This window comes from Salvelinus namaycush, chromosome 12 (assembly GCF_016432855.1).
Source record: "Salvelinus namaycush isolate Seneca chromosome 12, SaNama_1.0, whole genome shotgun sequence".
Taxonomy (NCBI): domain Eukaryota; kingdom Metazoa; phylum Chordata; class Actinopteri; order Salmoniformes; family Salmonidae; genus Salvelinus; species Salvelinus namaycush.
In genome coordinates this window covers 32,028,862-32,150,725 of record NC_052318.1, presented here as the reverse complement: position 1 = coordinate 32,150,725, position 121,864 = coordinate 32,028,862, and the positions used below count along the sequence as shown (strand labels likewise).

General features: G+C 42.7%; 6 protein-coding genes and 1 long non-coding RNA gene across 7 annotated transcripts; 3 read left to right on the top strand and 4 right to left on the bottom strand.

The window, feature by feature from the left end:
* Positions 1-11,091: 11,091 nt before the first annotated feature.
* Positions 11,092-19,166, bottom strand: taf9 (TAF9 RNA polymerase II, TATA box binding protein (TBP)-associated factor). Its single transcript, XM_039004711.1, has 7 exons — positions 19,097-19,166; positions 18,467-18,548; positions 18,203-18,339; positions 17,972-18,106; positions 17,776-17,857; positions 17,461-17,571; positions 11,092-11,430 (listed from the first exon to the last, which is right to left on the bottom strand). The coding sequence occupies exons 1-7, from the start codon at positions 19,130-19,132 to the stop codon at positions 11,273-11,275; spliced, it is 741 nt and encodes a 246-aa protein (XP_038860639.1). The 5' UTR covers positions 19,133-19,166; the 3' UTR covers positions 11,092-11,272.
* A 261-nt stretch (positions 19,167-19,427) lies between these two features.
* Positions 19,428-27,370, top strand: ap4m1 (adaptor related protein complex 4 subunit mu 1). Its single transcript, XM_039004710.1, has 16 exons — positions 19,428-19,668; positions 19,831-19,892; positions 20,018-20,103; positions 20,216-20,322; positions 20,561-20,657; positions 20,821-20,931; positions 21,102-21,182; positions 21,323-21,385; positions 23,371-23,437; positions 23,594-23,647; positions 24,064-24,170; positions 24,290-24,381; positions 24,564-24,608; positions 24,852-24,902; positions 25,036-25,153; positions 26,708-27,370. The coding sequence occupies exons 1-16, from the start codon at positions 19,592-19,594 to the stop codon at positions 26,897-26,899; spliced, it is 1,410 nt and encodes a 469-aa protein (XP_038860638.1). The 5' UTR covers positions 19,428-19,591; the 3' UTR covers positions 26,900-27,370.
* A 15,003-nt stretch (positions 27,371-42,373) lies between these two features.
* On the top strand, positions 42,374-56,779 carry LOC120057103 (arrestin red cell). Its single transcript, XM_039005519.1, has 14 exons — positions 42,374-42,583; positions 45,011-45,041; positions 45,155-45,215; positions 45,374-45,418; positions 45,518-45,714; positions 45,805-45,864; positions 46,029-46,096; positions 46,248-46,468; positions 46,590-46,662; positions 50,007-50,144; positions 50,424-50,507; positions 54,602-54,678; positions 55,148-55,202; positions 55,418-56,779. The coding sequence occupies exons 1-14, from the start codon at positions 42,561-42,563 to the stop codon at positions 55,500-55,502; spliced, it is 1,218 nt and encodes a 405-aa protein (XP_038861447.1). The 5' UTR covers positions 42,374-42,560; the 3' UTR covers positions 55,503-56,779.
* Positions 56,780-71,955: 15,176 nt separating this feature from the next.
* LOC120057102 (ribonuclease kappa-B) lies at positions 71,956-79,768 on the bottom strand. Its single transcript, XM_039005518.1, has 3 exons — positions 79,568-79,768; positions 72,991-73,073; positions 71,956-72,824 (listed from the first exon to the last, which is right to left on the bottom strand). Exons 1-3 carry the CDS (start codon positions 79,643-79,645, stop codon positions 72,680-72,682), a joined length of 306 nt encoding a protein of 101 aa, XP_038861446.1. The 5' UTR covers positions 79,646-79,768; the 3' UTR covers positions 71,956-72,679.
* Positions 79,769-79,860: 92 nt separating this feature from the next.
* c12h17orf49 (chromosome 12 C17orf49 homolog) lies at positions 79,861-90,749 on the top strand. Its single transcript, XM_039005517.1, has 6 exons — positions 79,861-80,149; positions 80,280-80,374; positions 89,074-89,175; positions 89,463-89,689; positions 89,922-90,026; positions 90,170-90,749. The coding sequence occupies exons 1-6, from the start codon at positions 80,129-80,131 to the stop codon at positions 90,232-90,234; spliced, it is 615 nt and encodes a 204-aa protein (XP_038861445.1). The 5' UTR covers positions 79,861-80,128; the 3' UTR covers positions 90,235-90,749.
* Positions 90,750-93,583: 2,834 nt separating this feature from the next.
* Positions 93,584-97,276, bottom strand: LOC120057100 (protein FAM122A-like). Its single transcript, XM_039005516.1, has 9 exons — positions 96,511-97,276; positions 96,310-96,394; positions 95,952-96,008; positions 95,672-95,718; positions 95,546-95,600; positions 95,336-95,403; positions 95,162-95,217; positions 94,916-95,000; positions 93,584-94,811 (listed from the first exon to the last, which is right to left on the bottom strand). The coding sequence occupies exons 1-9, from the start codon at positions 96,609-96,611 to the stop codon at positions 94,697-94,699; spliced, it is 669 nt and encodes a 222-aa protein (XP_038861444.1). The 5' UTR covers positions 96,612-97,276; the 3' UTR covers positions 93,584-94,696.
* Positions 97,277-100,418: 3,142 nt separating this feature from the next.
* LOC120056530 lies at positions 100,419-107,945 on the bottom strand. The gene is made up of 4 exons (XR_005477809.1): positions 107,747-107,945; positions 101,391-101,456; positions 101,131-101,280; positions 100,419-100,981 (listed from the first exon to the last, which is right to left on the bottom strand). It is a non-coding gene; the product is annotated as an uncharacterized LOC120056530 (long non-coding RNA).
* Positions 107,946-121,864: the final 13,919 nt, after the last annotated feature.

Here is a 121,864-nt window from a genome sequence, read left to right as displayed (position 1 = left end):
TTCAAGCAAGACTTTAACCTTTTCGCAAAGATTGAGGCTATAATTTCGTAGTCGTTATTTATGAGTGTGATTGGACGCCAATTATCAATATTTAAGAGATCCTTGTGTGGTTTAGGTATAAGAGTAATAACCCCTTACTTCAGAGAGGCAGGTAGTTCTCCCTTCTTTATAGCCTACTTAAAGGTTTCAAGTAAAAATGTTGCTATTTCTTCAGAGAAGGTTTTGTAAAATTCAGAGGTTGATCCATCACAACCTGGAGATTGACAACAAGACCAAATGAATTCTTCACTAACCGAGTTAACATTTTCTATAGAATCAAGGAGATCCTTAGAGTCACTCAAATTGTTATCTTAGGAGTAAAGATTCTCATAAAACTTAGTGGTAAAGTCTGATAACAACTCTCTATCCTCAGTGGTAACCCCATTAATCTTACATTTCCGAAGTGTGTTGAGTTCCCCTCTAGTCTTTTCCAAATGAAAAAAAGTATCTACTGTTCTTTTCGTCTTTTTCAAGCCATTGTTTTCTGGATCTTATGAAGGCTCCTCTAGCCTTTTCCTCATACAATGTATCTAGTTGATTCTGTAAATCATTCAATTTAGATTTCTCATTAAGATCAAGATGCTCAATCTCTGTGATATCCGCAATTGTCTTAGAGAGTTCAGCTACCTCACATCTCCTTCTTAAAGCAAGCCGTTTTCCATAAGTAATACAGGCTGAGCGGATACAAAATTTCAGCAGTTCCCAATATTTCCCATATTCTGCATTAGATGTAGCTAAATTTCAGTGAACAGAAATTAGATTCTTAATCACATTTCTTAAATCATCATTCAATAATAATGAGTTATTTAATTTCCAATAACCACCAGAGTATTTCTTATCATCATAAATGCACATTCTTACAGTCAGCCATATGACTATGATCCGTCAGGACTGCAGGCAGTATTTTTACCTCTAGAGTGTTGGGCTCGAGACTAGAGGTTATCACCCACAAGTCAATTCTTGATTGTAGTGAACGATCTCTATTACTCCATGTGTATTGTTTCTCTACAGGGTTTTTAACTCTCCATATGTCAATTAAGTACACACAGATAGAACCTACCTCAGTGTAAAATCTTTGATGTAGTCATCTTCTTTGAATATTTATTTGCCGATCCCAACCAACGTTTCAGATGCATATACCGCCACCTACTGCCCTGGAGAGTGAGGCCGGCCCTTTACTGATAAAATAGCATAAATCCCTACAAACCGCCCTCATCCCATCTACCGACCCAAAATACCACCTAAACCCCATCCCTGTCCAAAGTCATACAATTCACAATATGGGAGGGTGGGGTAAGTTGAACCAAAGGGTTAGTTAACCAAAGGGTTAGTTGAGCCACCCCTTGTTTCTAGGAAACCATACACAAAATGAATCATACAACCAAATATTTAAGAAGAGGTCTTCATTTCATTGCGTCTGTGATGGAAAAAGTGGTAAGCAAGTTTGACTTTATGAAAGAAAACAGATTTTCACAAAGTCAAATTAATGTATTGTGTCATGATGGTTGTATCTAAACCAAAGTAGATTGTTTTAAGATAGTATTCCTAATCAGTTGGGGTCTCTATAAGCTACAATATGAGATCCTAAACCGAGCATGAAAGTACATCATTGTAGCTGTGTGGGCTAATATAGTCAAAATGTTGGCCTTGGGGTAAATTGAGCCAATGGCCACCATATACCATACAAATGATGATTACATTTTGATTACCTATGCATAGTATGTTTGCAATGTGTGATTCATACGAACTCAAGATTCAACTCAAGTGCATTTTTATGGTTACAGAGCAGACATCATCATGCCCTGTGTATGAAAATGTAAAACATGCAAGCGTTTAGTCCCCCTTGAGGTTCCTGAGAGAGGAGCCAAGAAAGTGATAGAAGAGAAGAAGTCCATTTGAGCAGCAGCACAGTAGCGGTGTGTGGGTAAAATCACTGACTAAGGCAGCTCCAAAATACAGGTGTTTTAGCCTAGCTCAGTGCTTTCTGCGGTGGTGGGGCAGCTAGCGGAAAATACGGAGTGTAGGGGTTGGTAATGTTCTCTAGTTGCGCCGTGATTGGCTCAGTGTTCTGTCACTCATGGGGGCATTACGTCAACACAAAATCTACAGGGAGAGCGCAACAATTCAAACCCCTTGGATGCTGCCATAGAGTTACATTAGAAGTGCCCATCCAAGAAGACTCAAGGTCATTGACCACAGATAAAATGATGTCATATCATGTTATATCTACAGTAGCTTTGATTGGACTTATCATGTCAACATCATACTTTCAAAATCTTAGCAAGCTAGCAGTCATCATGAATCAAGTCGACAATCTACTGGCAAATCCTTTTCAAGCCTTGTCATATGAAGAGAAATGATGATGAGAAATTATAGATAAAATGTATCGGTGCTCATCGGCCATTGGACATAAACATTACACAACAAGTTGGAAAATGCAAATTCAACAATGAGTGGTTTGGAAGGAATCAGTGGCTAACTGCAAGCGTTGCAAAGCAATCACTAGCCTGCTATTCAGTGGAGTGGGTGGGTGGTCCAAGTCTGGGTTTAAGGGTCTCTTTTCCAAGCTTAAAACGATAAACATTCAACATTGGCCATGCTGTCAATCCAGCATGACTTCTGCCGCATTCAAAACAACTGGAAACTCGGGACTGGGAAATCTCAGACTTCAGTGAATTCAAAACAACTGGGAACTCAGCTCCGACTTGGAAAATATGTTTTGAACGGTCATCCAACTCGGAATTCCAACTCGAGAACTCGGGCCTCTTTCTAGAGCTCCGACCTGAAGATCACTGATGGCATGATTTGACCTTGTTTTTTTCAGAGTTCCCAGTTGTCTTGACAGCACCATAAATCCAGAGAATGCCAGACTTTGATCACAAAGTTTGATGACAAAATTTGCCGCACCACCTTACCGTTCAAGTGAGCACAGCATAACACCGGTGAGTCCAAAAATGTCTTGTATGCTGCTGCATTAATGATGTAATATGCCAGGGAGATATGTATACTGTAGCTAAGAAAGTAATACTAAGTGTATGTTGTGTAGTAAGCTGTTAGTAGCCCGTGTGCCTCATCCTAATCATTTCTCTAAATAGCCTGTTTTAGAGAAATGTCCTCATCGAATATTGTAAGAGCTTTCATCTGCTTACATGCCCCCTTTATTTATCCTACGGTTCTGACTTGGTGTACATGGAGAATACTGTAAGAACGGCCCATGTTCTGAATTCTGTCGCTGTACATTTCAAAAGTGCTGAACAAATAGTTATAGTAACTTCCTAGCTCGCTCATTAATGTCTTAATTGAAATTACGGTTCGCCTCTTATCCGCTCGTCGTCCCCTTATGCCATAGTTTGTACATCTCAATTGTCAGTAGAAACCACATTTGTTTATGCAAGTCAGCCATATCAGCTATGTTTTTTTTTAAAGGCAGTAAATGAGGCTGAATGAACTGTTTCGCTGCCAGACAAGGCTCCGCTGATAGCCAGGTGTAGCATTGGTAATGATTCACTCCATGGTGCTGAAAATAAAGCTCTGCTGTTGGAACAGCTTTATGTAGGCCCTAACAGTTTGTGGGCGCCCTTTGTCACCGTTATAGAGCAATTCATGTATTGTTTAGTGTTGTGTAGTGGCTTTGCTGGCAAGCACCAAACATTTTTTTGTTTGTTTGCCCCACCAAGATTGACATGCTAAAATTGCCACTGTAATCAACATAAGCTAAATATGATGTGACTGTCCACGGTTCTGATTTCTGTATGCGTTCGTACAAGTAGAAAAACCTGTTGACTCACGCTACTTGTAGAGAAATGCCAATGCCATCCTCCTCTTTTATGTTGATGAAACGGTCTATCACTCTGACATACAGTATACACTTAAATGTTTTGCTGTCCTAGGCTACCTGGCTAAAATGGTTTCTCTCTAGCCTATCTTCCATTCATAGGCAACGTTAGCTAGTTAACATTAGGCTTATTTTTAAATGTTTTAACTTTTATTTAACTATACATCTAGTTATGTATTGAACTTCCATCCTCTCAGGCCTGGGGCACAACAATGTATGAATTAATGGTTAGATCAGAATCGGTGTTATAATCATTGACCAGTACAGAGAATTAAGTAAAACCACAAGTCCAAATCCCTATCTCCATCCATGGCTAATTTAGGAAACGGACAATTTTAGCTAGCTAGCTAGCTAGCCACCGGAGGACAACAACACAACCAGATGCAACAATTCAAATTTCTAACTTATGCTCTCAATGGGATTTGATAGGAGTAATGCCAAATCCAAGCTGGCTTGCCTTGACACTTTTTTTGGTGCGCCAGGACCATTCACAGTTGAGCTTGCTCAGTTTAGCTCAACGTTGATTGGCACATTTTTTATACATTTTTTGTCGAGGGTGGCCAGATGCTCGCTGGCTTCCCTTGCCTTCAATGCTACGGGTGGCAACAATGTCATACTCGTTTGGACCAGACAGCATCAGATAGATGGCCTACACGTAGAGAGACAGAGGGAAGCTGTTTCAATCACTCGGATGCTTTCTCCTGTGAGATACATTTAGCCTCTTGCGAATTGAAGGAAAATTATGAAACACAGAGAGACGCAAGATACATTATATTATAATTTTAAATTTTAAATTGAATTTAAAACATTTTGTTGTTGGAAGCCTGGCTTCCCTTGGCAGCCATGAATATACACCACTGCAGAAGCAAGGGATGAAAAATAGACTGAATGACACTGTATGGCTCAGTTGGTAAAACATGGCACTTGCACCGCCAAGGTTGTGGGTTCGATTCCTGGGGCCACCCATACGTAAACTGTATGCAAGCATGACTGTACGTGGCTTTGGATAAAAGAGTCTGATAAATGGCAAATATATAGTGACGTACATTGACAAAAAAGATAACAAACACATACCTGCGCAAAGGACAGGCTATGATAGAGTATCAGAAGCAGACAAGGTCTTATCTGATGACATGGAGTCGGAGCTTGCTAAGAATCTTGAGGACCGGTTTCATGGGCTTAGTAGCCTCAAATGCAGAGAACTTGCTTACGCATTGGTACATCGAAACAGCATTCCTCTCTCAGACAACTGGTCAAGAAATTGAAGGGTAAGTGCTATTGAAAAGAGATAGTTATATCTGAATGTAGGCATACATTTGAATGTAGGCAGGAAATAGTGTTTAACATGATTTTTTAATGACTACCTCATCTCTGTACCCCACACATACAATTATCAGTAAGGTCCCTCAGTCGAGCAGTGAATTTCAAACACAGATTCAACCACAAAGACCAGGGATGTTTTCCAATGCTTTGCAAAGAAGGGAACCTATTGGTAAATGAGTAAAAATAAGAAAAGCAGACACGGAATATCCCTTTGAGCATGGGGAAGTTATTAATACACTTTCAATGGTGAATCAATACACCCAGTCACTACAAAGATACAGGCCTCCTTCCTAACTCAGTTGCCGGAGAGAAAGGAAACCGCTCAGGGATTTCACCATGAGGTCAATGGTGACTTTAAAACAGTTACAGAGTTTAATGCCTGTGATAGGAGAAAACTGAGGATGGATCCACAACATTGTAGTTACTCCACAATACTAACCTAAATGACAACGTGAAAAGAAGGAAGCCTGTACAGAATAAAAATATTCCAAAACATGCATCCTGTTTGCAATAAAGTAAAACTGCAAAAAATGGGGCAAAGAAATTAACTTTATGTCCTGAATACAAAGCGCTATGTTTGCTGCAAATCCAACACAACACATCGCTAAGTACCTCTCTTCATACTTTCAAGCATAGTGGTGGCTGCATCATGTTATAGGAATGCTTGTCATCAGCAAGGACGGGAGTTTTTTTTAGGATAAAAAGAAATGGAATAGAGCTAAGCACAGGCAAAATCCTAGAGGAAAACCTGGTTCAGTCTGCTTTCAACACACACTGGGAGACAAATTCACCTTTCAGCAAGGCAATAACCTAAAACACAAGTCCAAATCTACACTTGAGTTGCTTACCAAGAGGACATTAAATGTTCCTGAGTGGCCTAGTTACAGTTTTGACTTAAATCAGCATGAAAATCTATGACAAGACTTGAAAATGGCTCTCTAGCAATGATCAACAACAAACTTGTTGAGCTTGAAGAATTAAAAAAATATTTATGTGCACATATTGTACAATCAAGGTGTGTAAAGCTCTTAGAGACTTACCCACGAAGACACACAGCTGCAATTGCTGCCAATGGTGATTCTAACCGGTATTCACTCAGGGGATTGAATACTTATGTAATTAAGATATATTAGGGTTTTATTTTTCATCGTTTCTTTTAGTAAATGTTACACATTTTCGGCCACGTTGACGTTACAGAGTATTTTGTGTAGATCGTTGACAATTTGAATCCGTGGAAAAATGTGGAAAAATTCAAGGGGTGTTAATACTTTCTGAAGGCACTGTATACAACATACCAAACCCCCATTCCATGAATTAAACTTTGACCTACAAGCACCATCACCCACTGTCACAGAACACAATCAACCACTTACTCCAAGGCGGCTCAACTTACCCTGTCCCTATGTTCAACTTACCAAGAGATCACTTTTTTTGGTGAAGATATGTTTTCAAAACTTTGGTTTTCATGAATTCTGATTATTTCCAGATACACAACATCCTGAAATATATGCAGATATCTTTGTTATAAATAATACTATATTTCCCTTGATATAGTGATGCTGAATGTAAAAAATGGCTCAACATATCTCACTCTCCCCTATAATAATACATGTTCTATAAATACTGTATCCCCGACATAGCTCATCATACTATTTATACTACTGTACATTGTATTTTAGTTACACTTTTTATACAAACTGCATATGTGTTTATACACTGGATTCTTGACATACAGTGCCAGTCAAAGTTTGGACACACCTACTCATTCAACAGTTTTTCTTTATTTGTACTATTTTCTACATTGTAGAATAATAATGAAGACATCAAAACTATGAAGTAACACATATGGAATCATGTAGTAACCAAAAAAGTGTAAACAAATCAAATTGTTTTTTTGTTTTTAGATTCTTCAAAGTAGCCACCCTTTGCCTTGATGACAGCTTTGCACACTCATGAAGATTAGTCTATTTTGATTTTGGAATGAGATGTTCAACGAGCAGGTGTCCACATACTTTTGGTCATGTAGCGTATCATTCTTAGCTAATCTGTAAATTCTCCCAGTGTACATAAGCATAGATTGCATTTGATTACTGCTACAGTGCTATTTGTGTTGTTAATCAGATTTGTCCCGCCGTTCTTGATTTATTGTCTTTTTGTCTTTTTTTCACTTACATTTTAATTGTTTGACATTTTACTGCATTGCTAGTGTAACCGATGTGAAATGGCTATCTAGTTAGCGGTGGTGCGAGCTAATAGCCTTTCAATCGGTGACGTCACTTGGTCTGAGACCTTGAAGTAGTGGTTCCCCTTGCTCTGCAAGGGCCGTGGCTTTTGTGGAGCGATGGATAACGATACTTCGTGGGTGACTGTTGTTGATGTGTGCAGAGGGTCCCTGGTTTGCGCCCGGTCCGGGGCGAGGGGACGGACTAAAGTTAAACTGTTACATTGGTGCCGTGACCCGGATCACTGGTTGCTGCGGAAAAGGAGGAGGTCGAAAGGCGGGTGAGTGTAACCGATGTGAAATGACTATCTAGTTAGCGGTGGTGCGCGCTAATAGCCTTTCAATCGGTGACGTCACTTGGTCTGAGACCTTGAAGTAGTGGTTCCCCTTGCTCTGCAAAGGCCGCGGCTTTTGTGGAGCGATGGGTAACGATGCTTCAGGGGTGACTGTTGTTGATGTGTGCAGAGGGCGCCCGGTTCGGGGCGAGGGGACGGACTAAAGTTAAACTGTTACACTAGTAACATAAGTATTTCACTTCACGCGCTAGAACAAAAACACACGAGAAATAGAAATAAGAAGAACACTAGAAAGTAAGTAAGCTATACACAGGGGCAGGATCAGTGCCAAAACCATATTTATGATGTGCATGGTTACTGGAGTGGTAGTTTTAGATATGTATAGGGGCAAGTTGACTAGGCATCAGGATATATGATAAACAGAGTAGCTGCAGCGTATATGATGATTGTATGTGAGTGTCTGTGCGAGTCAGTATAAATGTGTGTGCGTGTTATGTGTTTATGAGCAAATTAAGTATGTGTGTGTTTGTGTGTGTGTGTTGACGTGTCAGTGTGAGTGTGTGTGTGTGAGTGTGTAGAATATTCATAGAGTGTGTGTTAATGTGCATAGAGAGTGCAAAAATAAAATAGAAGGGTCAATGCAGATAGTCCGTGTAGCCATTTTGTTAGCTATTTAGCAGTCTTATGGCTTGGGGATAGAAGCTGTTCGGGAGCCTGTTAGTGTCAGACTTGATGCTCCGGTACCACTTGCCATGCGGAAGCAGGTAGAACACGCTATGGCTTGGCTGGCTAGAGTCTTTAACAATTTGAACAATCTTCCTTTCACACCGCCTGATGGCAGGGAGCTTGGCTTCAGTGATGTACTGGGCTGTCGGCACCACCCTCTGTAGTGCCATGCGATCGAGAGTGGTACATTTGCCATACCAAGCAGTGATGCAGCCAGTCAAGATGCTCTCTAAAGTGCAGCTGTAGAAGTTTTTGAGGATTTGAGGGCCCATGCCAAATCTTTTCTACCTCCTGAGGGGAAGAGGCGGTGTCGTGCATTCTTCACGACTGTTTGCGTATATGTGGACCATTTTAAGTCCTTAGTGATTTGGACACCGAGGAACTTGTAGCTCTCAACCAGCTCCACTGCAGCCCTGTCAATGTGGATGGGGGGTGTGCTCGCTCCCCCGTTTCCTGTAGTCCACGATCAGCTCCTTGGTCTTACTGACGTTGCAGGAGAAGTTGTTGTCCCGGCACCATACTGCCAGGTCACTGACCTCCTCCCTGTAGGCTGTCTCATCTTTGCCGGTGATCAAGCCTACCACCATTGTGTCGTCAGCAAACTTGATGATGGTGTTGGAGTCGGGCGTGGCTACGCAGTCATGTGTGAACAGGGAGTACAGGTGGGAACTAAGCACACAACCCTGTGGGGCCCCCATGTTGAGGGTCAGCATGGCGGTGGTAATGTTGCCTACCATCACCACCTGGGCGCGGCCCGTCAGAAAGTCCAGGATCCAGTTGCAGAGGGAGGTTCAGTCCCAGGATCCCAAGCTTGGATGACAAGCTTGGAGGGGTGTGTAGCGCTGAGCTGTAGGTAATGAACAGCATTCTCACATACAGTGCATTCGGAAAGTATTCAGACCCATTGACTTTTTCCACATTTTGTTACATTACAGCCTTATTCTAAAATGGATTAAATGAAATAAATTCCTAAACAATCAACACACAATACCCCATAATGACAAAGCGAAAACAGGTTTTTAGAAATGTTTGCAAATGTATTAAAAATACAAAACAGACCCTTTGCTATGAGACTCGAAATTGAGCTCAGGTGCATCCTGGCACACACCTGTCTATATAAGGTCCCACAGTTGACAGTGAATGTCAGAGCAAAAACCAAGCCATGAGGTTGAAGGAATTGTCTGTATAAATCCGAGACAGGATTGTGTCAAGGCACAGATCTGGGGAAGGGTACCAAAAACAATTCTGCAGCATTGAAGATCCTGTAGAATACAACCGCCATCATTCTTACATGGAAGAAGTTTGGAACCACCAAGACTCTTTTTAGAGCTGGCCGCCCAGCCAACTGAGCAATAGGGGCAGAAGGGCCTTCTGACAGAGCTCCAGAGTTCTGATGTGGAGATGGGAGAACTTTCCAGAAGGACAACCATCTCTGCAGCACTCCACCAATCAGACTTTTATGGTAGAGTGGCCAGACGGAAGCCACTCCTCATTAAAAGGCACATGACAGCCCGCTTAGAGTTAAAAGGCACTTTGAAGGCGCACCAGTTTGAGTGTAACAAGAACTGCAGCGCTGCTGGGTTTTTCAAGCTCAACAGTTTCCCGTGTGTATCAAGAATGGTCCACCACCCAAAGGACATCCAGCCAACTTGACACAACTGTGAGAGGCATTGGAGTCAACATGGATCAACATCCCTGTTGGACGCTTTCGACACCCTTGTAGAGTCCATGCCTTGATGAATTCTGGCTGTTCTGAGGGCAGAAGGGGGTGCAACTCAACATTAGGAAGGTGTTACTAATGTTTTGTACACTCAGTGTATGTGATCCTATACAGTAAGCAAGAAATTGTTTTAGTCAAATAGACCTGTTTGGGCTTCCTGCGGTTAATTTGCAGTACATATTATTTGCAATTATGTTCCAGTCCCCTGAACATCCACTCAATAAAAAAATTGACCCATGACTGAATCTAGTTGATGATCCCTGGTCTAGGGTGTCTGGGATGTTGGGAGTTTATGTGTGCCATAACCAGCCTTTCAAAGGGTGGTAATCATTGTGGCAGGTAGTCTTAGATTTCTTGGGAACAGGAATGATGGTGGTCAGCTTGAGACGTGGGGATTAGAGACTGGGAAAAGGAGAACTGTGTGCGCGACCAATACACTTTGATTTGGTCCGTTTCTTGGACCATACATCCAGTTAAGAAGAATTTAAACCATATGTCCTAATGTCCATCTATACTTATGTTACTCCAAGTTATTACTGTGCAATATCTGATTGTTGTAGTAGCTGGGGAAGTTGACAGGACAATCAGTTTCTTACTGTTCATCTCAAGACAATGACAAATAGTGCACAAGTCTACTGCTTTGATATTCAAGTGTATATTCCCAATAAAAATAATCAGAACATGGATTCATCAGATTGACGTCCCCCTCTATTAGCAACTGAGTGGAACAAGTCCTCTAAACTATTCCCAGACTGAAGTGTAAAAATCCTATTGTATTCACTCATATCTTGCTTTCTGCATTAAGTCCCATTAGAAGTTTCAAGCTTTATAAATATAAAAAAAACTTTGTTTCTAGCTAAATCCTGCACTGTGGTAATGTGTCCAACTAGTGTTCCATAAAATATATTTCATAGACTACATTTATTCACACTTTTTTATTTTTATATACAAAAATTAGTGGCAAACAGGCATGACACTACACTTACTAAATGTCCACAACAATGATGGGGGAATTGTAGGCTGGCTGGCTAACCTCAAAACTACCTTCTAATATATTTACAGCACACTCTTGATTTCATCTAGCTGACTCCTTTATCAGATTATCCATGAGGTCATAATGCATCATAGTCATCGTCGTCTTCATGCTTCCTCTTCAGCGATTCGCTGGCCGAGTTCTGTGACACCATGTTGGTGGTGATGAGGATCTTTTTGGATCCGATCAGGGAGGGGTTGATGAGGACATTTTGAACCATTGGGGTGGATGGTGTGGCTGTCGGAAAACAAGACAAAAATATCAGGATTTATTATGAAAATTTAAAATGCACATTTTATTCAGTGAATAAACTTCTGAATTGAAGCGTCTGAGAGACTTGAATTCAATTAAATCGTATTGGTCACATGCGCCAAATACAACAGGTGTAGACTTTTGCAGTTGAAAAAAATACAAATATTTGCCAAATAAAAATGAAATATTAACAATAAAATGGGTATATACAAGGAGTACCAGTACAGAGTCAATGTGCAGGGGTACGAGGTAGTTGAGGTAATACAGTATCATGGGGGTAGGGGTAAAAGTGACTAGGTAAATCAGAATATAGAATAAACAGAGTAGCAGCAGCATATGTGAAAGTGTGTCTGTGTGTGGTGTCAATAAGCATGTGTGTCTGTGTGTTGTATGTACTGTGTGTGTTGGAGTGTCAGTGTATTGTGTGTGGATAGAGTCTAGTGAGTGTGCCAGTCAAGGGAGTCAGTGCAAAACAATTAAGATAAATAAATGGGAGGTCAATGTAAATCATTTTTAGTGCCTTCTGACACCGCCTGGTATAGAGGTCCTGAATGGTAGGGAGTTCGGCCCCAGTGATGTTCTGGGCCGTATGCACTACCCTCTGTAGTGCCTTGTGGTCGGATGCTGAACAGTTGCCATACCAAGTGGTGATGCAGCAAGTGAAGATACTCTCAATGGTGCAGCTGTAGAACTTTGAGGATCCGAGGGCCCATGCAAAATCTTTTCAGCCTCCTAAGGGTGAAAGAGGCATTGTCGTGCCCTCTTCATGACTGTGTTGGTGTGCTTGGACTATGATAGGTCCTTAGTGATGTAAACACAGGAACTTTAAGCCCTTGACCTTCTCCACTACAGCCCCGACGTAAATGCAGGTGTGTTCGGCCCTCCGTTTCCTGTAGTCCACAATAAGCTCCTTTGTCTTGCCCACGATGAGGGAGAGGTTGGTGTCCTGGCACCACACTGCCAGGTCTCTGACCTTCTTGGGCACAGTCACTATGGTGGTCTGCTTAAAACATATAGGTATTGCAGACTCAGACAGGGAAAGTTTGAAAATGTCAGTGAAACTTGCAAGTTGGTCAGTGCATGCTCGCAGTACACGCCCTGGTAATCCATCTGGCCCTGTGGCCTTGTGAATGTTGACCTGTGTTACTCACATCGGCAGCGGAGAGCGTGATCACACAGTCTTCCGGTACAGCTGCTGCTCTCATGCAAGTTTAAGTGTTATTTGCCTCGAAGCGAGCATAGAAGTAGTTTAGCTCGTCTGGTAGGCTTGTGTCGCTGGGCAGCTCTCGGCTGTGCTTCCCTTTGTAGTCTGTAATGGTTTGCAAGCCCCGTCACATCCAACGAGCGTCAGAGCCGGTGCAGTACGACTCGATCTTAGTCCTGTATTGACGCTTTGCCTGTTTGATGGTTCGTCGGAAGGCATAGCGGGATTTCTTATAAGCTTCCGGGTTAGAGTCCCGCTCCTTGAAAGTGGCAGCTCTAGCCTTTAGCTCACTGCGGATGCTGCCTGTAATCCATGGCTTCTAGTTGGGGTATGTACGTACAGTCACTGTGGGGGTGAAGTCATCAATGCACTTATTGATGAAGCCAATGACAGATGCGGTGTACTCCTCAATGCCATTGGAAGAATCCCAGAACATATTACAGTCTGTGCTAGCAAAACAGTCCTGTAGCTTAGCATCTGCTTCATCTGACCACTTTTATTGATCTGGTGGTTCCTGCTTTAATATTTGCTTGTAAGCAGGAATCAGGAGGATGGAATTATGGTCAGATTTGCCAAATGGAGGGCGAGGGAGAGCTTTGTATGCATCTCTGTGTGTGGAGTACAGTGTTGAAGTCGGAAGTTTACATACACCTTAGCCAAATACATTTAAACTCAGTTTCAGAATTCCTGACATTTAATCCTAGTAAAAATTCCCTGTCTTAGGTCAGTTAGGATCACAACTTTATTTTAAGAATGTGAAATGTCAGAATAATAGTTGAGAGTGATTTATTTCAGCTTTTATTTCTTTCATCACATTCCCAGTGGGTCAGAAGTTTACATACACTCAATTAGTATTTGGTAGCATTGCCTTCAAATTGTTTAACTTGGGTCAAACGTTTCAGATAGCCTTCCACAAGCTCCCCACAATAAGTTGGGTGAATTTTGGCCTATTCCTCCTGACAGAGCTGGTGTAACCGAGTCAGGTTTTTCAGTTCTGCCCACACATTTTCTATACGATTGAGGTCAGGGCTTTGTGATGGCTACTCCAATACCCTGACTTTGTTGTCCTTAAGCCATTTTGCCACAACTTTGGAAGTATGCTTGTGGTCATTGTCCATTTGGAAGACCCATTTGCAACCAAGCTTTAACTTCCTGAATGATGTCTTGAGATGTTGCTTCAATACATCCACATAATTTCCCCACCTCATGATGCCATCTATTTTGTCAAGTGCACCAGTCTCTCCTGCAGCAAAGCACCCCCACAACATGATGCTGCCACCCCCGTGCTTCACGGTTGGGATGGTGTTCTTCGGCTTGCAAGCCTCCCCCTTTTTCCTCCAAACATAATGATGGTCATTATGGCCAAACAGCTCTATTTTTGTTTCATCAGACCAGAGGACATTTCTCAAAAAAGTACAATCTTTGTCCCCATGTGCAGTTGCAAACCGTAGTCTGGCTTTTTTATGGCGGTTTTGGAGCAGTGGCTTTTTCCTTGCTGAGCGGCCTTTCAGGTTATGTCGATATAGGACTCGTTTTACAGATATAGATACTTTGTACCGGTTTCCTCCAGCATCTTCACAAGGTCCTTTGCTGTTGCTCTGGGATTGATTTGTACTTTTCGCACTGAAGTACGTTCATCTCTAGGAGACAGAACGCGTCTCCTTCTTGAGCGGTATGACAGCTGCATGGTCCCATGGTGTTTATACTTGCATACTATTGTTTTTACAGATGAACGTGGTACGTTCAGGCATTTGGAAATTGCTCCCAAGGATGAACCAGACTTGTGGAAACTAACCGACTTGCCAAAACTATAGTTTGTTTTAACAAGAAATTTGTGGAGTGGTTGAAAAACGAGTTTTAATGACTCCAACCTAAGTGTATGTAAACTTCCAACTTCAACTGTAGGTGGTCCAGAGTTCTTTTCCCTCTGGTTGCACATTTATCATGCTGATAGAAATCTGGTAAAACTTATTTAAGTTTCCCTGCATTAAAGTCCCCGGCTACTAGGAGCGCCGCCTCTGGGTGAGCGTTTTCTTGTTTGATTATGGCGGAATAAAGCTCATTCAATGCTATCTTAGTGCCAACCTCTGACTGAAGTGGTATGTAAAGAGCTACGAAGAATACAGATGAGAACTCTCTTGGTAGGTAGTGTGGTCTACAGCTGATCATGATATACTCAACCTCAGGCAAGCAATAGCTCGAGACTTCCTTAGATATAGTGCACCAGCTGTTATTTACAAAAATACAAAGTCCGTCGTTGTTTTACCAGACGCCGCTGTTCTATCCTGCCGGTACATTATATAACCAGCCAGCTGTATGTTGATATTGACGTCATTCAGCCACGACTCCGTGAAGCATAAGATGTTACACTTTTTAATGTCCCGTTGGTAGTTTAATCTTCCCCGTAACTTGTCGATTTTATTGTCCAAATATTGCACGTTTGCTAGCAGAATTGAGGGAAGTGGGGGTTTATTCGATCGCCTTCTCGGAAGGCAGCCCGCTCTCCGGCCTCTCTTTCTCCGCCACCTCTTCACGCAGATCACGGGGGTCTGGGCCTGCTCCCGAGGGAGCTGTATATCCTCCGCCTCGGGCTCGTCAGAGTTATGAAAAAAGAAAAAGGATTCTGCTAGTTCGTGGTGAGTAATCGCAGTCCTGATGTCTAGAAGTTATTTTCGGTCATAAGAGACGGTAGCAGCAACATTATGTACAAAAAGAGTAAAAAAATACGTTACAAATGCAGATAAACAAACAAAAAAACAATCAGTTGTGAGCACGTCTACCTTCTGTTCCGGCGCCATCTTACCCTGCACCGGTAGAAATTAGGTCAAACGGATTTCAGTTTTTTTTAATGGCCCTATACAGCTTGCTGATTAAGGTCTTAGTGCCAGCACCAGTTTGTGACAGTAAATAAACAGCTACAAAAAATTCAGATAGAATACCTCATAATAATCTGTAGTCCATAATAATCTGTAGTCCATACTAACTCAGGTGAGCAGAACCTTGAAACTTCTTTAATATTAAGAGATTGCATAAAAATAGCACAATTGGTCAGGATCCCGTAAACCGGCCACCATTTCCTCCGGCGACATTCTCTAATGATGTAAATACATAGTAGAGGTCGACCGATTAATCGGGGCCGATTTCAAGTTTTCATAACAATCGGAAACCGGTATTTTTGGGCGCCGATTTTTTTTTTTTTTTTACACCTTTATTTAATCTTTATTTAACTAGGCGAGTCAGTTAAGAACACATTCTTATTTTCAATGACGGCCTAGGAATGTTCTGCCTCGTTCAGGGGCAGAAGAGATTTTTAACCTTGTCAGTTCGGGGGATCCAATCTTGCAACCTTACAGTTAACTAGTCCAATGCTCTAACACCTGATTACATTGCACTCCACGAAGAGCCTGCCTGTTTGCGAATGCAGTAAGCTAAGGTAAGTTGCTAGCTAGCATTAAACTTATCTTATAAAAAACAATCAATCAATGACTGTCATTGCTCCAATGTGTACTTAACCATAAACATCAATGCCTTTCTTAAAATCAATACACAAGTATATATTTTTAAACCTGCATATTTAGCTAAAAGAAATCCAGGTTAGCAGGCAATATTAACCAGGTGAAATTGTGTCATTTCTCTTGCATTCATTGCACGCAGAGTCAGGGTATATGCAACAGTTTGGGCCGCCTGGCTCTTTGCGAACTAATTTGCCAGAATTTTACGTAATTATGACAACATTGAAGGTTGTGAAATGTAGCAGGTATATTTAGACTCATGGATGCCACCCGTTAGATAAAATACGGAACGGAATAAACGTTTTGTTTTCGAGGTGATAGTTTCCGGATTAGTCAAAGGTATATGGTTTAGAGAGAAATAGTCAACGCGTTATAATTCCTGTAATAACTTGCGGCTGAACTTGAAAGGGGTTCCTTCGTTATTTTACCGTTCATGTCTTCCATAGAGAATGTCTTAGTCTACTTCAAATAAGGTCTGTGTTTCATGCAGGCTTAAACCGCCTCAACGTTTTGATACCCGTGTAAATCTCACTAGGATAAGGTAACGTTTGTCTACATATTTTCATAAATCCACTCTACAATTTTTTTTATCTTGGCTTATATTTAGCCAATATTGATCAGAGTTACCTTGTCCTATGGATATCTACACAGTTATAAAATTGTCAAGGTGGTGTAAGCCTACACGAAACACAGACCTTATTTTAAGTGAATCTAAAAATATCCTATGGAATAAGTGAAGGAACCGCTTTTCAGATTTTGCTAGAAGGTGTCATGGGAATTATGACTCGCACTTTGGTCGGCAATTCTTACCATGCCCATTATTAAAATAGGATTTCCTGCATATAGAAATTACAGTTTTTGTTTTCAACATTCATCACAGGTAACTTAAACTCTATTTTTATTCAAACAGTTGAGAGTATTTGTCTCCTAAGCAGACTCTTCAGTATCATTGTCACTTCAGAGCTGTGTGTGTGTGTGTGTGTGTGTGTGTGTGTGTGTATTTATGTATTATATTAAGTTAAAATAAAAGTGTTCATTGTTCATTCAGTATTGTTGCAATTGTCATTATTACAAAAATATGTGTGTGTGTGTATGATATATATAGATTTTTTTTAATTTTTAAATAAATCGGCCGATTAATCGGTATCGGCTTTTTTGTCCTCCAATAATCGGTATCGGCGTTGAAAAATCATAATCGGTCGACCTCTAATACATAGTATAAAATTCATAAGATTACAGTAGACTCCTTCACCAGCAATCTGAAGCAAGTTAGCATTGTGAAATGAAGGTTAGTCTTACAGGACTTGGAGGCTGTAGTCTGTGAGGATGGGATCTGAACGCTGAAGCGCTGCCCCGACAGTGACACTGGCGTCCCCACTTTGGTTGTGACTGACTGCACTGAGGGAGTGCCTGGAATCATGCAGGAAGGAAGGAGTAAATGTTTTTGTAATGAAACAGAAAATACAACAGATATGGTAGCAACAGGGCTGCACACCAGGAAGCAAACCCACATCCCACTGTCAAATAAGGACTTGGAGCAGTGTGTTAAAAAAAACATGTAATAAAATGACAAGGTATGAGTGAAAACATAGATTGCACAAAAGGGTCCCTCACCAAGGGTAGGCGTGCTGGGCCTGCTGGACACAGCTCCTATACTGAGGCGAGGCACTGTTATTCTCCCCGCAGATGAGGACACCTGCACAGAAGAGGAACAGTCAGAAGGATTCACAAAAGAGAACATACTGGAATAGAATACAATAAACATTGATTGCAAGTGCAGTAAAATCTTCAAAGCAGAACATGAGGCTACCTTTTTCTGTATGGACTTAAGCCTGTAGTTAGGAGCAGTAAGACAGTAACGGTCAGGGGGCAGGCGTGGCCCAGTGTATGGCTTAATCAAGGGCAGAGGGGTCTGGTTCTTCTGCCTAGCTACTTCCAGCAGGAACTACACAAAGACAACATTGTCAGGAGTTAGTCTAGATAATTTATGAACATCTGAAAAAAATGTCATGTCTGTCTTAGCACTGCTATTAAATCTTACATCTCGTGGTGGTGGGGAGGTGAAGGACTGGTCCATTCGACACTGGATCGCCAGTCTTATGTCGTCAGCATCCACAATGTTCTTCTTGGCATGTGTTGCATAGATTTTGGCATCCTCGATAATAGTTGTCACATATCCTGTAAAATCAAATGATATTTAATGACAGCTGTTCATTGTCTTGATACATTGGTGTCTTGTAACTACTAAACATGCAATATTGCACACTGAGCATAACTAACCTGAGAGAGTTGAATGTATACTTACTGTAGGTAAATTCCAGCATTTGATTAATAACTCTGGGCTCATACTCTGTTATCCCCATGTCTTTGAGGATTTGGATCATAACCTTTGCAATGGAAAAATATGAGCACATAATAAGCAAGAAATGCAGTATGCTGTGTGGCTGCATGGACAAACATGAAATAGAGTAACATGTCCATGTGTTGTCATCAACTGCACTAGCTAGTTACAACAATAACAGTCAGCAGCTGACGTTAGCTTGCCCTGCTAACTAACAAGCTAACTATTAGTTACCATTCCCAATAGGCAAGTAGATGCCATTACACAAAAACAACGTTAGAATGATATGGAGTTATATTACTGGACAGCTACTCTACAAATGCACATTTAAAATGAAGAGCGTCTGTTCTTCTAGTTCTAACGTCAGCTAGCTGACAAATAAATAACAAGCTAGCTAAAGTACCTGGCTAGTTACCGTAGTTAGCTAACGTTAGCGAGCTCACTGGCTAGCGAACTTTGACACAATCCTGCAAAAACTAGAACCTTTAATTCAGCTGTCATAATAGATATCTAACTAAACACTCATCACCACTGTAGCTACACTAATGGAACTATGACATTTCAGAAATTGTACCTTAAACGGTTATATCCTACCTGTGCATCTTTAGGAACAGTTTTCGGAGAAGCCATTTTCACGTTTGACCCTTGCCCCGCGCATTCACTTCCGCACAGCCGTACTAAAATAAAATCAATATGCATAGTACCGCCACCCTCTGGTTCACCGCGTTCATGACACTTAGCTTTATTGTATATTATTTGGGGGCTTTAAAAAAAAACACATTTACTGTAAATGCATTGATCCAATAAAATACATAGCTAGCTATTCTATAATGCAAAAATACAACTCTAGCTGTTGTGAAATTGAAAGTGCAGTAACTGAAATAATCTCCCTAGGTGGCGCTGTGAAACTCGAGGTTGATTTAGCTGCCAGTCAACAAACACCAAATAAGAATTGACGCGTAAATAAACGATGGCTAGCTAGCCAGCTAGTTACAAATAATGTGATACCTATCTTCTTAGAGTTTACATTTCGGTCAACGTAGGGATTTTGGTATTTTGCATTATCAAGTAGCTAAGCAACCATCCTGTATGAAAGCAGTCACGATTGGAGTCACAATTCCTGGACAAGTAACGTTAACGTTAAGTAGATTGCTATTTGGCTGCTGGTACGTAAATCTCATAAACACTGAATAACATTTGAAATGCTGATGTTTGATAGTCAGAGCCCACAGTAGGTTTGTCGATGTCATGGTCGTTATAATGTTAGTTGGAGCTAACTTAGGTTGATGTTACCGACTAACATGCATTGGTTTTTTATTTCCCTCTAGGAAGATGATATCCCAGGTGTTCATATTGTCCTCCAAAGGAGATCACCTCATCTACAAAGACTGTATCCTACATCATAATAGCTTACCTTTCCCTTTTACACATATCCTTAAACTTCAGGCATTTCTCCCAGTGAGTTGTCAGTGGAAATGCTGTGAATAATGAATGGCCTTAACCCTGAGTTGTCAGTCCGTGGTGAAGCTGGAAAAGATGCTGTCAACAAATTCTATGAGATGGTCACTGCATTGACTGGTGACCAGCCTCCAGTTGTAATGGTAAGTTGAAGGGTTTGGCAAATAGGCATGGTGTGGGTTTTGATCAGCCGTCTATTACGGTATAATCATAGTTTCAAACAGTAATGTGATTTCCCTCCATGGTTGCCCACAGAAACACAAGGAGCTGCATTTTGTTCACATCAGACAGGGAGGGCTCTATTGGGTTGCCACGACGAAAGCTGATGCCTCTCCCTTCACCATCATCGAGTTCCTAAATAGGTAATTGTGTCTGTAAGGAATGTATTCTACAAGTAGCTTTCTGTGTGTATTTAATATCTCATTTGGTGTGCATCAGTCTCTCCACAACAACCTGATTTACAGGTTGGCCTCTACTTTGTGTGTGTGTGTGTGTGTGTGTGTGTGTGTGTGTGTGTGTGTGTGTGTGTGTGTGTGTGTGTGTGTGTGTGTGTGTGTGTGTGTGTGCATGCGTTAATGTTTTGCTTACTGTCTGTCACAGATTAACAGCCTTGGTTAAGGACTACTGTGGTTGTCTGTCAGAGAAGTCTGTCCAGATGAACTTTGCTCTCATTTATGAGCTGTTGGATGAGGTAGTGGTGAGTATTCTCTCTCTCCTCTGGCATCCATCTTTAGGCCATTTTGAAGGCCCTATCTTTGGTCCTGGTTATCCGTGCCTATCTCCGTTCCTCCTTATTCCCACTGTCATCTATTTTCCTCCCTCTCTCTCGTCCCACCTTTCTCTCACTTTATCCCCATCAGGACTTTGGTTACATCCAGACGACCTCTACTGATATCTTGAAGAACTTCATCCAGACTGAGGCGGTCAGCTCCAAACCCTTCAGCTTGTTTGACCTCAGTAACGTGGGGCTGGTAAGACACCAATGCATGGTCACAATCACACTGACTCTTGGGGCTGCCCTGAAAATAAGTGCACTGGGTCCCATTTGTTAACATTTCCTGGTTATCTGCTTTTTAACATTAACATGTTGAGTCCTACTTACTCAGCTCTTTTATTCCACTTTCTTTTCCCTCCTGGTCAGTTTGGAGCAGACACCCAGCAGAATAAAGTGGCCCCCAGTGCAGCTGCCACACGGCCCATCGTGTCAAGTCAAGGAGAACAGGTAAAGAATGCGTCTACTGCTGGATGTTATGGGCTATTCCTAGGTGCTAGTGTGTTGATTGATGAAGATGTACAGATATGTATGAATTCTTTGTATATATATATGTATTCAACACTTAGTTTTTTCCCTTCTGTCTTCAGGGAGGCAAAAACGAGATATTTGTGGATGTGATTGAAAGGATGTCTGTAGTCATTGGTGCCAATGTAAGTATCACTGATTACATGGTGGAGCCATGCATATGATCAGTATCTCTTCCTTAAAGGGCAACTCTCTACATATGTGAAAATGGCGCATTTCTGTGATCTGTAGTTAAGAGGATAAGAAGAATGGTCCTAAAAAAACGCTGCTCTGTAGCTAGGTGTCCATCCAATTGGCGACAGATTTTCATGTGAATATTCTAAAATATGCATAAAGAAAATATGTGCATTTTCCCACCAGTGGTGTGTTTCTACCAAATGTTTGTATTTCTTTTTTTTACCCCTTTTTCTTCCCAATTTCGTGGTATCCAATTGGTAGTTACAGTCTTGTCTCATCGCTGCAACACCTGTACAGACTCGGGAGAGGTGAAGGTCGAGAGCCGTCCGTCCCCTGAAACACAACCCAACCAAGCAGCACTGCTTCTTGACACAATGCCCACTTAACCCGTAAGCCAGCCGCACCAATGTGTCGGAGGAAACACTGTACACCTGGTGACAGTGTCAGCGTGCACTATGCCTGGCCCGCCACGCGATGGGACAAGGACATCCCTGCCAGCCAAACCCTCCCCTATTGTGTGCCGCCCCATGGGTCTCCCGGTCGCGGCCGGCTGCGACAGAGCCTGAACTCGAACCCAGAATCTCTAGTGGCACAGCTTTGCCTTAGACCACTGGGCCACTCGGGAGGCCGTGTTTCTACCAAACTGACATGTTGCGGATAAAAGTCAGTGCGTGATGACGTAGTGCACACAAAATTTACTTTTTCGCTTAAGTTTTCAATAGCAAATGTGCCTACTACTCTGGTCTTGGCACGTGGGCTCTAGCCAACAGCTTGCAGATACAGTGCGGGTAGGCTAGTCTACATGGTGAGATTATTATGGATAAGTGTGAGAATATTTTTATTTGTCAAGCATTGATCATCATGTCACCAGAATAAGACCCTCGATATTTATTGGAAAGGAGCATCAAGATCACCGTGCACTTTCACCACCCTGTGAAGCTCATCATAAATTAGTTAATCTGTAAGGACAGACGCTGGAGACGAGTAGCAGGTACAGGGAGTGAACATTTAATTAACAACGGACATGAAACAGGACAGGACAGCGTCTGGACATGAAAACATAATGACATTAATGCTGACACGGGGAACCAACGGAGGAACAGACAGATATAGATGGGGCGGCGATTAACAAAGTGAAGGAGTCCAGGTGAGGCCAGTAAGCGCTGATGCGCGTAATGATGGTGACAGGTGTACGTAATGAAGAGCAGCCTGGCACCCTCGAGCGCCAGAGAGGGAGAGCGGGAGCAGGCATGAAGTAATCGCTAGCCTACTAAACTGCATGGTTTCCCGAGTCGTAGTAGGACCACACACACCACATATCATCACGTGACTAAATTTACTTCGATATGATGGTTATTATATCAATATTTGCATTTAAATGTGTTTCAACCTCCATTTCTCACACAAAAAACAGAAAAATAACAAACAAATTTTCTGTCTGCATTTTTTTACGCAATATGACTTTACTCACATAAACTGTGGAGGGAAACGTAGTTAGTGATATCACAGGGTAGGATTAAACGTTTTAAAATATTGTGATTTTCAAAACCTGTAACGAGTTTCTTGCTCCCCAAGTCAGCGCACATCTCATAGTGTTTGAAAATCACTGTTGTAACTTCTGATGAGGTCATTGGGTAGAACCTTAAAGTTATATATTTTTTCTACAAGGTGTAGAAATGCGCCGTTTTCACATCTCTGGCTTGGTGCTGGAGATCATGAATATGAGCTTGAAAAGTGGCAGAGTTGCACTTTAACCTATACTTACTGTCTGTCCTTTCCATTTCTCTCTCTAAAAGCAATTACATTTGATACTTATGTTTAAAACTGTACCAGACCAGAAATATAATTTTGCGTTTTATATTTCTGTAAGTGTATATAAGGATGTTATTGCTGAATGATCATGAACGGAATAAATTCCCTCACTGTTCCCCAGGGAGTTCTGATGAAGGCAGACATTGAGGGAGAGATCAGAGTGAAGTGTTACATGCCAAGTTGCTCAGGTGAGCTTTTGTGTTTCAAGTCTTCATTTTGAATGATAAGCTGCCAGAGGAGGCACGGTAAATAGAGGGCAAGTACAAATCCAAATTCCTCCATGCCAAATTCTCATCACTTTCTCTCCCTTTCCCCCTCTTCTCTGTTCCTCACCCTGTCGATAGAGATGCGGATTGGACTGAATGAAGAGTTCAGCATAGGAAAGTCCCAGCTGAGCGGTTGGTACCATCCCTTTGCAAATACTACATCCTTCACTGGCTAGATTAGTCAATTTTATAAGATTGGCAGTCACTGTGCTGACTGTATGGGTGACCTGAATGATTACTACACTTCCTGTAAAATCCTGCATTAGATGAATATGAGGCCATTGTATTAAAACGTATGATTCCCTGCCACAGCATTGATTGTCATAATGGATGTTATTGACCTTTAGTTGTACTCGTATCCTTGTTGTGGAAGAGCACAGTCACTATGGGCTGAATTCCCATAGATTCAGATTTGCACACATTCTCGTTCAGCTCTCTCATTGACATCAAGGCACTACACAAATGTCTGCTATCTGCTTTTATTCAAATTAGGATTCTGCCCTATATTCCAAATGTAATTTCCCTTCCCCCACCCTCTCTCCTCTCAGGTTATGGGGCAGCTGTTCGTGTGGATGAGTGCAGCTTCCACCAGGCTGTCAGGCTGGATGAGTTTGACACCTACAGAATCCTGAAAGTGTGTCCCAGCCAAGGAGAGGTGCTCATGGAATTTACTAAATCACATGCACACACACAAACAACAATACTTGTATCTCACTGTTACATAAACAAATGTATTCTCTCTCACAGTTTCTCACAAACCTTTTCGTTCTCTAGCAAACAGTGATGCAATACCAGTTGTGTGATGACCTGCCCACAGCCCCTCCATTCCGTCTATTCCCTTCTATAGAGAGGGACAGTGGTGGCAGGTACAGAACACTGTTCATTCATTTTGGGTAGAGAACCCTTTACCAGAACCATCTCAAAATATGTAGAACACACAGATTTCCCTTACTCTTGATGACAGTCATTTTAACTTCCCCATTTTACTAACTTGAGTGTTGGGAAATGAAGTGTTTAAACAAGCCAACCACTTGTTCTTTCCCTGTAGGTTGTTGATGTACCTGAAGCTGCGGTGCGACCTGCCCCCAAAGAGGTCAGTTCTCCATTAACAGGAAATGCTTATTTGCTGATATGCATTTTCTGTATGTTAAGAATGTAGAGTTTGCATGGAGCATATGTGGTAGTCATTGAACACTTTATCATGTTTTATGATGCACATTATAATAGTTTAATAACATATGATCATGTAGTCTGTCAGTGTGATTGTCCTTGCCTTATCTGACTGGGCTGCAACTTAGGTCCCTCTGTCACTGAGGCAATCTCTTTTCTCTTACAGCGCTGCTATTAATGTTTCTATTACAATACCGGTACCCAAGGGCTCGCTTCGGTGAGAAGAAACTCCTTTTTCTATCTCATGTTCCCTCCATCTTTTGCTTTGTCTCTCACTATGTGTAACCCCCCCCCCCACTACATAACAAGCTCCCCCTCCTCTCTCTTTTCTCACCCTCTTTGTTCTCCAGTCTCTCTCAGGAGTTGAGCAGCCCGGACCAGAGTGCTGAGCTGCAGCCAAAAAACAAGGCTGTCCATTGGGAGATCCCTCGCTTCCCTGGGGGAGCCCAGCTCTCCGCCCTGTTCAAGGTGACTAAACATAATCAGAACAACAATGGGAAACATGGAAATAGTAGATACTGGTAGTGAGAGGGTATAATAGGTCAGTTTCAATGATTATGATATCAGGAACTTCTTATCAATCAGGAAGAATCACCTCTTTGCACACGTGTTTGCTGTAGATCAGATTGTTAGGTGCAGATCAGGTTCTCAAAATCCATGAGCCATTTCGCATAGAGCAAGGATGCATATGCAGACAGCTTCGAATGGTTAACATGCAGAACCATTCAAAAGTTTGGACAAAACTATTCATTCAACGGTTTTTCTTTATTTGTACTATTTTCTACATTGTATAATAATAGTGAAGAGATCAAAGGTATGAAATAACACATATGGAATCATGTAGTAACCAAAAAAGTGTGAAACAAATCTAAATATATTTTATTTTACATTTGAGATTCTTCAAAGTAGCCACCCTTTGCTTTATTGACAGCTTTGCACACTCTCGGCATTCTCTCAACCTGCTTCATGAGGAATGTTTTTCCAACTGTCTTGAAAGAGTTTTCACATCCTGAGCACTTGTTGGCTGCTTTTCCTTCACTCTGCGGTCAACTCATCCCAAACCATCTCAATTGGGTTGAGGTCGGGTGATTGTGGAGGCCAGGTCATCTGATGCAGCACTCCATCGCTCTTCTTCTTGGTCAAATAGCCCTTACACAGCCTGGAGATGTGTTTTGGGTCATTGTCCTGTTGAAAAACCATGAAGGCCTGATTCACGCAGTCTCCTCTGAACAGTTGATGTTGAGATGTCTGTTACTTGAACTCTGTTATTTGGGCTGCAATCTGAGGTGCAGTTAATTGGCAATTTCTGAGGCTGGTAACTAATTAACTAATCTTCCTTTCCTGTGGCGGTCCTCATGAGAGCCAGTTTTATCATAGCGCTTGATGGTTTTTGCGACTGTACTTGAAGAAAGTTCTTGAAATTTTCCGGATTGACTGACATTCATGTCTTAAAGTAATGATGGACTGTTGGTTCACTTTGCTTATTTGAGCTGTTCTTGCCATAATATGGACTTGGTCTTTTACTAAATAGAGCTATCTTCTGTATACCAACCCTACCTTGTCACAACACAACTGATTGGCTCAAATGCATTAAGAAGGAAAGAAATTCCACAAATTAACTTTTAACAAGGCATACCTGTTAATTGAAATGCATGCGCTGGTTGAGAGAATACCATGTGAGAGAATACCATGTGTGTGCAAAGCTGTCATTAAGGCAAAGGGTGGCTACTTTGAAGAATCTCAAATATAAAATAGATTTTGATTTGTTTTACACTTTTTTGGTTTCTACATGATTCCATATGTGTTATTTCATAGTTTTAATGTCTTCACATTTATTCTACAATGTAGAAAATAGTCAAATAAAGAAAAACCCTTGAATGAGTAGGTGTGTCCAAACTTTTGACTGGTCTTGTACGTTAGTGGTAACTTTGCAAGTGCATTATATGCCCCTAATAGTAGATGGTCAATCATATACAAAGTTGTCTAACATGCTGACCACTTCCTCTCTCTCTGTACATTCAGCTGGAGGTCTCTGGCCTTAGCTCTGCCTCGTTACAGGAAGTGGGACCGGTCAGTCTGAGCTTTGAGCTGCCGAAGTACACCTGCACAGGACTGCAAATTAGATTCCTCCGCCTGTCCCCGATACAGCCTGGACCGTCGCAACGCTGGGTCCGCTATGTAACCCATTCAGACTCGTATACCATCCGTATCTGATACGGACATACAGTACACACACACACCATTGATCAGTCAGACTCTGGCTTACTCTCAATGCAGATGTGAACCCTGATCTTGACTGCCTGAAAACGTCAAGGGACTTTTGTATCAAATGTTTATTCTGTATATGGTGGAGTGACCCAATACAAATCTACTACATCAAAAAGTTACCCATACATTTCACTATTGTCATTATATTATGTCATATGGGAAATCATTCAGGAAAGTCTATGAATGTGCATAAAAACATATTCAGCACTTTTGAGTTTCTGTAATGCAGGGATAATCCGGATCAATATACAAATAACCAGGACCAGCCCCTGGAGGTCTGCAGAGGTACTGCAGGGGATCCACAGCTAGATAAAAAGTATGTGTATATATACAGTACCAGTCAAAACACCTACTCATTCAAGGGTTTTTCTTTATTTTAACTATTTTCTACATTGTAGAATAATAGTGATGACCTCAAACTATGAAATAACACATATGTAACCAAAAAAGTGTTAAATTAAAATATATTTGAGATTCTTCAAAGTAGCCACCCTTTGCCTTGAGTCCATCTGTGGTAAATTCAATTGATTGGACATGATTTGAAGGCACACACCTGTCTATATAAGATCCCATAGTTGACAGTGCATGCCGGAGCAAAAACTAAGCCATGAGGTCGAAGGAATTCTGTCTGTAGAGCTCCGAAACAGGATTGTGTTGAGAGACAGATTTGGGGAAGGGTGCCAAAAAACATCTGCTGCATTGAAAGTCCCCAAGAACACAGTGGCCTCCATCATTCTTAAATGGAAGAAGTTTGGAACCACCAAGACTCTTCCTAGAGCTGGCCGCCCGGCCAAACTGAGCAATCGGGGGAGAAGGGCCTTGGTTAGGGAGGTGACCAAGAACCCGATGGTCACTCTGACAGAGCTCCAGAGTTCCTCTGTGGAGATGGGAGAACCTTCCAGAAGGTCAACCATCTTTGCAGCACTCCACCAATCGGGTCTTTATGGTAGAGTGGCCAGACGGAAGCAACACCTCAGTAAAAGGCACATCACAGCCCGCTTGGAGTTTGCCAAAAGGAACCTAAAGGACTCTCAGACCATGACAAACAAGATTCTCTGGTCTGATGAAACCAAGATTGAACTCTTTGGCCTGAATGCCAAGCATCACGTCTGGAGGAAAACTGGCACCATCCCTACGGTGAAGTATGGTGGTGGCAGCATCATGCTGTGGGGATGTTTTTCAGCGGCAGGGACTGGGAGACTAGTCCGGACCGAGAGAAAGATGAACAGAGCAAAGTACAGAGAGATCCCCAGACTTGAACCCGGTCGAACATCTCCGGAGAGACCTGAAAATAGCTGTGCAGCGACATTCCCCATCCAACCTGACAAAGCTTACAGAAAATAATGGGAGAAACCCAAATACAGGTGTAGCGTCATACCTAATTTGCAAAAATTTCGAAAAAACTTTTCGCTTTGTCATTGTGGGGTATTGTGTTTAGATTGATGGGGGGAAATGTTATCAATTTTAGAATAAGGCTGTAACGTAACTGTCATGTTTTGTCTTTTGATTATCATGTCTTGTCCCTGTGCTTCCCTTCCATTTGTCTCCCTCTGCTGGTCTTAGTAGGTTCTTTCCCTCTCTCTTCCCCTCCCTCTCTTCCTCTCTTGCTCTCTCTCTATCGTTCCGTTCCTGCTCCCAGCTGTTCCTCATTCTCCTAACTACCTCATTTAATCTTTCACACCTGTCCCCTATTTTGCCCTCTGATTAGAGTTCCTATTTCTCCCTCTGTTTTCCGCTTCTGTCCTTGTCGGATCTTTGTTTGATGTTTGCTGTTTCGTGTCCTGGTTCCGCCCTGTCGTGTTTTTGCCTTCATCAGATGCTGCGTGTGAGCAGGCGTCCTGGTTCCGCCCTGTCGTGTTTTTGCCTTCATCAGATGCTGCGTGTGAGCAGGTGTCATCTAAGATATATCCAGGAGTACCGTTTTGTTTTAGTTTGGAATAAAGACTCTGTTTTTGTTAAGTCGCTTTTGGGTCCTCATTCATCTGCATAACAGAAAGATCCGACCAGTATGGACCCAGCGACTACGGATTCTCGCAACACTGCCATCGAGATCCAGGGAGCTATGCTCGGCAGACACGAGCAGGAATTGTCTGCTGCTCGTCATGCCGTTGAGACCCTGGCCGCTCAGGTTTCCAACCTCTCAGGACAGTTTCAGAGTCTTCGTCTCGTGCCACCTGTTACTTCCTGGTCTTCCGAGTCTTCGGAACCTAGGGTTAATAACCCACCATGTTACTCTGGGCAACCCACTGAGTGCCGCTCCTTTCTGACCCAGTGTGATATTGTGTTTTCTCTCCAGCCCAACACATACTCACGAGAGAGAGCTCGGATCGCCTACGTCATATCACTCCTTACTGGTCGGGCTCGGGAGTGGGGCACAGCTATCTGGGAGGCAAGGGCTGAGTGTACTAACGATTATCAGAGCTTTAAAGAGGAGATGATACGGGTTTTTGATCGTTCAGTTTTTGGGAAGGAGGCTTCCAGGGTCCTGGCTTCCCTATGTCAAGGTGATCGATCCATAACGGATTACTCTATAGAGTTTCGCACTCTTGCTGCATCCAGTGACTGGAACGAGCCGGCGTTGCTCGCTCGTTTTCTGGAGGGACTTCACGCTGAGGTTAAGGATGAGATTCTCTCCCGGGAGGTTCCTTCCAGCGTGGACTCTTTGATTGCACTCGCCATCCGCATAGAACGACGGGTAGATCTTCGTCACCGAGCTCGTGGAAGAGAGCTCGCGTTAACGGTGTTTCCCCTCTCCGCATCTCAACCATCTTCTCCCATCAGCTCAGAGACTGAGCCCATGCAGCTGGGAGGTATTCGCATCTCGACTAAGGAGAGGGAACGGAGAATCACCAACCGCCTTTGTCTCTATTGCGGTTCTGCTGGACATTTTGTCATGTCATGTCCAGTAAAAGGCCAGAGCTCATCAGTAAGCGGAGGGCTACTGGTGAGCGCTACTACTCAGGTCTCTCCATCAAGATCCTGTACTACCTTGTCGGTCCATCTACGCTGGACCGGTTCGGCTGCTTCCTGCAGTGCCTTGATAGACTCTGGGGCTGAGGGTTGTTTTATGGACGAAGCATGGGCTCGGAAACATGACATTCCTCTCAGACAGTTAGGGAAGCCCACGCCCATGTTCGCCTTAGATGGTAGTCTTCTCCCCAGTATCAGATGTGAGACACTACCTTTAACCCTCACAGTATCTGGTAACCACAGTGAGACCATTTCCTTTTTGATTTTTCGTTCACCTTTTACACCTGTTGTTTTGGGTCATCCCTGGCTAGTATGTCATAATCCTTCTATTAATTGGTCTAGTAATTCTATCCTATCCTGGAACGTTTCTTGTCATGTGAAGTGTTTAATGTCTGCTATCCCTCCTGTGTCTTCTGTCCCCTCTACTCAGGAGGAACCTGGTGACTTGACAGGAGTGCCGGAGGAATATCATGATCTGCGCACGGTCTTCAGTCGGTCCAGAGCCAGCTCCCTTCCTCCTCACCGGTCGTATGATTGTTGTATTGATCTCCTTCCGGGGACCACTCCCCCTCGGGGTAGACTTTACTCTCTGTCGGCTCCCGAACGTAAGGCTCTCGAGGATTATCTGTCTGTTTCTCTCAACGCCGGTACCGTGGTGCCTTCTTCCTCTCCCGCCGGAGCGGGGTTTTTCTTTGTTAAGAAGAAGGACGGTACTCTGCGCCCCTGTGTGGATTATCGAGGGCTGAATGACATAACGGTTAAGAATCGTTATCCGCTTCCCCTTATGTCGTCAGCCTTCGAGATGCTGCAGGGAGCCAGGTTCTTTACTAAGTTGGACCTTCGTAACGCTTACCATCTCGTACGCATCAGAGAGGGGGACGAGTGGAAAACGGCGTTTAACACTCCGTTAGGGCATTTTGAATACCGGGTTCTGCCGTTCGGTCTCTCTAATGCTCCAGCGGTCTTTCAGGTATTAGTCAATGATGTACTGAGAGACATGCTGAACATCTTTGTTTTCGTTTACCTTGACGATATCCTGATTTTTTCACCGTCACTCGAGATTCATGTTCAGCACGTTCGACGTGTACTCCAGCGCCTTTTAGAGAATTGTCTCTACGTGAAGGCTGAGAAGTGCGCCTTTCATGTCTCCTCTGTCACTTTTCTTGGTTCTGTTATTTCCGCTGAAGGCATTCAGATGGATCCCGCTAAGGTCCAGGCTGTCAGCGATTGGCCCGTCCCTAAGTCACGTGTCGAGTTGCAGCGCTTTCTCGGTTTCGCTAATTTCTATCGGCGTTTCATTCGTAATTTCGGTCAAGTGGCTGCCCCTCTCACAGCTCTGACTTCTGTCAAGACTTGCTTTAAGTGGTCCGGTTCCGCCCAGGGAGCTTTTGATCTCCTCAAGAAGCGTTTTACATCCGCTCCTATCCTTGTTACTCCTGACGTCACTAAACAATTTATTGTCGAGGTTGACGCTTCAGAGGTGGGCGTGGGAGCCATTCTGTCCCAGCGCTTCCAGTCTGACGATAAGGTTCATCCTTGCGCTTACTTTTCTCATCGCCTGTCGCCATCGGAACGCAACTATGATGTGGGTAACCGCGAACTGCTCGCTATCCGCTTAGCCATAGGCGAATGGCGACAGTGGTTGGAGGGGGCGACCGTTCCTTTTGTCGTTTGGACTGACCATAAGAACCTTGAGTACATCCGTTCTGCCAAACGACTTAATGCACGTCAAGCTCGTTGGGCGTTGTTTTTCGCTCGTTTCGAGTTCGTGATTTCCTATCGCCCGGGGAATAAGAACACCAAGCCTGATGCCTTATCCCGTCTCTTTAGTTCTTCTGTGGTTTCTACCGACCCCGAGGGGATTCTCCCTGAAGGGCGTGTTGTCGGGTTGACTGTCTGGGGAATTGAGAGACAGGTAAAGCAAGCGCTCACTCACACTGCGTCGCCGCGCGCTTGTCCTAGTAACCTTCTGTTTGTTCCTGTCCCTACTCGTCTGGCTGTTCTTCAGTGGGCTCATTCTGCCAAGTTAGCTGGCCACCCCGGTGTTCGGGGTACGCTTGCTTCTATTCGCCAGCGGTTTTGGTGGCCTACTCAGGAGCGGGACACGCGCCGTTTCGTGGCTGCTTGTTCGGACTGCGCGCAGACTAAGTCAGGTAACTCTCCTCCTGCCGGTCGTCTCAGACCGCTTCCCATTCCTTCTCGACCATGGTCACACATCGCCTTAGACTTTATTACCGGTCTGCCTTCGTCTGCGGGGAAGACTGTGATTCTTACGGTTATCGATAGGTTCTCTAAGGCGGCACATTTCATTCCCCTCGCTAAGCTTCCTTCCGCTAAGGAGACGGCACAAATCATCATTGAGAATGTGTTCAGAATTCATGGCCTCCCGTTAGACGCCGTTTCAGACAGAGGTCCGCAATTCACGTCACAGTTTTGGAGGGAGTTCTGTCGTTTGATCGGTGCTTCCGTCAGTCTCTCTTCCGGGTTTCATCCCCAGTCTAACGGTCAAGCAGAAAGGGCCAATCAGTCGATTGGTCGCTTTTTACGCAGCCTTTCGTTTCGAAACCCTGCGTCTTGGGCAGAACAGCTCCCCTGGGCTGAGTACGCTCACAACTCGCTTCCTTCGTCTGCTACAGGGCTATCTCCGTTTCAGAGTAGTCTTGGTTACCAGCCTCCTCTGTTCTCGTCCCAGCTCGCCGAGTCCAGCGTTCCCTCCGCTCAGGCTTTTGTCCAACGTTGTGAGCGCACTTGGAGGAGGGTCAGGTCTGCACTTTGCCGTTACAGGGCGCAGACTGTGAGAGCCGCCAATAAACGTAGGATTAAGAGTCCTAGGTATTGTCGCGGTCAGAGAGTGTGGCTTTCCACTCGTAACCTTCCCCTTACGACAGCTTCTCGCAAGTTGACTCCGCGGTTCATTGGTCCGTTCCGTGTCTCTCAGGTCGTCAATCCTGTCGCTGTGCGACTGCTTCTTCCGCGACATCTTCGTCGCGTCCACCCTGTCTTCCATGTCTCTTGTGTCAAGCCTTTTCTTCGCGCTCCCGTTCGTCTTCCCTCCCCCCCTCCCGTCCTTGTCGAGGGCGCACCTATTTACAAGGTACGGAAGATCATGGACATGCGTTCTCGGGGACGTGGTCACCAGTACTTAGTGGATTGGGAGGGTTACGGTCCTGAGGAGAGGAGTTGGGTTCCATCTCGGGACGTGCTGGACCGTTCGTTGATTAATGATTTCCTCCGTTGCCGCCAGGGTTCCTCCTCGAGTGCGCCAGGAGGCGCTCGGTGAGTGGGGGGGTACTGTCATGTTTTGTCTTTTGATTATCATGTCTTGTCCCTGTGCTTCCCTTCCATTTGTCTCCCTCTGCTGGTCTTAGTAGGTTCTTTCCCTCTCTCTTCCCCTCCCTCTCTTCCTCTCTTGCTCTCTCTCTATCGTTCCGTTCCTGCTCCCAGCTGTTCCTCATTCTCCTAACTACCTCATTTAATCTTTCACACCTGTCCCCTATTTTGCCCTCTGATTAGAGTTCCTATTTCTCCCTCTGTTTTCCGCTTCTGTCCTTGTCGGATCTTTGTTTGATGTTTGCTGTTTCGTGTCCTGGTTCCGCCCTGTCGTGTTTTTGCCTTCATCAGATGCTGCGTGTGAGCAGGCGTCCTGGTTCCGCCCTGTCGTGTTTTTGCCTTCATCAGATGCTGCGTGTGAGCAGGTGTCATCTAAGATATATCCAGGAGTACCGTTTTGTTTTAGTTTGGAATAAAGACTCTGTTTTTGTTAAGTCGCTTTTGGGTCCTCATTCATCTGCATAACAGTAACAAAGTGGAAAAAGGAAAGGGGTCTGAATACTTCCCGAATGCACTGTATAGTGGTGTATGACTCCAGGATTTTTGGAGTCGACTCAGACTCCTGTGGTTGGAGTCGACTCTTGCTCAACTCCCAAAACACGCTGAAACGGATGTGCACACAGCACCTCATTGCAGAGTTCTACTTGGGAGTAGCCGTGCATGGGTAAAATCACTAGAGAAGCGCTGTTTGCTCTACAACCTGTTAATTCATATGCCTTGCGACTGATATGTAAGCCAAAAGGCAGAGACCATAAGAAGACACAATGGCAGAATAAATTCAACCACACCTTTTGTTTTATCACAAAACTGGATAGCAACCTCTGTCCATTTGAAGTCCACAAACCATATTGCATGTACAGTATCCAACAGTTACATGACCTACAGCATGGTTAAGGTAGTTTAATGTTTACGACTTTTTGGACCACTAAACAACTATTGATTTAGAACCACAGAGATACCGCAAGTCGCAAAGAAAACAGGAGCTGCCGCCACTATTCCAGCACCATTTCAACTTCAACATTTCAACATCATCAAATCACCTCTGCTTAGTCTAATACAATGACAACTAAATGATACCAAAAACGATTTAGTCCAATCAACGTAAGCTAAATATGATGTGGCTGTCCATGGTTCTAATTTCTGTGTGTGTGTGTGTGTGTGCGCGTTCATGCAAGTAGGAAAAACCTGTTGACTCACCCTACTTGTAGAGAAATGACAATGCCATCCTCCTCTCTTTCAATTTGATGAAACGGTCTATCACTCTGTCATACAGCATACACTTGTATTTTTTCTTGTCCCAGGATACCTGGCTAAAATGCTTGCTAGCCTAACTTCCATTCATGGGCAACATTAGCCTTCTACATATTGGACTTCCATCCTCTCAGGCCTGGGGCACAACAATGTATGAATTAATGGTTGGATCAGAATCGCTGTTATAATCATTGGCTAGTACGGAGAATTAAGTAAAACCACAAATCCAAATCTCTATTTCCATCCATGGCTAATTTAGACAACAACACAACGAGATGCAACAATTCAAGTTTTTCTGTCAATGATGTGTGAAGCCAAATCCAAGCTGGCTTCCCTTGACACTTTTTTTGTGAAGCACCAGGACCATTCAGTTAAACTCGCTCAGTTTAGCTCGATGCTGATTGGCTAATTTTTAATACTTTTTTTTGTCAAGAGAAGTAAGATGCTCGCTGGCTTCCCTTGCCTTCAATGCTACGGGCGGCAACAATGTCATACTCGTTTGGACCAGACAGCATCAGATAGATGGCCTACATCTAGAGAGACAGAAGGGCGCTGTTTCAATCACTCGGATGCTTTCTCCAGTGAGAACGCACATTCAGCCTCTTGTGAATTGAAGGGAAATTATGAAACAGAGAGATGAAAGAGATTATTTTATGTTTTTATATATATTTTTTGTCTTTTTTTGGGAAGCCTGGCTTCCCTTGACATCCATGAATACACACCACTGCTACTAGGAAGACTACATTTGCGTTCTAAAGGACTGACATGAGCATGATGCTGCCCATTTTATCATACATTTTGCCTATAAAAGGCCTATATCAAAGTGTATTTGTCACGTGCGCCGAATACAACAGGTGTACACCTTACAGTGAAATGCTTACTTACAAGCCCTAACCAGCAGTGCAATTTTTAAGTAAAAAATAGGTATTAGGTAAAGAAAAAAAAAAGTTGAATGACAGTGAAAATAACAGTAGCGGGGGGGACGACGACAGTGCAAATAGTCCGGGTAGCCATTTGATTACCTGTTCAGGAGTCTTATGGCTTGGGGGTAAAAGCTGTTGAGAAGCTTTTTGGTCCTAGACTTGGAGCTCCGGTACCGCTTGCCATGCGGTAGCAGAGAGAACAGTCTATGACTGGGGTGGCTGTGGTTGTTGACTATTTTTAGGGCTTCCTCTGACACCGCCTGGTGTAGAGGTCCTGGATGGCATCTTGTTTGAATATAGAAGGTAACGTGTAGGAACTCAAATATTTCAGTGATATTTCTGCAGTGTGTCGACTTGACAGATCCCATGGGATGATGCGGCACACTATGCTGATAAACCTATTATTTGCCCTGGTATAGCCCTATTCGGACTGGTTTTACTAGAGACGTTGGTTTTGTAATTGTTATACAAGCATGTGCGCTATTTCTCTGCACGATTCACACAGGATTCGTTTTTCGAAACTCCCCTGTAATTCCAAATTTTTTCAAATTGAATTGACTCTTATGACGGAAGCATGGAGGGTTTTTGTTGTGGCGTAAAGCCTAGACTATAAAATGTCTAGACTATAATAGGCAACACTGATAACTCTTGCTTGGCTGCCAAATGTATAGGTCTCCCCATAATATTTAAATTTATGAAGTGCGATCATAGGCTAATCATTATTTTAACGATCCATGATAGACGTCCTTCCTAATAACGATCCCCCCCATCCTGCTGATTTGAGCTTCTGAACCATATTTGCACATGATTGTGTTTGTGGAGGAGAAAGTGAACATGCCTTTTCCAAAAAGTTTTGCGGAAATAGTATAGTGCTTTGCGATGTAGCTACCATCCTCTAGGTTTTCACGCCAACCCTAATCTAGCGCGTCTGATTCAATAATTAGCTGGTTGATAAACTGATCAGGTTAGTTACAACTGTGGTTGGAGCGAAGACCTAAAGGAATTTAGCTCTCAGAGAACAAGGTTGGAGAGCCCTGACCTAGGACATCAACAGCCAACCAGTGTTTCATTAAATAACCTATAGGCACAAAAGTTTTTATTGCACATTTAGGCCTAATTAACTGATGCTGTTGGCGATTTTCAACTTCAATTCACTGGCACTATGAAGAATAGCTTAACCATACTCATTGATAGCCTAATATGTACTTTAATATACTTTTGGTGAATTTGAGGCATTGCTAGACATGCCATTGCTACACTGAACAAAAATATAAACGCAGCATACAACAACTTCAAAGATTTGACAGAGTTACAGTTAATATAAGGAAATCAGTCAATCAAAAATAAATGAATTAGGCCCTAATCTATGGATTTTACATGACTGGGAATTCAGATATGCATCTGTTGGTTCTCACAGAATGTATGGGAGTGGATCGGTTAAATGAAAAAATCTGAAAACCAGTCAGTATCTGACCACCATTTGCCTCATGCAACGTGACACATCTCCTTCGCATAGATTTGATCAGGCTGTTGATTGTGGGCTGTGGAATTGTGTCCCACCCCTCTTCAATGGCTTTGCGAAGTTGCTAGATATCGGTGGGAACTGGAACATTCTGTTGTACACATCGATCCAGAGCATCCCAAACATGCTCAATGGGTGAAATGTTCAGTGAGTATGCAGGCCATGGAAGAACTGGGACATTTTCAGCTGCCAGGAATTGTGTACAAATCCTTGCAACATGAGGCCATGCATTACCATGCTGAAACATTTTTATTTTTATTTAACCTTTATTTAACTAGGCAAGTCAGTTAAAAACGAATTCTTATTTACAATGACGGGGATGGCGGCGGATTAATGACATGAAAATGGGCCTCAGGATCTCGTCATGGTATCTCTGTGCATTCAAATTGCCATTGATAAAATGCAATTGTGTTTGTTGTCCGTAGCTTATGCCTGCCCATACCATAATCCCACATCCACCATGGGGACCTCTGTCCACAATGTTGACATCAGCAAATCGCTTGCCCACACGACGCCATACACGCTGTCTGCCATCTGCCCGGTACAGTTGAAACCAGGATTCATCCGTGAAGACCACACTTCTCCAGTGTGCCAGTAGCCATCGAATGTGAGCATTTGTCCACTGATGTCGGTTACTACGCCGAACTGCAGTCAGGTCAAGACCCTGGTGAGGACGACGAGCACGCAGATGAGCTGCCCTGAGACGGTTTCTGACAGATTGTGCAGACATTTTTTGATTGTGCAAATCCACAGTTTAATCAGCTGTCCAGGTGGCTGGTCTCCAACGATCCCGCAGGTGAAGAAGCCGGATGTGGAGGTCTTGGGCTGGCGTGGTTACACGTGGTCTACAGTTGTGAGGCCTGTTGGACGTACTGCCAAATTCTCTAAAATGACGTTGGAGGCGACTTAATGTAGAGAAATGAACATTAAATTCTCTGGCAACAGCTCTGGTGGACATTCCTGCATTCAGCATGCCAACTACACGCTCCCTCAACTTGAGACATCTGTGGCATTGTGTTGTGACAAAACTGCACATTTTAGAGTGGTATTTTATTGTCCCCGGCACAAGGAGCATCTGTGTAATGATTGTGCTGTTTTATCAGCTTCATGATGTGCTACACCGGTCAAGTGGATGGATTATCTTGGCAACGGTGAAGTGCTCACTAACAGGGATGTAAACAAATTTGTGCTCAAAATTTGAGAGAAATAAGCTGTTTGTGTGTACGGAACATTTCTGGGATCTTTTATTTCAACTCATGAAACGTGACCAACACTTTGCAGGTTGCGTTTTATATTTTTGTTCAGTGTGTATATAATGTGTCACCCTCACTTTCTTCCTGTATTTTCGCTCTCTCTCTTTATGTCTTCTCTCTCACGCGCTTCTAGGTGTGGTATCCCAGCTGAGTGTCTGTTTACAGGTTACTGTGCATATGAGTACAAAGGGGTATGAAAGGTGAAGACCACTGTGTGTGGGACTACAACTTGAGAAACAGCAGCACCAGCAACAGCTTTGGGATAAGGGAAAACTCACAGTAAAATCCCTGCCTTACGTTTTTGTAACACAGAGAAATAAAACTTGATTGTGTTCATTACTTCATTGATGCACTGATACAGTATGAGCCAAAATGTGTATTTTTAATAAGGTTTTCCAGAACAATCCTCATTCCATGCAATCTCACACAATGATCTTGTGTTTATATCAGATCCTCAAAAGGTTCTACAGCTGCACCATCGAGAGCATCCTGACTGGTTGCATCACTGCCTGGTATGGCAACTGCTCGGCCTCTGACCGCAAGGCACTACAGAGGGTAGTGTGTACGGCCCAGTACATCACTAGGGCCAAGCTTCCTGCCATCCAGGACCTCTATATCAGGCGGTGTCAGAGGAAGCCCTAAAAATTGTCAAAGACTCCAGCCACCCTAGTCATAGACTGTTATCTCTGCTACCGCACGGCAAGCGATACCGCAGAGCCAAGTCAAGGTCCAAAAGGCTTCTTAACAGCTTCTACCCCCAAGCCACAAGACTCCTGAAGAGCTACCCAGACCCCTCTTTTATGCTGCTGTTACTCTGTTTATTATCTATGCATAGTCACTTTAACTCTACCTACATGTACATATTACCTTGACTAACCAGTACCCCCTGTGTATAGCCTTGCTTGTTATTTTACTGCTGCTGTTTAATTATTTGTTACTTTTATTTTCTATTTTTTACTTAACACATTTTTTTTTTTAAATCTTAACTTCTTAAAGCATTGTTGGTTAATGGCTTGTAAGTAAGCATTTCACTGTAAGGTTGTAATCGGTGCATGTGACAAATAACATTTTATTAAAATGAATAATAATAATAAACCTTTGCAAAGTGAATTGTCTGTGTGTACAATGCAACTGACACTCGAAGTGAAATACAGTTTACATAGAAATGACACATTGGGACACATTTCATTGTAAAATGATCTTTCATATAATTTATATTTTAATTGCTGATACCTCCACTTGTACAATATTATATGTCCAACTGCTCACATGTTCTTGACCTGATTTTTTAAAAATGTTGTTTGCACAGCAAATGCTCTCACAGGAGTATTTACATGAACATTCCTGCTGGCCTACTTTTCCAAAAATCCATTCATACCACAGAAACATAACCACTGAAGGTTGGCCTTTCTCAGTTAGGTACGGAAATCCATTAATCCAATCCTAGTCTCTTGTGACAAAAAAACATGGCCATCCCACACTTGAACTGGATGCAGAGATTTGTCAAACCCTGTACAACAATCGCAGGTCCTGCAGCCAGGCAGCCACTTCCTGTAGTTCAGGAACAGGATGTGATGCCATCAGGCGAGGCCAGCCATCTTGTTGAGCAGGGCCTTCTGGTGCTGGAGGTCAGAGTTCTCAGTGGGTTGGAGTAGCCCTGAAACCAAGGAGGAGGAAAGAAATTAGGATAACAGAAACAGTCAATTTTACATTTGTAAACAACCCTGACGGTGTCTCCAGTAATGACATTTCTGCAATATATATATTTACTTTCATTGTACTGGTGTGAGTATATAGTCTGTCACTACTACATGTTTCCACGACGATATTGAATTACCTACCATCATCTCGGCCAGGGGCATGGTGGCCAACAGCAACTTTATGGCGACTCTGGATGTCCCGGATGGCCCCTCGCCTCTGAGCCAGGTCACCCAACACGGGGCTCAGGTGCCCCTCCCCCACCGTCACCTCCAGTGTCATCACAGGCTCCAACACCTGCCCCCCCACCTGCCTCAGAGCCTACAGGAATGGACAAACACAACACTGTTACTACTGTAGTATTACTATCACCAACAAACACGCTACTCTATTGCTAATGCCTTTTTTTCTTCTATGGGCACTCACAAACCACTGAGGAGACTACAGTACATAGGCAGAGAGCATCTCACATTGTGTACACAACTCTATCAAGGGTGTTCCTGTGCAGGTGTTAATGTACAGTACTAGTCAAAAGCTTGGACACACCTACTCATTCAAGGGTTTATCTTCATTTTACTATTTTCTACATTGTAGAATAATAGTGAAGAAATCAAAACAATGAAATTACACAGATGGAATCATGTAGTAACCAAAAAAAGTGTCTCTTTCTTTAAAGTTGCCACTCTTTGCCTTGATGACAGCTTTGCACACGCTTGGCATTCTCTCATATAGAAAAGTAGTGTAGGGAGTTGTGTCTGTTCTATAACTTCCAGTGCATTCGGAAAGTATTCAGACCCTTTGACATTTTCCAAATTATTGTTACATTACACCCTTATTCTAAAATGTATTAAATTGTTTTTTCCCCTCATCAATCTACACACAATACCCCATAACGACAAAGCAAAAACTGTTTAGATATTTTCGCAAATGTATTACAAGTAAAAAAACGAAATACTATATTTACATAAGTATTCAGACCCTTTATTCAGTACTTTGTTGAAGCAGCTTTGGCAGCGATTTCAGCCTTAAGTCTTCTTGGGTATGACGCTACAAGCTTGGCACACCTGTATTTGGGGAGTTTCTCCCATTCTTCTCTGCAGATCCTCTTAAGCTCTGTCAGGTTAAATGAGGAGTGTCACTGCACAGCTATTTTCAGGTCTCTCAAGAGATGTTCGATCGGGTTTAAGTCCGGGCTCTGACTGGGCCACTCAAGGACATTCAGAGGCTTGTCCCGAAGCCACTCCTGCGTTGTCTTAGGATCGTTGTCCTGCTGGAAGGTGAACCGTCGACCCAGTCTGAGGCCCTGAGCACTCTGGAGAAGGTTTTCATCAAGGATCTCTCTGTACTTTGCTCTGTTCATCTTTCCCTTGATCCTGACTAGTCTCCCAGTCCCTGCCGCTGAAAAACATCCCCACAGCATGATGCTGTCATCACCATGCTTCACCGTATTGATGGTGCCAGGTTTCCTCCAGAGATGACGCTTGGCATTCAGGCCAAAGAGTTCAATCTTGGTTTCATCAGACCAGAGAATCTTGTTTCTCATGGTCTGAGAGTCTTTAGGTGCCTTTTAGCAAACTCCAAGTGGGCTGTCATGTGCCTTTTACTGAGAAGTGTCTTCCGTCTGGCCACTCTACCATAAAGGCCTGATTGGTAGAGTGCTGCAGAGATGGTTGTCCTTCTGGAAAGTTCTCCCATCTCCACAGATAAACTCTGGAGCTCTGTCAGAGTGACCATCATGTTCTTGGTCACCTCCCTGACCAAGGCCTTTCTCCCCTGATTGCTCAGTTTGGCCGGGCGGCCAGCTCTAGGAACTTCTTCCATTTAAAATCCAGGCTGTATCACATCCAGCCATGATTGGGAGTCCCATAGGGCGGCGCACAATTGGCACAGCGTCATCCGGGTTTGGCTGGGGTAGGACGTCATTGTTAACTTGCCTAGTTAAATAAAGGTTAAATAAAAATAAAAAATAAGAATGATGGAGGCCACTGTGTTCTTGGGGACCTTCAATGCTGCAGAATTTTTTTCGTAGCCCTACCCAGATCTGTGCCTCAACACAATCCTGTCTCGGAGCTCTACTGACAATTCGTTCGACCTCATGGCTTGGTTTTTGTTTTTTGACATGCACGGTCAACTGTGGGACCTTATAAAGACAGGTGTGTACCTTTCCAAATCATGTTACTTATGCAAAATGTAGTTAAAAAAAATAAGAATAAGAAATAAAAGTAACAAATATAATTAAAGAGCAGCAGTAAAATAACAATAATGTAATCAATTTTAGAATAAGGCTGTAACATAACAAAATGTAAAAAGTCAAAGGGTCTGAATACTTTCCAAATGCATTGTATACACATTGCAATTCAATCTGCAACGCTCTAACGTTGCGTGCCAAAAAGCACTACCTTCCTACCATTTGGGCGTAGGGCATTCTGATAGTGCGTAGCTATTGCGCAATGCTACACTGTTCCCAAAAGCGCGAATTTATCAGCGCTGCACGGATCGGATGAGTTCCTGCTTTTGCGGAAGCGAAAAGGAACGGAAGCCAGCGCCAGAGAGCTTGCAAGGGTGGAGTAAAATACACCATAAAATATACAGATAACAATTCACAGAAATACACACAGCTTGTTCTTTTGCCACCAATATACCGAAAGCCTGTCGAGGAGATGGGGGACAAGGCGGGCACCAGGTAAGGATTCATTCCCCCGCAATCTCGTATTTTCTACTGCCTTGTCAGTGTGTGTGTGTTGTTGTGTGTGAAGGCAAGAGCACGGGTAGCTAGCTACGCTAGCATCTTAGCATCACTTGAGACCAGCCTGTTCCCCTTGCATCAACATCAGATTGGTCCATACTTACCAAGGCAAGAATAGCAACTAGCTATCTAATTAAACGTTAGAGACTATTTAGCCAAAACGACCATAGTCGTAGGATTTCGATAGCAGTGTTTGTGTTGTTGTTAGCCAGACCCATATGTTTCCTAGCTAGCTAACGTTAGCAGAGGTAGTTAGGTAGCTAGAACTGTTCGGGTGGAAGAGTCTTCGCAATCCACCTGTATATCCCTGTTTTACCTACACCTTGATGACGATAACATAATTTCTAGTTTAACTAGATAACTAACTAGTTTCACTTCACTTGCAACAGTTTTAGTAAGCATGTTCTAGCTAGCTGCAGGGTGGGGTAAACGGTCTTATGATGGCCACCGTGGTGTGTGTGGGTTTAGGTACAACTCGCATCCAACAACTAACGTTACTGTAGCTAGCTCAAAATTAACGAATGAGCTGATATGCATGATTGATGTACTGTTTTGATTCCTGGCTAATTAGCGGTCTGTTTATTTGGCCCTCAGTGACATGTATTTGATGTACATTTGACGCTTAATCGCCCAGTGTTATTTCATGTATAGATAAATATCCTGCATGTAAACAAACAAACACAGTCTATCCAGCTATTGATATCATGTGCCATATACACGTGATTACTGTATAGGGGCATGTTGTATAGCCACTGTTGTGTGCTGTCCATATCAGGCCAGGACAATTTAAGATGCAGCTATTCATACACTTGCCGGCCTGACACCGTTGATAACTTCAAAGTATTTTGCTCTTGGTAATCAGCTGCTTGTATCTGCATCAGTATGTACAGTCTGACTCTGAGCAGCTGTACTTCTCCACTAAGTTATTCTGGATCGATGTCCTCTGCAAGTGACTATAAATAATGTGGAATATATTTGAAAAGAATGTGCAGTTTGGTTCTCTACTGACATTTTTCATAGATTTGATTTATTGGTTATTGTGCAGTGGACAGGGTCACGTTCATGTAGAAGGTTTGAAGTAAACGGTCAGATTGGTGTTTAGGTTCAGTGTTTTGGGATTTAGGGTCAAGGTCAGGTTAATAGGTGTTTCTCTTGTGGTCTCTGAAGCGTCAGCAGCAGTGATGACAACCCCCTGATGGATGCTAGTGAGCAAGTGGCGTGGCGTTTTTGAGGGGTCAAGGGTTTGGATGGTAACTGGTGAGGAAGTATAAAATGTAGCACTGGCTCGTAAATGAAGAGTCAGCAGAGCTCTAGGCCAATGAGATTCAAACTGAGCATGTGCGAGAAGACATGACTCACTATAGTTAAATTATATCCCAAGTCAAACTAAAACCATATCATGACTTAGACTTGGCATCTATAAGGTCTTATTTATGCATACATATGCTGTTAGTGTGCTTATGTTCTCCACCACTGGTGGGAAAAGGTAAAGTGTTCACCTTCCTCCACTAGTCCTGGTCAGAAATGGACTAGTAGTCAGTGGTCCCTCTTCATTCTCCTAATGTTAAGGAGTTGTTGACTTGTCCTTATCAGTTAGTTATCAGCAGTCACTGGGATGAGTTTCTATGCAAATTTAGCCTAGATATCCCATTTATGACAGGACTATAGTCGTTCAATGCTTGCCTGTTAATATCCTCTTTCCTCCTATATGCACGCACACACTGTGTTACACCTTGCCACAGTCCATGAACCTCTCACACGTATGTGTGTTTGGGTACCTAGGTTAGGTATGCATAGGGTGTGTGTAGGCCTAGTCTGTGATAATGGAAGTGCTCTCTGAGAATTTAGTTTGCAAACTATTGTTGAACGGAATTTTTTTTCTGCATGCTGCAATAGGCGTAAAGAGTACACACAGTATGTATCAATGCTCCTTTGTTGATATTCCTCGTGAAATGAGGAAGGAGGGTTTTTTCCTGTTGTGTTTGTGGCAGTCAGCAGCAGGAAATGGCCTCTATTTGCTGGGAGAGAGTTTCCTGTCCAGATGCAGGATATTGGGTCTAACCCTACACCTCTGGGACATGATAGAGGACAAACTGGACGAACACCAGGGGCGTATTCATTACGCAGATTCTGTTGCAAAATGTTTCTTAAACGGAAGCAAACGAAACGAGGAGTGACCTACCTTAATTTGTCCAATTAAAACTCTAATTCTAGTAGCAAAACGTTACATTTTGCAACTGTTTGGACTAATGATTACACCCCAGAGGTGTGAAAGTTACACCCCATACTTTATAGGCTATAGCTTCCTACTTGATCAAATCTCTCTTTCTTTCTTGCTTTCTATCTCCCTTGTCCTTTTGTCAGAGTCTTCAAGAAATCAAGCCCCAACTGCAAGGTAAAGGACATGAGTATTGCATTACTAGTTGTATCCTTTGATGGTTTATGTTATTAATTGTGACACTTTCACATTTGTCTAAGTTCCTCTACTTCCCTCCCTCCTTTCTGCAGGTCACAGTATACCTGGGAAAGAGAGACTTTGTGGATCACCTTGACCAGGTGGACCCAGTCGGTAAGTGCTGGACGATCAATGAGTGTACTGGTGAGAGCATCATGGGACTCAGAATCTCTCATAAAACTGACTCGTTTTATTGTTCGTAAACACTGTGTTTCAAACAATTAACATTGTCTAATCAAAACCTTACCTCTTTACATTTTCCTTTCTCACAGATGGTGTGATTCTAGTGGACCCCGAGTATCTGAAAGAAAGGAAAGGTATGAGTTGGCATCTTCCTCATTCTCTCCACTGTTTTGTCTCCTCTATTTTTTGCCATTTTAACCTCTTCTGATGTTCAAACCCCTCCTTCTCCCCAGTGTTTGTGACTCTGACGTGTGCATTCCGCTATGGCCGTGAGGACCTGGACGTGCTGGGCCTGTCTTTCCGGAAGGATCTGTACATCTCCACCTTCCAGGCCTTCCCTCCAATCGCAGAGGAACGCAAAGCCAACAGTCGCTTGCAGGAAAGACTACTGAAGAAACTGGGCCAGCAGGCACACCCCTTCTACTTCACAGTGAGTCAAGTAGACACACACAACCACACACACACACATGAACATACATACCCTTGAGACTGTAAAATATGGCAAATGTGTGTCTCTCAGATTCCCCAGAACCTGCCGTGCTCAGTCACCTTACAGCCAGGACCAGAAGACACGGGGAAGGTAAAGACACTTCAGCATCACTTCATGCAAACTTACACATTATATGACGGATATCTAAACTCAGCAATTTCCATACCTGTAGAGTCAACAATACACACCCACATGACACTAATAATGCCGATTTGATAATTTATGTCCATGTCTCTTCTCCTTTCCCTCTTTAGGCATGTGGGGTAGACTTTGAGATCCGAGCGTTCTGTGCCAAATCGATAGAGGAGAAGATTCACAAACGGTACGAAAACCATTTTACTCTGTGTGTCTTCTGCAGGAGCTTTTTAGGGTCTGTAATCCTTGAAAACATGTGATAACCATGTCTGTGCATTTCTCTGTATGTTTTTAGTTAGTCAGCAAAGTTGGTGATCTGTAACGTGTGTGTTGTGTAGGAACTCTGTGCGGCTAGTGATCCGTAAGGTGCAGTATGCCCCAGAGAAGCCTGGGCCTCAGCCCATGGTGGAGACCACTCGGAGCTTCCTCATGTCGGACCGCTCACTACACCTGGAGGCTTCTCTGGATAAAGAGCTCTACTACCATGGAGAACCCATCAGCGTGAATGTTCACGTCACCAACAACTCCACCAAGACTGTCAAAAGAGTCAAAATCTCAGGTACCTGTCTTTCATCAAAGTTGTATCAATTGTTATTTTATGACTCTAGGCTCTATTCGCTCTTCTCTCCTCTGTTTTCTTTTGTATGTGTGTGGTTAACTCTTTCTTTCCCTCTCTCCAGTGCGACAGTATGCTGATATCTGTCTGTTCAGTACGGCTCAGTACAAGTGTCCAGTGGCTCAGGTGGAGGCAGAGTGAGTATTTTACATGACTATTATACCTATCACTCCTCAGTTCCTTTATTTCCACTTTGCCTGTTTCCTTTTATACATCACGCCTAGGGCTGTTGCGGTGACGTATCACTGCCACACTGGCAGTCATGAGTCATGACCACAGTAAAATTCTACATGAACGTCGAGTCAAGGTAATCTCTTTTTATGCACTCTGGACATGCATTAGTAGTAGCTTGCCCAACTCCCTAACGATCATCAGGTGGCTAATGGCCTGGTACTCAGGGCTCTATTGTTCCTCTAACCCAGTGGTTCCCAACCAGGGGTACTAGGACCCCTGGGGGTACTTGGCCTATCCACAGGGGGTACTGGAAGACTGGTTGGTCAAATCTACATGAGGGGGTACTCCGGGCAGAGCAAAATTAAATTGGTGGTACAGTAACCAAAAAAGGTTGGGAACCACTGCTCCAACCACTCTGACATCTATGCAAATGTACATCAAACACTTATCAAGACAGTAGGTGCTTTTACAACTTACCTCACTGTGCTTGATCAATTTGAAGAAAGAAGTTCAACAACAGGTTCAAACTGAGTGGAAAACATGGCTTCTGTGGCTGTTGTTTCAAAGCCTAACACAACAAAATGGACAGCGCTTTCTAAGGTGATGATTAATTCAAAGCATACATATGCATATTAGAGCTTATGCATAAGCATAGGCCTATATATGAGCCCAAGCCCCCAAATCCCCCTGAATTAAAATAAAGATTGTGCCATTAAATAGCCAACTACATATTATGCATGGCAGAAAAACATAAATACTGATTTATGATATCTGTGGTACATAATCGGTCTAGCTTAAATGAAACAAATTCAGATTTAGACTATAATTATAGTGAATTTGTTTTAGATTTTGAATAGCCAAGTAATAGGGCATTTAAACAAATTATAATAATGGACTGACACATTACCTTTTAGCTACAAAATATCTCACCACCGTGAGTTTCAATCTCCTCCTCTCCTTTATTCCTTTCTCCAGCGCGCAGAGAGAGAGGGGCTGTTAACAGTTTAATGAAATATGTTTAGTTGTGAAAACATGTTACTGTCGATGTTCCTAAACAGATTTCACTTGGTTTCACAAATTAAACACTGGGTAGCTGCAGGAACAGGGTTGGAGAGCACAGAGTTTGGGCTGAATATCACCTGTCGCAGAGAAATTACCAGAATAGTCTACCCAACATGAGTGAAAACCGTACCGGCAGGAAAGTGGCCTCCATTTGCTATTCCAGTGCATATGGATGACATGTATTTTTTTTATTGCTTGTTTGATAATGGGCCATTATAAATCACAACTAATTTTACATATTAGTAAAGACAAGTTCAAATTCAGAATAGTCTGATTGGTGGAAATATGATCACTTGAGAGAACAGCGTGTGCAGCCTGAGGCAAGGAGCAGAGCTCAAGCTTTTTTGTTGCGACTTTCTCAAATCATCAATAGCCTATAGTCGGATCATACAGCCCATATATCTTTGATTTCTAAATAATTTTAAGGTTTGTATCATTCACAACTAAAGTTGCCAAATAACTCTAAACCTAGCGCATAGGACCTGTTTCAAATTATCACTTTTACGCCTAACATAGCCACTTCCTATGCACGCTCTCTCGCTCCGGAATGGGAATAATATCCAGTCTATTTTATTCAGCTAAGTTCAATTATATTCTTCTTACTATAAAATCATATCATGTTCTCGGGACTTATACGCATATATTGTCTGCTAAATGAACAAGACTACAGCTTATGGCATATTTTTTTATTTAAAAATAATTTTATAGCCAGATAACACACAGCAACAACTCATATTCTGTTCTTCTGAAATACATTTTTTCCATATCATAATGTTTTTTTATTTTTTAGACCTGCCTAAAATAAATGAATTTATTGTGATGGTGTATATTCAATTAGTTTTATTAAACTTTTTTAAATGTCGATGTTCCAAAGGCGTCAGAGGCTTGTATGCTACTTGTCTGAGTGGAGCCTGGAGATGTTAATTTAACATGTTTGTTAATTAACAGTCAATAACTGTGAGACTGCCAGCCTTTTGCATGACAATAACCTGCTGACAAATGTTATGACCGCTGCAGCACCTGACTTCATGGTATATAGACTATGTTGGTGAGCATTAAAGGTTTAGTTATACCATGTTTGATTTCTGGCGCCATTCTGCCATTGTATATCAGTATTTTAGGATGAACAAATGTTGAAACAACATTTACCCTGGTCTGGCAAGAAACAACAAAATGTTGAGTTTGTAATTCTAAACACAGTTCCTTCTATGCTACAGGTAGAGGACAAAACATGGAAACTCTGTGGGAATGAGAAACAACAAGTACCCAAAGCAGAGGCTACATTGGGAACCTGTTCATAAAAATTTGAGGCTACTTTAGATACACAAAATTACAGGGTGTTTCTCTGCTATGTCAAAAAGAGTGGTGAAGCGCTGTCTCGGTTACCCTGAGAACATCCCCCATCCCCTGGCAGTTCTGAACTACTGCAGTATAGCCAGTCATGCATTGTGGCTGGTAGCAACTGGGACACACACAAGCTGTGTAAAGCTTGTGTGTGTGTTTCTTTGGGTCGGAGCTTTCTCAGGGGCTACGTAGCAGATCTTAAATTGTTCTCGGATCTAGTTTGACTGTGTCTGCCTTGCTCGGTGGCGTTGGTGGCATCCATCCGCAAAGCCCAACTGGAGTGTAGCAACAGGAGGGAAGAGAGTGGATTTGAACCGCCATTCCTGAAGCCAGAACAACAACCCACTTGTCAAATATTGTTCACTTCTTCTTTTGGTTTCATCAATTCCTTTTTTGCTTTCTGTTAACCTTTAGTATTTTACACATGCAAGAAAGAAAAATAGTATCATGTTTGTAGCTAAGTTAGCTGAAAAGTCCTCTTCCAGGCCCACAGCCTCATCCAGTAAGTATGGCTGCTGTTCAAACAAATTCACTGTAGACTTGATATTTATCTAAGAAGTGTAAGGCAATATGAATAAATCATACATATTTCTCTTTTCAATACTGTATGAATACTTTCCAGGAGTAGCTCTGTTATTTTATATTAGTGCTGAAGTTTGATTTGGTACAACGGACCCTTGTTTCTAATAATATCCTGTACAGTTCTGGCTCAGGCTTGCTCTCCCTCCCCCATCCTTTCCTTTCCTGTTCATGCCATTATCATTTTTCAGACTTCCAAGACATTTCTCTTAATAACTTCTAGCTTGTGATCAGCTGTTTTTCCATACCTTCTTGTCCAGATCTATTGATATTTCAGTTATGTCCCAGGTGTGCTGATAGGTGTGTGTGTTCCTCTCCTCAGTGACCAGGTGTCGTCTAGCTCTACGTTCTGTAAGGTGTACACCCTCACACCCACGCTAGACAAGAACCGCGAGAAGAGGGGCCTGGCCCTGGATGGAAAGCTCAAACATGAGGACACCAACCTGGCCTCCAGCACCATGTACGATGACTCACACACTCAAACACTGTAGTCTGGCATCCAGAACCATGTTAGATAATAATGACACTCTCTCTAGCTTGGCCTTAGCACTATTTCACACACCACACATACTGTAACTTGGCCATCATGTGAGTTTACACATACATGCTGAGGGAGTGGTTGAGCTCATAAATGCATTCTGATTTATTTTCGAACGCAGCACCCTAGAAGATGCAAGAACTCATCCCTTACTGAGAACCTTTTTCACCACCCTCTCTTTCTCTCATGTTTGTGTTTCAGTGTTAAGGATGTAACTAACAAGGAGGTCCTTGGAATCCTGGTCTCCTACAGGGTCAAAGTAAAACTGGTCATCTCTCGTGGAGGGTGAGTTCCACATGAGTCTGGTCAATATCAATATGTTGCTGTGGGTGGTTCTGTGCAGGTACACACTGCAGTGTTTTCCTTACGCGCTACTTTTTATACTTCATATATTAACTAGGCTTCTTTTAATTTAAAAACCTCAAAGTCTAAGGGTGTTTCTCAAAATACATACTGCCGTGCTCCAAGAACGCAAATTGGAGCACGGGAGGGTCGGAGTATGAGTTCAAATTAAAGTATGTGAAACAGAGCACACAGGGCACTTCTTGAATGCGTACTCCATTTGTACATATTTTGAAGCATGCATCGACACAAGCTTCAACGGAAAGTATGCAAAGAATTATGACGCAACCACGTAAAAAATGCTGCAACATTTCTTGAAATCAATGGCAGGCATTATTTGAGCTGAAGCGAGAGAATGAAATGTTGGCTGTTCACATGTCATATATTTCCTGACTACAATATTTTATCTTGATATGTTAATAAATACATGCTGTGTTAATTTTGGCATGTTTTCCTGCCTATGTACCGTATATTGGCTAGCTACTGGTACTGTTAGATGGCCACAAAGAATTGTTAGCTAGAATTTACATCTATCTTGTATAATATTAGTTTTAAGTAATTTTTGCTTGATTTTATTTTATTTAACCTTTTATTTAACTGGGCAAGTCAGTTAAGAACAAATTCTTATTTACAATGGAGGCCTACCCTGGCCAAACCCGGATGGCGCTGGGCCAATTTGGACTCCCAATCACGTGCGTCACCTCTTGCGTCACTACAGTGCCTTTGACCGCTGCGCCACTCGGGAGCCCAACTGTTAAACTATCTGGTTAGCTACATCATTATGATTCACATATAGCTAGCTGATAGTTATGAAGTAAAACGGTTGCTTTGTGTTTATCTTGTTTCGTCTCTATTGCCATTGTTGTCATGGTTGGAAAACAGTTCAGTGAATGGGGCTAGCTAGCCACGAAGAATTGGTAGCTACCCATGAAAAATGTACATCTACCTTGCATAACATTAGTTTTAGGTCATTTTTGCCTGTTTAACTACATTATTACGATTCACATATCTAGTTGATTATTATGAAGTGAAATGTTTGCTTTGTGTGTATCTTGTTTCATCTATTGTTGCCATTGTCCTGGCTGGAAGAAGGTAAAGTGTGAGGTAATACAGTAGGGGGAGTGTGAGTGCTTCTCAAATGTATTGTTTTATGCTTTCTTCACACTTTCGTCCTCACAAGAACATGATCTGAGAATGCACTCTTGAGCATGAGAGTGTGGAGCACGGTAGTATGAAAAATTGAGAAACACCCTAAGCCTCTCGGGTTCTAAGCTGACATGTGGAATTGTTTTAAGGTGGTCATAACATGGATCATTTAGCTATTTGTTTTGGAATTGTAGGACCCCTTTAGGTATAAAAAATAACTATGCATATAAATATAAAACAAGTATTGAATTTGGCCTTTACTACTATAGCCCATAGAAATGCATTGAATAACATATTCCTAAATGGCAAAAGACAGTTAAAAAAAAATGAATTATAAGGTTTAATAAGAAAGCTCAGGAAATATACACACTACCGGTCAAAAGTTTTAGAACACATACTCATTCAAGTGTTTTTCTTTATTTTTACTATTTTCTACATTGTAGAATAATAGTGAAGACATCAAAACAATGAAATAACACAGATGGAATCATGTAGTAACCAAAAAAGTGTTATAAAATATATTTGGATTTGTTTATTTGAGATTCTTCAAAGTAGCCACCCTTTCCCTTGATGACATCTTTGCTCACACTTGGCATTTTCTCAACCAGCTTCATGAGGTAGTCACCTGGAATGCATTTCAATTAACAGGTGTGCCTTAAGTTAATTTGTGGAATTTCTTTCCTTAATGCGTTTGAACCAATCAGTTGTGTTGTGACAAGGTAGGGGGCTATACAGAAAATTTGGTGAAAGACCAAGTCCATATTATGGCAAGAACAGCTCAAATAAGCAAAGAGAAACGACAGCCCATCATTACTTTAAGACATGAAGGTCCGTCAATACGTAAAATATCAAGAACTTTGAAAGTTTCTTCAAGTGCAGTCACAAAAACTATCAAGCACTATGATGAAACTAGCTCTCATGAGGACTCCCACTGAGAATTTTCCTGCAGTTCTATATTGTTTCTCAACAGGGAATCCATGTTTACTTGACAGAACACAGCCTTTTTTCTTAGGTTTTTGCCACAATAAATGTAATTGAACGACTAGACTAGTTTTTCTGACTAGATTACTAATCTACCGCCTTCCCTCCAAGTCTGAAACCCTACCAACTCTGTGACTCACAAACATCCTGTCCCCTCCCTGACAATCCCACCCACAGTGATTGACAGGCCAAACTGTTAAAGGAATAGTTCGCCCACATTTCTAAATGACACATTGGTTTCATTACCCTTAGTGTCCATAGCCACAGAGCCAATAAAATATGTAATTTTAAGAACATCATTGTGGCAATTCATATCTTGCAGTAAAATTGTAAATATAATTTGAATCTCAAGAGACTGGTTTAGTGTTAAAGGTTATATTACTTAGAAAAAAGCTCTGATCATATGGGCCTAGACAATATCTCAAACATTAACAACACACTGAATTCATACATTTTAATTGTTAAGTCACAACCCATTTTACCAAAATGGGAGGTAAAGTCGTTAAACTATTCAACAATTTAGCTGTGTATTTCGAATAGAATCAAGGAATTAGAATGTATCAGAGGTCACCAAAATAAAGCTTGTTCTGCAAAAAAAATTATCCAGGAGGGCATGCCCCCCGGACCCCCCCCAGCACTCTCTGGCTGGCTACTTCCATGTACTCAGGGAAAAACTGACACACACACCTACCACTTTTACTGACCACACACATGCTGTAGTCTACACACACACACCTTTACACCCCAATCTGTGTCATACACTCCTGATACTCTGCCACTACAACTTGTGTATAAACAGTCATAAAATCACATCTCCCAGACCCTCACTAGTCTCTCTGCTCCTCCCACTCCACTCACTGGTGCGCCATGCTTTGTGGTCTCCCCTCTCGGTTGCGGTTGCCTTGGTTTTGAGTTCCCGCCTCATTTCGTCTTCCCTCCTGTGGTTTGTGTCTCTCTCGCCTACTGTGTTTGTCCGCCCGTCTGTTTGTCTGTGCGTCTCTCCCTCCATCCGTGCATCTGCTCTTGCATTGGGTTATCTCAGGCTGCTGAGGGGCGTGTTAGAAAGGTAATATGACATCCCAGCCACCACCTGCATGTGTGTGTGGTGATCTTATGCCCTACTGCCATTTGTGTGTGCTTGGTTGAGTGTCTGTGAGCCAGAACCGCCATCAGTGCCTCTTAAGTGTGTGTATGTGTGGTTATTTTACATACCAGCCATTGTATGTCAAATCTCACCTGCAGATGCTAAGCTGCAGCCTCCTGTGTTCTCCCTGCCTGAGTCAGTCCTAACCCTAAGGATGGTGTGAGGTTTCATTAGGCTGTGGCCCAAAGTCACACTGATGCAGAGTTATCAATGCAGTGTTGAGGGGAATGAAGCTTGAATATATTAAAAGTCTGCACACCTTGGTGTTTAGGCTTTGATTTATTACAATTCATTGGTTATTACTGTATAATGACTGTTTGCAAACGAAGTGCTACCCAGAACTGAAGAGTTCACATTGGGTGAGATCAATGTTCGACAGCAAAGGAGGGTTGATGGGCTTTATTCCCCCTTCAATGATCAAACATGTCACTAATCACTATTTCCTGGGTGGTTTCCTGTCAGCTCTTGGATTATTCATTGTGCAATAGTATATCATATGAATGTTTCCATAGAATAACTATCAAATTGTTATTGATTGACATGCATGATTGAACATGCATGTGGTCCTTCGTAGCTCATTTGTTAGAGCATGGCACTTGCTACTCCAGGATAGAGGGTCCAATTCCCGGGACCCCCCATACTTAATGTATGCACGCATGACTAAGTCGCTTTGGATAAAAGCGTCTGCTAAATGTCTTATTATTATTATGCATGCATATATATTATTATTGATCTTACTGAATGTTTATATTCTGTGTTTTTCCAGAGATGTGTCGGTGGAGCTGCCCTTTGTCTTAATGCACCCCAAACCCATAGAACTGCCCGTATCCCGCCCACATTCAGGTACCTACAGACTCCCACCACCTCTCCATAAACCCACTATCAGGTCTTTATCTCAGTATTTCGGGTTCCTCTCCTTCCCTTCATTTGCAGTGAATTGAGAGAGTTGAACAAATCCTCTGGCAAGCTTCCACCATATTCTTCCACCTTGTTACATTCACATATTCAAATGTTCCGATCAGTTCAAATTAAGGAAGATGAGCACTTTAGAGTCTCTCAAGTGGCTTGCTTTTTTGTGTGATTGGGAAGCAGTGAATTAGTGGAAACTACTAATCCTATAAGTGAAGAGGAATTGACAAAGTCTTGTGAAATATCTGTCAGTAGTTTAGTTCAGCCTTGTGGGCAGGGAATAACAGTCCCTCACATGCACATCAAATACATAATCTCACTCTGGTATTTCCTGCCTGTAAATTACTATGGAGTTGCCATGGTGACATCACACTGACATGTCATTATCTGTGTGTTCTAACAGCTGTGCCGGAGTCGGACCCTCCCATCGACACCAACCTGATAGAATTTGAATCAAAGTGAGTATTAATCTGGTCTGTCTGACCATTGTAATCACTGCTTCTTTACTGCGTTTACACAGGCTGCCCAATTATTGGCAAAAGACCAATAAGTGAAAAAAATATCAGAATTGGGCTGCTGGTGTAAACGCAGCCAAAGACACCCTAAGACTATTCCCACAGATCTAAAACACTCACACTTCTGCCATGTTTCCTTGTTTCTTGTCGTCCTGCAGTAGTTTCTCCCAAGATGACGACTTTGTGTTCGAGGACTTTGCCCGCCTGCGGCTCAAAGGAATGGCAGACGATGAGGACTGTTAGAGCTCACACACACACTCTTACACACACACACGGTGGGATGAAAGCATGTGGATGGAGAGACGTGGTGGCCTCGTGGTCTTCCCGATGTTGCTTGCGGTGTTCTTTTGTCTTGCTTAAGCCACTTGTCTTCTTGTACATGTTCTCTGTTTTGCGTTCTCGCTGTCTGCAGTGGTTGTTGTTATGGGGGGTGGCAAACAAGCGAAAACCCAGCACCATGTAAATGTTGATGTAATATTGTACCATGGCAATGCTGACAGATCCACAGGTGTCATTTGGCCAGCAGTTTCGAGGTGTTTAATAAGTGCTATAGTGGATAAAAAGTAGATGATTTAAATGTAATAAAGAGGGATGATGTGCCATGGCTGTCCACGCCGAGGGAGTGCCATTAAAAGGAAGGGGGCTTTATCGTTCTTTTTCCACCAATAGTGATTTAAATGTAATTATTTCTACAAATATTGATCATATTGATCATGTATTGATCATTGATATAAAACGAGGTTTAGAGCGTACCTGTAAACACACTGAGAGAAGGGCAAACACACAGACTGACACACTTTGGTTAGTGATGTAATTTAGGCAACCCTTTCATCTGCCCCATCTTGACATTCCTGAGTTTCTACCCTGTCTGTAAAAACCTTCATGTTTTAAGGGAAGAATACGGAGGTTTCTGTGATTCACTCTCTTCTACAATAAAGAGGACAGATGATACGCTCCCACTTACAGTAAACTTGCACACACTGGACCTGCACTGTATAGCCTAGTGATACTCCTCATTGTCAGTTAATCTCAATGCACCACTGACATTCATCAGATTCTTGCACATGGTCTAAGAGAATAGGTATTTTCAAATAATTTCTACATCAGATTCCATTCACTCTTGTGCTGAATCCCAAACTGACCCCTCAGTTTGAGATACATCATTGGTGTCAGAGCTTTGTAGAGCAACAGCGACACCAATGGAGCATGTTTTTCAGCAGTGCTGTGAACTATGATCTGTGATTATTGTTGTTGTGCATCTATGGGTTACCTGTTTGCAGCTCTGCTAAGTGAATATTTGAAAGTGCTGCCACTGAGCTGTGGGAGAGTCTTAATGTCTACAGAAAGTATACTGATATGATTTTGATCGAACATGACAGAACTATTAATATTATTACTATTGTATCATTGACTATGATTATTCTCAATCATTTAATACTTTTGTTTGCCTTAATTTTTTCTTCAGATTTTTTTTTTTTTTAATTAAAGGCAAAATGAATTAAATTCTCTAGTAGATACTCCTTTTCGTGTACGTTCTATCAAGTCTCATATCCAAAGACGGAAGAGAAGTTAATCTCACTGTTGAAGTGATGAAGTCAAGTATCCAAACATGGGCTCAGATGACTTCCTTGTCAGAATTTATTTATCTACAATGTGTGTTCGCGTTAAATTTGATTTGCACAGTAGCTTGTCAGAAGTTATCAAAATGGCATCATGCTTCACCATTTGGGGCTCAAAGTGCCACTGACACATTTATACCTACTTTGCAGAAATGTGTAGTTAGGTAAGCTCCTCTGTGGGCCAGTGAGTGACCATTGAAAAGGATGGTCGCACATAAAAACAGGAAGCAGTCACAGGACAGAGAGTGGTGTATAAGTGAAGTGAAAAACATGACAGAAGTTTGTTACTTTATTGCTCATAGTATTTTAAAACGGTTAATATTAAAACATTGAGTTAGGTCTTAGGTACTCACTTAAATAAGCCTGTACATACAGTATCTGAAATTCACAACAGTATTACAATTTGGTTTATAATTAGCTTTACCTATAGCTACATTGATTAAAATCAATATCTTTCAATAGATAAACATGTAAAAAAAGATTTGAGCCACATTCGAGGTCTGTTTTAGTACAGGAAGCTTTTGGGAAAATGTGTCAAGGTCCACCCTGGGCAGTGCAGTGTGCACCATCCTCCTCTGGTCAAAGCATACCTTGATATTAGTTGGTACGCAAGCGATTGCCTGCCACTGCTGTGTGTTCTGTGTCTGTTTGTGTGTCTCCTTACAGAGAAAAGACAGGAGAATGGACAGTGGGCAGTTATGCATACGTGTCATTACACGTCACTGTGATTAGAGTATGCATACAGATCTACAATAGAAACCCCCCAATGAGGATAATTTAAGGCTATTGGAAGTGTTACTCTGTATGGCAGTTACTGGTTCTGTTGAAGGCCTACCAGTCATCCAGGAGTTGGTCTGCTCACCTGGTCGCAGCATCGCTCTACGGAGATGCTTGTTGAATCGACGGGTGAAACGGCGCCATCTGGCGCCAGCTGTGTGTTCTGTGTCTGTTTGTGTGTCTCCTTACAGAGAAAAGACAGGAGAATGGACAGTGGGCAGTTATGCATACGTGTCATTACACGTCACTGTGATTAGAGTATGCATACAGATCTACAATAGAAACCCCCCAATGAGGATAATTGGGGGAAAAGCATTCAATCACTGTACCTCTATCCACATCCAGTACTACACACCACACACATCTCTCTTAGCCCCAACCACATTTACATTTGTACATTTTAGTAATTTAGCAGACGCTCTTATTCAGAGCGACTTACAGTAGCAATTAGGGTTAAGTGCCTTGCTCAAGCGCACAACAACAGATTTCAGCACTTAGTCTGCTCAGGGATTTAACCAGCGACCTTTCAGTTACACCTAGATATATTATTTTACCTCTAGGGGAAGAGGCTAGGAATTTAAAAGTTCTAAGTATTCAAACTAAGTATAGAACCCTTGCTCTGTCACCTTTCCTGTGCATCATTGTGCCTGTTCACCCTCTCTGCCACCGCCTCCTTCTCATCCATCCATCTCTCCAGAAGCCCCTCTTTCTCTCTCCAGACCGCTGCAAGCCCCTCCCTCAACTCCCGCAACTCCCGCTGCTCCAACCGCAGGGCTGCCAACTCCTTTGATTGGCTCTCCAATCCAAACTCACGCTCTGATAGGCTGGCCTGCAGAATGTTGGCCCCCCTGGCTTGAGTGACAGCTTCCTTCTGATAGCGGGAGACTCTAATAGAAGATGGTGACATGAGTCTATGTAAGTTTATATCAGACAACCTCACAACTAAGATCCCTCTCAGTTTCAGTATCTTTGTAGACAATGTCATGGATCCATTATTAAACCATATAGACTACTGTACCTTAACATTAATCTATGAACAGATTACAATGGTTGATCACATACTGTGATTATCAGTATTGAAGCTCTGCGTCTTTCTGGTACATGGCGGTGGTCAGGTAAGAAACTGTCCGAGAGAGCTTGGGAGGAAGAAGAGGAAGATTGGACTAGTAAGAGCAGGTCAAAAATTAGATAAACAATCACTGTTTTGATCCAATTCTGGGAAAGAAAGGCAAGGAGAAGCAATCTTGTGTACAAGGCCACTATGTAAGGGCTGGGTTGCCAGATGCAGCACAAGAGAAGACATCAGAGAATCCAATTGACTGGATGACATTGAATGGAACCAATGTAGCAGCAGCACCCACAACTCTCTTTCCACAATCTATGGAAAAGTGCACAAGAATCTTGAAACTGACCAAGAAATATGGGTTGAGTGGGACTGGATCCAGTAAGATAATTGACAGTCACCTTTTCTGTTATATGTTCACTCTCTCTGAGGTTGAGGTGTAATTCTCTGTGGTCAGCTGTCATTCCACCATATCCTTCAGAACTGTGGAAAATATTGACATATGGTCAGAGAATGCTGATGGACATCAAATCAAACATTAGGATTGTATGTCAGTTGATCTTTCTAGATCAATAGGATGCATTACAACACATTTGTACAATCCTGGATTTTCTCTAGGTGTTTCCATCTCCTAGCCTAGTCTGACCTTTACTCTGTTCCAGCTGGCACTCCTACCTGGGTCTCCGCTAATTTGGACACTGAAAAGAGACAATCACAATTTTTTTTTATATATTTTTTTATAATAACCATCATATCGAAGTAAATTTGGGAGTCACGCGATGATATGTTGTGTGGTCCTCGCACAACGACTCACGAAAGCATGCAGATCAGATCAGCTACAGATTAACTTCATAGGGTGGTGAGTGAGTTTGATGCTCCTTTCCAATAAATAGGGTCTTATTCTGACAAATAATCTCGTTTTTATCCAGAATAATCTCATAATGTAGGTAGCCTACCCGCACTGCGAGTTGTTGGCTAGAGCGCATGTGCCAAATCCAGAGTGAGCAAATTGGATAATCACTGGATGACGACATCAATCGCACCATTGGAAGACATACCTTGGACGGTAGCCTACAAAAGCCTACTCCTGCTCTTTTCCCGCGATCAATCAAACACATTTGGTGTGTCATCATAGTGGTCTCTGACTTGTGGTCAGACTTGCTCAGGCGGAACAAACTTAAATTTGTGCCTTTTTTCAATGCTGATTTGAATGCCATTGAGAAAACATAAGTGTCATTTTTTCCCGCAAACATCCTTTCTGAATATAAAAGTTATCCTCGAAGTAATCATCTAGTTTTTCAAAAGTATCTGTAATCTGATTACAGAATTTTTGTTGGTAATGTAAAGTATTAAAATGGCTGTTTTTTGTAATCCCTTACATGTAATCTGTTACTCCGCTATCACTGGAGACCAGTGGCGGTCAGTGCCGTTTAAAATGAGGGAGGATGATTTTTTTCTTATGAGCACGGCCTTATTTATATTACAGCATATTGGATGAGTGTCACATATTCCATTCACCCAGCTCAATTTAACAGCGTTGTAACAGCATTACAACATGATACTCAAATTTTACCTATACCCATCACGAGGTTGCTACAACCTATAAATGAAAGTTTACAATGTAGGTGCACACAGGATGAGAGAAAAATTTGAGGTGATACATGGACACAATGATATTCAATACCGCCTTGCACACTCTTGCCTGCATCTAGCTGATATAGGGTGTAATCATTAGTCCAACAGTTACAAACAAGTTTCTATTGGACGTATTCAGGTATGTTTATCCCCGTTTTGTTTTCCATTTAAGAAACTTTTTCTACAGAATCGGCGGAATGAATACACCCCTGATCTCGCGTGAACACAGTTCATTTTCATAGCAGCCACGTTGTTTTCCTTTTCGCAACTATGCGCTCTCCTCTTACCTATTCCTGTTCGCTTGCACAACTGTCATGAGAATTTTCAATCCCAATGATAATAACTAACAATCAATAGCTTTGACCAATCCCCGAGGTTTGTAAGACCATGGGTTTAATAATAATTAGGCAAAGACTCAGTTTATGCAAAAAGTTAGTACAGTTTATTCAGAGAACGTTCTAAAGTCAAGAATGCAAACACAGTCTTTATAACACACACAAACAAGTTCAAATCTTAAACTACGCCTTGCTCAGACAGTCAGTGTTTTTTCACTACACAGATACATTGTTTAATCTGCAACATGTTTCATAATTTTCTGCAAGCCTAACAGTTTCTCCCCTCCATGGGTGGAGACAGAATGTCCTGTAAGGAACACAGTATTACAACTTGTCTGTCGATAGCTCATCATTTGTTTCCCACTTGCACCCTGCTTACATACTAAAAAGGAACAAAAGGTCCTTGTTCTAATTCTGACTAAAACTACACACATCATCAGATTATAGTTTTATGATACTAATACATTTCATACAATTATATGGTTTCAGAGTGGAATTATTTAATCATTATCTTTAAACATATAAATTATTTTATCAACAACACATCAGCTTTCCAAGCCAAACCGCTACACACAGCCTACATTGTTGTCACCATATTAGCTAAAGTAACATCATAGTCAGCATAGCTAATAGAACTAATGCGTTAGTAAACCCGCTACAATCATGCAGTAACGTTACAGTGTACAGTTAGCAGTTACACCGGTGGGCCCCAGTTGCAATAAATTAGTAAAACCAAAAGTTTACCTTGACTTGTAAGAGATACAGTGTTGTATTGGATAGTCATAGCCAGCTAGCTAACATAACATCCCTTTGTTTGAGCAGGGTGTTTCAGTAGACTAAACTAGCTAGCCGCATTTGCTAGCTATGTAATTGAAACTGAAATTTTTAAAAATTACTCTCTTTCTCTCTCTTGCTTCTCCTTCATTTTGGAAGATATTCATTTGTTCTAAACTGTTGTCTATTGTCTTTCTCTCCCTTTGAGTCAACTACTCACCACATGTTTTGCACTGCAGTGCTATCCAGCTGTAGTTTATGCTTTCAGTACTAGATATGTTTTCTGATCCTTTGATTGGGTGGACATGTCAGTTCATTGAGTGCAAGAGCTCTGATGAGTTGGAGGACGTCCTCCGGAAGTTGTCATTATTACTGTGTAACATGCTGACCAGACCGCTTGCGCGCGTGGGTCCGCCATCGCGCGCATGTTGATTTTGTCCACACACACCAGACACGATCAGGAGGACACTCAGGTTGAAATATCAAAACTAATTCTGAACCAACTATATTTATTTGGGGACAGGTCGTAAAGCATTAAACATTTATGGCAATTTAGCTAGCTAGCTTGCTGTTGCTAGCTAATTTGTCCTGGGATATAATCATTGGGTTGTTATTTGACCTGAAATGCACAAGGTCCCCTACACTCCACTGATAAAAGGGTAAACTGAGTTTGTTTCTAGTAATCTCTCCTCCTTCAGGTTTCTTCTTCTTTGAACTTTATATAGCGGTTGGCAACCAACTTTAAGGTGCATTACCACTACCAAGTGGACTGGAGTGTGGACCTCAGTTCATCTTTCAATCACCCACGTGGGTATATGCCCCTAAAAAACAATGAGGAGATGGGAGAGGCAGGACTTGCAGCGCGTCATGCGTCACAAATAGAATCAAGTTCTATTTTAACACCTGGCTACGCAGGAGCTCGTTGACGTGCAATGATTGAATAACATCTATGTGTACATTTATTTTGCAACACTCGCGCAACGTGAGCGGTGTGGTCAGCATGTAAGTCTATAGAAGGGGGTGAGAACCATGAGCCTCCTAGGTTTTGTATTGAAGTCAATGTACCCAGAGGAGGACGGAAGCTAGCTTTCCTCCGGCTACACTATGGTGCTAAACTACAGAGTGCTGTTGAGGCTACTGTAGACCTTCTTTCCAAATTATGTGTTTAAAACTTCTTCTCAATAGGGGGTGCTGTTTGCACTTTGTAATAATTTCGTTCCCAAATTAAACTGCCTCGTACTCAATTCTTGCTCGTACAATATGCATATTATTATTACTATTGGATAGAAAACACTCTCTAGTTTCTAAAACCGTTTGAATTATATCTGTGAGTAAAACAGAACTCGAGTTGGAGCCTTTTTCCTATGTGGATGTGAGAATGCTGAATTCTGCAAGCTGTTCCCAGGTCAGTTTATTAATTTGCCTGTCTTCTATTGGTTGAGATGCACTGCATACGCCTTCCCCTGGATGTCAGCGAATAGTGAGATTTGAAATGGAGTCTCTAGGCAGATCTGAGAGGTCATAAATGGCTTGGGAACGAAGGGTCCAGGCCTTTGTTCACTTCGCTCTGACGCAGGAAGGACCTTGGCATGTCGTACTAGAAAGCTCCGGTTATAGCTCTTAGATATATCCGGCTCTGTTTTTATTCGATATAGCTGTTAAAGACATCATAATGTTGTTATTTTAAACCGAGTTATATCAGTTTATGTCAGTATATTGCGATTTTCGGGTATTTATTTGTGTTGCGTTCTAGGGAGTTGGGGATGTCTGGCCCACATGGCTAATGTTTACTGCTAATTGCAACGTTGAAGACTACATTCTACAACCGAGCAACAATTCTTTTGGACAAAGGACAACTTTCCCAAGATTCTGATGGAAGCACATCAAAAAGTAAGAACTATTTATGCTGTTAATTCGTTGTTCTGTTGAAAAATGTAAAATGCATAATCCGCCATTAATTTCCGTGCGGTCTCGCTTTAACGCACGCTGTATGTCGTAGTAATGTTAATTTTAAAAATGTAACACAGCGATTGCATTAAGAACTAATGTATCTTTCATTTGCTGTCCAACCTGTATTTTTTAGTCAAGTTTATGATTAGTTATCGATTAGAATAGGTGCCTCTCCCAAGATTTCTCCTGACATTTTGTTGGCAGCTTGGCTACTTTTCTCATTGTATAACCACGATTTGTGCCGCTAAATATGCACATTTTCGAACAAACTCTATATGTATTGTGTAATATGATGTTATAGGACTGTCATCTGAAGAATTCTGAGCAGGTCAGTGAAAAAATTAATATCTTTTGCTGGGTTATACGTTATCGCTATTTTTGGCTTGAATCAATGCTGTTGTGTGGTTTGCTATTGTAGTAAGCTAATATAATGCTATATTGTGTTTTCGCTGTAAAACACTTAAAAAATCTGAAATATTGGCTGGATTCACAAGATCTTTGTCTTTCATTTGCTGTACGCTGTGTATTTTTCAGAAATGTTTTATGATGAGTATTTAGGTAATTCACGTTGCTCTCTGTAGTTATTCTAGTCGCTTTGGTGAGAGTTGTGATGGTGGCTGCAATGGTAAACTATGATTTATACCTGAAATATGCACATTTTTCTAACATAACATATGCTATACAATAAATATGTTATCAGACTGTCATCTGATGAAGTTGTTTCTTGGTTAGTGGCTATTTATATCTTTATTTGGTCGAATTTGTGATAGCTACCTATGCAGGAAAAAAATGGTGGAGTAAAAAAAGTTGTGTCTTTTGCTAATGTGGTTAGCTAATAGATTTACATATTGTGTCTTCCCTGTAAAACATTTTAAAAATCAGAAATGATGGCTGGATTCACAAGATGTGTATCTTTCATCTGGTGTCTTGGACTTGTGATTTAATGATATTTAGATGCTAGTATTTACTTGTGACGCTATGCTAGGCTATGCTAGTCAGCTTTTTTACTGATGGGGGTGCTCCCGGATCCGGGATTGGGAGGAATTAGAGGTTAATCAATTATTTGGTGACGTGATTATATTTAGTATAGTTTTAACTAAAAATAACAACTTTTAAAATGTTTTACAATTTTTATTTGAATGAAATTCACTGAGGAGGATGGTCCTCCCCTTCCTTCCTCCTCCACTGCTGGACCCAGTGCTTGACTTGGATCAGCATCAACAGAGTGGAGACTGAAACGCCTACACCAGTAGAAATTCATTTTTTTCGAGCTGAAAGACAATAGCCATGATGTTGCAGAACAATTTAAGTCAATAAGTAATCGTTTTATTGACTTAAAGTGACAAACACAAACTGAAAATTAGTGCCAACAATGTGTATTTTCCTCAGTGTTGGAAAAAGTATAAAATTGTCATACTTGAGTAATAGTAAAGATGCCTGAAAAGAAAATTACTCAAGTGAAATTCACCCAGTAAAATACTACTTGAGTAGTTATAAGTATTTGGTTTTAAATATACTTAAGTATCAAAAGTAAATGTAATTGCTAAAATATACTTAAGTATCAAAAGTAAAAGTATAAATTATTTCACATTCCTTATATTAAACAAACCAGATGGCACAGTTTTCTATTTACGGATAGCCAGGGGCACACTCTAACACTCAGACATAATTTACAAACAAGCATTTGTGTTTATTGAGACCGCCAGACCAGTGATGTTCTCTTGATAAGTGTGAATTGGACCATGTTCCTGTGCTGCTAAGCATTTAAAATGTAAGGAGTACTTTTGGATGTCAAGGAAAGTGTATGGAGTAAAAAGTACATTATTTTGTTTAGGAATGTAGTGGAGTAAAAGGAAAAGTTGTCAAAAAATATAAATAGTAAAGTACAGATATATATTTTTAAACTACCTATGTAGTACTTTAAAGTATTTTTACTGAAGTACTTTACACCACTGCTTTTCCTATGAAATGACATGCACATTTCTTTTTAGCCTACATTTAGTTTCAGGGCTGGGTTTTATTTGAATTGTACCACCCACCAGCATGGCATTGTTTATTAATCAGAAACACCTGCAAAGTTCGCAAGTCGCGACTGAGCTGAGCAATATAAAAGATCATATTTGTCTGCAGCAAAGATGGTGGATAAATAAAGATAATTCACTCAGGCCGTTTACCATTTAAAAATGTTTGTCAGTTGTCACGTTCCTGACCTGTTTTCTGTTGTTTTGTATGTGTTTAGTTGGTCAGGGCGTGAGTTGGGGTGGGCATTCTATGTTATGTGTTTCTATGTTTAGGTTCATTGGTATTAGCCTTATATGGTTCTCAATCAGGGACAGGTGTTTGACGTTTCCTCTGATTGAGAACCATATAAAGGTAGGCTGTTCACACTGTTTGTTTGTGGGTGATTGTCTTCCGTGTCTGTATGTCTACCACACGGGACTGTTTCGTTTGTCGTTTCGTATATGTAGTCTGTTCCTGTTCGTGCGTTCTTCGTAGTTTGTAAGTTCTCAAGTCAGGTCTGTCTACATCGTTTATTTGTTTTGTAGTTTGTTATAGTGTTTTCGTGTTTCGTCTTTACTTTAATAAATTCATTATGTCATATCACAACGCTGAGCTTTGGTCCAATCCCTACTCCTCCTCTTCGGACGAAGAGGAGGAGAACGACCGTTACATCAGTTCCGGTCTACTTAACGGGGTGGGTCTCCCATAGACAGCAATACAATAGCAGCTGTGTCTGGTCTAGGCCTAGTTCATTGACTATTATTGAACTAGAAAAAAATGAGAGAGTAGTGTCTCGCTTCCTTTTCCATCTCTGGCTACAGCTTTTCATAGTAGCCTACACTTGGCTGCCTGAGCCATAGAGTAAATTAAAATAGGGGTGCAAACGTATGACTGTCCTATATAGAAAATGTACCCAAGATAGAAAATTCCACAAACTTGTTTATTTTGTCCTGTTGTTACATCAGCTATTGGTGTTTCGTGTCCGATGCGCTCAGGGTGTTGTTACATACAGTGGCGTGTATTCATGGATGCCAAGGGAAGCCAGGCTTCCCCAAAACATTTACCAAGAAAAAAATACAAAAACATAAAATAATTGATCTTTCGTCTCTCTGTATTTCATAATTTGGTCTTGGCGCACCAAAAAAAGTGTCAAGGGAAGCCAGCTTGGATTTGGCGTCACTCCTATCAAATCCCATTGAGAGCATACGCCACTGACAGAAAAGCTTGAATTGTTGCATTTCGTTTCGTTGTTGTCCTCCGGTGGCTAGCTTAGAGCCACCCTGGCTAAAATTGTCCCTTTCCTAAATTAGCCATGGATGGAGATGGGGATTTGGACTGGTGGTTTTACTTAATTCTCCGTGCTGGCCAATGATTATAAAGGTGATTCTGATCCAACCATTAATTAATTCATTGTTGTGCCCCTGCCCTGAGAGGTTGAAAGTTAATATTTAGCTGGATGTAGACAGCTAATGTTAACTACATAACGTTGCCCATGAATGGAAGTTATGCTAGCGAGCAAGCATTTTAGCCAGGTAGCCTAGGACAACAAAAAATAAAAGCGTATACTGTATCACAGTGATACTCTACAAGTAGTGTGAGTCAACATGTTTTTATACTTGCACGAACGCGCACACACACACACACATAAATCAAGCATTTCGCTACACCCGCAATAACATCTGCTAAATATGTGTATGTGACCAATAAAATTAGATTTGATCAGAACCATGGACAGCCACATCATATTTAGCTTATGTTGATTGGAATAAATTGTTTTTGGTATCATTTAGTTGTCACTGTATTAGACTAAACAGAGGTGATTTGAGGATGTTGAAATGGTGCTAGAATAGTGGAAGCAGCTCCTGTTTTCTTTGCGACTTGAGGTAGGTAGACTAACTCCTTGCTTCTAAATGAATAGTTTTTTAGTAGTACGAAAATGTCAGAAACATTAACTTGCTTAACCATGCTGTAGGTATGTATGTTACTCTACATGCAGTATGCTTTGTGGACTTCACTGGACCGAGGTTGCTATCCGGTTTTGTGATTAAAAAAAAGGTGTGGTTGAATTTATTCTGCCACTATGTCTTATTATTTCGGCCTTTAGGCCTATACATCACGGTCGCAAGGCGGGGGGTGGGGGGGTTTGGCTTCCCCAGAGATTTTACCCATGCACCGCTACTGGTTACATATAATTTGCGGCATGTATCTTGAGCAAAGTCATTGTAGCCTATCATTTCACTTCCCCTATCTGTGAGAACCATAGCATGAGCCTACCAAATGTTGCACTGTGTCCATTACAATGTAGAAAAACGTGTCTCTAGTCCAAATCGTTTAATATTTAGGCTATCCATATTATCAAAGCTTCATCTTCTTTGTATTTCTATGGTAGATTCGCGACCGCAATTTATGGAAGATGCCAAAACTTTTGAGATAACAATAGATGTCAAAGCTACTCCCCTATCCATCTTTGGTGAAGTTTTCCCTACATGCTTATGACAAATCCAGATCCAGGATCTGTGCCACTGCCCGTCTGCCCAGCGCCGCCTGAGCTGCCCGTCTGCCCAGCGCCGCCTGAGCTGCCCGTCTGCCCAGCGCCGCCTGAGCTGCCCGTCTGCCCAGCGCCGCCTGAGCTGCCCGTCTGCCCAGCGCCGCCTGAGCTACCCGTCTGCCCAGCGCCGCCTGAGCTGCCCGTCTGTCCAGCGCCGTCTGACCCGCACGTCTGCCCTGAGCCGTCAGAGCCGCCCGTCTGTACTGAGCCGCTAGAGCCGTCCGTCAGTCAGGAGCCGCTAGAGCCGCCCGCCAGTCAGGAGCCACCAGAGCCGCCCGCCAGTCAGGAGCCGCCAGAGCCGCCCGCCAGTCAGGAGCCGCCAGAGCCGCCCGCCAGTCAGGAGCCGCCAGAGCCGCCCGTCAGTCCGGAGCTGCCTTTCAGCCCGGAGCTGCCTTTCAGTCCTGAACTGCCTCTCAGTCCTGAGTTGCCCCTCAGTCCGGAGCTGCCCCTCAGTCCGGAGCTGCCCCTCAGTCCTGAGCTGCCCCTCAGTCCTGAGCTGCCCCTCAGTCCTGAGCTGCCCCTCAGTCCTGAGCTGCCCTTCAGTCCTGAGCTACCCCTCAGTCCTGAGCTACCTCTCAGTCATGTGCTACCTCTCAGTCATGAGCTACCCCTCAGTCCTGAGCTACCCCTCAGTCCTGAGCTGCCCCTCAGTCCGGAGCTGCCCCTCAGTCCGGAGGAGTTTCCTCAGTCCAGAGGCGCCCCTCAGTCCAGAGGTGCTCCTCAGTCCAGTGGGGCCCTTTATTAGGGTTCCCAGGCCAAGGTCGGCGGCGAGGGTCGCCGCTAAAAGGACGCTAAGAAAGCGGACAAAGACAATGGTGGAGTAGGGTCCACGTCCAGCGCCAGAGCTGCCACCGCGGACAGATGCCCACCCAGACCCTCCCCTATAGGTTCAGGGGGGGGGGGGGGGGGTACTGTCACGTTCTGACCTTTATTTCCTTTGTTGTGTCTTTATTTAGTATGGTCAGGGCGTGAGTTGGGGTGGGAAGTCTAGTTTTGTATTTCTATGTTTTTCCTATTTCTGTGTTTGGCCTGATATGGTTCTCAATCAGAGGCAGGTGTTTTGTGTTGTCTCTGATTGGGAACCATATTTAAGTAGCCTGTTTTGTGTTGGGTTTTGTGGGTGGTTGTCTTCAGTCTTCGTGTGTCTGCACCAGACAGAACTGTTTCGGTTTTTCACGTTTGTTGTTTTGTTCAGACCTGAAAGCGCATGTGCGAGCAAGGATGCCTACAAACCTGACTCAGTTACACCAGCTCTGTCAGGAGGAATGGGCCAAAATTCACCCAACTTATTGTGGGAAGTTTGTGGAAGGCTACCCGAAACGTTTGACCCAAGTTAAACAATTTGAAGGCAATGCTACCAAATACTAATTGAGTGCATGTAAGCTTCTGACCCACTGGGAATGTGATGAAAGAAATAAAAGCTAAGTCATTCTCTCTACTATTATTCTGACATTTCACATTCTTAAAATAAAGTGGTGATCCTGACTGACCTAAGACAGGGAATCTTTACTAGTATTAAATGTCAGGAATTGTGAAAAACTGAGTTTAAATGTATTGGCTAAGGTGTATGTAGACTTCTGACTTGAACTGTAGATGTTCACTTGACAAGTTCTATGACAATTATTGTTTTCATTTTGTCATGCCAATTTTGAGCAGAATTCATTGTGACTAATTTGTTTTTAAGGTCCAGAGAACAAGGTGCAAGGGGAAAATAACAAGGTATGGGCACATTTTGCAATCCATTTACAAGCTGAAGTTAGCAATACAGATACTTTGAACTGGTATAGGTGAGGATGGTTTGACTAAACCCCCCATATAATTAGAATAATATTTATGTATGTTCTACCCATTATGTTGATATGACAGAACCACACATATTTTTACTTTCTCAGGGTAATCCTCCCCCCTCTTCCAAGTGCAAATCCAACTCCTGTGTAAGTGTGGCTGCATTTACACAGGCAACCCAATTCTGATATTTGTTTCACTTATTGTTTTTTTTACCAATCAGATAAATTCTTTAGCCAATAATTGGGCAAAATATCAGAATTTGGCTGCCTGTGAAAACTCAGCCTATCCTTTTCTGAAACCTGAAGGCTCATTAGGTCCCAGAGCTTGAGTCACACAGACGCCTACAGTCAAGGGTTAAATACCTGATCGGTCACATAGAGTCAATTGGATATTATATGTGGTTAGAAATTGTGTGACAGATCCTCTTCTACACTGTGTTTGTCAGATGCTAACCATCGCAGATATGAAAAACCTGGGAGGACTTGGCGATAACATGAAAATTTGTAAAAAAATCTGATCTGATATATTATGACACAAAGGCAAAGAAAAAACGATTTATTTTCCATGTGGGTCTGACTGATGACACAGCCAGTATCAAAGTCACTGTATATGGGAAGGAGTGATATGACTTATTCCAAGAGGGAAGCTTTTACCAGTTCAAAGCTCTCATTGTGGAAGGGGATATAGTGAAGGTCACAAAAAAAGCAAAGTGTCCAAAAAAAGCTAATTAGAAGTTCCTCAGAGGCTGGAGTTGGAGGCAAGGATGCTCATTGAACCGGCCCACCATCCAATCTGCTCCATCACTGATGCCAAGGCCTCTTACCCAGGCAGCTAGATGAGCATTGATGGAACTGTTATTGATGTGAGTCATACAGTACCTCTTTAAATGACCTTTAAATAACCCTTTGCTAATTGTTTTAGTTAACTATACCCTCTCTTTGCTCAGATGACACCTGTGAGTAAAGTGAATGTGAAAAAGGAGAGCACCAGGAAGTTGATTGAGCACCGCAGCCTGACCTTGCAGGATGAGACTGGTTCTATTGAGGTCTGTCTCTGGAGAGAGCAGAACTGCCGTGCTTTGGTTGGAGATGCCGTAAGGGTGACCAATGTGTACTCCAGTGAGTACTTTGACAGTATTTCTCTTAACTCAACTGGAAGAACCAGGGTTTATAAGGTGGGTCCTGTTACTAAGGGCCGGGTGGTCTGCCATTGCCTCTGCTTTTCAAATAGACGATCAGCTCTTTATTGCAGGCTAGTGATGATATTCATATAAAACCTATAAATGTTATGGTCTCTCTCACTCTCTGTGGTGTAAATTAGGTCCAGCCTGCTACTTTGGAGACTGTGAGGCTGTCTATTGAAGCAATTGAAAAGTGCACTAAGATGGAGGTGACCCTGGAAACAGACAGATGGAAAGCTGAGACTCTTCAATGTGGCATCGGAGATCCTGGTACAGACCTATGGCATTAAACTTGAGGGAGACTTTGGAGAGAGGCTTCTTAAGATAATGCCGCGTTCTGCAGAGGCAAAAATACAAGGCAATAGAATTACAACTCTCACAAAGATTGAAGTCCATCCTGAATGATAAAAGGTTTTGTGGATGAAAGTTGGATTACTGGCAACTTTGGCCACATAACCAATGACTTGAGCTAGAATATAATTGTTAATGTATTGATTTGTATTTTTACTTATACTTTTTCATTTTGTAATGAACTGAGCTGAAGTGGTACACCACAAACAAAATATCATTGAATCCAAGATTTGTCTGATTTCAGTTTAATTCCGCATGTAAAACCATTGTATTTCACCAGTGGTAAGAGAGGGGTAATGGGTTTCTATCTTTAAACTATTATACACAATGTATTCAGCTAAAATAAATTGCTTTTATTAGAAGCTGAAAAGAGACCTGGCTGATGCCTGTATTATAAATACTGTACATAGGGCTCTATTTCAATCTCTATGCGTGATAAAAATGTAATGGTAATTTCCAATTGAGCAGACATATGCAGCGTTTACCGTAAATGCAGTCTCCGTCAACGCGGGACCATTGCCTTTAAATTTCAATTGAGCTTTAATGCTGAACTTCCGCAATATGGATTGAATAGAGCCCATCAAACCCCAATGTTTATCCTTGCCACCGTCATGTTTTCTTTTCGGGGAGGCGCAGCTATGGCCTTTTGTCAAACATGTATAGTCAAGGAAGCAATTTCCTTTTTATCCTTCCAGTTTATTGCAGGGAACATCTACAAGAGACTGAGGTCCTTCACATCAAGTACCATTTAGTTAGATCCTTTCACATCATTACACTCAGGAAAACAAACACATTAAATAAATACTTCATTCAAACATTTGGTGCACCATATTTTTCTGAGGAACTACTACATAAGTGACTAACAAATTAAGAGCTATATCTCAACAGCATACAATTCACAACAGCACAAACACAAAAGACAGTACACAAAATGTACATATTTAACCATTTTTGACATCTCTCTTGATTTGACCAACATTGACCATTATGAATTTGCAGTATATTCACATTTCTCTATTGAAACAGGAGATCATTCTACATCTTTTTGTAACTTTGTAGTTTCTGTTGCATCTAGGAATTTGTGTTGAGTTATCTAGCACACATGATGTATGCACTGAAATGGTCCTTGAGGGGAACAAGATTTACAATTTTATTCACCATGATCAATTTACAGTTTGCATTTTTGGGTTACAGTTTTGGTCAATTCAATAAATAGTTGTATGCAAATACAAGGAATGATAGATTTCAGTCATTAGCATATAACAGAGAGGACTTATGTTGAATGTTTTACTCTGAAGTTACAAATAAATAGCTTTTTATAAGGTTGCTTCCCTTGAGAACTTGAAATAGAGTGTGTGTGTGTGTGTGTGTGTGTAATCTTCTGATGCTGCAGGGGAACTTATGTCACCATGTACTCCTGGCGCTTGTTGAGTCGAACCTGGCAGAGTGACACCGCCCCCACTGCAACATAAATGGCTGCTGCGATGAAGCAGTTGATGCCCACCTGGTTGTAGAGTCCATATATGGTCCCCGGGGGGTTCTTACTGTGGGGCAGAGAGAGAGATGAAAGAAAGAGTTGAGTTTGGGGGAAAACCCAAGAGAGACAACATGGGATGGTTTTCTAAGGGTGAATTCAACAGGGATCTAAACTAGAAGAGAAACTCAGTTCATTGTAAGGGTCTAATGGTTCCTTTTCTTCACACCACTTACTCATTGCGGATGTCCTCCTCTGTGAAGGGCACGTCCTCAATCAGTACAGCAGACTTTGCACTGAAGAAGATCCCCAACATCACCTACAATACAACAAGAGAATACATATGTTATGCATTATGCACATTCAGTGTAGTCAGAGAGTAAAGGGGTTTGGATTACGGGGCCAATTAGGGCCTGTCATGCCAAATAGTGTCCCCCTCTACGGGATTCGATGAGTTCTAGCTTCTGTTGCCAAAACTTGCAACATTCTGACCGGATTACGTAATGAACCAAAGCATCCGTTGCTATGCTGGTTGCTTGGCTCCTTTTTACCTGGTAGCGGTTGCGAAGGAGGATGCGGGCAGTCCTAGTTCACCTCAAACACTCACCTAGTCCTCGCAAAATGATTACCTCAGATTTGCTCTCCAAGGACAGTTTTTTATGGCAGTGACAACCTGCTAACTACCTGCTTCTTCAGAGGACCGAAAAGACTGGGAAGAGAACATTTTCTTTACCATGTATGTCTTTACAGTGCCTTGCAAAAGTATTCACCCCGCATTTTTCCTATTTTGTTGCATTACAACCTGTAATTTATTTGGATTTCATGTAATGGACATAGACAGAATAGTCCAAATTGGTGAAGTGAAATTCAAAAAAATGACTCGTTTCAAAAAATAAAGTGTTGCGTGCATATGTATTCACCCCCGTTGCTATGAACCCCCTAAATAAGATATGGTGCAACCAATTACCTTCAGAAGTCACATAATTAGTTAAATAAAATCCACCTGTGTGCAATCTAAGTGTCACAATCTCAGTACATATACACCTGTTCTGAAAGGCCCAGAGTCTGCAACAACCCTAAGCAAGTGTCACCATGAAGACCAAGGAGCTCTCCAAACAGGTCAGGGACAAAGTTGTAGGAAAATAACAGATCAGGGTTGGGTTATAAAAAATTATCAGAAACTTTGAACATGCCACGGGGCACCATTAAATCCATTATTGAAAAATGGAAAGAATATGGCACCACAACAAACCTGCCAAGAGAGGGCCGCCCACCAAAACTCACAGACCAGGCAAGGAGGGCATTAATCAGAGGCAACAAAGAGACCAAAGATAACCCTGAAGGAGCTGCAAAGCTCCACAGAAGAGATTGGAGTATCTGTCCATAGGACCACTAAGTCATACACTCCACAGAGCTGAGCTTCACAGAAGAGTGGCCAGAAGAAAGCCATTGTTAAAGAAAAAAATAAGCAAACATGTTTGGTGTTCGACAAAAGGCATGTGGGAGACTCCCCAAACATACGGAAGATGGTACTCTGGTCAGATGAGACTAAAATGTAGCTTTTTGGCCATCAAGGAAAACGCTATGTCTGGCGCAAACCCGACACCTCATCACCCCGAGAACATCATCCCCACAGTGAAACATGGTGGTGGCAGCAGCATGCTGTGGGGAGATTTTCCCCATCGGGCAGGGACTGGGAAACTGGTCAGAATTGAAGGAATGATGGATGGCGCTAAATACAGGGAAATTCATGAGGGAAACCCGTTTCAGTCTTCAAGAGATTTGAGACTGGGACGGAGGTTCATCTTCCAGCAGGACAATGACTAAGCATACTGCTAAAGCAACACTCGAGTGGTTTAAGGGGAAACATGTAAATGTCTTGGAATGGCCTAGTCAAAGCCCTGACCTCAATCCAATTGAGAATCTGTGGTATGACTTAGATTGCTGTACACCAGTGGAACCCATCCAACTTGAAGGAGCTGGAGCAGTTTTGCATTGAAGAATGGCCAAAAATCCCAGTAGCTAGATGTGCCAAGCTTATAGACATACCCCAAGAGACTTGCAGCTGTAATTGCTGCAAAAGGTGGCTCTACAAAGTATTGACTTTGTGGGGGTGAATAGTTATGCACGCTCAAGTTCTGTTTTTTTGTGTTTTTTTGTTTGTTTCACAATAAATATTTTGCATCTTCAAAGTGGTAGGCATGCTGTATCAATCAAATAATACAACCCCCCCCAAAAATGTAATTCCAAGTTGTAAGGCAACAAAATAGGAAAAATGCCAAGAGGGGTGAATACTTTCACAAGCCACTGTATTTAAGTACATATTGTTAAATAGGAACAAATCATTTAAGCTGTTTTTAGATTGACGTTGCTAGCTACTGTACTTATATACCTCAGCCTGCTTAGCCAGCTACAGGAGCTGGCTAGCTAGCCAGACCGGTTATATTCTGTCACCAATGGCTTGTGTTTATACATTTTTTACAATTTGTTTTCTATGGTACATAAGACATATTTCAATGTCTTACATTGTCAATAGATATTGCTTTCCTACCCCCTCCTCCAGGTTTGGTGAATGGACGAGGAGGTATCCCGTCCACCAGAACCAGTGAGTTCGGATCAGTCTGATTTTCTGTGCTCTGAGTCGGACCAGCTTGAGGTAGGCTATACCTTCCAAATGTGTTGTAAGGTACATATCTCCCATTTATAACACTGCACTAATCCATCACATTTTCTCACAGTAAAGTGTAACCTGTGTGTTTGCTTGTTTACATCTGTCTCCTACCCTGTTCCCTTTAACTCTGCTTCTGTTCTCCAGGACCTAGGGGTTCTGTTCAACACCCAGACGTGGATCCACCTGATGTCCTCCATTACCAACCACCCTCCAACTTTTCATTACATCAACTACAGCTACTGTTGTCATTATCTGCTAAGAAAGTTCTTGCTCTATCATACTGGGTACATAAATATGTGAAATACACAGATTAAAAACACTAGCACTGCAAACACTCAGAACAAAGAGAGCAGCAGTGCCTGGACTTTGTAGTCTCCTTCAAGTCCCCCTTCTGAGACTGGCTGCCTGTTGAGAACAAGTGACAGGCAGAACCTCCCACCCACACAGCAACCACCTCCTCTATATCCCACACACCAGAATTCAGTATTTTAGTCTGTGAGTGTACAAAAAATCTGAAAATAAATTACTGGCAAACGTTGATAGGTTTTGGTACCGTTGTGTATTAAAATCTTTAATATTGCCAGGTTCACAGCTGCTTCATAAGGTGTTCCTTATTGTAAGTTATCCTTTGTTGGTATTTATTTGTTCTACATTATTCATTGTTGTATCCTTGGACCCACAAATAAATATATACATTTATATAAAAAAAATACAAAAAAATACACACAAAACCACAAGGGCATATTAATGAGCTATGCGAGATAGAAAAAAATTCATCAAATCATAATAGAGGACTACTGAAATTATATTTCAGTGTAGATAAGGGAAGCATCCGATTGGAGTTTTCACTCACTACCAAATATGGTGATGTGAGGAAGCCCAGTGGCTGGCAGTGGGAGGAGATGGAGCAAGATGGATTTTGGCAGACATTCTGTTCATATTCTCATGGATGAAACATTATCTCCATACAGTTTTCTGTTTTCAAAACTAGAATCTGTAACAAACAGAGTGTACTGTATTTTGTAGACTTTAGTCTTTGCCAACGTTTCTAAAAACGGCATTGTTTAGGAGTGCAAGGGCGAATTGAGTTATTCCACACGTGCACAGAAATATGCAAATAAATGCTAGAACGCGCCAATAGGATCTCACTAGCTCGTGCTTGGCTCTGCACACATCGTTGTTTGTTCTGCCCACTAGGATTAATTTACTCCCAATGGAAACGACAGGCTCTGGTCTATATTGGGTTAGTTATAAAAATCTGTTTTCACCAGAGAAGAAGGGTCATGGCTAGAAGGGATCTAGCTTTTGTCAGGATTTACTTTTCGTAACAGGTTTAGCAGAAATTGCACAGCTGGTTAGGAGAATTAGGCTAAGGTGGGGAAAAGGGTTAGGGTTAGCTAAAATGCAACGCCCTAACCCCTAGACATGACCGAGAGGAAGAGGTAAAGCGAGAGGGATAAAGAACAAACAGCAAAAACATACATGATCAATTACAAATATTAGAATGAACTATTAAAGACTACCAGAATCCCACTGGATTCTCCAATTACATTGAATGAACTACAGGACAAAATACAAACCCTCCAACCCAAAAAGGCCTATGGGGTTGATGGTATCCTAAATGAAATGATAAAATATACACACCACAAATTCCAATTGGCTATACTTAAACTCTTTACCATCATCCTCAGCTATGGCAAATTCCCCAATATTTGGAACCAAAGACTGATCACCTCAATCCACAAAAGTAGAGACAAATTTGACCCCAATAACTACCGTGGGACGTGTCAACAGCAACCTTGGGAAAATCCTCTGCATTATCATTAACAGCAGACTTGTACATTTCCTCAGAAAAAACCCTGTACTGAACAAAATGTCAAATAGTTTTTTTTACCAAATTACCGTACAACAGACCACGTATTCACCCTGCACACCCTAATTGACAAACAAACAAACCAAAACAAAGACAAAGTCTTCTCATGCTTTGTTGATTTAAAAAAAAGAAGCTTTCGACCTAATTTGGCATGAGAGCCTGCTATACAAATTGATGGAAAGTGGTGTTGGGAGAAAAACATACGACATTATAAAATCCATGTAGACAAACAACAAGTGTGCGGTTAAAATTGGCAAAGAAACATTTATTTCCATAGCGCTGGGAGATGAGACTGGGATGCAGCTTAAGCCCCATCCTCTTCAAAACATGATTTAAAAAATAAATATATATATATCAACGAATTGGCATGGCCAATAAAACAGTTCGCTGCACCCGGCCTCACCCTACCAGAATCTGAAGTCAAATGTCTACTGTTTGCTGATGATCTGGTGCTTCTGTCCCCAACCAAGGAGGGCCTACAGCAACACCTAGATCACAGGTGTCAAACTCATTCCACGGGGGGCCGAGTGTCTGCGGGTTTTCGCTCCTCCCTTGTACTTGATTGATGAATTAACATCACTAATTAGTTAGGAACTCCCCACACCTGGTTGTCTAGGGCTTTATTGAAAGGAAAAACCAAAAACCTGCAGACACTAGGCCCTCCGTGGAATGAGTTTGACACCCCTGACCTAGATCTTCTGCACAGATTCTGTCAGACCTGGGCCCTGACAGTAAATCTCAGTGAGACAAAAGTAATGGTGTTCCAAAAAAGGTCCAGTTCCCAGGACCACGAATGCCCTAGAGCACACAAAAAAATCAATATATACCTCAGTGCCATAGGTAACTTCCACAAAGCTGTGAACGATCTGAGAGACAAGGCAAGGGCCTTCTATGCCATCAAAAGAACATAACATTTTACATATCAATTATGGTGGGTATAATTTGTGGAACGTTTCAACAGGAATCTGTTCCAAAAACGTTGTAAATAACAAGGTTGCCAACAAAAAGTTTAAGAATAAGCTACGAGGTGAGATGATGCCTATTCGGCAGCTAGTTAATTGATCGTGCTACTTTGTATGTGTTGTTTGTTGGCAACCTTGTACTTTACAAAGTTTTTGAAATAGATTCCTGTTGGAACGTTCCACAAACTATACCCACCATACCAATTAGGATCTGACTAACAATACTGGAATCAGTTATAGAACCCATTGCCGTTTATGGTTGTGAGGTCTGGGGTCCGCTCACCAACAAAGAATTCACAAAATGGGACAAACACCAAATTGAGACTCTGCAAAAAATATCCTCAGTGTACAACATAAAACACCAAATAATGCATGCAGAGCAGAATTAGGCCGATACCCGCTAATGATACAAATCCAGAAAGGAATAATTAAATTCTACAACCACTTAAAAGGAAAGCAATTACTAAGCCTTCCATAACCTACAGAGAAATAATAAACCTGGAAAAGAGCCCCCTAAGCAAGCTGGTCTTTGGGCTCTGTTCACAAACAGAACCCCAGGACAAAAACACAATTAGACCCAACCAAATCTTGAGAAAACACAGATAATTACTTGACAAAAACAGAAAAACTACAGTGCTATTTGGCCCTAAACAGAGAGTACACAGTGGCAGAATACCTGACCACCGTGACTGACCCAAAATTAAGGAAATCTTTGACTATGTACAGACTCAGTGAGCATAGCCTTGCTATTGAGAAAGGCCGCAGAAGGCAGATCTGGCTCTCAAGAAAAGACATGCTATGTGCACACTGGTTTAAGCCGCAACATTTTTTTTTAAATAGTCTGAGTTTTTAAAATGCAGATTTCTGAAAGCTAATAATGCGACCACTGATTATACTTTCCTGTGGATATAGTGTGACACATTCCTACCTGCAAACGGACCAACCGGTAAAGTTAAGTATTATTTTATTTAACATTCTGGTTTGTAGAGGTCGTGAGAGGAAACTTTCCTGATCCAAATGCTAATTTATACCCGACGTTGAATCCAATGCAATTCAACATCTGGTCTCCAGGCTGCTAGCTAGCTTGCGGCAGCCCAACTAGGCTCTAATTATCAGATAATGAAAAGCTAAAGTTACTTTAGCCCACAATCACCTACAGGTGTCTTATCAAAAAACATGACTGTTAAGTAGCTAATATCGAAAGGTGGAAAATCGTGACACGACCTATAACTAACGCTAGCTAGCTATAGCAGATACTTTACTGGCAAGGATGGGGTGGGAGCTAACGTTAGCCAGCTAATCCTTACCAGCATGATGACTCCCCATATGCTGATCACTATTCCACAAGCGGCCATTTTCGGACCACAGAATAAAAGGGATGGCATCCTTGTACTTTATCTTTTCTAACAAAACAAACAATTTCGATACACTAATCTAAAACAGTATTTTCTTTTCTCAAAGGACGAGCGTCGTCCTAGACTCCATAAGATGACAATCGTTTCCTTCGTTAATTTCCGTAAATGTTCGTCTATTGCGGTACGAAAGCCAATCAAAATTGGTCCTTAGTCAGGCCCCGCCTTCTTCCTTTCTCGAATCTCGCGCGACAGTCACCAGGCTAGCTAGCTAGTTAGTTAACAAATCTTTATTAATTTATTTGACCGTCTTGTTGCGAAATTGAAAAATGTAGTTTTCAAACGATAAAGTTACACTTCGTAAACGCATTAGTCTATGCGAATTTGTCTTGCGTCTTAATTGTTGAAACGCTTAATTTGCCGCCTTTTATTGTAACTACCCTGCTAACGTTAGCTTCCCTTAAGACATTTGCTATTGTTGTTGCCTGGGATAGCGAGCTACAGTAACAGCCCAAAATGACTTCAGCCTCTACTAAGGTACGAACAGTCTAAGATCTTAAACAGTGCTTCTCTATTTTACTAGTAACCATGGTGTGAATGCGTCATATGATATGGCCCTAAGCTAATTCAATACTATTACGTTTCCATGTCTCTATTTCTGTGACAGGTGGGAGAAATCTTCTCTGCAGCAGGAGCAGCCTTCACCAAGCTGGGTGAGCTTACCATGCAGCTGCATCCAGTAGCTGACTCTAGCCCTGCAGGGTGAGTGTACACTCTCTTTCACTCACTCAAAACAATATGGGGATTAAGGTGTAGTTATTCCACAATAACAGAGTGATGCTGAGACTCCGATTTTTCACTTTAAAATATATGTCAAACAAAATCCATTGATTGCTAAGTTAAACATACCATACAACTCTATGCACAAGGACTACTTAACAATTTCCACAGAACATTTTACAAAAACACATTTACTTGAATAATAATGCGGATGCAACGTTTGGTAATAGAATGACAGCACAAACCGTCAAAAATGTAATAAAAGTAAATGGATTTTTGTTAAAAGTAGTAGTTGTCAGTGGTGACCCGTCATGATTTTTTTTGGGGGGGGCTTGCCTGTTTTGCATGTTATTTTGGCATTAATATGTGTCACATATCAGTTTCGAACAATGTACAAATATATATTGAGTTAATAAAGCCGCATACAAACATGGTCTCTTTTTTTATTTTCTTGAGTAAGGCAGCTCCAAAATGCAGGTGTTTTAGCCTAGCTCAGTCAATGCTTTCTGTGGTGGTGGGGCAAACCAGCAGAAAATACAGAGCGTGGCGCCGGTATTGGCTCAGTATTCTGTCACTCATGGGGACTTTACGTCACTGCCATGTGTAAGAGGAGACATTGAAAATTCAAGCCCTTTGGCTACTGTCATAGAAGTGCCCATCCAAGAAGGCTCAAGGTCATTGGCCACAGATAAAATTACTTCAAATCATATTATATGTACAGTAGCTTTGATTGGACTGATCATGTCAACATCATACTTTCAAAATCTTAGCTAGCAGTCATCATCATGAATCAAGTCAACAATCTACTGGCAAATCCTTTTTAATCCTTGTCATATGAAGAGAAATTATAAATAAAACGTATCGGTGCTCATCGGGCATAAACATTACACAACAAGTTGGAAATCTCAAATTCAACAAGTGGTTTGGAAGGAATCAGTGACAGAGGCTGTGTGGCGCTAAATCTGAGATTAAGGGGCTCTTTTCCAAGTTAAAAATGATAAACAGTCAACATTGGCCACGCTGTCAATGAAGCATGAGTTGTGCCACGCTCAAAACAACTCTTAACTTGGTGGACTGTCTCATCAACTTCCTGTTCAAGTGAGCCAAGCACAACAATGTGAGTCCAACATTTTTTTGTATGCTGCTTCGTAAATTATGTAATATTCCAGGGATATATGTATACTGTAGTGCAGGGATATATGTATACTGTAGATGTATGTATACTGTTGCTCTTGCTGCTGGTGATTCTCTGATACACCTCTACGCAGACGACACCATTCTGTATACTTCTGGCCCCTCTTTGGACACTGTGTTAACTAACCTCCAGACGAGCTTCAATGCCATACAACTCTCCTTCCGTGGCCTCCAACTGCTCTTAAATGCAAGTAAAACTAAATGCATGCTATTCAACCGATCATTGCCCGCATTACTTCGCCACCATGGCCTATTTATTGCCTTAACTCCCTTATCTTACCTCATTTGCACTCACTGTATATAGACTTTGTTTTCTTTTGTTCTACTGTATTATTGACTGTTTTGTTTATTCCATGTGTAACTCTGTGTTGTTGTATGTGTCGAATTGCTATGTTTTATCTTGGCTAGGTCGCAGTTGCAAATGAGAACTTGTTCTCAACTAGCCTACCTGGTTAAATAAAGGTGAAATAAAAAATGTTAGTAGCCCATGTGCCTTACCCTAATAATTTGGTCTATTTACCCCTCTTAATTTCACCTACTGTTCTGACTTCTTCTATAGCCTATAACCTGTTTTAGAGAAATGTAATCATTGAATATTGTAAGAGCTTTCATTATCTGCTTATATGCCCCCTTTATTTATCCTACGGTTCTAACTTGGTGTATAGGGAGAGCACTGTAAGAACAGCCCATGTCATGAATTCTGTTGCTGTACATTTCAAAAGTGCTAAACAAATAGTTATATTGACTAACGTTACGTCCGTCCTAGCTCGCTCATTGTCTTAATCGAAATTACGGATTGCCTCTTATCCGCTTGTCGTCCCCTTATGCCATAGTTTGTACATCTCAATTGTCATGAGAAACCACATTTGTTTAAGCAAGTCAGCCATATCAGCTATGTTTTTTTAAAAGACAGTGAACTGTTTCGCTGCCAGACAAGGCTCCGCTGATAGCCAGGTGTAGCAGTGGTAAGATGTTGGGACAGCTTTATGTAGCCCCTAACAGTTTGTGGGCACCGTTTGTCACCGTTATAGTGCAATTAATGTATTGTTTAGTGTTGTGTAGTGGCTTTGCTGGCATGCATTCCACTTGATTTTTTTTTGCCCCACCAAGATTTACATGCTAAAATCGCCACTGCTAGTTGTGCATAGTTATATGGTTTAACTTTGCAGTCGTTTGTTTTTGTTTGACATACATTTTAAAGTTGAAAATCTCAGCATTACTCTGTTACCGTGGAATTGTCCAGCAATAACAGTAGCAGTGATTATTATTATTATTTATTTTTTGTCAAAGTTTACAAAGATTGCATAGAAAATAGATGCGACAATTTCATTTCCATTTAACTGTCGTGTCAATAAAAACAGCTGGATGTAATGACGTCACACCAAAAATATACTTTTTCGCAATAACCTACATTGTCGAATCATGTAGTAACCAACAAAGAAAAGTGTTAAACAAATCAAATATATTTGAGATTCTTCAAAATAACCACCCTTTGCCTTGAAGACAGCTTGCACACTCTTGGCATTCTCTCAACCAGCGTCATGAGGATTGTTTTTTCCAACAGTCTTGAAGGAGCTCCCACACATGCTGAGCGCTTGTTGGCTGCTTTTCCTTCACTCTGCGGTCCAACTCATCCCAAACCATCTCAATTGGGTTGTGGTCGGGTGATTGTGGAGGCTTGGTCATCTGATGCAGCACTCCATCAATTTCCTCGGTCAAATAGCCCTTATAAAATCTGGAGGTGGGTTTTGGGTCATTGTCCTGTTGAAAAACAAATGATAGTCCCGCTAAGTGCAAACCAGATGGGATGGCGTATGGCTGCAGAATGCTGTGGTAGCCATGCTGGTTAAGTGTGCCTTGAATCCTAAATAAATCACATTGTCACCAGCAAAGCACCATCACACCTCCTCCATGCTTCACGGTGGGAACCACACATGCAGAGATCATCCGTTTACCTACTCTGTGTCTCACAAAGACACAGCGGTTGGAACCAAAAATCTCAAATTTGGACTCATCAGACCAAAGGACAGATTTCCACCGGTCTATTGTCAAAGCAAAGCAAGTCTCTTCTTCTTATTGGTGTCCTTTAGTAGTGGTTTCTTTGCAGCAATTCGACCATGAAGGCCTGGTTGACACAGTCTCCTCTGAACAGTTGATGTTGAGATGTGTCTGTTGCTTGAACTCTGTGAAGCATTTATTATGGCTGCAATCTGAGGTGCAGTTGACTCTGCAGCAGAGGTAACTCTGGGTCTTCCTTTCCTGTAGCGGTCCTCATTAGAGCCAGTTTCATCATAGCGCTTGATGGTTTTTGCAACTGCACTTGAAGAAACTTTCAAAGTTCTTAAAATGTTCCGCATTGACTGAATTTGCCGCATTTTGTTACGTTACAGCCTTATTCTAAAATGGATGGATTTTTCCCCCTCAACAATCTACACAAAATACCACATAATGACAAAGCAAAAACAGGTTTTTAGAAATGTTTGCATGTTTATGTAAATAAGTTATGTTTTTTATATTTAATATGTATTCAGACCCTTTGCTATGAGACTTGAGATCACGTGCATCCTGTTTCCATTGATCATCCTTGATGTTTCTACAACTTGATTGGAGTCCACCTGTGATAAATTCAATTGATTTGGAAAGGCACACACGTCTATATAAGGTCCCTTAGTTAACAGTGCATATCAGAGCAAAAACCAAGCCATGAGGTCGAATTGTCCGTAGAGCTCCGAGACCTGCTTGCAGTTTGCCAAAGGCCACGTAAAGCACTCAGACCATGAGAAACAAGATTCTCTGGTCTGATGAAACCAAGATTGAACTCTTTGGCCTGAATGCCAAGCGTCAGGTCTGGTGGAAACCTGACACCATCCCTACGGTGAAGCATGGTGGTGGCAGCATCATGCTGTGGGGATGTTTTTCAGCGGCAGGGTCTGCGAGACTAGTCAGGATTGAGGGTAAGGTTAACGGAGCAAAGTACAGAGAGATCTGCTGAAGGACCTCAGACTGGGGGCGAAGGTTTACCTTCCAAAAGGACAACAACCCGAAGCACACAGCCAAGACAATGCAAGAGTGGCTTCGGGACAAGTCTCTGAATGTCCTTGAGTGGCCCGGCCAGAGCCCGGACTTGAACCCAATCGAACATCTCTGGAGAGACCTGAAAATAACTGTGCAGCGATGCTCTCCATCCAACCTGACAGAGCTTGAGATGATCTGCAGAGAAGAATAGGAGAAACTCCCTAAATACAGGTGTGCCAAGCTTGTAGCGTCATACCAAAGAAGACTCCAGGCTATAATCGTTGCCAAATGTGCTTCAACAAAGTACTGAGTAAAGGGTCTGATTACATATGCACATTTGATATCTGTTTTTTTATTTTATAGAAATTAGCAAAAAATTCTAAAAACATATTTTTTTTGCTTTGTCATTATGGGGTATTGTGTGTAGATGGAGGGGGGGAAACGATTTAATACATTTTAGAATAAGGCTGTAACGTAACAATGTGGAAAAAGTCAAAGGGTCTGAATACTTTTCGAATGCACTGTATATGTTTCACGAGCCCACAAAAGCCAGCATTTATAGAACGCAAGAATTGACTAATATTCTAATAATTCTCATGTGCCAACATATCTCCACGGTCCCTGCCATGGTGTAGTTGCTATCCTGTAGATCTGAAATAATTGGATGGTGAAACTTGCATCCAGCCGACCAGAAAAAGAAGGCGAAGCAGTTCAGGCATTCTTGAAAGTCAGGACAATCCTTGTCAAATCAAATCAAACTTTATTTGTCACATGCTCCGAATACAACAAGTGTAGACCTTACAAGCACTTAACCAACAGTGCAGTTCAAGAAGAGTTAAGCAAATAAGCTAAAGTAACACAATAACATAATAAGGTTATATACAGGGGGTACCGGTACCGAGTCAGTGTGTGGGGGTACAGGTTAGAGGTCATTTGTACAGTTGTGGCCAAAAGTTTTGAGAATGACACAAAAATGAATTTTCAAAGTTTGCTGCTTCAGTGTCTTTAGATATTTTTGTCAGATGTTACTATGGAATACTGAAGTATAATTACAAGCATTTCATAAGTGTCAAAGGCTTTTATTGACAATTACATGAAGTTGATGCAGAGAGTCAATATTTGCAGTGTTGACCCTTCTTTTTCAAGTCCTCTGCAATCTGTCCTGGCATGCTGTCAATTAACTTCTGGGCCGCATTCTGACTGATGGCAGCCCATTCTTGCATAATCAATGCTTGGAGTTAGACAGAATTTGTGGGTTTTTGTTTGTCCACCCGCCTCTTGAGGATTGACCACAAATTCTCAATGGGATTAAGGTCTGGGGAGTTTCCTGGCCATGGACCCAAAATATCGATGTTTTGTTTCCCGAGCCACGTAGTTATCACTTTTGCCTTATGGCAAGGTGCTCCATCATGCTGGAAAAGGCATTGTTCGTCACCAAACTGTTCCTGGATGGTTGGGAGAAGTTGCTCTCAGAGGATGTGTTGGTACCATTCTTTATTCATGGCTGTGTTCTTAGGCAAAATTGTAAGTGAGCCCACTCCCTTGGCTGAGAAGCAATCCCACACATGAATGGTCTCAGGATGCTTTACTGTTGGCATGACACAGGACTGATGGTAGCGCTCACCTTGTCTTCTCCAGACAAGCTTTTTTCCAGATGCCCCAAACAATCGGAAAGGGGATTCATCAGAGAAAATGACTTTACCCCAGTCCTCAGCAGTCCAATCCCTGTACTTTTTGCAGAATATCAGTCTGTCCCTGATGTTTTTCCTGGAGAGAAGTGGCTTCTTTGCTGCCCTTCTTGACACCAGGCCATCCTCCAAAAGAACTTTGCCTCACTGTGGGTGCAGATGCACTCTCACCTGCCTGCTGCCATTCCTGAGCAAGCTCTGTACTGGTGGTGCCCCGATCCCACAGCTGAATCCACTTTAGGAGACGGTCCTGGCACTTGCTGGAATTTCTTGGGCGCCCTAAAGCCTTCTTCACAACAATTGAACCGCTCTCTTTGAAGTTCTTGATGATCCGATAAATGGTTGATTTAGGTGCAATCTTTCTGGCAGCAATATCCTTGCCTGTGAAGCCCTTTTTGTGCAAAGCAATGATGACGGCACGTGTTTCCTTGCAGGTAACCATGCTTGACAGAGGAAGAACAATGATTCCAAGCACCACCCTCCTTTTTAAGCTTCCAGTCTGTTATTCAAACTCAATCAGCATGACAGAGTGATCGCCAGCCTTGTCCTCGTCAACACTCACACCTGTGTTAACGAGAGAATCACTGACATGATGTCAGCTGGTCCGTTTGGGGCAGGGCTGAAATGCAGTGGAAATGATTTTTGGGGATTCAGTTCATTTGCATGGCAAAGAGGGGCTTTGCAATTAATTGCAATTCATCTGATCACTCTTCATAACATTCTGGAGTATATGCAAATTGCCATCATACAAACTGAGGCAGCAGACTTTGAAAATTAATATATGTGTCATTCTCAAAACTTTTGGCCACGACTGTACATGTAGGTAGGGGTGAAGTGACTGCATAGATAATAAACAGCGAGTAGCAGCAGTGTAGAAAACAAATGGAGGTGAGGTTAATGTAATAGTCCGGTGGCCATTTTGTTCAGCAGTCTTATGGCTTGGGGGTAGAAGCCGTTAAGGAGCCTTTTATTCCTAGACTTGGCGCTCCGGTACCGCTTGCCGGTAGCAGAGAAAACAGCCTGACTTGGGTGACTGGAGTCTGACAATTTTATGGGCTTTCCTCTGACACCGCCTATTATATAGGTCCTGGATTGCAGGAAGCTTGGCCCCAGTGATGTACTGGGCCGTACGCACTACCCTCTGTAGCACCTTACGGTCAGATGCCGAGCAGTTGCCATACCAGACGGTGATGCAACCAGTCAGGATGCTCTTGATGGTGCAGCTGTAGAACCTTTTGAGGATCTCTTTTCAGTCTCCTGAGGGGGTAAAGGTTTTGTCGTGCCCTCTTCGTGACTGTCTTGTTGTGTTTCGACCATGATAGATCATTGGTGATGTGGACACCAAGGAACTTGAAACGCTCTACCCGCTCTACTACAGCCCCGTTGATGTTTATGGAGGCCTGTTCGGCCAGCCTTTTCCTGTAGTCCACGATCAGCTCCTTTGTCTTGTTCACCTTGAGGGAGAGGTTGTTGTCCTGGCACCACACTGCCAGTTCTCTGACCTCCCTATCTGCTGTCTTATTGTTGTCGGTGATCAGGCCTACCACTGTTGTCATCAGCAAACTTAATGATGGTGTTGGAGTCATGCTTGGCCACGCAGTCGTGGGTGAACAGGGAGTACAGGAGGGGACTAAGTACACACCCCTGAGGGGCCCCAGTGTTGAGGATCAGCGTGGTAGACGTGTTGTTGCCTACCCTTACCACCTGAGTGCAGCCCGTCAGGAAGTCCAGGATCCAGTTGCAGAGGGAGGTGTTTAGTCCCAGGGTCCTTAGCTTAGTGATGAGCTTTGTGTGCACTATGGTGTTGAACGCTGAGCTGCAGTCAATGAACAGCATTCTCACATAGGTGTTATTTTTGTCCAGATGGGAAAGGGCAGTGTGGAGTGAGATTGAGATTGTGTCATCTGTGGATCTGTTGGGGCGAATTGGAGTGGGTCTAGGGTATCCGGGAGGATGCTGTTGATGTGAACCATGACCAGCCTTTCTAAGCACTTCATGGCTACCGACGTGAGTGCTACGGGGCGGTAATCATTTAGGCAGGTTACCTTCGCTTCCTTTGGCACAGGGACTATGGTGGTCTGCTTGAAACATGTAGGTATTACAGACTCAGTCAGGGAGAAGTTGAAAATGTCAGTGAAGACACTTTCCAGTTGGTCCACACATGCTTTGAGTACACGTTCTGGTAATCCATCTAGCCCCGGGGCTTTGTGAATGTTGACCTGTTTAAAGGTCTTGCTCACATCGGCTACCGAGAGCGTTATCACACAGTCATACAGTACAGCTGGTGCTCTTTTGCATGCTTCAGTGTTTCTTGCCTCGAAGCGAGCATAAAAGGAATTTAGCTCGTCTGGTAGGCTCGCGTCATTGGGCAGCTCCCGTCTGGGTCTCCCTTTTGTAGTCTGTAATAGTTTTTAAGCCCTACAAAGAAACAATTTTTTTATAGTTTTAAAATGGATTTTGCAAGTAGTTGGCTTTAGAATTAAATGTGGAGCTTTATAGTTACGTGATATCACGTGCCCCGCCTACCCTTAAAATTATTTGGCAATCATAATTTATTCGAAAAACAGTTTCCGTCGTCATTTGTCGCAATTAAGAAAGTTAGACAAAGGAAAAATCCACCCGTCGAATGGATAAAATGTTGCCGATCTTTAGAAAATGTGTCTTGTATCTCCCGTTTCCATTACACGTCGCAATGTTTTTGTGGGGTGATAAATCTGGGGCAATGGAAACCTTCCTACTGACTCTTCTCCTTTCTTCTTCCCATTACTATGTCCCTCTCCCCAGAGCCAAATGGACAGAGACGGAGGTCGAGATGCTGCGGTCAGCTGTGCGGCGCTTCGGTGATGATCTGAACAGTATCAGCTCTGTGATTAAGGAGCGCACTGTGTAAGGACCCTTCTGTCCCCTCTTTCTTGCCATCCATGTTTATTCTAGCCTGCCACACTTTCAATCTTTCTTTCTCCCTCTCTCATCATACTGCACCCACTCTTACAATCTTTCATCCATTGATCTTTTATCTTTACTGCCTTTTTTCTAAAGAAGACATCTGGCGGGGTTGACTTCAACTCCTGACATCTCTGTTGGCAAATTACCTTGTTTACCATTATACATCCTATGTTTAAACCTGTATGAAAATCACATAACCAATCTGTTGCCTCCTCTGTTTTATGCAGAGCCCAGATAAAGACGACAGTGAAGAGGAAACTGTATGAGGACAGCAGGGTGCCCCTCTCCTCCGACTCCCCCAAAAAGATCACCAAGAAGACCACAGTCATCATGGCAGCCGCACTAGCACCCGTGGCCCCCACTGTCATCGCAGTGCCCACCTCACAGGTTGTCGTGACTACAGGGCTGCAGAGCCCCTCTATGCCCACTGCCATCAAGAAACAGAAAACAGCAGGTAAGTGGAATGATACAGGCCTTTACGTCATGGGGCAGGGATTGTGTAATGAATAGGGCTTGTATACTGATTTTAGTTTATTCCATTTTCATCCATAGTGAAAAGACAGACATTTCTTTTGAAATATGCTAACCCTTTTCAAATCAATACTTCTGATGCGTTTACCCCAAACATTGGCTGACTTGAATGTATGTGCAAGTTTACTAACATGTTTCCCTGTCTGTGTGTGTAGATGTGACGCTCAGTGCTCTGAATGACTCTGATGTAAACAGCGACTTGGTGGACATTGAGGGACTGGGAGATAGTTCCAACACCAAGAAGCTCAACTTTGATCAAGGTGAATGATAATATCCGCTCCATCACTGGCTCTCAATCAACATGGTTCACATTGTGGCATTATGCCAAAGTCCAAGGTATTTAGCTGAATAGAGTCTTCATCAGTTCTGTCTTAAATCTATGTGGCTCATCTTGTTTTCCCAGAAAGCCTCAACCTGGACTCCAGCCTAATCATGAACTCGAGTGACCTGCCCCTCCTGTCTCGCTGACCTCTAACCCACTGTACCATTGGGTTGGAAACACTCGGTCCCTATATCACCAGAGAGCAGACTACAGTTAGTATCTTTCTTACAGAGCTTTTTTGGACACATTTAAGCAGATAGATGTGTATTTTTATGAACAGACCCCTCTCCCCATCGAGTACATCTCTATTCAGTCTGGGGCATTTCTACTGAGGAACCCTTCTATTTTGCTGTTTCTCACAAAACTATAGTTTGTGTGATGTATAGCTTTTTTTGTATTGTAACATTTATTTGCTCTGCTAATTTTCGAAGTACTGTTTTGCAGCTGAACATATGCTGTTCATGATCTCCAGAGAGAAATGGTGTTTCAGTGCAGATGTCCATCGTGTAACGTAGTGAGTGTACATGTTGTGTACCACTGGTTGATATTTAAAAATGCAAGACACCAGCTATCCAACTATTACTGGTATTTCATTTTGTTCACAATGGTTGTGCATGACATGATTCCTCTTATGTTGATGTTTAGTAAAATGTTAATCTCTTTTGTGTCTGTTTCACTGGGCTCGTAGAATGTGATAGAGGGTAGTGGTTCAGACTGCCATCTACTGGCTGTTATAAAAAAAGATTGCAGAAATGTACAGGTGACCAAATCAAATTATCTATGGAGACAAAGGCAAGTCCACAGGTTTTCTAAAATACAGTGACTTTTTATCATGATTTTTATTTATATATATATATAATACAATATATTTATATTTAAAAGGTGTACATTCTCACTCTTTCTTGTGCTTTACAGTTCCATAAAAATACAATCTTCTCTTTGTGTAGAGACTTGTCAAAGCTATTTACAGTTTGAAAATACTTGTCTGAATGTTCTGGCAATGTGCTTTAATTCCCTTTCTCACAATAACATCTTTATTACCTCCTCTCTCTCTCTTTGTTAATTCTATTGTCAGTCAAACATTTTTAAAAAAAGGGGGAAAAGGGGCCCTCTAACACTGACATGTCATATTTGGAAAACAATCATTTTTAAGATTGTGGCTGTTCACATTTTTTTTTTTTATGTGATATTTTGTATAATGACAACAGCAACAATAATGAAAAGGAAACAATAAAATAATCAGTAAATGGCAATACAAATGAAGTGTGTTTAACTGAACTCGCACCAACCAGATGGTCTCCTGGTTGAAGTATTGCAATTGAGACGGCCAGACGTGGCCTCTGTTTGTCTCCTAGGCCTGGGTCTGACCAAGGTGACATATCTATCTCCTACAGGCAGTGGTCTCATATGACAGGACACTGGGAAACACTGCTGATAAGGCATGCAAACCCTGTGGGTCAACTACAATGAACATCAGATTATTTAAATATTTTATATTTGGCTTCAGATCATGTCCAAATGTATTTATTTCCCTCTAGTTTATCTTTTGCAACAAGGATGGGATTGGTGTTAGTGCCATTTGATTGCAAGTTTTACTTGTAGGTTAACCGCAGATTAAAATGGAGTTAGCTATATCAGACAGATCAGCATCTTCTGTGGATGTTCATGTCATTTGACTCAGTATGCATTTACAGAATATCTCCCCATAATTAGGAAAGAGTATCAAATACATGTGTCTGAAAGCTAGTCTGTCTGTACAATGAGTATGAAAAGGTAATCATTTGGGTTTGGCAATGTGAGTTGATTGATCATCTACACTAGGATCTCAATCATACACCTTGGCGAGAAATGGAGCTGTGATGCAGGTTGTCAATCTAAACAATGTATGCAGTCAAAATATAACTACAGTCTTGAGAACAAGTGAACATGAATATAACTTGAACTGGAGGTTTTATTTCCCTCCAAATTCACTGATTGTCACTAAGGAAAAACAAAATTCCTTCATCTAAAATCAGTGGTTAAGATCAGCAGATGACCCTCAACCCTTGCTGACCCAAGCACTTCTCTGAGACAGGACCCTGATGAGAAACGAGCAACTGAAGCAAGAAATATACAAAGCAACAGCATGTCTTAAAATCAGGATATGATCCCATTCGTGTAACAGCAATATTGATTAATAATGTGAAACTAATACTGTGCAAAACTGTGAAAATAGGAAGTAGAAGGTCTACAAAAAGGAGACATTTTCTGTCCATTGCTGTAAAACTCAGCTCTGGAAAGGGCATTTGAATTAAGAGTATTACACAGTTACTGTCGATAACATTCTGTTTTTGTATAAGACACTTCTCTAAGCAGCTTATATAGACTATACATTTCACAAGTCAAAAGGTCTGGAGGTCACAGTCATGGGGTTAAAAACCACATACCTTTCCCATAAATGACATAAACCCAAACAGCATGATATGCCCTTGATGTCACTTATGATATCTATCTACCAGGGTACTGAGCATGTATAACCATACCACATTACAGAATTTGAATAAGACCGGTCAGCAATGTAATCCATGGGGAAAATGTATGTTAACACCCCACAGACTACCTCTGTTAAAGTACCCATATAGAGAAAGGGTAATATCACGCTCTACCCAGAGGACTGAGATCCCCAGTCCTGGTCCTTTCTATTTAACTAAAGAACACACACCTGTCAAGAGGTGATTCCTTCGTCAAGTAAATGTGTTTTTATAAAATGTTCAGGTGAAATTGTTCAAAGTAGTCCTTGTGCATAGAGTTGTATGGTGTTTAACTTTGCAATCATTGGTTTTTGTTTGACATTTTAAATAGAAAAATCTGAGTCTGTAGCTAGGTTTCCATCCAATTGGTGACAGATTATCATTTGAATATTCTAAAATACGGTGGTGGTGTTTCCACCAAACTGACTTGTTGCAGATAATAATCAGTGTGTGATGACAGTGCACACAAAACATACTTTTTTGCTTAAGTTTTCATGTATCGAATAAAAATAAAAATGTGTTTCCATCACATTTAACTCTACCAATACTTTGGTCACAAACAGTTGTGTTAAATAGCAAATGTGCCTACTCTGGTCTTGGCATGTGCGCTCTAGCCAATACAGTGCAGGTAGGTTAATCTACATGATGAGATTATTATGGATAAGAGCGAGAATATTTATATTTGTCAAAATGGCAGTCAAGTATCGATCATCATGTCACCAGAATAAGACTCTCAATATTTATTACAAAGGAGCATCGTGCACTTTCCCCACCCTGTGAAGTTCATAACTTATTTCATCTGTAGCCTAATAAACTGCATGGTTTCCTTGAGTTGTAGTGGGAGGACCACACGTCATCGTGTGACTCCAAGTTTACTTCGATGTGGTTATTATATCAATATTAGCGCATAAAGCCATTTCTTGCATAATTTATTTTACAGACACAAAAAGATCCTACCATGTCGAATTAACAAATTATCTGTCGGCATTTAGAAAATTGTACTGAAACTTCGTTACCATCACAGCTGTCGTAATTTTTTTTTTATACAATATGACTTTACTAGCATAAAAACTGTGGATGGAAACGTGGTTTGTGTCACTCTGATACAGTGGAATTGCTCTGTCATGTCAATGACAGATTTGTGCTAAAATTTGAATTACCAGTATCCACGCAGAACAATCATTAGGATTGGGCCCTTAAGGACCAGGATTGGGAGGGACCTCTGGGCAGAGCTTTGCTTGGGGATTCTATATTTACAGTACAAACCCCTACAGCCAGAGAAAGTGAGGGGCCATAAAGGCAGCCCTGCTTATATCCGCGTATTCACATATCAATACACTATTCACATATAGACAAACTCAGAGCCACCACCGGCTCGGCAGTCCGCTGTGGTGACTTATTGTCTCATGTTTGAGTGCTAACTTCTAGACTATCAAAGAATACTGGACTATTGGGTCCCGTTCAGTGGGATATAACATTCCCTCACCGTTACCCCTGAACACAACTTCAGACAAGGCCTTTTCTTGACTATTGGAAGAACTCATTCTGTTTTACAGTACCAGTAACACCTCTAGATATGGGATAAACAAAATCCCAACAAGGAAAATTACAACCATAGTTGACATTGGTTATCACAACACAACCCACATGTCAACTACAGCGAAAAGTGAGTCCAGAAGTTAGTCAAACGATTTTCTAAGTTCTTTCCCATTGTCATCACAATCTCTTCACCCTGACACTACCTTACAATGCACTGGTCACCAACTTCCTTTAGCAGGGCATTTCCTGCAACCTTCTGATTAACAAAGTACGGGTGCCAGTCTTTGTATAACATCTAGATATTATCAATTAACTTGATTACAAATCCAGATCTGATTACTTCAGGAGCCAAGGAATATGTTTCCCCAATGCTCTGATGGTTTGAGAGAGAGGAGTGCTCCCTGATAGGCAGATTGTGTAGAAACTAGGGTTCTGATAGGCTTACTGAGTTGATTCCCATGATAGGTGGACTGGGTGAGTGGGGCTGTGTTGAGGGATCCAGGGCCCTGACAGGCTGACTGTAGTCCTGGTCTATGATAGGCTCCTGGTGTTGGGGTGTCTAGATGTTGGCCTGGTAAGAGGGGGGAGGAGACAGGGACAGTGGACTACCCTGGGGACTGGCATCACACACAGACACACCACCTGTAGGAGAGTCTACAGACGCCTGGGACACACTGGGGGAGGGGGAAATAAGGAAAAATAGAAAGAGGTTAACAGAGATGCAGCTAGCACCATATTTGCAAGAGTGTGTTTGTGTGCGTATGTTTCTAGTTCTCACCTGACTGTGTAACTAGTCCGGTGAGCAGGTTCTGTTACCCCGGCAACAAACAGCTTCTTGGGCGGGCCATCAGACTCCACTCCTCCTACATGGCAGAACAACAGGATGGAGGAGAGGACACAGACAAACACACACACACACACACACACACACACACACACACACACACACACACACACACACACACACACACACACACACCAAGACTGAGCAAAGTAAGCACTATTCTTGAAGCAACGTTCTTACCTTTCCTTTTCAGTGGAGTCAGGGCAGGCCATCTCACAGTAGAACTGACTGTAGGCCTGGTGGGGGACACATTTTATGTTAAGATGGTGTGGACACAGTGTCAGTCCACAATCATAGGATGGCAATGAATCTGCACTCAATTTAGTTTGCCATACAGCGTGGAACTCAACTCACCCCCTAAACCTTCGAGTTGGACTAGGGGACGAATTGGGTGTGACACCACTGTCCTGTGAATGGAATCCCTGTGAAAGACAGCGGACCAAAATAAATGTCAGATGCCTCTTTATCCATCTATTTATTAATCATTCATTCATTACACCTCTCTCCATGCTTTGGTATGACAAAGCACTACAGTCACGTGCAGAACACACAGGGAGTACTCACCCCTGATGAATGATCATGCCAGTGACTGACAGGAGGAGGGACCAGGTTGGAAGCACTACAGCAAGAGAGAGAGAAAACATAGTAGTGTGTATGTATGTGCATTTGTACAGCGTTTTACTACCTTACCTTAGTCTCTGAAGACTCCCCCTGAGTGTCATCTCCATATTCTCAACCTGGAACAAAAACACAAACTTCCAGTCAGTGGTCATACACCACACATACTACAGCATGCTGCACACACTCTGAAACACCAATGTGAGCACTCACATAAGATAACCTCACACAGAACTGTACTAACACACAGGCTAATGCTTAAGCAAACACCCAAACCAGCATCATTACTCAGAGGCAGGCATTTGCACAAATAGAGGGAAGAGGCCCAGAATATCCCTAACCTTGTCCTCACCTGCCTTTTGTGGTCTGGTCTCTCACCACCCAATGAGAAAGGGGACAAGGGGACGGCCTGTGGAAACAAGACTGGAGGTATTATTGTCGGCCTCCTCTTGACGGAGTAACTGACAGAATACTGAATGATAACAGACAGGCATCCAGAGACAGACAGAAATACATGGAGATTGAGAGATCAGAAAACACTGAAGGCATTTCAACACCAACTTAGTCAGACAGAACACACACACACACACACACACACACACACACACACACACACACACACACACACACACACACACACACACACACACACACACACACACACACACACACACACACACACACACACACACACACACACACACACTCACCCGATAAGGGCAACTGGGATTCACAGAGACACTGCTCCGCCGATACCGGGCTGAGCTAGTTGGACTGAACACTGTCATACCATCACTGTTACACGGAGGAAAACAAACAATACAATAAAACTCAGTCATTCCAAAGCAGACATGAAAAACAAAATGACAAGACAGTTGCATTCACTCAAAGAGAATATCAATTTCACTGACCTGACACTTGTGATCATGGGGGCGCTGTTCGATCTACGAAGAGCCCCCCCTCCGCTCCCGGTAGTTGCGCCTGCGCACTGGTCCACTTCCATTCGTTCCATTTCTTGAAATCCCCGGCCTCCAGCCTAGCAGCGCGAGCTGCTGGCCTAAGAGTGTTCACAGGCGGCGTACGGCCCTACTCTAGCTCGGTGAAAGCCCGACCTGCAGGCCTCACACACAAAGCTTTCGATCCAATTCAGAGCCGCTAAATCAGCGGGAAATGTACTTGGTGTCTTCCTTCTATCTCATTTTTGTTAAATGAAGTCAGACTTTTGGCTCCAGTTACTGCAAGCGACTATTCGTAGCTAGCTAGCAAGCTAACCTTATAATAAAACACCCAGAAACCCAATTCCTATGGTTGCACAAAGGCTAAACAAACAACGCATAGAAAAACACTAAACTAGCGAGATATATCCCTTACAATAAATGTTAACGTAAATTAGGTTAGGTTAGCAGGCCAGCTGGAGACGTGACTTTTTAAGATTAGCTAGCTGGGTAGCTAGCTACTCCAACTGTTGGCTAGCAGCTAACCAGTCAGTCAGAATAAAACGGCACTGTCCTCAACAACAATATAACCTTAGGTTTTGGGTCGTTGAAGTGGTGCATCCTCCGGTTAAGTTGTTAATTGCGCAATCGACCAAATCTCCCAACATTAGAACTATATCGAAATATAACTAATTGAAAGATTTTACAACATAGTCCTCCAACAATTAGAGGTAGTTCGTCATCTGTGATTACAGCGCCTCTCCTTGGCTAGATAGAATATTGCACGAAGGAGATTCATTGCAACATGAGAAGGCTGGAGTGCTGCATGAGCACATTGTCTGCCTGCCTGCTTGGGCTGCATCACTTTTCCCAAACTGATTTTGATAGTAGACAATCAAAGAGATAAGGCTATGGTCAGGGATAAGGGTTGGTGGTAGGCCTATGCTTAGCTTAAAATACAATATCTGATGTGTTATGGGGTGCCTAGCCCGGTTGTAATTCAAACCCTGCACTGGTTTACAATAGTACACAAGTGATTTTGCACAGTTGTCCTTTTATAACAATCACCCTGTTGAATTAGACTATTTAAACTTCCTCCATGGTTTCCTCTTGAATTGTCCTCAACATTAGACTGTTCTGGATGCTGCTACTGCTCCTATGCCTCCAGATTTTTCACACATGCTTTCCATTAACAGAGGCAGGGGAGGGGACTGTCCCAGCCTGTGTTATGCCCACCTTTTCTACACCAGCTGTCATGGCCTGGAGAGGGGGGCAGAGTTAGGGTCATGATTGGGAATGAATACAGAGTTTAAAGATGTGTGAGGGTGTCAGATTAAGCAATGTGCAGTGTCAGAGGACATACAGTATTGTATGTAGACCAGATGAAAGGGAGGTTCATTAACCTTCTACCCTCCTTATGGATTGGCTAATTATCACAGGACACTCCCCCTAACGTCCAGTCTTCGTTGGCTGGTGATCACACAAATAAAGTTAAACACAAACAAGAAATAGACCACACTGTTCCACACTGATAACTGTGATTATACTTTATACTTTAAGACCCTTCCTTTTGTGGGTCTGGAGGGGGTGATTTTGGGGTGGATCTGCCCTCTCTGCAAGCCCACTTCCCCCCGGTCCGCCATGTGGAGAGCCCACGCTGGCTCACGTCAGAGGAGTATGTGGGAATCATCTTGGATGCCATCAAGATGAGTAAGAACGTGTGTCTGGGCCGCTATTTCTTCCAGCTGCAGGGAGAGGGCATGGGGACCAAGACGGACGGGGCCGCGAGGATCATCGACGTGTGGCCCCTCAACCTGCTGCAGCCGAGCAGCACGTCTGCAGCCTCCGTGGACGTGTGCAGTCTCTTCCTGCTGCAGATGGCTTGTGTTCTCAACATGGCCAGCAGATGGCGCCATGCCAGAATGAGAATATTCCTGTGTGTGGAGGCAGAGTCCAGCAACCAGGGTTGGGTGGTTAAAGAGGAGACCTACCGGGAGCTGTTGAGGAAGCTGAGGACCAGGGCCTCCATCAAGATAGTGCCCTGGGACTCTGTGGTGCAGCTCTACGGACAGAAACAGATACGGGACCCAGAGCTGGAGGGCCTGACGAAGCCGGCCCAGGCCCTTTCAGAGGACTTCCAGTCTGCAGTCAACAGGATGCAGATGGAGCACAGCACTGAGGCTGCTGTCCGCTTCCTGTATTTACCACGCCCCCCTGCTCACTCCAGCCAATCACAAAAATATCTCAGTCAGCTGGAAGCTGTGACTTACGGTTTAGGCCCAACCCTCTTGATTCATGGTCTCACCCCAGTCACGTGCACTGAGCTTTGAGTGTGTCACTCTGTGTGTTTATGGGATCAAAATGTAATGTAATTAACTTAATCCTGAACATGATAGAAAGGGCAGTCTAAATGCTTACAATATGAGCTACTTTACATAACATACTTTTTAGTTAGAAAATAAACACACAGGCACACTACACAACGGGACCTATAAGTATAGCTCTGTTCCCTGGGCATGTAGTTTCACATCTTGTATTGTAACTCATTGACACATCCACTCATTTCACAAATGAACACATTCAACATCTAGTCAGTCACAGTGGTACCTACCTACTTTCTGTAATATATTTATTTGTTAACTGTAATTTAATGGAGTACTTGTCTCATGCCTTTGTGTTGGTTGGGTAATAATATAAATACATTTATGTTGTGCCTGATATAGCTGTGTACACAGATGTAGTTTTCATAAAAAACCTCCGCTATGGAATTGACCGTGTGGCCTGAGAGTGACACTGATTCAGTGTGAGTGAATGTTACATGTCAGTAGATCAAATGGTCTGTTCTGCAGCACTGGACCAAAGAATAATCATATGATAGGTTGAATGGTGATGGAGGGAAAATGGATTCTGAAATACAGAAAGGGCAACATATGCTAACTAGCTATGGAAACTAGAATTTTGTGTTCCTTGTGTTCTTTTATTTGTTATTTGATGCTGGTACAATCGCTTTCCATTGACCCCTTTTCCCAGTGTGTTCCTCTTCAGATTGTGACCCAGTTTGGGAGAGCTCACGAGCGTCTTTGGACCAAATGATCTCTTAGGATTTTGGGTCACTCACCAATTGGTCGTGCTTGAAATGCTGCTTCTTCGGACTACTATGTGGTTCATGATGGAACATGAATTCAAACTTCCTGAAACCGCTCTGAACTACATTAGTGCCTAATGCTTGACAATATTGTCATAATACACAAGCATTAAGCCACTGGCAGGCAGACTAAATATGGATTGCTCATTTATTTTGTCTAATTTATAATGCATCACCTTATGCCAAATGCTAAGGATCATGCCATTCATTTGTTACTTGGAAAAAGTATTTAGATTTTTATGCTGTTTTGCTATGCTTTTCTTATGTACAGATTTTGGAAACAGAATGTTACTGCAAGGAGTTTGGTATTTATTAAAACTATTTACTAATTTAGAGGCATGTAGTTGACGATATATGAAAGATTAAACATTTCACAACTTGTGGTGGGATGTTTGTGCTTAAGCAGAAATAGTTTCCTCTTTACAGTCCTATGAAGTTACTGTATATTTCTGACTCTGCTCAGAATCCATGTACTGTTCTCAGGTTGTGCCACACAGACTGTTCTCTAGAGTCTGTGGACTGATCAGTGAGTGCCAGACAGGCTGCTTGTGAGTTAATCAGGACTCTGTCCAAGCAAATTACTCAATAGAAAATGTCAAAAACCAAAGTAATTACATTAAACATGCTGTTTCCTCTACACATATGTTACTCAGTTACAACTATTTGACAGTAATTTGTGAATGGGTTGGCAAAAGGCAATAAAATAAACAAAAGTAATTGTCTTTGTATTTATTTTTAAGAAAATAGAGATCACAAAAATGTGACGGTTGATACCAAAAATTGTACTATGTTAAAAGTCCAAATCAACCAGAACATGCACATGTCCAAGCATTCAGTTATAATGTTGTAGTCTATATCCCTAATATGTATATAGCTAGAATATGTACTATAGAAGCCTGTTTGAGAGTTGCGTTTCCCACAGATCATACTCTGCTGCACTCAGGCTATATAGTTCCTGATGGATTTGGGGTCAGCTTGTTAACAACACATCAACATTACACAATCTCTTTCCTATTACCAATACCTTTAAATGGCAGTCAATGCAAAAACAGTAACATTGATCAATTAGTTATCTACATATGAAGTAAAACATCTCATATCAATTTCCAATATGACCTCTTTAAAGCACCACAAACGTTTCAGTAGCAACCTCCTTTGCACTCCTTAGTCCTCTTTGCTTGCAGAACGTTCTGTCATTTCATCAATTTTTTTCTCCATGCTCTGTGCAAATGTCTCTGTCTGCTTCACACAGTAGGATGAAAGGCGCAGCCAATCAGGGAAGAAAATGGACAAAGCAATGTGCTGTGGGACGGCAAAGAGAGACCGAGATATTTACAATCACATAAAATAGTCTAATAGTATATTCTGCATGGCTCATTTTTGGCTAAGGTAACAAAACCGTTATAGAGTAGTTTGTTTTGAATATTTGCGTGGATAAGAGGAGTTCCTACCTGAAGAGCGTGAGAGACACAGCCGCTGGTGTAGCTAGAGTGACCCACTGTGTTCAGAGCTTCACGGGCAAAAGCACTGGCACTCTTCAACAACAGGTTGGGGGGCAAGTTGTGGGTCATGTTAGTGGACACCATAAAGGGAGCCACACACTAAAGGAGAGGAAATTAAGAAAGGACAAGAGATAGGAAGAAACACAAAGATGCAAGGAAGGATACTGAAACAGGAGTGCATGTGATACAAAATTCTTAAAGTATTTTACCTGAACTGTTATTCCCTGTGACTTGTACTCTGAATTCAGAGACCTGGAAAAATATGTCACAAAAATCTGCCAAGAAAAGAATGGATAACATTGATCCTCTGTAGCTGTTATAGAGCATGTCACTTACAATGCCAGGATAGTGGGTTTGATTCCCGGACCATCCGTATGTAAAATGTATGCATGCATGACTGTTTGTCGCTTTGGATAAAAGCATCTGCTGAATGGCATATACAGTTGAAGTCGGAAGTTTACATACACCTTAGCCAAATACATTTAAACTCAGTTTTTCACAATTCCTGACATTTAATCCTAGTAAAAATTCCGTTTTAGGTCAGTTAGGATCACCACTTTATTTTAAGATTGGGAAATGTCAGAATAATAGTAGAGAGATTGATTAATTTCAGCTTTTATTTCTTTCATCACATTCCCAGTGGGTCAGAAGTTTACATACACTCAATTTGTTTTTGGTAACATTGCCTTCAAATTGTTTAACTTTTGGAATGCTACGTTTCAGGTAGCCTTCCAAAAGCTTCCCACAATAAGTTGGGTGAATTTTGGCCCATTCCTCCTGACAGAGCTGGTGTAACTGAGTCAGGTTTGTAGGCATCCTTGCTCGCACACGCTTTTTCAGTTCTGCCCACACATTTTCTATAGGATGAGGTCAGGGCTTTGTGATGGCCACTCCAATACCTTGACTTTGTTGTCCTTAAGCCATTTTGCCACAACTTTGGAAGTATGCTTGGGGTCATTGTCCATTTGGAATACCCATTTGCAACCAAGCTTCAACTTCCTGACTAATGTCTTGAGATGTTGCTTCAATATATCCACATAATTTCCTCCCTCATGATGCCATCTATTTTGTGAAGTACACCAGTCCCTCCTGCAGCAAAGCACCCCCACAACATGATGCTGCCACCACCGTACTTCACGGTTGGGATGGTGTTCTTTGGCTATTTTTGTTTCATCAGACCAGAGGACATGTCTCCAAAAACTACGATCTTTGTTCCCATGTGCAGTTGCAAACCGTAGTCTGGCTTTTTTATGGCGGTTTTGGAGCAGTGGCTTCTTCCTTGCAGAGCGGCCTTTCAGGTTATGTCGATATAGGACTCGTTTTACTGTGGATATTGTCACGGCCGTTTAAAGGAGTGGACCAAGGTTCAGCGCGATTGGAATACATATTTTAATACAACGAAGAACACTTAACAAACTAACAAAATAACAAACTAACAAACGAAACATGACAACTACCCACCAAACCAACATGGAAAATGGCAACCTAAATAGGCTCCCCAATCAGAGACAACGATAAACAGCTGTCTCTGATTGGGAACCCACTCAGGCCACCATAAACCTACAACCCCTAGACAATACAAAATCCCCATAGATAACAAAAAACCCTAGACAAGACAAAAACCCCAAGACAATACAAAAACTAAACAAACCACCCCTTGTCACACCCTGACCTAACCAAATAATAAAGAAATCAAATATAACTAAAGTCAGGGCGTGACAGTACCCCCCCCCCCCCAAAGGCGCGGACTCCCGGCCGCAAACCTAAACCTATATGGGAGGGTCTGCGTGGGCATCTCCCCGCGGTGGCGGCTCTGGTGAGGGACGCAGACCCCGCTCCACCTCTGGCTTGGCCAACTTTGGTGGCTCCTCTAGAGCGGGGACCCTCGCCGGAGACTCTGGCAGATCCGGACAGGAGGGAGACTCTGGCTGCTCCGGACAGGAGGGAGACTCTGGCTGCTCCGGACAGGAGGGAGACTCTGGCTGCTCCGGACAGGAGGGAGACTCTGGCTGCTCCGGACAGGAGGGAGACTCTGGCTGCTCCGGACAGGAGGGAGACTCTGGCTGCTCCGGACAGGAGGGAGACTCTGGCTGCTCCGGACAGGAGGGAGACTCTGGCTGCTCCGGACAGGAGGGAGACTCTGGCTGCTCCGGACAGGAGGGCGTCGCTGGAGGCTCCGGACTAGAGGGCGTCGCTGGAGGCTCCGGACTAGAGGGCGTCGCTGGAGGCTCCGGACTAGAGGGCGTCGCTGGAGGCTCCGGACTAGAGGGCGTCGCTGGAGGCTCCGGACTAGAGGGCGTCGCTGGAGGCTCCGGACTAGAGGGCGTCGCTGGAGGCTCCGGACTAGAGGGCGACGCTGGAGGCTCCGGACTAGAGGGCGTCGCTGGAGGCTCCGGACTAGAGGGCGTCGCTGGAGGCTCCGGACTAGAGGGCGTCGCTGGAGGCTCCGGACTGAAGGGCGTCGCTGGAGGCTCCGGACTGAAGGGCGTCGCTGGAGGCTCCGGACTGACGGCCTTCGTTGGAGGCCTCGTGCCATAACTCCTCACTGGAGGCTTCGTGCCATGGATCCTCACTGGAGGCTTCGTGCCATGGATCATCACTGGAGGTTTCGTGCCATGGATCATCACTGGAGGTTTCGTGCCATGGATCATCACTGGAGGCTTCGTGCCATGGATCATCACTGGAGGCTTCGTGCCATGGATCACCACTGGATGCTTCTTGCCATGTATCCTGGCTCTGGGAATTGGAATTCATCTTTTAATACAACGAAGAACACTTAACTAACAAAATAACAAACTAACAAACGAAACGTGACGCCAACGTAGTGCTCACAGGCAACTAAACATGGAGAACTACCCACCAAACCAACATGGAAAATGGCAACCTAAATAGGCTCCCCAATCAGAGACAACGATAAACAGCTGTCTCTCATTGGGAACCCACTCAGGCCACCATAAACCTACAACCCCTAGACAATACAAAATCCCCATAGACAAGACAAAAACCCTAGACAATACAAAAACTAAACAAACCACCCCTTGTCACACCCTGACCTAACCAAATAATAAAGAAAGCAAATATAACTCAAGTCAGGGCGTGACAGATATAGATACTTTTGTACCTGCTTCCTCCAGCATCTTCACAAGGTCCTTTGCTGTTGTTCTGGGATTGATTTGCACTTTTCGCACCAAAGTATGTTCATCTCTAGGAGACAGAACGCGTCTCCTTCCTGAGCGGTATGACGGCTGCGTGGTCCCATGGTGTTTATACCTGCGTACTACTGTTTGTACAGATGAATGTGGTACCTTCAGGCGTTTGGAAATTGCTCCCAAGGATGAAGCAGACTTGTGGAAGTCTACAAAAAAAAATTCTGAGGTCTTAGCTGATTTCTTTTGATTTTCCCATGATGTCAAGCAAAGAGGCACTGACTTTGAAGGTAGGCCTTGAAATACATCCACAGGTACACCTCCAATTGACTCAAATTATGTGAATTAGCCTATCAGAAGCTTCTAAAGCCATGACATCATTTTCTGGAATTTTACAAGCTGTTTAAAGGCACAGTCAACTTAGTGTATGTAAACTTCTGACCCACTGGAATTGTGATACAGTGAAATATAAGTAAACCACTGCTTTTAACCAGGGCAAGGTGACCGGAAACATGACCGAATACAAACAGTGTAGCTATTCCCTCCGCAAGGCAATCAAACAAGCTAAGTGCCAGTATAGAGACAAAGTAGAGTCGCAATTCAACAGCTCAGACACAAGAGGTATGTGGCAGGGTCTACAGTCAATCACGGATTACAAAAAGAAAACCAGCCCCGTCGCGGACCAGGATGTCTTGCTCCCAGACAGACTAAATAACTTTTTTGCTCGCTTTGAGGACAATACAGTGCCACTGACACGGCCCGCTACCAAAACCTGCGGGCTCTCCTTCACTGCAGCCGAGGTGAGTAAAACATTTAAACGTGTTAACCCTCGCAAGGCTGCAGGCCCAGACGGCATTCCCAGCTGCGTCCTCAGAGCATGCGCAGACCAGCTGGCTGGTGTGTTTAAGGACATATTCAATCAATCCTTATCCCAGTCTGCTGTTCCCACATGCTTCAAGAGGGCCACCATTGTTCCTGTTCCCAAGAAAGCTAAGGTAACTGAGCTAAACGACTACCGCCCCGTAGCACTCACTTCCGTCATCATGAAGTGCTTTGAGAGACTAGTCAAGGACCATATCACCTCCACCCTACCTGACACCCTAGACCCACTCCAATTTGCTTACCGACCCAATAGGTCCACAGACGACGCAATCGCAACCACACTGCACACTGCCCTAACCCATCTGGACAAGAGGAATACCTATGTGAGAATGCTGTTCATCAACTACAGCTCAGCATTTAACACCATAGTACCCTCCAAACTCGTCATCAAGTTCGAGACCCTGGGTCTCGACCCCGCCCTGTGCAACTGGGTCCTGGACTTCCTGACGGGCCGCCCCCAGGTGGTGAGGGTAGGTAACAACATCTCCACCCCGCTGATCCTCAACACTGGGGCCCCACAAGGGTGCGTTCTGATCCCTCTCCTGTACTCCCTGTTCACCCACGACTGCGTGGCGATGCACGCCTCCAACTCAATCATCAAGTTTGCGGACGACACTACAGTGGTAGGCTTGATTACCAACAACGACGAGATGGCCTACAGGGAGGAGGTGAGGGCCCTCGGAGTGTGATGTCAGGAAAATAACCTCACACTCAACGTCAACAAAACAAAGGAGATGATTGTGGACTTAAGGAAACAGCAGAGGGAGCACCCCCCTATCCACATCGACGGGACAGTAGTGGAGAAGTTGGAAAGTTTTAAGTTCCTCGGTGTACACATCACGGACAAACTGAATTGGTCCACCCATACAGACAGCGTTGTGAAGAAGGCGCAGCAGCGCCTCTTCAACCTCAGGAGGCTGAAAAAATTTGGCTTGTCACCAAAAGCACTCACAAACTTCTACAGATGCACAATCGAGAGCATCCTGTCGGGCTGTATCACCGCCTGGTACGGCAACTGCTCCGCCCACAACCGTAAGGCTCTCCAGAGGGTAGTGAGGTCTGCACAACGCATCACCGGGGGCAAACTACCGGCCCTCCAGGACACCTACACCACCCGATGTCACAGGAAGGCCATAAAGATCATCAAGGACAACAACCACCCGAGCCACTGCCTGTTCACCCCGCTATCATCCAGAAGGCGAGGTCAGTACAGGTGCATCAAAGCAGGGACCGAGAGACTGAAAAACAGCTTCTATCTCAAGGCCATCAGACTGTTAAACAGCCACCACTAACATTTAGTGGCCGCTGCCAACATACTGACTCAACTCCAGCCACTTTAATAATGGGAATTGATGGAAATTATGTAAAAATGTATCACTAGCCACTTTAAACAATGCCACTTAATATAATGTTTACATACCCTACATTACTCATCTCATATGTATATGTATATACTGTACTCTATATCATCTACTGCATCTTGCCATCTTTATGTAATACATGTATCACTAGCCACTTTAAACTATGCCACTTTATGTTTATATACCCTACATTACTCATCTCATATGTATATACTGTACTCTATACCATCTACTGCATCTTGCCTATGGGGTTCTGTACCATCACTCATTCATATATCTTTATGTACATATTCTTTATCCCTTTACACTTGTGTGTATAAGGTAGTAGTTGTGGAATTGTTAGGTTAGATTACTTGTTGGTTATTACTGCATTGTCGGAACTAGAAGCACAAGCATTTCGCTACACTCGCATTAACATCTGCTAACCATGTGTATGTGACAAATAAAATTTGATTTGAAATAATTAATAATAACAATTAATAATTAACAATTAATTATTGAAATTTGTGGAGTGGTTGAAAAACGAGTTTTAACGACTCCAAGCTAAGTGTATGTGTTACGGCTTTCATATTCCTCCTCCTCGGACGAGGAGAGGCGAGAAGGATCGGACCAATACGCGGAGTGGTTAGTGTCCATAATTTATTAGCATCGAACTGAACACTATATGAAGCAAGATAACAAAATGAAAATCAAAACCGACAAACAGTCCCGTGTGGCACAACGACTACACGGAAGACAAACACCCACAAAACACATGTGAAACCCAGGCTGCCTAAGTATGATTCTCAATCAGGGACAACGATTGACAGCTGTCTCTGATTGAGAATCATACCCGGCCGAACACAAACATCCCAACATAGAAAATCAAACATAGACAAACCCACCCAACTCACGCCCTGACCAACTAAATAAATACAAGAAAAAGGAAAACAGGTCAGGAACGTGACAGTATGTAAACTTCTGACCCACTGGAATTGTGATAATGTGACGTAGAAGTCCGTCACTGGCCGCAGGCAGCATTTGGTTCTTTAACGCACGCACACATTCATCACTCCTCCCTGCTCCGTTATAAGATAAGTTAACAATGTGGGTCGACACACAAATTAACTTCTGTCTTAGTACATACATTTCATACTTGTCAGTGTTCATATTTAAGATATGCAATATTTATTATACTTATCAATGTTGTGGATGAGCGCTTTGTTTGTTCGTTCTGTTCCTCTCTCTCTCCATCTCTGTAGCTTCTGGGTATGCTGGAAAAGGACCCGAGCTAAGGGATTGGGCTGACTTTATAGTGCCTGTCCCAAATGGCTCATTAATGTAAATGGGCATATGGGCATATTGAAAGATACTGTCAGTAGTGATGTAATGTTGTAAATGTTATGTTGTGATATTGTTTAAAACACGTGTTGCAATGTATATCCTTTAGTATGTTAAGTTAATGGAAAATGTAGGTTTGACTAGGTAATTGCTTAATTAATTAGTGTTAATTGTTCTGAGGGGAGGGGCTAGCCCTACAAAAGGAGCCTCTCTTTCAGTTCATAGAGAGGCATTTTGGATTGAGCTGTGGATGGGGCAGCATTGTTTTAAGCTGTCCCATAAGGTAGACGTTTGATGGCAGTACTGTTGTTTTTTGTTCCGGAATCACCTTGTAAATAAACACCTTTGCACAGAAGAACTTTTGCGGTTCCGCCATCTTTTTATTTTGATAGAGGTTAGGTTTTCCAGTTTAGCCTTCTGGCCTACTCTACGTGACAGATACAGTGAATTATAAGTGAAATAATTAATAATAACAATTAATAATGAATAATTAACAAGAAATTTGTGGAGTGGTTGAAAAACGAGTTTTAATGACTCCAACCTAAGTGTATGTAAACTTCCAACTGTAACTTGAACTAGTATAAGAAGGCCAGTTTTATTGCTTCTTTAATCAACAGTTTTCAGCTGTGCTAGCATAATTTCAAAAGGTTTTTCTAATGATCAATTAGCCTTTTAAAATAATACACTTGGATTAACTAACACAACGTGCCATTGGAACACAGGAGTGATGGTTGCTGATAATGGGCCTCTTTACGCCTATGTAGATATTCCATTAAAAAGCAGCCATTTCCAGCTACAATAGTCATTTACAACATTAACAATGTCTACACTGTATTTCTGATCAATTTGATGATTATTTAATGGACAAAAAATGTGTTTTTCTTTCAGTAACAAGGACATTTCTAAGTGACCCCAAACTTTTGAAAAAGTGTGAATATATATACATATATATATATATATATATGTCCCCATAGAGGAAGAGGCAACTACGCTTTTAAAAATCCACGGAAAGAGCAAATGGCACTTTTACAATTCATGTTCATAGCAACAAGAACTACATTTATACTGTATTGTATGTACAGTAATTACCATGGTTTATAAATGTGCAGGGTGTCATGTACAGTATGTATTGCAGTGTTCAGAAGGTAGAGAGCAAAACCTTTTAGCAGCCCCCCTCATGATATTGCTGATCATTTTTTCATTTTAAAGTTAATTTCCTCAAATTCTGCCCATTTTGCCATGGGGTGTAGATAACATTTTGCCATTTTAAAGCAAGTTTGCTATAATTCTGAACATTTTGCCATTGGGCGGAGAGAAGATTTAGCAATTTTATAACTAATGTCATGGAATTGTACTTATTTTTCCATGGGGTGTAGAGATAAATGTGCAGTTTTACAGCTAATTTTCTGCAATTCTACACATTTTGCCATAGGATGGAGGCAAATGTTTGCAGTTTTAATATAAGTGAGGATCAATGGGCACCACCCCGCTTGGTAATTCGACCATGCTTACTACTAGTTTAGATAGCTGGCTGCTAGACTAATTTACCAATCCAAAATAAAATATCTGACATGGGCTAATTGAGTGAGTTCTAATGCACCTTGTGTATTCTACTATTCTAACTCTCAACTGTAAGCTGAGACCCCGACTGAGTTCCTAAAAAAATGTATAATAATAATACATTGACATTTTTTGTTGTTGTGAAATTGCCCCGGGCCGCCAGTTGCCCATGCCTGTTCTAAGTGAAAGTGAAAATTGAATCAAGTAACTTTCGGTTTAAGTCCTGGATTTCCCCTTGTTTTGTGAGATGAATAACAAAATAACATATTGTTCTGTCACAGTGGATTTAGGCAGAGAAAGGAAGAGGAGCTGACGTTTTTTTTCGGTTGGGACTTATGATTAAAAGGTAATAAAAAATTATTGTATGTCATTGGTATGCTTGCATATTGATAGATCAATGTTTTAAGTAAATCAAGAAGTTCATAATCGATCTTTGAACCGTGTTCCTTGATTCGTAAGATACTTATGTTTTTTTTAGGATAACAGTATGAATCTTCACAAGGAATCATTTTAAATGTGGATGATATAGCAACCAATGAAAAGGCATGTTCCTGGATGTTTTAAAGAGTAGAAGCGCCCTTTACTTACAATAGACCTTCCTGATTTTCACTGACCCTCTTTACTGTAATGTTCTATTTCTCTAGCCACTCAGAGGACAGTTGATAATGAGTGGCTCACTGCTGCTTGCACAGGTAAGCTGCACACTTCCACAGAGACAGAGTATAAAGTCACCGTCTTGCACTGTCACTATTTTTGGTACCAAGCAAGTTGGGCTGTCCAGTGCAAGACCTATACGACAGCATTAAGTTATTATGAGGTACAGTGCATTCGGAAAGAATTCAGACCCCTTGACCTTTTCCACATTTTGTTACGTTATAGCCTTATTCTAAAATTGATGAAATCGTTTTTTTTAACTCATCAATCTACACACAATACACCATAATGACAAAGCAAAAACAGGTTTTTAGAAATGTTTGCTAATTTATTAAAAATCAAAAACTGAAACATCACATGTACATAAGTATTCAGACCCTTTACTCAGTACTTTGTTGAAGCACCTTTGGCAGCGATTACAGCCTCGAGTCTTCCTGGTTATGATGCTACAAGCTTGATACACCTATATTTGGGGAGTTTCTCTCATTCTGCTCTGCAGATCCTCTCAAGCTCTGTCAGGTTGGATGGAGAGCGTTGCTGCACAGCTATTGTCAGGTCTCTCCAGAGATGTTCAATCGGGTTCAAGTCCGGTCTCTGGCTGGGCCACTCAAGGACATTCAAAGACTTGTCCCGAAGCCACTCCTGCGTTGTCTTGGCTGTGTGCTTAGGGTCATCCTGTCGGAAGGTGAATCTTCGCTCAGTCTGAGGTCCTGAGCGCTCTGGAGAAGGTTTTCATCAAGGAGCTCTCTGTATTTTGCTCCATTCATCTTTACCTCAATCCCGACTAGTCTCCCAGTCCCTGCTGGTGAAAAACATCCCCACAGCATCATGCTGCCACCACCATGCTTCACCATAGGGATGGTGCCAGGTTTCCTCCAGGCGTGATGCTTGGCATTCAGGCCAAGGAGTTCAATCTTAGTTTCATTAGACCAGAGAATCTTGTTTCTCATGGTCTGAGAGTCTTTAGGTGCCTTTTGGCAAACTCCAAGCAGCCTGTCATGTGCCTTTTACTGAGGAGTGGCCTCCGTCTGGCCACTCTACCATAAAGGCCTGATTGGTGGAGTGCTGCAGAGATGGAAGTTTCCTGCTTCTGGAAGGTTCTCCCATCTCCACAGAGGAACTCTAGAGCTCTGTCAGAGTGACCATCGGGTTCTTGGTCACCTCCCTGACCAAGGCCCTTCTTCCCCGATTGCTCAGTTTGGCCGGGCGGCCAGCTCTAGGAAGAGTCTTGAGTGGTTCCACATTTCCATTTAAGAATGATAGAGGCCAATGTGTTCTTTTAAGAAAACAATTATTTAACTAGGCAAGTCAGTTAAGAACAAATTCTTATTTACAATGACAGCCTAGGAACAGTGGGTTAAACTGCCTTGTTCAGCAGCAGAACGACAGATTTTTACCTTGTCAGCTCAGGGATTCGATCTATCAATCTTCCAGTTTCTAGCCCAACGCTCTAACCACTAGGCTACCTGCCACCCTGTTCTTGGGGACCTTCAATGCTGCAGAAATGTTTCGGTACCCTTCCCCAGATCTGTGCCTCGACACAATCCTGTCTCGGAGCCCTACGAACAATTCCTTCGACCTCATGTCTTGGTGTTTGCTCTGACATGCACTGTCAACTGTGTTGACAAATGTATACATTTGCAAAATGTCTAAACTGTTTCTGTTTTGTCATTATGGGGTATTGTGTGTAGATTGCTGAGGACATTATTTTATTTCATCCATTTTAGAATAAGGCTGTAACGTAACAAAATGTGGAAAAAGTCAAGGGGTCTGAATACTTTCCAGATGCACTGTATATAACAGGTAATCTCACAGATAATGGTTTATGACATTGTATACCTCTCCCCTCCCCACTCCTCACCAGTCCATACCACTGAAGTGCCCTTGCTGCCACCAGGCTGGGGCCAGAAAGGTCAAAGGTCAGCGTGCTGTGTGTCAACGCTGCTCCGAGGCCCTACACCGTGTCTACCAGTTCTGCTGGGCCTGTGGGAGGGAGTGGCCTCAGTCAGGAGGATCCCTGGAGGGCCAAGGGAGCCATTCCTCCTGCCCTCTGCCAGGCTGTGCCCTCATGACTGCCCTCCTCTCCCCAGAGGTCATAGCTGATCCCTGCAGTTCAGCCAAGGGATGCCCCTTCTTCAGGGCCTGTCCTGGCTGTAAGGCCCTCCTCACTCACACCGGAAAGGGATGCCCCAATATCGTCTGTCCACACTGCCATAAAGTGTTCTGCTTCCGCTGCTTGAAGTGCTATTTTGAGTATGATTATGTTTTTGAGTCCCATCTACAATGCACTGTGGTGGGTAACAGTCAGTCTCTCAGAGAGTTGGGAATGTAGAGGCTATGGCACATGGTCTTCGGAACATTAATTAATGCCTCATTCATTATCACTTGCAAAAGGAAATCATATTGATTGTAATTACTCCTGGAAATATTACACAAAATATATTGTACAAAGACAGTAAATTGCTATGCTTCATTATTGTCCATTTTTCCTCAGTTGTCTGCATGCTACTCAAGTAAAAGATGAATAAATCCCGAAGTTATAATTTGTGTTCTGAGACCAGTCATGAGTTTCTGAATATCAGGGGGGAGGAGATTAACATGTTTTTGTGGCCTATGATGGGTTCAGGAATCATATCACAGACAGTCTATAATCAGGTGGCCATTTATAAACGCTCCTCCCATCCACAGATGGTGGAACCTCCATTCCAGTCTTATTACCCCTGACTAGTGTTCTGAGAATGTGTCACGATCGTCGTATTGTGAAAGAGAGGAGGACCAAGGCGCAGCGTGATAGCAATACATCTTCTTTATTTGAAGACGAAACGAAACGAACACTATACAAACTAAACAAAACAATAAACCGACGAACGTGAAGCTATAGAACAAATAGTGCTGACACTAAACACTACACATAGACAATCACCCACAAACTACCTAATGAATATGGCTGCCTAAATATGGTTCCCAATCAGAGACAACGATAGACAGCTGTCTCTAATTGAGAACCAATCTAGGCAACCATAGACATACATACCCCTAGACTAGACACTTTAACCAACTAAACCACAGCACCCATAAACATACAAAACCCCCTAGACAATACAAAACACATACATCCCCCATGTCACACCCTGACCTAACTAAAATAATAAAGAAAACAAAGATAACTAAGGCCAGGGCGTGACAGAATGGTCATATTTTTGGCCTCTGACATGTCTATATACAGCCATGTTATAACTCAATCATACATAACTGACTCCTGGTGGTGGCACTTTAAATAGCCTATACATCTGAACTAACAGGACGTCGCCACTATTTTTAGCACAGGATTATTTGCTTCCTATGGATTTAAAGGTATCTATATTTAATCTGCACGCTTATTACTGCTGGAAAAGAGCATTCAAAATAAAAGTCCCCCATTGAAACTAATGCAAACAGATAAAAAAAGTGGAAGCATGCCACAATTGGACTAGATAATGCATTTGTAGGTTGGAATGTTGTTGAATAAATTCAATAAAAGATCATAATTAATTAATTTTACACAAAAAGAATGTAACAAATCTGTTGATATGGCACTGTGGATGTATTAGACTTCAGAATTGCATTGGGTACTGTCACATCCTGATCAGTTTCACCTGTAATGGTTATTGTCTCCACCCCCTTCAGGCGTTGCTTGTTATCCCTGGTGTATATATCCCTGTGTTTCCTGTCTCTCTGTGCCAGTTTGTCTTGTATGTTCCAAGTCAACCAGCGTCTTTTTCCCGTGCTCCTGCCTTTTCTATTCTGTTTTACTAGTTCTCCCGGTTTTGACCCTTGCCTGTTTTCTGGACTCTGTACCCACCTGCCTGACCATTCTGCCTGCCCTGACCTCGAGCCTGCCTGCCACACTGTACCTCCTGGACTCTGAACTGGTTTTGACCTTTTGCCTGTCCACGACCATTCTCTTGCCTACCCCTTTTGGATGTAATAAATATCAAAGACTCAAACCATCTGCTTCCCGTGTCTGCATCTGGGTCTCGCCTTGTGCCCTTATAGGTACATACTTATATTGCAATGTACAGCCTTACCTATGGATCTTAGGTCCATGAAATAGGGTATCAGCCTACTCAGTGCCAGATTACAATTGTAAAGAGTTTACACAAATATTAGTGTGCTCTTATTGTGGGACTTTAACTTTCACCTCACAATTCAGTCTATTGTGCGCAATGTTCAGCCTTATTTATGGATCTTCGGTCCATGAAATGGAGTTCTCAGTGACATTCACAGAGCACAACTGTGAAGAGTTTTCACAAATATTAGCATCATAGCTCTTATTGCGCAACTCTGAAACCACTGAAATTAGCAACATTAAGCTCATAAGTCAACCTACGTGTAATAAACATTCATATTGCAATGTACAACTTGATACCCCATTTCATGGACCCAAGATTCATAGCTAAGTCTGTACATTGCAATATGAATGTCCAAATCGCACAATAGGCTGAATAGTGAGGTGATTTCCCACAGTTAAAGTCCCGCAGTAAAAGCTGCAAATATCATTGCGGTAAAGTGAGATGAACACTCGCAAAAAGCAGTCAAGTCATCCGCGCTTCAGTCTCCTCCTGAATTTGAGTACCCGAATACACAACACTTTACGATATCACGTGTTTTCTGGTAGGGGAACTCAGTTGGATGCACTTTCACAACTCATTCAAGCAAACAGTTTGAAGCACACTTATTCAATCTTTCACAATAAAAATTATATCAAATCGCTACTTTCATTTTCGCACCTTATCAAAAATAACTTTATCACGGGTAGAGTGAGGCTGCAGAATACTAAAGCGGGTGTTGTTTTGCAGATATGAAATTGTGAAAGCAAGATGTGTGACATACAGTTGATGTCGGAAGTTTACATACACCTTAGCCAAATACACTTAAACAGGTTTTCACAATTCCTGACATTTAATCCTAGTAAAATTTCCTGTCTTAGGTCAGTTAGGATCACCACTTTATATAAGAATGTAAAATGTCAGAATAATAGTAGAGAGAATTATTTATTTCAGCTTTTATTTCATCACAATCCCAGTGGGTCAGAAATGTACATACACTCAATTAGTATTTGGGAGCATTGCCTTTAAATTGTTTAACTTGGGCCAAACGTTTCAGGTACCCTTCCACAAGCTTCCCACAATAAGTTGGGTGAATTTTGGCCCATTCTTCCTGACAGAGCTGGTGTAACTGAATTGGGTTTGTAGGCATCCTTGCTCGCACACGCTTTTTCAGTTCTGCCCACACATTTTCTATAGGATTGAGGTCAAGGCATTGTGATGGCCACTCCAATACATTGACTTTGTTGTCCTTAAGCCATTTTGCCACTACTTTGGAAGTATGCTTGGGGTCATTGTCCATTTGGAAGACCCATTTGCGACCAAGCTTCAACTTCCTGACTAATGTCTTGAGATATTGCTTCAATATATCCACATAATTTTCCTCCTTATGATGCCACCTATTTTGTGAAGTGCACCAGTCCCTCCTGCAGCAAAGCACCCCCACAACATGATGCTGCCACCCCCATGCTTCACGGTTGGGATGGTGTTCTTCGGCTTGCAAGCCTCACCCTTTTTCCTCCAAACATAACAATGGTCATTATGGCCAAACAGTTCTATTTTTGTTTAATCAGACCAGAGGACATTTCTCCAAAAGGTACGATCTTTGTCCCCTTGTGCAGCTGCAAACCGTAGTCTGGCTTTTTTATGGCGGTTTTGGAGGAGTGGCTTCTTCCTTGCTTTCAGGTTATGTCGATAGAGGACTCGTTTTACTGTGGATATAGATACTTTTGTACCTGTTGTTTTGCTGTTGTTCTGGGATTGATTTGCACTTTTCGCACCAAAGTACGTTCATCTCTAGGAGACAGAACGCGTCTCCTTCCTGAGCGGTATGACGGCTGCGTGGTCCCGTGGTGTTTATACTTGCGTAGTATTGTTTGTATAGATGAACGTGGTACCTTCAGGCGTTTGGAAATTGCTTGCAAGGATGAACCAGACTTGTGGAGGTCTACAATTTTTTTCTGAGGTCTTTGTTGATTTCTTTAGATTTTCCCATGATGTCAAGCAAAGAGGCACTGAGTTTGTAGGTAGGCCTTGAAATACATCCACAGGTACACCTCCAATTGACTCAAATGATGTCAGTGAGCCTATCAGAAGTTTCTAAAGCCATGACATCGTTTTCTGGAATTTTCCAAGCTGTTTAAAGGCACAGTCAACTTAGTGTATGTAAACTTCTGACCCACTGGAATTGTGATACAGTGAATTATAAGTGAATTAATCTGTCTGTAAACAATTGCTGGAAAAATTACTTGTGTCATGCACAAAGTAGATGTCCTAACCGACTTGCCAAAACTATAGTTTGTTAACAAGACATTTGTGGAGTGGTTGAAAAACAAGTTTTAATGACTCCAACCTAAGTGTATGTAAACTTCCGATTTCAACTGTACAAACACAGTATACAGACAGACACAGACAGACATAGTACACAGACATAGTACACAGACTCCCAGCTTCACAGCCATATCTAAGTGAGCTTGATAGGTTTTCCTTTGTTTTTATTTGTATATCATGAAAGATACATATTTTTTAAAGCGTTGAATAACTGTCACGCCCTGACCTTAGAGAGCCTTTTTTATTCTCTATTTGATTAGGTCAGGGTGTGACTTGGGTGGGCAAATCTATGTTTCTATTTCTTTGTTGGCCTAGTATGGTTCCCAATCAGAGGCAGCTGTTTATCGTTGTCTCTGATTGGGGATCATACTTAGGCAGCCCTTTTTCCCACCTTAGATTGTGGGATCTTGATTTTGTATAGTTACTGTGTAGTCTGCAGAACGTTACGTTCGTTTATATTTTATTGTTTTTTGGTGTTCATCTAATAAAGTAAGGTGTACGCTTACCATGCTGCACCTTGGTCTCCTCATTCCGAAAACGGACGTGACAGAAGATCCCACCACCAAGTGACCAAGCAGCGTGCCCAGGAGTGGAGGACATCCTGGACCTGGGAGGAGGTAATGGCAGGGGACAAGACCCTTCCATGGAAGCAGGCGGAGGCAGCGAGAGAGGAACGGCGACGAGACCGGGAATCAAGGAGACGACGGAAGCCCGAGAGGCAGCCTCAATTTTTTTGGGGGTGGGGGCGCACGGGGTGGCGAGCGGAGCAAAGTTGGGAACAAGAACCAACTCCCTGTAATTACGATGAGGAATTGGTCACGGTTCAGATACCGTGTTTTCCGGTTCTGCGCACCGTGCCTCCAGTGCGCACCCTTAGCCCGGTGCGTTCTGTGCCTGCTTTCCGTACTTGCCGTGCTAAGGTGAGCATCTGTCCAGGACGGATTGTGTCGGCTCAGCGCTCCTGGTCTCCAGTGCGTCTCCTCGGCCCAGGATATCCAGCTCTATGCACGGTATCCCCAGTTCGCCAGCACAACCCAGTGCGGCTTGTGCCAGCTCCCCGCACTTGCCGTGCTATGGGGGGTATTCAGCCAGGACGCGTTGTGCCAGCTCTACGCTCCAGACCTCCAGTGCACCTCCATAGCCCAGTATATCCTGTGCCGGCTCTACGCACTATGCCTCCAGGGCGCCTTCACAACCCAGTGCATCCTGGGCCAGCTCTCCACACTTACCCGAGCTAAAGTGGGTATCCAGCCAGGACGGGTTGTGCCAGCTCTACGCGCCAGACCTCCAGTGCGCCTCCACAGTCCAGTACGTCCTGTGCCTGCTCCACACACAAAGCCTCCAGTGATGATCCATGGCCCGAAGCCTCCAGTGGTGATCCATGGCCCGAAGCCTCCAGTGGTGATCCATGGCCCGAAGCCTCCAGTGATGAGCCATGGCATGAAGCCTCCAGTGATGATCCATGGCACGAAGCCTCCAGTGATGATCCATGGCCCGAAGCCTCCAGTGATGATCCATGGCCCGAAGCCTGCAGTGATGATCCATGGCCCGAAGCCTCCAGTGATGATCCATGGCCCGAAGCCTCTAGTGATGATCCATGGCCCGAAGCCTCCAGAGACGATCCAAGGTCCGGAGTCTCCAGCGACGGTCCCCAGTCCGGAGCCTCCAGCGACGGTCCCCAGTCCGAAGCCTCCAGCGACAGTCCCCAATCCGGAGCCTCTAGCGACGGTCCCCAGTCCGGGGCCTCCAGCGTTGGTTCCCAGTCCAGAGCCTCCAGAGATGTTTCCCGGTCCAGAGTCCGCGACAACGATCTACGGTCCGGAGTCCCGGGCGACGATCCCAGCACCAGAGGTGCCACCTAAGTGGGGGGAGTCTCAAGCGGAGCGGGGTCTGCGTCCCGCACCGGAGCCTCCACCGAGATGAGATGCCCACCCGCAACCTCCCCTATAGGTTCAGGTTTGTGGCCGGAGTCCGCACCTTTGGGGGGGGGGGGGGGGGGGGGGGGGGTACTGTCACGCCCTGACCTTAGAGAGCCTTTTTTATTCTCTATTTGGTTAGGTCAGGGTGTGACTTGGGTGGACAAATCTATGTTTCTATTTCTTTGTTGGCCTAGTATGGTTCCCAATCAGAGGCAGCTGTTTATCGTTGTCTCTGATTGGGGATCATACTTAGGCAGCCCTTTTTCCCACCTTAGATTGTGGGATCTTGATTTTGTATAGTTACTGTGTAGTCTGCAGAACGTTACGTTCGTTTATATTTTGTTGTTTTTTGGTGTTCATCTAATAAAGTAAGATGTACGCTTACGACGCTGCACCTTGGTCTCCTCATTCTGAAAACGGACGTGACAACAACAACATTTTAAGTGGCCTATCCCCACATTCTTTATCTTTTTAATAATAATTTTTAAAAAGTAGTTATATTACGGTGGCCTTTGATGACCCCATGTCAAAAGAAATCCTATAGCTTTTTGTCTATGCTGGTTGTTAACTTGCATAACTGATATTTGTATAATTGTAAGGGACACTTCATGTTTTATAGATAATATTTAAATTTACAGAGTGGGTGAGCTCCATTCCTGACAGACTGATCAGATTCAATTTTAGCCTCAGAGCTTGATCACATTCAATCGCATCCTCAGAGGGTGATAAATTAGGATTCTGTCTTGTAGGCTGATTCATATATAAAGCTCCTTGCAGGCAGATTAGCAGTCAGTGCATTATATATATCATCAAGATTGGGTGCGCTCTATTCCTGGTGAATCTGATCAGCTGCCAGGAATAGAGCGCACCCTCTCTGGATTATATGCATCAGCCTATAAAGCACTGAGAGCTATCCTGCCTGCAAGGAACCTTACCTTTGAAAGAGCCTACAAGGCACCCTAGTCAAAAAAAATCCTATAGGATTAGTGATTTTTCCAATAGAATCCTATGGGATTAGTGATTTTTCCAATAGAATCCTATAGGATTGTCACAATGGGGGTATGCACAGCATATAAGGAAAATAAATGTTTAGGTACAGTAACACACAGATATGAACTTTTCTTTCATTTATTATACACTGCTCAAAAAAATAAAGGGAACACTTAAACAACACAATGTAACTCCAAGTCAATCACACTTCTGTGAAATCAAACTGTCCACTTAGGAAGCAACACTGATTGACAATAAATTTCACATGCTGTTGTGCAAATGGAATAGACAAAAGGTGGAAATTATAGGCAATTAGCAAGACACCCCCAATAAAGGAATGGTTCTGCAGGTGGTGACCACAGACCACTTCTCAGTTCCTATGCTTCCTGGCTGATGTTTTGGTCACTTTTGAATGCTGGCGGTGCTTTCACTCTAGTGGTAGCATGAGACGGAGTCTACAACCCACACAAGTGGCTCAGGTAGTGCAGTTCATCCAGGATGGCACATCAATGCGAGCTGTGGCAAAAAGGTTTGCTGTGTCTGTCAGCGTAGTGTCCAGAGCATGGAGGCGCTACCAGGAGACAGGCCAGTACATCAGGAGACGTGGAGGAGGCCGTAGGAGGGCAACAACCCAGCAGCAGGCCCGCTACTCCGCCTTTGTGCAAGGAGGTGCACTGCCAGAGCCCTGCAAAATGACCTCCAGCAGGCCACAAATGTGCATGTGTCTGCTCAAACAGTCAGAAACAGACTCCATGAGGGTGGTATGAGGGCCCGACGTCCACAGGTGGGGGTTGTGCTTACAGCCCAACACCGTGCAGGACGTTTGGCATTTGCCAGAGAACACCAAGATTGGCAAATTCGCCACTGGCGCCCTGTGCTCTTCACAGATGAAAGCAGGTTCACACTGAGCACATGAGCACATGTGACAGACGTGACAGAGTCTGGAGACGCCGTGGAGAACGTTCTGCTGCCTGCAACATCCTCCAGCATGACCGGTTTGGCGGTGGGTCAGTCATAGTGTGGGGTGGCATTTCTTTGTGGGGCCGCACAGCCCTCCATGTGCTCGCCAGAGGTAGCCTGACTGCCATTAGGTACCGAGATGAGATCCTCAGACCCCTTGTGAGACCATATGCTGACACATGCACATTTGTGGCCTGCTGGAGGTCATTTTGCAGGGCTCTGGCAGTGCACCTCCTTGCACAAAGGCGGAGGTAGCGGTCCTGCTGCTGGGTTGTTGCCCTCCTACGGCCTCCTCCACGTCTCCTGATGTACTGGCCTGTCTCCTGGTAGCGCCTCCATGCTCTGGACACTACGCTGACAGACACAGCAAACCTTTTTGCCACAGCTCGCATTGATGTGCCATCCTGGATGAACTGCACTACCTGAGCCACTTGTGTGGGTTGTAGACTCCGTCTCATGCTACCACTAGAGTGAAAGCACCGCCAGCATTCAAAAGTGACCAAAACATCAGCCAGGAAGCATAGGAACTGAGAAGTGGTCTGAGGTCACCACCTGCAGAACCATTCCTTTATTGGGGGTGTCTTGCTAATTGCCTATAATTTCCACCTTTTGTCTATTCCATTTGCACAACAGCATGTGAAATTTATTGTCAATCAGTGTTGCTTCCTAAGTGGACAGTTTGATTTCACAGAAGTGTGATTGACTTGGAGTTACATTGTGTTGTTTAAGTGTTCCCTTTATTTTTTTGAGCAGTGTATAATAGTCAGCTATGCATACAATACATGGAATGTTCCCTTTACTCTCTTTATGTTGGGATAGGGAGAGGAAAATAAAAACCTAAAGATAATGAGACCCCCCACCCAACTCTTTCCCTCCCAGGGTTGTAGAACCCTCCCTCCCTCCCTCCCTCCCTCCCTCCCTCCCTCCCTCCCTCCCTCCCTACTGGATGTAACTACCAGTGCCCATCTAGTGACCTCTTGGCACACCTGATCCAGGTGTTGTAAAAAAAAAAAATGACGACCTGTGTCATTAAGATTACATCAACTTGTTAATATATCTCTATGCTGTTTGGCTGTAATGCCACATAGCACACCTTTTTGACACAAATGTAAACAACCTTGCAGACAATCTCAGTAGGTTTATCAGCTATTGTTGTTGCAGTTGAAACAATAACTTTAATGTGTGATGCAGATGCACCAGATGCAAATGTTTACTCACATTGTGTCCCCTGGACATCGGGGGGATGGAGCTGCATGAGATAGCTACTGTGCTAGCGGTTTCACCAAGTGGCAAGGGTGGCAGTTCAATATCGGTCACTTATGATGTTATTACAGTTCACATGTGTCCACTGTCCCACCTTCTTAGGTAATTGTCTAAGAGGTTTGGAGGTGCTCCATAGATGCTCCACATGTTAATTAAGCAGCCAAGGTAACTATAGTCTATAGCCATGTTTTGGGGATAAATCCTTTAAAATG

Coding starts and splice junctions, on each gene's coding strand:
- LOC120057100 (XM_039005516.1), bottom strand. CDS start 96,611: ATGGAACGAATGGAAGTGGACCAGTGCGCAGGCGCAACTACCGGGAGC. Junction 95,404..95,545: donor GGCATGATCATTCATCAGGG/GTGAGTACTCCC, acceptor TGTCTTTCACAG/GGATTCCATTCACAGGACAG. Junction 94,812..94,915: donor CGGACTAGTTACACAGTCAG/GTGAGAACTAGA, acceptor CCCCTCCCCCAG/TGTGTCCCAGGCGTCTGTAG.
- LOC120057102 (XM_039005518.1), bottom strand. CDS start 79,645: ATGCCATCCCTTTTATTCTGTGGTCCGAAAATGGCCGCTTGTGGAATA. Junction 73,074..79,567: donor TATGGGGAGTCATCATGCTG/GTAAGGATTAGC, acceptor GTTGTATTGTAG/GTGATGTTGGGGATCTTCTT. Junction 72,825..72,990: donor GAGGAGGACATCCGCAATGA/GTAAGTGGTGTG, acceptor TCTGCCCCACAG/TAAGAACCCCCCGGGGACCA.
- LOC120057103 (XM_039005519.1), top strand. CDS start 42,561: ATGGGGGACAAGGCGGGCACCAG. Junction 46,469..46,589: donor CAAAAGAGTCAAAATCTCAG/GTACCTGTCTTT, acceptor CCCTCTCTCCAG/TGCGACAGTATGCTGATATC. Junction 46,663..50,006: donor GTGGCTCAGGTGGAGGCAGA/GTGAGTATTTTA, acceptor TCCTCTCCTCAG/TGACCAGGTGTCGTCTAGCT.
- c12h17orf49 (XM_039005517.1), top strand. CDS start 80,129: ATGACTTCAGCCTCTACTAAG. Junction 80,150..80,279: donor TGACTTCAGCCTCTACTAAG/GTACGAACAGTC, acceptor TTTCTGTGACAG/GTGGGAGAAATCTTCTCTGC. Junction 80,375..89,073: donor GCTGACTCTAGCCCTGCAGG/GTGAGTGTACAC, acceptor CCCTCTCCCCAG/AGCCAAATGGACAGAGACGG.
- ap4m1 (XM_039004710.1), top strand. CDS start 19,592: ATGAAAGCAGTCACGATTGGAGTCACAATTCCTGGACAAGTAACGTTA. Junction 21,183..21,322: donor TGTCAAGTCAAGGAGAACAG/GTAAAGAATGCG, acceptor TTCTGTCTTCAG/GGAGGCAAAAACGAGATATT. Junction 24,609..24,851: donor TGCGACCTGCCCCCAAAGAG/GTCAGTTCTCCA, acceptor TTTCTCTTACAG/CGCTGCTATTAATGTTTCTA.
- taf9 (XM_039004711.1), bottom strand. CDS start 19,132: ATGGCTTCTCCGAAAACTGTTCCTAAAGATGCACAG. Junction 17,858..17,971: donor TTAAGTCCATACAGAAAAAG/GTAGCCTCATGT, acceptor TCTTCTGTGCAG/GTGTCCTCATCTGCGGGGAG. Junction 17,572..17,775: donor GCCCAGCACGCCTACCCTTG/GTGAGGGACCCT, acceptor GCATGATTCCAG/GCACTCCCTCAGTGCAGTCA.